Genomic DNA, 120,467 nt, shown 5'->3' on the forward strand with positions numbered 1-120,467 from the left:
GTAAAACTTCCTTAGTCAGAATGCGATTTACTCAAATGGGTATCTTTACATGTAAAGCATCCATTTCACAGGTACAAACATCTCTCTTGGAGGTCCCTTAGATGCTCTGCTTAGGTTTTGCTTCAATATGGATTCCAAATTACCATCCTGAGATTGTTGTCCTGATGAGACGTGGCTAAAGACAGACTTTCCAACCTCCTATCCAGAGATAACAATAGTATTATTATATATCAGTTACTGTAAACACCAGCTGGCTAAGTATAACAACAGATCTGACTACAGCATACACCGACTGAACCTTTCCTCCTACCTTCTACTCATAAAACCAGTAACATGTATCTTACAAATAATGTTCCACTGTTTAACAGTGGGCAAGACCATGAAAGTATAACATGAATGCTAGAAGGAGTCAGGAATGAGGAGGCAGTTTCCTAGGTCACATAACCTGGCTTGCTATTCCCACCAGTTTAAGGTCCCTCTACCATGGATGAAGAACTTATAACCTGGGTACATTCTGCGTTCTAACATGAACCCTTCTCTCCAGTTACCTAGAAGTGTGGTGAAGAATAAAGCAAATAGATTTAACAAATCAAAATATGTAATTGAACAGCTCAGACAATCCTTCTTGAAGTAAGAAAAGGGAATGGAAACTTGCAAAGCTCAAAACAGATGTCATATTTAATGCTTTCTCAGAAAGCTAATGACTGACCAGCATTAGAAACATGATGTGATAAAGACACCAATCTCTCCTGTACATTTGTGCTCCTTATAGCAGATGCTACTCAAGACCATCACAATGGGCCAACACAGGCATAGAGACAGCTTTGGATATGCAAAGCCCTTTCCCCAAACCATCCGTTGCACCCTTTCTAAATGGACATAATTCTGTCTGACTGCCACTTAATGCCTACTCAGCATGCCCTTCTAGCTGGACTCATTCATTTAGCAAGGTCACGACCCACTCTTGATCAAGCTAATGACAGGTTATATCCTTGTGGAAGTGCTGCAATTTAAGAGGCAGGCTAGAGGACAGATGAGTTAGTAGGTGGGTTATGTTTATACAGAGATTTGTTGGTATCCAGATGGAAAAGGCAAACAGAATAAGAGCAGATGGCAATTACACTGGCATTTAGAATAACATTTCAAAAGTTGGTACATTTTGTTAAAAAAAGACAGGCTCTTGTAAATATGTTTGATACTTTCTTCCTGTCAAGGAAGGGGAATCACCTTTGGAAATAAGCTTACTAGCTTTATTTAACCTTCCAAGAAGCCTGGCAGTGTCAGCCAGTCTTTGCTGCTCCTTTTTCCTATTTTCAGCACAAAATACATTGTTCAATTGCTCCCAGAACAGCTGTCTGTGCAAACTGCAGGTGAACGCTGTTTATTTGCTTACTCCACTAGCACAGTCCCAATAGATGGTCATGAAAAGTTAGAAAGCTTAATAATTCATTAACCAAGATTGGTGTGGGTTTGATACAGTACATTAAGGAAACTAGCAAAGGCAAGGCTTTCATACTTTTGGAATTTGTGCCTTACATAACTAGCAGAAGCACTGGAAAGAAAGGGTTATTTTTACTATGCTTTGAAGAAAATCTATGTCTGGAATTAGGTATTTTGGCAGTGCAATAATCTTCACGATGTCTGGCAACATGAAAGTTTCTTTAGTATCAAGCTGATACACAGAAGCAAGACTACAAGGAAGCAATATGAATGGCATTGTTCATTGGGGAAGAGTTCCAGAAGCTGGCAGAAACTTTAGTGTACAGCCCACATAAACTGTTAAAATCTCCAAAACACAAGATGCTATACGGCTACCAGTATATAAGCTTCCTTCCTATAGCAAAGTGTAAACTCCAGCCAAAACCCCACACAAAAGCTTAGTACAAACACTAAGAAAAATAGTTCCTCCCTCAAGCTTCCTTCTGCCTCTCTCTTCTGTATGTGGGTGCAGTATGCAAGAGATAATCACCGAAAGTCACGCCGGGATTAGAAACCACGACTTTACAAAAGGACATGGTACATTTTAGATGGGAAGAAATACAGTGAAAGCAATGTACTGCCTCAATTGACATGCTATGAACAGACACAAGGGAAACTTAAACCTTTAACAGTTTGGCTTACACATACTGTAATGTCTATCAGCGAGTCAACAACTGAAGACAGACAATTACAATGTAATTCAGTATTTATCATTTTATGGGACCGGGCTTAATGTAAGAGACAAGGTTCTGCAATTCCCGGGCCAAAGTCAAAGTATACATGCAGTTAAATGTGCCTGAAACTAATTTCCCTGCAGTCAGGTATGTTTCACAACATGGTCACAATATGGGTAGAAAAGGTTGACATTTAAACTCACACAGCTCATGGCTATTACAGCTGCGTGGATTTCTTCATAACTGATCTTCTTCAGTAATTCCTTAAGAGATTGAAAGTCATCTGGTCCTGCAGCCACAACAGTGATATGCATCCAGCTGAACAACAAAATACTGTATATTGTGTATTGTGCTTTATCTGCACATTGGAAATTCAAACCATTTGTTATCAGGCCCAAAGAGGGGGGGAGGAGGGGGAAAGCTCTCCAAAAATCTCATTCAAATAACTAGAATGATCCAAGAAGAATCAGACACTGAAATATCCCTAAAGCAATAATGAGCAGCTATTTTTATGTCCAAAGTTATCTGATGAAATTCATTATTCAACTGTTATCACAGTTTATCAACCTCTAATGTTGTGTGCCTTTTTATGTTCAGACAAGGAAAGACAACAGCCAGGCTCACTGGAGAGAGTCAGATCCAGAAATGTTTAGTGTGTTTTGTTACACACACTTCTCTGCTGTCAACAGCATCATTTCATGTACATCAGGGTAACAGGGTAACCAGGCTATCCACCAGCCAGCACAGCTGCTCGGAGAACAGTGGCTCATTCTACAGATGCAGTTAAGACAGAGCTGTGATCATGTTTTATTGCAAGCAGGAGAATCATAGAATGACAAGCATGGGACCTTAAACCTTCCAACCCCCTGCCATGGGCAGGGACACCTTCCACTAGAGCAGGTTGCTCCAAACCCCGTCCAACCTGGCCTTGAACACTGCCAGGGATTGGGCAGCCACAGTTTCTCTGTTCCAGTGCCTCACCACGCTCACAGGGAAGAACTTCTGCCTAAGGAGAACTTCTGCCTAGTGTCTAATTCAAGTCTCCCCTCTGTCAGTTTAAAGCCATTCCCCTTTGTCCTGTCACTATGAGCCCTTCAAAGAAGTCCCTCTCTAGATTTCTTCTAGGCCTCTTCAGTATCTGAAGTATATCATAAAGGATATATACATAAATGCATACACTTTGCCACCAAACACACTGTTGATACACGAGCCTTAGAAATACCTAAGATGTGATACCAAATAGCCCTATCATCTACTAAAACACTTCAGAAACATTGTTTACTTCTTTTCCTTACACAGTTACCTTTCAAAGTTTAGGGGTATTTTTTATTATTACTTTAATAGCTCATTTTATGGTCACGATTTACTACTCCTGCATTTATGACTCTGCAGTGTAACAGTACAGAGAAAAGTAACTTTGTCTTCCTAGAAAAAACAGCAGACCCCAAATAACATACAAGATGTTCTCTCATGTCCATAGGTCTACAACAGACGCCTTCCACTTTTAAGTACTCTTTATAAGAGTTTACAGGTGCTTGCACATGTAAGACGGGTACATCACTATCCAGGACATTAAACCCAGGTCTTTACAGGAAATATAAGAAACATCTATTTCTGACAACAGAGCTTCAAGAAGACAGAAGGAATACACCACATCACCTAACAGAATCACTAACGTATGTCTACCATCCTCACGTAACATCTTTAACTTTGCATTCTAACATGTTCATTGAAATCAACCAATTTTTTTCCTACTAACTGTCATGTACGTGTATAATTAATCACCTTTTTCACTCTACATCTTCTAGAGATTCACAAATAATTTCCAGATCTTTTACTTAGAATGTAAATGAAAATTCATCATTTCTTACCCAGTTGTCTGCAAGATTTTGTTTAGGTTTTTTTCCCCACAGAAATTAATCACAAATTGCAGTTATATCACAATTAAATTTGCATAAACCCCTTCAGTTTTACAACTGTTCCACTTTCTAGTGAATATTTCTGCCTTCAAGGAAAAGCAGATCTGGAGGTAAAATATACCTGTAGCTATCTAGTTATTAATTTAAAGTGGCTGATCTATAGAATCTTCTTCAGGAACAGCTTTTCTTTCTCTGAAGCCACTGTCTTTTAGATCTTCAAATTGCTGTACAATATTATTATTATTTGGGGAAAATGTATTTTTACTTGTGATAGAAAACTAGATCTAGCAAAACACTATTTCTACTTTAAAAAAATCACAGAACAATCAGAAATGTGTCTGGTGATGCTTTTTTCGAGCATCATTTACTCATTATTTTGTGTAGAACGTGCTGGGAGACAGTTTGATGTTTAAGTGGGACTTGACTCAGCTTTCAGAAAAATAAGCTTACAGCACTTCATCGAGTCCTTTTATGGATTAGCTTGTATCAAATATACCCTTATTTGCATTTCTAGTTTCCTAAAAGGAGCTGCTATCAGCCTTTCAAAGTGGATAAAGCCAGACATTTGGTTCTGAATCGAGGCATTTGATTGAGGGGAATAAAATATCCATGTAATAAAAGAAAGACAGAGTCGCAACAATAGAAATTTGCTGTAATACAAGTCATTCTCTTACACCATGGCAAGATTCTTACCTACTGAACGAGATGATAACAGAGAAGTCTCCATACGGCTGAAATGTAAAAAATGAGATCAAAAGAGCATCAGATCCACAAAATAAATTGTTTGAAGTCAACAAATGCTAAAAATTAGAATGTCTGTGTAACTTCAACATTTGTGCTTTGTGAGTGTGCATCACCTGGCAGTCATCTTGTCACAGGGGCCCTGTCTTACTTCAGGGAGTGAAAGTACACTGTCCAGGAAATACAGCAAAGAGCAGGAAGAAGAAAGCTGGTGCCTGCAGTGTTCCCTTGGCCTGTCTTCCTTTCCTAAAGAATCTGGAAAGCTTGAGGAAAAAGAGATCATAAGCGAAAGGACAGACTTCATGTCATGCTTTCTACTCTGGATTCTGCTCCTGGCTCTGTCCCCAGGAATTCACAATGCTGTGCAAATGACATAAGGCAGAAGCTCTGTGGTTTCTGTTTATTCTTCATTTTATGGGGATCCAGCTCGAGCAGTCTGATTTGCAGAACCTGAGCACTGTTAATCACTGCAGGAGTTGTCCCCATGGTTAAAAAAATGTGTGAACATCAGCTACTGGAAATGTCACCATTCACTATAGTCACTTTCACCTGCCCCAGCAGTCCAGTAAACTGGAAGGAATGCTTCTTCCTCGTCTACAAGTGGCATTCTGAAAATAAATTCTTAAATGTGAATGATGAGTGTCCTCATGGAAATCTTTATTTCCATATTCAGCACAGTGTGAGAACTGCACAGTAAATAGGCCACGAGCCACAACGTGTGCAATAAGGGCAAAAAGAAACACTGGAGAACTGCTCATTTGTTGAGTACTCATGTGTTGGGTACCCTGCATAGTGAATGAAATGAGGTCCTGCAGAAAATTACTTCATAAGTGCATTTGCACATCAGGAGGCCAAACTGAAGTCGCATGGGGACATCTTAACTTTGACACTTCCCAACTGGAACATTTGCCTTTGCAAGATTAGAGATGAATTCAACTTTCCTGGTTTATATGAAGTGTTTCACAGAGCCCAAAACCTGCAAGCTGCAGAATATGGGCCCACTCACAGGTTAACACCAACAGCCTGACACCACTCAATCAATGGACTGAGTCCACCAAAACACAGCAAGCTGCCTAAATCCACACTCACCAAACACTCGCGAAGCAAGCAGCTAAGAAGTGAATGGACCATTTCTATCTATTCAGCAGTGCTGCGAAAAACCCACAAAAGTTTAGTTTTGAAAGAATTTATCTAGAAAAAGGGAAGTGGATCTGGCAAGAGCTTGACATTGCTTAAGGCATGCACAGGTGGATAGAACTGCAGGCCAGGTCAAAGGAAAGAGAAGATTTATGTTATGTGCAGAGAAAAGGGCAGAAGAAAAATAGCCGCTCGGGCTGGGCTGCACTGAAGTGGATGAAACAGCTGTTCATACAGGGAAGGAATGGTCAGGTAAGACAGGTTGGAAATAATAATCATAGGGCCATCTGCTGCCCTGGGACTTTGCACCCTCAAGGTATGAAACAAATTTTGTCTTCTAGGAGCTCAAGCAGTGTAGCTGTTGCAAGCCTGTCAAGAAACCATGCCTGAACAGGGCACGAAAGTTACAGGAGTTTAATGCAAAAGTTGTTCAACGAGTTTAATTCGCAATAGTAAGTCAAGAGAAAACAAAGTGCTTTTAACTAGATTTCCTATTTTAACTAAATGCTCTGCGAACACCAAAGAAATGCACTGAGTGAAGTGCCACTACCATTTCCAGCTGACATGGAAGAATTAGCAGCCATTATTTGGTCATTTCCTGAGACAGATCAGTTCTCATACCGATGCTAACTTCACATTTTCGACAGGACTTGTTTTTATATAATTCCAAGAAAAACTCTGAAATAGCTGGAATGCCTGGCACACATATTTCCTTTACCTCCATCACTTTGCTTCAGGCTTCCGAATGCAGTACAGAAGCTATGCAACAAGATAAAAACATCTTCTGGATGAATTATTGCTTCCATCCAAATCTTACCATATTTGCTACTGCCTTGAGAAGAATAAGAATGCATCCTTCAAACTTTAGAAAGCCAGTTTGAGACCGCTGTTTCATGGTCACTTCACTGGTAAGCCTGTAGTCTACTCCAAGAAACACACAGGACACTCCAGACCTGTCTTGGTATCTTGGATGGGTCACAACCTGGCAAAGTGGTCCTCAGCAATAAAGCGTCTCCTAAGTTGAATGCCACAGAAGCCTGTTTGAGTCCCCTCTCTTACTTAAGTGAGGGGCATCAGGAGGCTGAAGGGCAGTTGACAGCCCAAGTGTCCACAGTTCCTATTTTTACCTCTTTCTCATACTCTTACCAACTGGAGAAGTGAAGAGCATAAAGAATCACAGAATCATGTAGGTTGGAAAAATCCTCTAAGGGTCCAACTATTAACCCAGCACTGCCAAGTCCACCACTGAACCATGTCCCGAGTGCCTCATTTAAATATCCTTCAAATACCTCCAGGCATGGTGTCTTAGCCACTTTCCTGGGCAGCCTGTTCCAGTGCCTGCAGCCTTTTCGGTGAAGAAAAGTTTCCTAATATCCAGTCTAAACCACACCTCGTGCCACTTAAGGCCATTTCCTCTTGTCCTGGTGCTTGTTACTTGGGAGACCAGGTACTTCACTACAACCTTTCAGGGAGAGAACATATGTGGCCTCACCAAGGCCAAGTACAGGGGGACAATGACTTCCCTGGTCCTGCTGGCCACACTGTTTCAGATACAAGCTAGGATGCTGCTGGCCTTCTTGGCTACCTGGGCACACTGCTGGCTCTTATTCAGCCAGCTGTCGACCAACACCCCCTGGTCCTTTTCCACTGGGCTGGTTTCCAGCCACTCTTCCCCAAGCCTGTAGCATTACATGGGGTTATTGTGACCCAAGTGAGGGACCCAGCACTTTGCTTGTCCAGATCCCTCTGCAGAGCCTTGCTACCCTCCAGCAGATCAACATTCCCACCCAAATTGGTGTCATCTGCAAGCTGAATGAGGGTGCCCTTGAACCTCTCATCCCGCCACTAGGCTTTGGGTCAGTGGGTCAGTATGCAGTCTGCCTTCCAAGGATCAGATCCCGTAGCACACAGTACACTCCAGCTCCAAAACCTTCCTGCAAGGATGCCACACGTCCTGGCCCAGTTGGATGGTACTGAAGGACAAATCATCCTTGAGGAACAGCTGCTTTCCTTCTTTGCATCACTATCAGCTGGATCTCTTCATCAGCTATAAAAGAAACTGAAGGAGACAGCTTCTCAAACCTAAAGAGTGAATACCTCCATAAATATCTTTGATTTAGTTCAATGGAAACCACATTTGTTAGCCTGCAACACGCACACCAATTCTCCAGCTTCACTGGGAAGAAGCCTTTGGCTGTACGCTCCAAGAGAATAGACTCCAGGATAGGGGCTTTCAGAAGACATGTAGACAGAGATGCCCTTGCATTTGGATTCCCTACCCTTTGCAGCCATCACTTAAAAATGGCACTTGAAAAATGATGTAGCCTCATGGCACATTAAGTGCAGCTGAAAATGAATTAATTTATTTAATTTAGCTTATTTATTTAACTTGATCTGCTGAGGAATGCAGCGGGACAGGGAGAAATGAAATAAGGAAATGGCAATGACCTTGCGTTAATGAAGATGACACTACTGGAAAAACAGCCAACATTAGCAGGGACTTTGCTGTAGGAAACCTGCAGCTGCTCAGTCTCACCAATACTAATGACTATCATTATGTCCATTTGTGAAAATAAGCCAACTTTTAGCCAAATGAAAGTAGTTGGGTCAGAGAGATTTATGATGAAATCATAATACGCCAAAGTTAAGGTGAAATGTCACCTCAGTACCTGATGCAGCAACTACCACTAACATTGTGTGAAACAGCTCAGAGAAGTTCCTCAATTATTGTGACTAACAGGCAGATATCAGGTGACAGAGCACAGCATAATCCAACACAACAGCTCAGGTTAGGAAATCAGTGTTGGTTCTGTGATTTTGGGGGAGGGGTAGTTGAGTTTTGGCTTTTTTTTGGTCAACATCACTGGACAGTACCTGCTTATCCAGCTTTCCAGATAGGAAACTCCTGCTAGGATGATCTATGCCAGTCAACTGACACAGAGGTAAATAAAACATCCTAAGAGTCAGAAATAACTATGCAAATGACACCAGCCAGGCTGTGCATCATTTAAAGTAAGTGCACAGCCTCATTCCTTGGGAAATCTATTTTGGCATTACTAGGAAAATTCACTGTTTCTGATAGTCACAAACAATTCAAGTTTATAATAAGCCCAAATACAGTGTATAAAATAATGTTTTCACATTAACATGGCAAAACCCTTGGAAACCATCCTCCTAGAGTTACATCCAATCTGGGACAGTCTTCGGGCTAGAGGCTAAGCCAAAGGCAAATAATTTTGCTGTGGGCATTTAATACAGATTTACAGCTTTTCTTGAAACCAGAATATAGCAGATGTTTAATTTATTGGATCTGAAAAGTCAGAATCTATCATCTGTGGAGTAATGACTACAAAATAGTGGCTGAAATCACCAGGACTATTTTTAACTTAGACTCTCAATCCTGAAGGCTTGGGTAAGCTGTTTCCCTTTCCCATGTTGTTTAATCTACTGCCATCATACAGCAGAGAAAAGTTTTCTGAGCATTCTATAGGAAGAGAGAACTGGTGAGATAGGAAATTTTTTAAAACTCCTCATATATCCTGTATATTTCCACTGGTTAACACTATTTCTGGAGACAAACCAATGCTCTCTTTCTCACAAAGTTAGGCTACTGCAATCAATTACACTTTTTGCCTTTGACTCTGTTTTAACAGCACTGATTCCTCATGTTAAAGATATGTGATTCATATCTAAGATATGAATCCACTTTGAATCCAAGCTAAATCAATGTTTTTAAGAGCTCATTATTAGAATTATAAAAATAATTGTTCAAGTAAGAACTGCAGCTTCTTCAGGTTTGATATGTGATAATGTTTTCATTCACTTTTAAAATATAACCACAGATTTACACAGAGAACTGTTGGTTTAAAAAAAACCCCAGAATTCCAAGAAATACATTGCTAGATGGTAACAATATTCATCTTGTAAACTGGCTTTTACATCTCAGCCTGAGATCTCTTCACAATAAACCATCCTACAGTTAGTTTGCCCCAGAGGGATTCCTGTAAGGCTAGTAGCAGTTCAGGCACCTTGCAGGTTCATGTATGTGACCAATATGCCATTTGCACCTTTTGACTACAAGCAAAGATGCATTTTAAGTTCCTGTTGAACTTTTAAAGCAGAAAGTCTGTGTGACACCACTACTCTTACGGATTTTATGATTCACCTCAGCTCTGAATTAGTATTCTGGACTACAGGCCATCCCTAAAAGTTGTGATGTTTGAGGACTTATAAAATTACTTTCTTGGTTAATTCACATTCATATCTTTTGCAACTACAATTGTGGCAACATTTGACATACCTTACAAATCCTTCTGAGCTCTCAGGCACAGACCACCTCCTAGTTTGTTACTCCATTGTACCAAACATCCCCTCCTCCCCCGGTGTGCTTGCAAGTACCCAGAAACTTCTACCTGGGACAGTGTTTCTGTCAGCAGGACAACAGGGCTTCTAGGAACACCTCCTCTGTCAGTTGTACTACTGCAAGGAACGCATCCTTGCAGCTGTCTGCCATATGACAGGAAATAGTAAGGAACGATTCTGACAGTTCAGAAAATATGTCTCAATTTCGAGCAGCAAAGGGTAAGAACTTCAGATGACAGCCTAATGCTGCCATGTGATTTTGCAGTGCAGGTTAATTCTAATATGCAGCAAGCAGGATCACATGGCATTTTAAACTTAAACAGGGGAAGTTTAGATTGGATATAAGGAGGAAATTCTTTCCTGTTAGGGTGGTGAGGCCCTGGAATAGATTGCCCAGGGAGGTTGTGAATGCTCCATCCCTGGCAGTGCTCAAGGCCAGGTTGGATGAGGCCTTGGGTGATATGGTTTAGAGCGAGGTGTCCCTGCCCATGGCAGGGGGGTTGGAACTTGATGATCTTAAGGTCCTTTCCAACCCTAACTATTCTATAATTCTATGATTTTAGCTTTTAGTTCAATTGAACCACTGCTTCATCTGTGTATGAATGGTAACATCCCTCATGGACAGCAAAACCCACTGCAATATCCTTAAAAGATCAGCACAGTTCCTCAGAAACTTTTCTACTTAGCTTCTTTGCTTCTGAGACTGGCACAACCATAGAAAATTTAGGCTCTAGGACACAGGGCTCTCTTTCCTCATCCTCTTCTAGAAGCAATTTTTCCCTCCAGTTTTGCAAAGTCGGAAATGCCTATCAGTATACAATTAGTGTTTGGAAGAAACCTGTAATAACAATCACTACTAAATACTTTATTTACAGCATCTTACTGTCTTCAAACATAGTTTGGCTCATCACATTGAGCATACTTTCATGTAAAGAGAATATAAATGGCCGTAGCATCTCTGTTTGTACGTAACCCTTACTGAACTGGTTTCCTTTGCTCAAGGAAGTAAGATCATCTGCATTAGTTGTAAACAAGTAAGGCCATATCAAAGAAATGTCTGCTCATTTGTCTTGTTCATCAGAAACATAAAGAGAGGTTCTGCACTTTGCTTAAATCTCCATCTGGGGAGAGAAAGAAGGGAAAGCCTCACAATGCATACTTCAGAACTGCACAAAGCAGCCTTCCCCTGTGTTCTATGTCCCTGTTTCTTTTCAGAATACGGAACATTTTGTAAAGCTACATGGAGTGTGAATGCAAGGACGTGTCTATTCCTGCCACTGACCTCTCTATATACAAGCCTGCTTCCTTCATATACTTTCAGAGACACAGAATTGAGTTTAGGCTCCGAACTAGATTTAGAAGATTAGCTTCTGTGTGAGCACAGGCACAAGGACATCTATTTTGTCCAGCCTTCCTTGATTTTTCATGTAACTCCTATTAGCAGTAATTGAGAGTGCATGCAGACACGTGGCAAGATGCTAAATCACTGTGTGGCTAGTTAAAGTTTAATCTTGGAGTTGCCTGGTGAATAAAATGGTATCACTTATTTGCAGTAAGACCATAAACAGATCACCAGATCTGTGCCACAGTAATGTATTTGGTCTCACATTTTTAATGCCCATTTTCTTTTATTTTCTCACAGGTGTCCTCTTCATGGAGCTTTGCATAAAGCTTTGCATGCCCTAATGTACAGGATATTAGCTGTGAAACAAGTCGATCCCTTCAATACCTTCTGGTAGGGGTTGTTCCTTGTTCTTGTGTGTAACTGTCTGTAGTCATCATGACAAATTCATAGCATTCAATATCCCTATGGGTAACAACTTCCACTGGGGGTGGACTGAGGTAGAGGGACTGAAAGAGTAGCTCAGCCACAGGTTTCTGTCTCAGTAACAGGAACAAAATCAATTCTCATTGAACAAGTAGTGCTTACCACATCTTCTCACTAGCACAGGAAAACAAGTTGTGTCAGTTTGCTTGCTTTCCCAATAGCATCTAAACTACAGGCACCATGAGGACAGCTGAGAACAGCTCTTGTCAGCTTAAGAGATAATTAGCATCTGATGTGTGACTATAAAACCCTATTAATGAAATAGCTTTTAAACAGGGAAGGTAGAAGACTGGTTACACCTCTTCAGTAGCCTTTTTGGGTACATGTTGTGACCAGCAGAAAAGGGACAGAGAGGATGACTGATGACAGTAACTGCTAAAGCCACCTCAGTTTGGTTTGCTGCTGAACCTTGAATTTCCAGACATATTTTTTGGCTCTTTTTTCTGGCTTCTTGCTTTAATTGATTTTGGAGGTTTTGCAATCTGCTCCCTCTAGAACAGAATGAGGACAACTCTGGTATTTCTCCGATACATGAAATCACTTACAAGGAATATCTACAGTTTCTGTGTTGCTAATCATGGCTGGCTAGGGAAACAGCTCATCACATACCAGAGAGCACCTCTGTTCAAGCCCCAAAATATTTAACCCGTCTTGCCTAGGATATGCTTTTAGATACCACCTTCATCATCACGCTAACTGAAGGGCTTCCAGCTGGTTGCTTGGTTTTGCCCTCAGGTTGCCTATTTGGTTGAGCTGATACAACTGCCTGCAAGGCCAGGCTGTGACTTGGATAAGAAAACTGATCCAGGTTAAAAAGTACTTTTTTCTTTTTAACACTTACTTGCTTTGCTTACAATTCTAGCTGCATAAACAGTGGTGCTGCCACAACCAGATGAATAATGTGGGAAAGTGTTCAGCTAGCATCAGCAGCAGGATGATTACTTACTGAAGCAATCATAGTGTTTACTCACATGACATAGTAGTGACTGGCACATTTGGTAATTGCCAGGTATCTGCTATCAATTCAAACTTCACTGCAGTGTTGCCGGGTGTTTTTAGTATATCACTGCCTCTGACAACTAGCAAATTAGCTAGGAGACACGGGTGAAGCTGAAAATGAAGCAATGTTCAAGGAGGAGAGTACAAAGTAGAGAAGCAGTAGTTTTTTAAACCTATCAGTGTACCTCCATCACCAGAAACAGAGCAATTATTCACAAAAAAAAAAAGGTGTTTTTAAAGTTCACCTCCATTTACAGCACTGAAATATCTAAACCAGCGCAGTACTCCTCCTGTACAAAATTTAGTTGCCACCACTACAACAAAGAATGGTCTACAAGCCGTTCTCTTGGACTAGGGAAATTCTCTCTGGGTTTTCAAACGCTCATATTCCTACAAGCCCAGTCAGTATGTAGTCCTGCTGTCACAGATCTGGTATAAAATTAACTATTTACCTTGCTGAAGTCAAATTGTTACAGTTTACTAATTGGGCTTCATGAAGTAAACATGAACATTCAAAAATACCCCAACCAAACCACCCAAATCAACCAAGAACTTCATTCTTTAATCCCTGGAAATGGCACCGTATTGCTATCTTCCTCCTGAAGATCCACAATGGACAGTATCTGCTACAAACAGAACATTCCACATAGAACATTGTCTCCCTAAGACAGCTTGTACTCTCCCTGTTTATGCTCAACCCAAATACAGACCTTTACAAAGAGCCCTACATTTCAGATCACTTCACATACAATGACCACAAGGTATTTCTTAAACAAGCTATGCAGTGCTTTGCCTAAAGTCAAAGTATCAGGCCCCTGCACCACACTCACAGAGTAACAGAGGACACGGGATTCTGCTGTAGCAAACTCAGTACAAACCATTCTACTCAACACATCTGTGTTGTGCACACACACCTCAAAATTTTCATCCAATGGACTTATACGAAAGCTCTTGCTTCTGCTGGAGCAGAAGGATTCTGCGATGGAAGAGGCTCTATTTTTCCTAGAGACTTTTGCTATAAATTCATGAATGGATAAAGAAAATGAGGAGAAAAAAAAAGCAGCACTCAAAAAGAAAAAACAACAGTCTCTTCAATAAGGTTAAATTTATGTAAGAAGCTCAGTTGCGTTGCTCATCTTGAAGGCTACTGGGCATCCCTCCCTCTGACATTACTACTGAACACCAAACTCCATAAGTTATTTGCTGGGCTAATAAGTAATAATAAAATCAGCCTCAGAGTCAAAAAGAGAGACATTTAAATATGCTTTACCCTATATTTGCCAAGCCAAGAAATGCACTAACTATGCCACTGCATTCACCGTTAACTCCTTGAAACCACTCAGACTCAACTATTTTTGTATGCACCGTACTACTAACAGGTCTGTACATTAAACAAATGTGTGTTGTGCCCTTTGAAACTGCAGCATGAAACCTCTCCGCTCCTGAGACTCTGACTTCCTTTGCACTCAAACTGGTCACTGGGTTTAGCCCCTATGTTAGAACAACTAATATCAATACCTTGTGGAGGAAAATTATCTTAACTCTTCAAAATATTCATTCTGTCTGTCAGGCCAAAACTATAAGATCACCCAACTGTGTGCTAACACCCCCTCATAATCACAGAAACCTGTAGGATTCAACTAGATGTTTAGGGAATAGTGCAGGAAATGACAGCTTGTAACAGCAATAGAGGCCTGTTACCAAAGTCTGTAGATACTGTCATAGCAAGGCCAGTAGAAGTTCCACTTCCTCTTTTTCCACTGTCAAAGAAAGAGTTCATGTAATGGCAGATAAATGAGAGGAAGGAAAGAAAAGCAGCTAAGATGGGGCCACTGCAAATGACCTTAAAAAACAGTCTCCATTTTTCATTAGAATCTGTAACCAGTGTTTTCCATAAAAAGAAACAGCTTTATGTTAAATATAGTCCTTATCCATCTCTTCCTGCTTCAGGCTAGGCAGTTGGGGGTTTTTGTTGGGGGGTAGGGGAGTGTGCTTTGTATTCCTTTTTTTCCTTTCTGAAAAGCCATATCATATGGGTTCCAAGGATCTTGATCTAATTATTAGGCAGGGAAAAAAGTGAGCAAAACTAAAAATGAGAAGGCCAAACCCACATATAATTAAAAGAGACAGGTAAATTAAGGGTTTATGAAACAAGTAGTGAACATTCTTTTCAGATGAGAAACTGAAGCTTCCAGGTATTGGCACAGACCTCTTATTTAGTTCTATAGACTTAGAAACCTGGTGTTTAGAAACCTTAGATAACACTTGATCTCAAACACTGATGTGAAACAACCTGTGTTTGTAAATCTACTTACGTGTTTGTTCCTCTGCCTAGTTGCTTTCTTCAACTACACAGAATTTACATTCTGAAAGAGCATACTTTCTCATCAGAATCACTATGGCAAAAATAACCCCTCGGCAGTTGCTCCTCTATGGGACTTAAATTTGAAATAAAGATAGACCAGAGGGAAAGACAATTGTGTGCTTGCTCAGGGTTTCTGGAATTCCTTAAATGAGCCACTGACAAGACATTGTGGTCTAGCATAGAATACAAAGAGAATACAAGGATCCTGTGTGTAGGAATTTACTACCAAACCAAGGAGAACTTGTTTGTAAGGTGATTCTATCATCAGGTATCATTAACAGTTATCAGCCCCTCCATAGGGGGGTTTAATTTCTTGCAAGGTAGTTACAACTTGAAATCACAATTTTCTCCTTAGAACTGTCAGTGTGGATACTTCCTAGATTCTAAACCACTGAAAAACACCTTCCTATGTAGTCAACCAAACCCCAAACACTGTGTACAAAATTAGCTTCAGCCCAAAGGATAAGTGAACCCAGAACTAATTGTTCAGACTTCCCTGCACATAACAACCTGCTTGGAGAAACAAACAATGGCAACTGTCAGCTACCATCGATCATTTACATTATATTTAGAGTGAATCTTAAATCATTGTCTCTTAGGAAAGAAAGAAAATTGAGATAGATATTGAACTGTCAAAAGCAGAAATCTTTGTAATTGAGGGTCTTTCATGAAAACTTCAGAGCTGAAGCCAACCAGTGGCTATGCAAGCTATTGAGCTTTTAAACATCACAATGACTCACTAGTCTGTGCAATCTGTAGAAACCCTACCCCAGACAAATGCTGTAGGCTTCATCAGGAACTAGAAATGGGAGTCTTGGGAAATATGTGGATAATCAGAGCAAAAGCTAATTCTCCTACAGCATATATGAAAAATGCCTTAGTGAATTTCAGCAAGTAGAATCAGTTTAGAAGTATTATAAACAGTACTTACTGGTTCAGCACTGATAATAGTGAAGACAGAAACAAGTAAAAGTCACAGGGCAACTAATTTTTTGTTTTCAAATTTTAAGGCTTTTTTAAACTCTGTGGAAAGTCTTTAAGGATTTTACTTATTGTAGAGCTATGATTTTTAACTAACTCAATGTAGGCTTCAGAACACACAAAGTAAATACTTCTGAATTTAAATATAACCTAGAAATGTTCACTGCTTTTCTTTCCAATCCTTCTAAAGTTCTTAGGAAAACTCTCCAGATAATCACATCTTTTGTAAAAAGGAATGGCTAGACATCTGAATTCCCTCTGTAGATTAGAAGCCTGGCTTAACTCTCACACTGTTAGAGAAACAGCTCACAAAGAAAGATCCAAAGTTTGAGCAGCTTGTTATCCCTAGAGATGGCCAATTTAAATGCTCAAAACACCAACACAGGAGAACCACAGCTCCAACCTCTCTAGAATACTGATATGTTGATGAGAATTCAGCATTGTCCTGTACTCTCCAGCCCACAGTATCTCGAGAAGACTGATGTACTCAGCAGACAAGTTTTTTTCTAAATAACATGAATTCAAGTTGAATTTCAAATCCAGCTTTGATTCACAGCTATAAGAAAATCTGATTTCCTGTTCTGCTAATACCTTTTTCACCTTTTATTCATCACTTCATTAAGGAAAACTGCTAGGTTTTGAAGGTTTTATGATGCAATCAAAGAAATAAGAGTTTCACCAGCATACGGTTACCTGGAACATGGGAGACTTGCGATCTATCCATCATGCAGAGGGAAGGAGAGAAAGAAGGCACTTGTTTTGATTTCAGTTTTTAACTGAAAGCCAACTTGTGTCAACGTGCTTATGCTTTTAATGAATCTGCTTTCCTTCTCATTAACAAAATGTTCCATTTAGGGAAGTTCAATGATAACTCCCTTTCTCAAACTTATTCCCATAACATTATTTGGAAGGCTAACAAGCCAGTCTGTAATTTGTGTGTTCTCTCAGACAGTCTGGGCTCAATGCATTCATTCAGCTTTGCAAAAAAAAAAAATCTCAAATTTTAAACATTTGTTTTCACTAGGATTGAAAATGTGCACACTGCAAAAAAAAAAAAAAAACATTTCCAAGTTCGGAATGCTGCTGTAATAGGGAACTGGATTTCATCAAGCAGTAAGTAGGAGGTCTGGATAGCAAAGGATCAGTCTGTCATCAAACCCATTTCTTTTAAAACAAACAAAATCCGTCTTTTGACATAACCCAACAATTTTTTAGATTTCAAGTGAATGCATAGATTTGGATTAAGGTATTTTACAGCAATTATTATTGTATTTTCTGGTGCCTCACAGGAACTCTCCAAGTAATTGCTACAGAAGTGAAGGGCAAGGTATACAAAGAGATAGACAAAATTTATTTGGCATGCTTTAGTTTACAAGCATCAGCCAAAATGAATGTATGTAAAGGCATTGATATTTTCTGAAGTTCATAAAACAAAGGACCACCAAATATTTAACATACTTTCTTACTGACATACTTGCACTGTCAATGCATAGGGTCACCTGAACACAGATTTAACTTCAGTTGACAGCATTTACGTGATTATATTTCATTAACTTGACAATTAACCATCAAAGACCAGTTACAAAAGCTCTGCAATCCTATTTGCCAGATGGGAAACAGGAGTGTTTAAGGGTGGGGCTTTAAAAAGCATCTAAGAACTCTGCTGCAAGAAGTCTGGGCAGTGTTAGTAACTGCACAACAATCCCGAACTAGCATTGCAGTTCCCAGCTCATCAATTCACAGTGAAAATTAAACGCCTCAGTGAACCAGCTGTGAAAGGAAACTAAACTATTTTGATCAGTAGCTACAGTATTGCTTATCGGGAGGCTAAGATACCTTTAAATGACTATCACTTCCATACGTTTTGTTGTAGAAGTCTGCTACTCTCACAGCATCCTCATGTTCCAAGCTGAAAGTGGTTTTTATGCTCCATAATAGACTATTCTTGTCAGCACTTCCTTGGAGATCTCAGCTACCTCATCTGGTATGTTGCTTAGCTTGTACAAGCTGATAGGATTGTGAAAGACATAATTAATTTCATATTCTAACACTATCACTATATTCTAATACAGACCAGACAACGCAGTGCTTGCTAGCATACGGCACCGTCACCACTCACAAACTACCTTCTAGCATTCACAAGTTTCAACATAAAAGTGATTTCCCCCACGATCCACCCTTACATAACTTACTGTAACTGGAACTGAAGAAATTCAAGACTTTTTCCCCCCTCCCCACCTGAGTTTTAGTTCTAGTCCAGAATGAATGCTAAAAGCAGGGTTGTAACTGTCTTAGTTATAAAAGTTTTTCCAAAATGGAAATGCATTCCCCAGAAGACTTAATTTCTTAGCCTTTATCACCTGTAATAGATCAGATCTGGTGGAACATCTGAATAACATATTATGCATGCATTCACTTATGCTATGATCTCCACCTGGATGCTTAAAAAGCAGCATGTTTTCTTAGGAAAAAATAATAGTAGGAACATTTACCTGTTGAAAGGGCAATGCTGCTATTCTGCCCTGTAACAACTTGCATCTTGTGAACTGAGTCTACTTCAGGTTCCACTGAAAACGCCCAGTAAGTCTCTTCAGTGAACTGCTATATATTCAGGTGGCCCCAGTTCAGACACATGCACTCTCACACTATTTTCCTTATAAGTTTATAAACCTAAAATGCTAAGAGGTCTTTTTTCCTAAAACTCCTTGGAAAGCACTATAAGCTTATGGCAAGTGCATAGGTGCCCTGCTGTCAAATGTATAGGTATGCTCACATCTTTGATGGACTTGAGCCTTCAAAGCTTTCATTTACCTTCACTAGGTATGCTGGTGGCTGGGTCATCAACCAGGCCCTATTTATTGCACACTGACATCTGCCTGACTGATGCCATTGGAAGAATTTGGAAGTTTAACTGCCTACTTTTTGCTCATCTGGCATAGGCCTTTGGAAATGTCACATACTTGTGCATCTGTTGGATTCATCAATTGCCCCTGGTTTTGGGGTGTTTGGGGGCAGTTTTGGCTTCAGTCTGCCAGTGCAAACATTATTCACCTGCTCCAGAACCAACTAATCACAGACCCAGCAAATGGAAATGAACAGAGGCAGTGAAGCCATCTGCACAAGAACGTCTCATATATGACACTGTAACAGTTCAAAACCAGAGTATTTCAGCTTCCAGCCAATTTTTATTTTCTGATTTTATTTCACAGTAGTCAATTCTTCAGTGACAACAAGAATGGAAACACTGTGGAAAGCTGTCAGTTTTCAATGAAAAGCTAAGTTTAAATGAAACACCACATCTTCAGCATTCAGCTTCAGCCCTGCTAACTTCTGGGATGAAGCTGAGCCAGTCTAAAAGCTTGCCATCATCCAAAGGGAATATTTACTCCCTTTTCTTCCCCTCTCTAGGTACTCAGCTGACTGTTAACCGGGCAGACAATTAATCCAGCATAGGAAAAGTGAAATATTCCTTTAATAAACTAATCTGCTCCAGATAAATTTGTTTAGGTGTTGGTATCACAGTACTCAAGGCATAGGCAGGGAATAATATTTAACACTTAGAGTTCCCACCCTTCCATTGTTTCTTTGATCTCCAAGTTAAGGCAGTTGGTACCGCTGCCTTACATCTCTCTGAATTGACCAGATACAGAGCAGAAAAACAGGACGTACCTTACAGGACACTGTCTGTTACACAGCCAGCTTCAGATCAATTCTGCAATTCAACAGTACCATTAGCAGAATGAACACTTAAGTACAGACCGTACAGAAAGGCTTTTACTCCTTATTTCTTTTACTACACAAATTTGTGCACATGGAAGTCTGTACCAATTCCTAGAACACTATGTACAAGTAAGGAATAACGTGAACCATCACAGTAGTATTTTTTTTTTTACACTTCTAAAACTCCAGGCTTGGATCTACAGTTTGTAAACCTCCTGACAGCTCTGATTTATAGCTCTATGCTCTGCCTTGACCACATGAACTACATGTTTTTAACAGTATGTTATCCAGGCAGGAGGAGGGTGTGCAGGAAAGCTGTAAGACAACAGCAGTAAAATACAAAGATTCATTCCCCCACCTTGTGGGTAACTACTGAAACAACAATTTATGGTAGCATCTCATCATTTGCAACTTAAAGAGACAGATTCGTCTATCAAATTTCATACATAGATTTCTGTTATACCACAGGGAATCAGACTTTAAAAAAATCTTGGCAATTAACCCAAATTTCTGTATTATGCTCCATTTTTAAATTCCACAGAAACTGAAGAGAATGTCCACTCTTTTCATACTTACCAGATCAGTAATCAAGTGCTCAAGGCCGGTGCACTCTGTTAAAGTGCAAAGACTGTCTTAACAGCATGCAGAAAAGTGCTAGCTAACCAGGGTTTACATTTAAAAGAGAAGTTTCTCCAGCACTGTCCCTGAGACAAGACTACTGATACTGTTCTCATTTCAAAGTAATTGTACAATTGCTCCCCAATATGTTTGTCACAATGGTATTACACTAAACACCCATTTTCTCTTGTTATTTGATAATATACATGTGAGGCCAGGATGAGATAAGATGCTGGATTACTTAAGTATAAGTTACTGACTTTGAGATACTTTCTGTGCTGCTTTTACTGATAATTAATTGCAAAAATCCTATGGGATCAGGTGCAGAAGTCCTTTTACACTCCTTAAGAACATCTTAGTCCAAGCTCTTTAAAAGTCAATGGCAGATTTCTTTCCAGCAGGGAAATGAAAATACAGCCAGAGGCGAAGACAACAATAAAACACAAGAGGAAGCTTTAGAAGCACAATACAGTCCTCATACATCAACTAAGTCAAGGGCAGATTCAGGGCCAGACTCATCAGAGCAGAGACTAGTGCCTGCACAGCTCGGTGATTTACCTATAAAGCTTTGACTGTCTATGAGAGAATTTATATCTTACGTGATGGGGAAAGGTTTTAAACCCCTAGAAGTAACTACACTGTACAGCATACAAGCAGCTTCCCTATTTTTCAGGTTTTCATCTTAGACAAGCACTTTTGAGAATAATGCATCTTTGCTGTGCTTACCTTTGAGAAACAGCAGAGTCTGGAAACAATGTGGACATACACACAAGATGAACACTGGAATTTGGGTACTGTCATATCAGCAATACAAAGAATTGTTAGCGTTGGACAAATTTATTGTGTTCACGTGGCGCAGTCTGTCTTCATAACTAGATAAGGTGTTTTTCCAGTTACCGGTATAAAAGGAATCTGTAGCAGGATTTCAATGTATCAAATTAGCTTTTTAGCAATTTTTAACTTCTAAAGAGTTTGCCATCTTACAGCTTTCTCACCATCCTCCTTCCACTTGCATTCACTCCCAACCCCCCAATCTTCTGGGGTTCCTCCTGCCTCCCTCACCCCCCTGTGCCAATCTAATCTGAAGGCTAGATCAGGAGAGACAATGCACATTCTCATTCTATATAAATAAAAGAATATAAAATAATTTCAAAGTAGAAGTTTACTTGTTGACTTGTAGGAAAGGCACGGATACAATGAACTCAACCAAGTTTTAAATTCATACCTTCCCTTTTAACAGGTCAACTCTTCCCTTTCTAGTTATTTCCTTTCATACTTGAACATTTCTCCTTCAGACAAGTCAGGCAACTAGATTTAGCTACACCAACTTAGCTGCCGAGAAACACCTCAAAAACTCCAAACCAGGAGCAAATTACAGCAGAGAGATAATAATACTAAAGTCTGATGATCTGTGTATTTGCATCACTGTTATTCAGTGATTATGCAAATGAGATCCATAATCCGAGGAAGGGAGTTGCATCACGATCAGTAAACTGAACAATATTCATATGCTTGGAAACAAATTTTATTTTACAGCTAGATGTCTAATAACCCTTTTTTTCCCTTCAGTCTGCCCTTCAAGTGCTCTGTGGCATCGTACATTTAACTGGTAACTGCCCTCTCCTTCAAAAGCATACCTCTGTCCAGGAACTTTTAATGAAGACACTAACACTTTGATTTCTCTCTCCAGTGGAACCTGAAGCTGCTGATGCTCAAAATCCCTCCACTTGTTTCTTATATTAAGATTTCTCCTGAAGTGCTCTGTCCACTGATGTCTATTCCAAATTAAGTCTTCACACTCAGGCTTGACTAAATGTGACTTTATAAGCTGTTGAAAGAATTATTTTGTCAAACAGTGGCTAGCTGGTTTCAAAAGGTTTCACAAGTCAGTTTTCACATTTGAAATTAAATCCTTTTAAATGTATTTTTCAATACTCTGAGTGACCCAAGATCCCGTTATATAAACACCAAAAACTACGATTAGGATATACCAAGTGTAATGAGTATGTTACTCTACTACAACAGAAGCATATTTACTGCAATTAAATAAAAATATTGGTACCTTAATTGTTAAGCTCTATTACTTAATTTGACCCAGCCTTCAACGTCACAATTATTTCCCTCTAACACTAATCTCTCACTACTAAAACATTAGTAGGGTAATAAACCAAACATTCTTCCAGATTCTGCAAGTGATGAGGAAATAGTTAAACATGATGGTGAAAGGCATGAAGTTGTTTTGATGATTGATTTTGTTTCTTTTTAAAGTCCACTTCAATAGTTGTAAGTGGTTGTCTTACTGGAATTCTGCAGAGAATGACTGGTAGCAGTAACCTTAATGAATATAGGGTCCCTGTAAGAGGCAAAAGTGAATATAAAATTCCCATTGAAAGAGATGCTGCAAGTCCCTCTGAAGAGTTAATAGCAAAAAGGACCAAGCTCATGTAATAAAGAGGCTGATGGTGTTTACAAAATACAACGTTTCAGCATGTGAAGATTTACCAGTCTCCACATTGGACAGAAATTCCATGAAAAATATCCAAGCCAGATACTCCATAAAGTAAGTCCACAGTTAAGTGCAATCGATAGCACTACCCTTTGAGAGCCACAAATAATACCCATTATCTAGTCCATGTCTTTCTCTCTTCTTTTCTTTTTTGGTTATAAAAACATAAGCAAAAGCATATTAAAATATTTTTACATTGGACAGTTTGATTATACTGTCATTTTCTGCTACTATCCTTTAAACTGGTTACTAGGTTAAGGAAGATCTACACCGAGGAAGGACACACTGTTCTCTACTTAGCAAGCAACTGAGCTTGCTCTCAAGGAAGTGCATGGAAAAGGGCTGAGAAGGTTTCAGAAAGGAAGCCACAGCTCAAGCAGGAGACTGAGAAAACAGCTGCAAGGACCAAATACCCATCCAGGCCTTGGGAAAGAAAACAAAAAGTAATTCTCAAAAGCTGGAGGAACATACAATGAGGCAGAAAGGAATGGCGTAACTGAAGCCAGCCAAGGACCCAGACCCAACCTAACTGCTTGAAGTTCTAATTAACAAGTATTCCATGACTTAGATTCAGTAAAATTTGGCTTTTGAGACAGCAAAAACTTAGAGGAGCTCATTGTAAGGAAAGGTCTAGGAAGATCTCAGCAGTCTGGCCAACTTGTGCTCTGAATGAATATTACTAATACGGAAACCCTAGAGCTTCATTGAAACATATAATATAAAAGGTATAGGAAATTACTTTATTACCAGATAGTAAAAAGAAATAAAACCAAACAAATCAAAACCACAAAAAAAAAGGCCCAAACTTGAAAAAAAAAAAATCTCTTTCACTTCACGTTGCAGCACCTAGCTGAAATTCATCACTACAGGTCATCTGAAAGCACGCTCTACCCCAACACCTCATTCCTACAGATCATCTGAACAAGATCTAATTCTGCAGTTGTTCTTATGCTGGATATATACTTAGGGACTAGACAAGAGACCCTCCTTGTTTCTGAACAGCCTGATCACTTCAAGAAGACGCACCTGGTTAAGGAAAAGAGCAGAAAGGAAAGAGGAAAAGAATGTTGCCAAAATCAAGAGAGCAAAGCCCAGGAATAGCCAGCAGCATGGGCAGCTGGAGAGAAAACAGCAAAGAAAAAGCCTGGATGAAAAACAAGAGAAAAGACAAAAAAACACATGGTAAAATGGAATGGAACACTTGAGGAAAACACAGGAAAAGCAGTGGAAACTTCTTGGTCTCAACATCCATCTTCATTTAAGCAAGAATGGGAATTCCTTATCAAACGACCTCTCTTGTGTCCTCTTGAGTGCTAGATCCAAATGGTAAAGCAAGTTGTTCATTATCTCAGTTGGAATTTGTATTGCCATCCATGAGTTCAAATTCAGCTAGCAACCCAAACCGCAAAGACATGCATTTCCAAACACAAAATCGTTCTATAGAATCCTACTGCTTCTTCAGACTATTTTAAATAGCAACCAACTTCGTTGTACCTAATCACATATAAAGTGAGAAAGTAAAGTACCTACTGTTCACAGTTCAAGCTGGAAATTTATAAATAACAATGAGGAAGTACAGAAGGGAATCAAGCAGAAGACTGAAGCCAGAAACATATCATCAGAACTAGCTCCAATTCTCCATCTCCTCTGCTCTCATCAAATAGGCACACGGTACCATCTAAACACGCATTGAGAGTAGACTAACAGGAAATCTCATTTCAGCTATGACTTAAGAGTCAAGACACATACAACTATCCCTTACATGCCAGAAACCAAGCTGAAGAAATGATCTTCTGCAGTACTCCAATACTCCAATAGCTTTTTTCACACAGTGCCAGTGACACATGGCAAACCAACAACATATGAAGTATTTTAGAAGCAAAAACATTTAAAAACAGAGCACAAATAACTGCATATAAAAATTTATTTTCTTTTTAAAAAAAACACGGGCTTGAAATACATACATCCCAGACAGCTAACTTAGTTAATGTTTGAGCAGAGCTTTCTAGAAAATAGGTAATATCACAGAGTTAAAGCTTGTACCACATTTGTTCCACCACAGCGAACCAGATTAATGGCCATTTGCATACAACAGCAATAAAATCATATCACAGATACTCTCTGAAGATTCTCTCTTCTGCAGCCTACTTTGAAACATCTTAAGCTTTCTAGTTTTGACAAGATCATAGGTACAGGTTAAGGGTACATTTATAGAATTCACCAGCCCTTCAGTATAAAGGAAGTTTCAAAATCAAGGCCTAGTTCTCATGATTGCTCCACTTAGTGAATCAATCTGTGCAAGAATATTGCCACTTTTAGTCTTTGAGTTTGTATCTATAGCTCTTCTCTAGTACAAAATTAAGTAAAAAAAAAAAAAAAAACAAAAACAAAATCCCAGAACAGAAACCATTCTTTCCAAGTAAAATTGGAAAGAGCAAGTTTTCATGAGTATTTCTGAAGACACTTTATATCTTACTTGAGAGCCATAGACTCTCAGCAAGAGCTCTCAGTTCACTCATCACTGAGCTCAAATGTGTTTGCTCATAAAATCCTTGAGCCAGACAGTTACTGATGTATGTGCCTACTGTTAAGAATGGAACTTTTCTCAATGAAGTTCATGGCATTATTCCTACCATTAAGAACTAGGCACGTACTTTAAGTGTGCTTAAATATCTTGCTAAACTGAATACTAACAGTGTTCAGGAAGAGAAACTGCAGCAAAAGTATTATACCAGAAGTGACTTTGAGCTTAATGAGATGGCACTCTTCCAGTGGAGTAACTATACACTGAAATATGGAAAGTTAATTACTTTGATTTAAGCTTTTGATACACAATTCTGTCTAAAACCAGGGTGCTGCTCCTCCTGAAGAAGTCTTTAAGCTACAGTGATATAACCAAAACCATATAGATGCACGTGACAGGTGAATATTTCCATTTTTAAAGTGCAGATTTTCATTTATAGTCTACATGACAACATTCTAAATTCCAAGCATTTCCTGACAACAAATAGCCTATTCTTTCCTACGTATTCATTCTTAAGTTGCTCTAGTGCAATATTTTACAGTAGTAAATGGACAGGGAAGAAATTATGGTAGCTAAATTATGTACATGTGTCTCAATTTTAAGAGAAAGCTGTCTAAAATAAAGGGGGTTTTAATTAGTTTCAATCAGTAACCTAAGTATTTTATTTTGCAAAATACTAGAACCAAATTACTACAACCTCTCTGTAAACCATAAACTTAAGAGTGCAAATCGGATAACCACTTTATTTTAGAATCCATTTACAAGAAAGCCTGACATGAAAAAAGGCAGAAAAGAAAATTCAGAGTGTGATTTTTAAATTTAAATGTGTATTTTAGGATAATGAAATCCATAGTTTTAGAATGAGACATAGCTTCTTAAAATAAAGTGTTTATGGCTATTACCTTCAAAGGAAGACCCCAAATATTTTATCTTTACTTTCTACACTATGTTTCCATGTTGCTTTAATTAGCTTTAGGGATAAAATTGCATACCAAAGGTCAAACCCAGCAAATCCTGTCATTATCAAGATAGCATTTGTGGCTTCTTCAACCGCAATGATGCCTGCTTCACCAACTTCTGTTGCCTTCTTGTTGCCTGGGCTTCCTGAATGGCACAACAAATCCTCTGTAAAGCAACGTATTGACAGAAAGGAGATTAAACCACACAGTTTCCTTCCATAGGCTATGACTAAGAGAAGCTAATTCAACAAACTTTAAAACCTACATACTCACTGGCTAGTTTAAGTTAGATACACAGCTTCTGATTCACATGCATAATATTCAACCCAGAAAAAGCTTCAGTGATACTGCCAATACTTCAGGTATTTGAAATATTTTCCTTTAATAAGTTTTAATATACAAAACTTAAGACACTGCAATTTCACCCTTAAATTATTATTGCATAGTCTCTGGAATGCTTTAGACTATCTTATCTCATTATTTTCCTTTTAACCAGTTCCTCACATGAAAGCACGGTGAACGGTCCTCAGGCAGAGCAACCTATTCTATAACGGGTCTCTGAACATTACCATCTCTTTCACATGCTGAGTTGCAAGAACTGTTAACAATATCAAAAGGAAAGAAGATTAAAAAAAAAAAAGATACCCTTGCTGTAGTTTCATCCTGAAGCTGAACTGTCCTTACACATTCCTGACCTGTACCATCCTTCCTCTGGAACATCTTTTGATCCTGTTGCAGAGGGGAACAAAAATGTACATCAGGTGACTCACAAAACAAGAATGCAGAATATGATACTTAAATGGCTTGAATGTCAACTTCAGGTTACATTTCCATGTGGCCTCTGTCCAACCCAACATACGCTTTCAAGAAAACTTAGCAAATCCTGTCTCATAGTCCCATAGTTAGCAGTTAGAACCATAAAATAAGTTAAGAGCATGTTTGGACCTTGTCCTGGTTTTGGCTGCGTAGAGTCAATTTTCTTCCTAGCAGTTAGTGCAGAGCTGTGTTTTGGCTTTAGTCCGAGAACAATGCTGCTAACACACCCATGTTATAGCTGTTCCTCAATAGCACATACTCTGATCAAGCACTTATCAGCCTCTCATGCTCTACCAGTGAGGAGGGGCACTTGAAGCTGGCAGCAGGCAGAGACAGGACACCTGACCCACACTAGCCAAACAGGTATTCCATACCACAGCACGTCATGCCCAGTATATAAACTGGGGGGAGTCACCCAGAAGGGACCAATCACTGGGTATCAGTTGGCAGGTGTTGAGCAGCTGTATTGTGCATCACCTGTGTTTTATGAATTTGAATTTCTTGTTTCATTGTTGATCCCTATTATTAGCAGTAGTATTGTTGGTATTATTTCTATTATCACTATATTTTACTTTATGTCAGTTATTAAACTGTTCTTATCTCAATAGGTGGGGGTTATATTCTTACCATTCTCCTCCCCCTCCCACCTGGGGGATCCAAGACAGACCTCTAAATAATGTTAAATTAAAAATGTTTACATGTTTCTCTTACCAAAACATTTATTTTTAAAACATTTGCTTCATAACAGGGACAGCGTGTAAAGTCTTCAAATAAGTAATCCCACTCTGTTGTTAAATGGCCTAAGATTTCCATTTCTTTCACATATATCAGTCTCCTGTTTGGAAGAAAACAGTTAATACTCAATTTCAACCTGGGATTAGACAGAAAAAATAAATAAAAAAAATAAAAAAGAAGAAATTTCTTTAAGAAGGTATTTTTTGTCTGGACTCAAAGTACCCACTCAGTCACAGCAGAACTGTATTTCCTTAATGTATGTTCTGAGATAATAACTTTGTCCTTAAGACTCATAGATGACCTATGGTATCACATAGTATGTGCTGCCAACTTAATGAAAACATACCCAGCCCTCCAAATCCAAACATTTTGCTAAAATTGGATACTAGACGTTCATCAGTTAATTCAAACCAGTACCTTAAAGTCAGCCTCTACCAGATGAAAGTAGTCAAACAGCTACATGCTAGCTCCACAGTGACACAACTACTACTAGACTGACAGAAGATCAGTTGCTACTGCATACAGTTGCTAGCTCCCTGCCTTTCAATTACTCCAAAGCTCCAATGACAGTTTGCACACAAAGACAAAAATAGGTGGCAGTTTTGATGAGTTTAATATTAATTTTCAGACCTGTACCTGTCTCCATTTACAGTATCCTTTAATTAATAAGATAGTAAACAGGCATTACACAAATGTTGGTTTGACTGTAAAAACTGCCTACAATCTAATGTGAAGTTAGAAACAATGATATCCATGATATGATAAAGGGTCACTGACCTCAGAGTAAACTGTCTTCCTGAATTAGTATCTAGTATTGACATTACCGTATTACATTTTCCATATAGGAAACAAACTTAAAAAAAGAAAAAAACAAGAAGAAAATGGATAAGGAAAGTAAATGTGCAGAGAATAGCAATCAGTTTAAACCTAGCAGATGTCTAATCCCCAAGCTGAAACGCAGACAAGCCCTTAGAGAAAGACTTCAAGACTTAATACCTATTGGTAACAATAAGGCTTGCTCTTCTGCCTCTTGGAAGTGCACAATGGTATTGATAGCTCTCTTTTTCCAGCTTTCTGATGTGCAATTTCTGAAACAGATATAGAGATTAATTTTTGGCCTGTAAAAAGAAAACTCAAAGCAGGGTTTTCAATTCAAAAACCTTTTTAAAAAGTTACCTCATTGAACCACTTCTTTGAATGCAGTCTCTCAAAGTGTTCTCACTCGTGAAGCTGAGTCACTGAAAGGTCTGATCTGTCCCACTCAGAAGGTGGGACATTGACACTGCAGGATCAGACCATTTTTTCAGCTTGAATTTCCTTTCTATGCTAATAATTGTTTAGTAACATTCATTCTGTTACACCCCATGCTGCAGACTTGCCTCAAGACTGAAAATCCTGCAACAGCACCTTTATAAGGAGGCAGCACATGACCCAGATCCTTAGAAATAATCTATCAAGTTACCAATACTCGATTTACCTTCAGATCAGGCTTCTGAAGCACTGTATGGACAAGTCTATTCGACATCCAAAATAAGAAGGCATATCAAAGTACAGATCAAATTACTCAGCACATTTCTGTTAGACAATGACAACTCAAGTGACCAACTATGAATATAGACTGCTGGAAAAAATATGTGCACACCAGGACTTTGCCTCATTCAGCCAGTGAAAGCATCTGGATTCCATGTATGCTCAAGCAGTTTTGAACAAACACAGGGCTCCAGCACAGTAGTCGCAAAAGCTGAGTCAGGGTCACTAACGTAGTTACATTCTTTGACCACATAAGCAAAAAAATAACTTACCATCTACCTCTAAAATAAAGAGCTTTCAGCTTTCATCACAGAGCAATCAACTGAGATGCTGAACTTTAACCTATGGTTCATGCATCTCAAACATATACTCTACCATCTACCAATAAATTTCTCAAGTTGTTTCTGATGAACGAGTGAGAACCAACTGAGGAGGAAGGGCTGAAAATTCAGTCTCTTTTTAGTTATTCCTTGTAAAGATGCATTTCCTTCTGTATTTCAGAGCTAGATCAATAAAAGTGGCAAGATGAAAACAGAAGCACAACTTGACTCCACATTTAACTATGATCAACCTATCATATAGAGTGTAAGAACTGTACACAGTTTAAGTAACCAAAATTACGAGGTCTTTTATCAACTCAGCTTACAACAGAATTAAAAGATGCTCCAACATCTATTTATGTTTACATTTTATTTTCACATATTTAAAAGTTCAACAACTGTCTCAAAGCATCACCATACATTGCAACCAACCCCAAAAATCCCTTAAGCTCAAAAGTGGATTCATATTGACAAGTTTTAATCAACAGCATAGTGTTTTCCTGGGTTTGTTCCCTAGTGATGCAGTGATTGAAAAACATTTTAATTCAGCATTCTACAGCAACCAAAAATAGAGGGTCCACATCTTCTATAAAAAAATATCACTCTGACCATCTTAAAAATTCCTGAAACTGTTAAATGTACGTGAAAGGGAAAAAACCTCCCAACACCAGAAAGACTGCTTATCTTAAATTCTCTTCTAAACATCAGAAGAAAGATGGCAGCATATGACTAAAATCAAAGTATTAACTCATGTTTTATACCTGAACATTAGCTGGTTTAAAATCAAGAACAAATTAAAGAAATACAAAACCCACCAACATGTAAGACTGGAATTCAAAGGCTGCAATCCATGTTCTGAATCCTTTTGTTGGCTATGCAGTAACGAGATGCGCCTCATATTAAAACAGATTTATTCATAAGCATGATCCTCTATTTCAACTCAAAGCTTGGCTAGAAAGCCTGTTTCTCGTAACTCAGTAACAATCCTGATCATATTTTTAGACTTTACATGCAATATGTTGCTGAAGTAAGAGTTCCCACAGAGCTCTGTGCCTACGAGATGCAATATTTCTCAGCGCTATTCTCAATACACCTCACAGACATCAGCACAATAACACTATGTAAAAAGGGATTGCTCTTGATGCAAATTACTCCATGATCTGTAGACTCTTAAAATTCAAGCATCTTTATCAAAAGCTTTTACTTTTATATGAATACTAGAGCACTTGAGAGAAGTTCAGCTTACTCTTATTTTATGTGGAAGTGAAAGAACCAGTGCTAATTTACACAGCAGAAAGCTACTCAACCAGAAACAGAATCTGCAGTTTCTAGCATAATATTCTCTTCTGCCACATCACACTGTCTCACCACCAGGTCTCAATTATTCATGAAGTGTTCTGCATTCTTTATAAAGCTCCATGCTTTAACTGGGAAATGAAGCAAAGCAATGCCATAGACATTGAATAATGTATGAACTGCATCATGTCAGACTCTAAGTGCTGGGCTTAGAAGACAGTCTCCTCACCAGAGCAGGCATCAATACCTGCGTATTAAAAGGCAAAGACTAACAAAGCCAAAGGCATTCATTACAGTTCTAGCAAATCTCATCACTCCTCATACAAAGATTAAGACTCATGAGAACTTACTCCCTGCAAAACTGTTCTCCTCAAGGTGCCCTGTATGTTCTTTATTTCTTCAGCTGTATGTACTGTGCATTTATGTATCATAAAATACATTCTGTACCACAAAGCCTAACTGCATGAGCTAGAGACAGGGCCTGAAAGACCTGACTTTCCAGATGTTGAATTGACTGAACAGACCCCTATGTATAAGCCCATGTATATTAGATCCAGCACTTCTGGGAAAATGCACTGCATAAACAAGCTTACACAAGTGCATTGACCTACTCCATCTGGCTACTGTCCTCATCCTTCACACAAAACACCTTGAGTGGAAATAAGCAACTTGGGTTTGAAAACCTGTGCATATGCTACTCCTAAGACGAGCTGCAATGTCTGTCAATGTCTGTATTGCACATACAAGTGAGTATTTAAGTGAAACTTTCTTTTGTTCAACCACCTGATAGTACTGAGCCATCCATTCCTTAAGGAAATCTTACAAGGTTTCACCCCTGTAAATCATATATTTTAAAGGGACATATGCATTAAAGTTGGTTAAGAAAGAGATGAGATGGTGGAGATTCTGGTTAAGGTACTCCTAACACTGGGCCAAAACTGGATCCAAAAAATCAACACCACTAGTACCTGTAAGTTGAGTTAGTTGAGAACAAATTTGTAAATATATATAAAACTGAATTCTGACTTGTCTTCTTTGTTAAATATCCTATTTCCTGCAAAGACACTGTCCCTCTCTGGCTTGTAGTTTATTTCAGAAAACAAAACCTTCCCAACACTATCCCCTTGCATAATAATCAAAATTAGTTGGTTTAAAAAGAACAACCACCACCAAACAAACCTGTATTCAATTAACTGACTTCTGAAAAGAAGAAACTGTATGTAATGAAATATAAAGAGGATTCATTATTGGTTAGTATACAATTCCAATCTACACCATTCAGATCTAAGAAAAATACAAGTATTAAACATGCAGGAATGACATAATATCTATTTCTCAGTGTTACTTGTGATAACTGTTCCTTTTTGACAGATGCAAAAAACTATAGTGCAAGGAATAAAAGTATCTCATTACATGAAGAACTTTGGTCAGCTCAGTATGTCACAATGACTTCATTTCATCTAGTCAACTGAAATCAAAATTCACTAAATGATTTATTTTCTTCAGCAATTTTAAATTATATAAGCTGAGTATTCGCATTAGGCTTTAGCAGAGAGATGTCTCTGCCCAACCACTTTTCTGTGTACCACAGGCAACCAATTTGCTGAGAACAGCTTGTTAATTTATAAGATGGGGCATTAGAAATCATATTTATGTCAGCACTTAATTTAGAAACAGATATTTATATATCTGTTATATATATATGTAAATTCATGTTAACAGCTGAAAATTTACATTTCAGTATGTTGAACAAGAAAGCCTCAGAAGACTCAGTGAATGAAACCAGAGTCAACTGAGCCGGCTGTATCTTTTAATTGACAAAATTTCGTAACAAAGTAGTAATAGTAGCTTGTAGTCTTGAAGTGACAGTGGATCATCACACGTATAAATGGCAGGCCTATGGCATATTACAGAAAATACAAATCCAAGTTTTCTCAGCATTTAGATGGAAACAGTATTTCTATATCATGAAATTATAAGCATTTTCACAGAAGATAATGCCATTCAATTTCACTATGTGAAGTTTTACCCAAGTATCAAAATGTTGCTTTCTCCCTTCATTCACAGCCCTAGCTCTAGGAGAACACTCACAAATGAACAGCATCTACCCTACCATGATTTGGTTTTTTTCCACAACTGCCTTTTGCTCCTGCCATTGATAAGGAGCTACAAGTCCTTAGAAAAACAAATATCTAGTCTTAACTGAAGATCGTTAGTTCAAGTTTATTTGTTTTTCTTAGGCTGGAGAACATGAAACTCTGTTTTATTCAACTGCTACACAGAAAAGATAGGAATGAAGTAGCGAGGACATGTTAAATGGAATCATGCCCTTAATCTAAATACTTAAGGCAGAGAAAAGACCGTGACAGAAATAAAGAAGAAATATGGAAAAGGTTTACTCCGTTATTCCAGTTCTTGCTGCGTATGCCAGGAGAGAAAGAAAGAAGAGTAACATTAGAAACAGAATACGAAACAAGGATTAAAAGAACATCTAGAAAGAAGTAGCAAATATGCATGTTTTGGTCTTAAATTGTTGGTGTAGACAGTTCTTTCACTTTTCAGCAACAAAACAAGCATTGTAAGATAAGTTTTGAGAACATGATAGCTGAAATATAAATTAACTGGATTACCATTAAGACTTGGAAAGAACTATTATTCATTCTCTATATGTTAGCCAGATCCAGATGCAAAAGCAAGTGCAACATCCACACAATGCATGTAGCTATGACATGTTGCTATTAAGAACAACATAAGGCAACACAAAAGGTGGTATTTTGAGAATTCATGTAGTTTTTTTCAACTGCTGATACCACCAAAAAAAAAAAAAAAACAAACAAAAGCCAACACCAAAACCAACCAAACCAAATTTCAGTAGTTGTATTTAAGCTCTTTATGTCTCATTTAAAAGTTGTTTAGTTATAAACCAATCTCAGATTTGTTATAAAGCAAAACATTAGAACTGAGTACCAACGTAGTTTTGTTGCCACATACTCAAACCATAATCTTAGTAATTCTTAAAAGCACTACCTCCTTCCAGAGAATGAGATATTCTATTACAGAACATAATGGGCAGAAGATCATTTAACAGCAAAACTGTAGGTTTTGCTGTACGGGCAAATTTTCACTACAGGTAACAACTGCCACAGGTTCCTGGCAGCTTTCTTTTTTCATAACATAATCCTTATGGAACCCTATGGTTAGAGAATTTTAACTGTATTTACAATGCAAGTCATACCTCAAATAAATCATAACCCTCAGCTTCCACCCTGTCGTATGGTCGGATGATGCCATCTTCACGAATGAAACGTGGAGGACGGAGGTTGGATACTTCTTCAGTTGATTCTGCCACCCTGCAATAGACAATAATTCTGAGTTTCAACAATACATCTTTAAAAGCCCCCCTTTCACTTGCCACGTAACCCTCTTGCACTTCCTAGGTATTCTACATGTGTAGACAGTAAAAACACACTTCTAATAATAAATCCAAAATAACATTGGTCAACTAGACAGCTACAGACTAATTTGTATAAGTCTACTCCCAACCATGGATAATTTACTAAGGGTTCTCATGTTTATTAACACATGCTTAAGTTCCCTTTAAAACACAAGAAGCCCACGATGTGCACTGCTAACCAAATTTCAAACTGGCAAACAATTGCAGTGGTTGATTTTGTTAGAGCAAGTGTAAGTGCCACCTAGCTATCTTCATTGAGCATTACACAAACCTAACCTTAAAAGTAAAGTTTACACAAGATCTTTTAGTTACTTTCTGATCAAGGGAGGGAATGACAAGAGAAAACTGAGTAGTTATTGATTACCTGCACTCCAACACTGCAAGATGTATTTTGAAGCAGCAATTTTCAAATCATTAAAATACATTCATTAGAGGCTACTTCACATCTCTCAACCCCATCTATCCTAGTGCATACTGTACTTGCTACAAACAGTTGTGTGTTACCACTGGACCACTTTACCACCTGGTACCCAGTATATGGAGATTAAGTACTTCAGAAGTTCCTCCTGACATTTTACCTTTGAATTCCCTGGAAGGTACTGCTTGCCATATCTACAATGCCTCCTGTGGGGCGGGCTACCACCCCTACAAGCCCCTTTCCAATGCCTTTAAAGAATCCAGCTGCACCTTCTTTTTTAGCTCCTTTAAAAAAAAAAAAAAAAGAAGAAAAAAGAAAGAACATAAATAGTTTTAAAAACATAAAACATAGAATAAAACTATTACTGCTCCAGGCTGCATAAGAACTGGTCTGTATGGTGAACAACCCACAGCAATTCATCATGTACTATCCACTTACAAAAAAAACCTTCTCCATGAGAAGTCATACATAGCTTCCTTGTCTGCTCAAACACACGGCTATTCACTTAACACCTTACCAGCCTCTGAAACCAGCATAACTAAGATGTTAATCCCTTCCCACTGGAAGCCCACTTTCACTCCAGACTGTAGGCCAAAATACTAATTTTTATACATGGATAGGTGGAAAATAATAACAAAATAATCTAAAGACGCTAAGAATGCAGAGGTACAATGGAAGTCAACTATTTCTATCTCAAAATTACATCTTTCTGCACATATGTTACTACAGAAAAGCCAAGACAATGTTTAGAAAGCATGTCTGCCCATCCACCAGTGAGAGAAGGACTACACCTCAAAGTATCTCCCAATAAAGATAAAATACAATACAGTTACAAGTAACTTCTAACATTTAAATCACTTTGACATGAGTTTTAATAAGAGGCATTTTATCTTGGGTTTCTTCATCATCTGTCATACTGATAAGGTGACTGTGTTCACAAAAACATATACTGATCTCAGACATAAAATCAAATATGTTTTTATAGATTGCTCCAACCTTGGGAGTCTCCAAAGACCTTCTCACTTGTTGCTTTTTAATCTATTATTTTTAGTGGCTTTTTCTGTCTTCAAACAGTAAATTGGGTACTACAGCAGGCCTAACAAAATATATCATGAAGATACATTCACCTTTCCTTAATTCATACCAAGGCTGAAAAGGTGGCAAGCCAAGAACAGCTAGGAACAGATTTGAGTAAATCATCACATAGAGTCACATTTAAATTAGAAATATAAAGATGATCTTGCTACACCTTATCCATACTTGGTTTAATATTTCTTAAAATTACAAAGTAAATTAGAACGTATTGGGAAACCAATCAAGCAGTGCTGTGCAGCCTTAGTGCTTACCTTCTACAGGCTTCGTGATTATGCCAGTCACACCTCCAACAACACCCTAAAATGAAGGAGATAATTATGCTCCTACAGAGAAACAGGAATGTTGTAAATCCAACTAGGTAACCAGTTGTCTCTCATCCTTCATTTTAGAACTTTATGATGAAGTTCAACGTCAGAAACACTGTTTGGCTGGGGTTTTGGTTTTGTTCTTTTTTACTTTAACATTTTAAGAAAATTATAACTGAGGGAAAGAAGAGAGGGAGAAAACTTAAAATGGGTGAATCAACATTTATGCTAGCAAGAAAGACCAATAGATGTTTTGTACAGCTGTCAGTCTTGCAATAATTAAGAAAATCACTATTTCACTTTCAGAGCTAACAGGAAACTGCAAAAATTCCAGTCATAAGTGAGCGATACCACATATTCAAGATAAATTAACATCAAATAACTTCTGAAATACTTTAAAGGTCAAGTGTTTTAATGACACTAAGGCAGAAAACTAAAACTCCAGTGAGGTTAACTTTCAAATTCACAGCAAACAGTATCAGAAACAATGACTTATAATTATTTAGAAATACGTTGACTGCTTTGATTTGAAATGGAAAGTAATAGAATTTATTAGAAGACTTAAATGGCACTCAGGTAATACAGGTCTCTCAGTAATGGTTTACATGATTAGATATAAGTAGCTCTTCCCTGTGAGGGTGGCGACACACTGGCATAGGGCGGCCAGAGAAGCTGTGGCTGCTCCATCCTTGGCAGTGTTCAAGGCCAGGTTGGACACAGGGTTTGGAGCAACCTGCGCTAGTTGAAGGTGTTCCTGCCTGTGGCAGGGGGTTGGAACTGGATGAGCTTTAAGGTCCCTTCCAACCCAAACCATTCTATGATTCATGATCCTACTTAACACTTTAAGTAGAAATAGATGTGACCTTTCAGGAACCTGAACGGGTTCCTGATTCAGATTAAATAAAAATAAAAATAAAAATACAGGAGCTGAACAGCTTCTATTTCAGAAAAATGTCTCCAACCAAACGCAGTACTCCCCTTTATACACATTCCACTTGCTTTATGTTTACTTGAAGTCAAGGAAACCTAGCAGTTTTTATAAGACCTCAGCATAGAGAAAGCCATTCCCGGTATGTAGCACATGCCCAGAGCTCCTAATTCCAATTGATTTTAATAACAGAACTGACTGCAAAGTAAAATAAGGGCCCAGTTGCTTTAATTAGATAAAACATTCACTGAACATGGAAAACTACTTGTTTATTTATGTCATGGGAAAAATTAGTACTACTTCCTACACATTTCCTTTCTGAGACCCTACCTTCAATTCCCTCAGGTCTACTAAAAACACAAACACTGAAGCTCCTATAAATCAACTGCCTGTTTGTCCCCTGTATTTAGCTCATGAACTGATAAAGAAAACTTCCTTGCTTGTAATTTTCAAGCATGAGTTAAGGGTTGGCACATCGTTATCTCAACTCCAAATTCCTACCCGTAACAAGCCTTTTCCTCCTTTTGCCAGGCTGTCACCAAAGTCTTTCGGCTGCCGACCCATTTCCTCTCTTCGTTTCTGCTGAAACTCTTTATCCATAGTAATAGCAGCCAAACCTTTTCCAACAGAACCCGTGATCCTAGACACCACTCCTGCTGCACCACCTGATGGAAATAAAGTCAGAAAGCAAAAGTCACTGTTTTACACAATTTAACAGCAAGCAACACGCAAGAAACCACAGAGCTCAGTGATTTTCTTCCATACTCAGTTTAGATAATCCAAATTATGCTGTGTAACTACCACATGCTGTCCCTGTGAAAACTCCAGAATCTAGCCTGAAATCCATAAATGCAGCAAAAGGTAACTCTTTAAATCACTTCAGTACATGTTATACACCATATTGGATGGAATAATATTTTCCATCATTACCATAAACACATAGCTAAATAAAAATCTAAGGCAACTGTAACAATAGCTGCTCTTAAGAACAGTTCTTGGGCTTCTCCAGATATTTTAGGACCATTAGAATTATTTTCCTTATTCATCCACAGCATATTACAAATGCCTCCCAGTTTGCTTGCTCAGTCTGCAAGACAGACATTTAGACAATCTCAAGTAAGATAGGTATGAATGATATATCATGACTACTGGCAACAGTAACTGACAAACACTCATCAAAAAATATCACGTTGATATGTTAAAAATATAACTTTGCTTCAAAATAAGAAAAAAAAAAGCAATCCATGAGTTAATCTGTGAGATACATACCCACTGTGTGCCCCAGAAGACTTCTAACACCAATTACAAAGCCTTCAGCAAACTCTTCAGGTCCTTGAACAGCACCCTAAAAATCAAGTTTATTAGTAATAGCAGAAAACCATACATTTATGAATCTGTTTCAAGAAAAACTAGCAATTCATTTACATTGATGAAAATAAGGCCATCTGAATAAGTTATTCAAGTTAACATACAGAATTACTGTTTTCTTAGTTGTTGAAGGTGCAGAATACAGTGGCAACAAAACCACAACCCTACCAGTACATTCAATCAGCCTACTATTCATACACAGTTGAAAAATCAGGAAGCTATACCTGGAATGGCTCATAGAAGAAAGCTTCAACTCCCTCAGACAAGCCTCTGATTAAGCCAAATGGATTTCCAAGAACATCTAACCCAAGTACAAGAACATACATCTGTTTCAGGAACTAAAGAAAGAAAAAAAGAAGGGAAAAACAAAAGCAGTGTTACTATTTATTGTTACACACAGTTCCATGCTAGAACCCATGGTAAACTTTTTACTTTACTACCCAAGTAAGGTGTTACTCAACTAAGTATCCCTACTAGAATGAAGACAGGCTTAGGCAACAGATGCAATGTATGTGTGGGTAACTACTAGAATACTTTGGTGAACAGAGATATACATAAAAAGAACAGAAGCAATCACATTGTCAGGACACTTCTGTATTTATGTTTTCATAATGTGCCACCAGATTCCTACTTCAGCACCATGAAATACAAAATTAGTAGCTTTTAGAGGTACTCACCTTTTCCTTCTTATTTTCTGCATTCTGTAAGACACCTAAAATCTTATACAAAAGCTTGATAAAATAAGCTTACTTGTTCACTGTAATGTCTGATAACCCTCTTCATCAGCTGGTCTCTCTTGTAGAACTGATATTTAATTTCAAAGAAGGCAAGCCTGAAAGACAAGTAATCACATGTTAGTTATAGATACCCTTCCTCCTTCTAAATAGTTCTCTTTCCCTTCAGATAATCCTGAAGCCCTATTCTCTTAAAAATGAGCCCAAGCCCTACCTTCCCTCCACTCCTCCCTTTTCCCAGTGGCTGCACACATTTATACTAGAGTCAGTTTAGCATTGACACACTTATTAAAAGCATAGTATCTTTTTTAAAACCAAACTTCATTAGCTTACTTGAAAATAAGATCATCCACATCTGTTAGAGTAGCTCCAATACTTTTCAACAGCAAATTCAGAGAATGGATGGCTATCATCTCTTCCCCTTTATCTGAATCTTCTCCACCAGAAGCCAGAGAGAGACTCAAATGCAGCTGTCATGACAGAATTAGTAAAATGAGACAAGTGAAGACAAAAAGATACATGGCAGACAGGCTGTGTGGTGCATATGCAGTAGCGAAACAGTGATAAAGTGGTTTTACTTGTCCTGAGGAAACGTATAGTTTCAACAAACATGTTTGAACTGAGAGTGATATAACTTCCATAACATATGTACTTATTACTATTGCCCTAGAGAAGAGACAGATTGCCCTAGCTTTTCTCGTGTTTGCACCTGTAAACTTCATGTAAACACTGAGAGAAATTACATGTTAAATAGGTGGAGCCTAATTTCCAACACAAGTTATATTTTGAGTTCTGATTTATTTAACTAGCTTGTGTGGATTTTTGCAAATAGTCATGCTTTGGGGGAAATACGTGAATTTTAGCACTGCAAAATGAGATCTCTTAGTGTGGATGAGAAACTCATTTTTCTTAGGGGCGGAGAGGGCATTACCCAGTGGTTTAAAATATTAAGACAAGTCACTGAAGTAAGGTGAAAAAAACAGGAGAAAAAGAAGCCCAAGCCCCTTCCTGTACTTAACAGTTAGTAAGTACATCCAGACACTTCACATAAAGATATAAGAGAGACTTAAAATTATAACCATTTCTTCAACAACTTCAACCATTAAAATGCCACAATAGTGTCTTGTTCCTATAGCATTTTCCCTGGTTTCACATTCTTAAGTTTATAAGCACAATCCTATATGAAAAAAAGCAATAATAGGGAAATCTAAGGGTATCGTAACAGATATCAAGTGAAATAACTACAAAGTTGAAAAAAGTGCTGGAATTTCATCATCTGTATTGAGGTCTATGCCGGTCTTGTGTATCTTCAATGAAAAGAAAAGTGATTTTTTTTTCCTTCAAATTCCTATTCAAGCTGATAGGGGATCATCATGTTGATTCAGAACAATGAGTAGTTACTGATGATCGACCTTTCTTGCTCTGAAAAATCAAACTGGTTCAAGATAGACATGAAGACAAGCCCCCAGGAAAGTGTATTTTATTACAATTTATCACATATCACCTTCAGGTCAGCATTTTATCTAGCTTTCCTCATTCTTATACCCATTGACTCTTTTGACTTGGTGGTGGTTAAGGGTGCATTGTCATTCATGGGCAACTAAAAGTTTTCCAGCAAAGTATTAAGTTCAAGAAAATGTAAACATAGCCAGCATGAAGACCTCGATTATCCAAAGATTGATCTGAGGATGTATTTAAGAAATTGAGAGATCATTGTTATAAAGTATTTTATTAATCAAAAGTCCCTCTATTACATACCTTAACTGGAGAAATGTGGAAATGTTCAAAGAAGCTGAGCATTGACAGGTCTGTTAGGGAAGACTCCATTAGTTCGGTGTTAAGAGCCTCCACATCTTGCTGAATTAATTTAGACTTTTAGTAAAAAAAGAAGAAAAAACAGAATATTATCTCAGCAAAATACATGTAATATAATTAATAAAATTCTATGTAAATTTATATAAAATATACAAATATAAGTAAACAGCAGAAATAATAGTCAAATGTAAAAAAACTTGCCTAACTAGTTAAATAGCCAACATCTCCAAAACTAGAAATAGACTAACTACTTCTGTATACTTGATTATAACTGTACTAATACGTTTCTTTAATCCAAGGGTAAAATGAACCAACCAACAACCCCACAAAAAAAACCCCACAGGAACCACATACAACAATTCCTGCATGACTTTCCATTTTATGCTTTATGACTTCATATGCCCTTAAATTGTTCAATCACGCAGGTCTCTCTTCTAAATTAATTTAGAAATATTAGTGAAGTAACTCACTTCCTGAGGGTCTTTGCATTTTTTGTATTTCCTTACAAAATTAGAATTTTTATACAGTACATCCAAAGATACAACTTCAACGAAAAAGAAACTTATATGAATGACTCTCCTACACACACTAGAAACAAATGTGATCTTTCTGAATACTACCCACCTATATAAGAACTAATTTAGAGTCATGAAAATCTGTTCCTTCTGCTCTCTCAAGACAAAAGACAGTGCAGACTGACATTTAGAAGTACATTCTATAAACCCTTAGGTTATTGCATGTCACCTGTAACACATTGTAGCCACAGCTGAAACAAGTGTGTCAATCAATGAAACATTAAAAAGAACAGAAAACAGTTACACATATCCAAGCAGAACAGTTACTCAAACTTGCCACTTGGTAATGTTCACAGCCAATGTAACAGAAATAACCAAAGCTTCACTGACAGTTACCTCACCATGTCCCTTTAGTCCCTCTTGTCAAATGCAACATTCACTCATTTAACCCGAATTTTCAGAGAATTACAACACTGCTACTATAAAGGCCCTGTTCTGCAAGAATCAGTTTCTCTCATACGTTACCCGTTGTCTTTCAGCTTCTGGGTCTGTAGATGGGGTGAAAAATTCACTAAGTGCTCCTAAAAATCCTTGATCGATTTTCAGAGCCATTTCCTGGATGAGAACCATGAAGTACCTAAAATGGGAAAAAAGAAACCGTATATAATTATAGAAGTTTAACTTAACTATCACTTATTTACCCTTTGTAACTCGAGCTTTGTTATGCAGTGTTGCATATTAAGACATCCAATCTACAATATCAACTATTTACAGTTAGAAGGGCTTACCAGCCTCACAAAGCTATATATTACTGTAGATTATTCATATCCTAACACTATCAAAATTATCATAAAATACTAACCATCACCATATACTTATGTTCATACATTATGATTTTATATGCTCCATGAATAATATTACCTAAACAGCATATTACTTCTTATCCAACTGCCTCTCTCCAAAAATCCTATTATAGAATATTTCTTTCATTGAAATTCACCATCCTCAAATCTCCTTTCCCTAATAGCTGGATATAGATACTTGCATTAGAAACAATCAGCATAATGTTTTTAATTCATTTTTGGTACAAAAACTCCAGACACAACTATATTAACTAAAGAACATACATTTCACAATAGAACATACTGTACTAATGTAATGGGCTTCATTAGAGGCTGTATGAGCTGTCTGTTATTAGAGCACCCAATAAACCCGGTACTGTATGCCAAACAGGCAGACATGCATCTTGTAGCACAAGACTGGATACAAGGAGGAATAGATTTGACATAAGGAGGAAATTCTTTCCTGTTAGGGTGGTGAGGCACTGGAATAGGTTGCCCAAGGAGGTTGTGAATGCTCCATCCCTGGCAATGTTCAAGGCCAGGTTGGACAAGGCCTTGGGTGATACGGTTTAGAGCGAGGTGTCCCTGCCCATGGCAGGGGGTTGGAATTTGATGATCTTAAGGTTCCTTTCCAACCCTAACTATTCTATGATTCTAAGAGGAAAATCGCCTGATTACTATGTAACTTGCATAACAGCTCACTTCATGTGGTTGCTCCTGACTTTCTACAAGCAAGTTTCTTTTCGAATGACATTTTTATTCACTGGGGATGTTTAAAAATTCAATCCAGAGACAAGAATTGCTTGGATATGAGAATGTGAACTTTAAAACAAGGTTCACTTCAAAAATGCATTGTCTCTCAAACTGTACTACAACCCACTGCTCAACTCACTTGAATTGCAGTACTTTGCTGTATTCGTTGAATCTAGTAATGACACTGATGTCAATGAAGGGTTTTGGTTCTAAAGAGGAAAAAAAAAAAAGAATTTAAGTATACACAAAAATTATATTGCCATGTTACTACTTTCAGTGCTGAATAAACCTCATTCTCTTACCTGAATCCAAAGCAATTGACTTGGGAGGGGCTACAGGGTGAAATACAACAGGAAACATCGATCCTGGTAATTGGTTATCAACCTAAAAATTATTACATAATTACAGTAATATTTTAATGACACCATAATCAAAGACCATTTCCATCTTAGAAGACTTGAGGCTATATAGATTGTATTCAAAAGCCACCTCATTCTTATTTTGTGGGAAAGAAACAAGAGGAAGAGGACTACTCTCATTATTTTGGAATGTTACCTATTCAATTATAAAAGGTCAGACGGTTCAAAGTGTTGTACAAGGGATGCTTTCACAAGTTAACACTCACAACGATTCATTTAGAGGGTCTGCAGCTGATGGCATACATTGGCTAGAAGGGTGACAATTACCTTAAGGCAAAAATTAAATTGCAGAAGATAGAAGAAAAAAGGAAGCTCTTCCCATCAGCAAATCAGGAAAAGGTTCAGTGCTGCCCTCCCTCAGGAGACTCTGAAGTGCAGCAAATGCAGCTGACAATGAGAATGATGATGGTTTCTCACCCTCATTTTCTTCTGGTACCAAAAACTTCTCACTATTACCTCCTCAAGCAATTTACTGGTTAATTTAGCAACACCATTAGTACTGACTGGAGTATGCTAAGCCCTGCAAGTGTTGTACATTAAGTCACTGGTAATATTACATGCATATATATTATTACATACTATTTTTAAGTATTTAAATCTCTATTTATTTTCCATCAGACAGGTAGCTTTTTTTTTTTTCTGAACCTCTAGATACACTCTCTAGAATAATGGTACACAACTACGTACAGGAGTGAGCTTTTTGTTTGATTTAAAACACTGAAACACTATCTTTTGAAATAAACTTTTATCACAGCACCCTGCTTTATATTTACCCAGTTTTGTGTATTTCTTTTTCCCATACTACTCACAAAATCCTGGAATGGCAGTTCTGCAGTACTTCATAAATTTCTAGCTCTTCTGCTACTCTGATGCAGTGAGCAGAGCACCACATATGTACAATTTAGAGATACTTCCTCATAGGAACCAAATGCCTTAAAGTGTCTGTTCAGTTTAGAGAACATGATGGAAGATGCGGTACCTGCAGCCAATACAATTGCGCCCGTAAGCTTCTTTGATGAGGCGACTGCTTGAATTCCACCTTAATTCCTGGCAAGAAGTTGCGTCGGATGCTGCATCTGACTGGGAGGCGCATTTCCATTGGAACCTTACTAAAATTCACCTAAAATATAAGAAGGCAGAGCTGATGCAGCTTAATAAAAGAAATAATAAAATGTTATGTTACTAGTGAACAGACGAGCAAATAAAACCTGTGGTTTTCCTTATTTCACGATCACACGGCTACTGATTTACTCAACCCAATTATCCTCATGGAAAGGAAGAAAAACCACAAGTTACTCCGATGAGCACATTACACTACAACTTTACGTGCCCCAAGCAGGAACCTCTGTGTCATCTTAACGACTATTTCTTTATGAGCTACATGTTACACCGGCATAATAATTAGATATTTACATGCAGCTGAGTACTTTCCCGACTGATGCTTTTACCCTGATCCTGAGAAGCAAAAGGAAAAACCTCTCATTTATTCCGAGTCAAATGTAATGACTTATATATACAAAGTTTTGATACGACATAGTTCAAATGCACTACTGCAATGTACAAAACTTCAGTTTTCATTTAACTGGGGCACCCATGTTTTTCAAATGAAAGGATAATATTGAAAACAAGGCTGATTATGGTACTGTGAAATGCCTGTATTTTACTTAGCCATTTGACCATGTTACATTTATGCATGGAATACAGGCATGTATAATTAATTATCTGGAAAATTTCAGCTAAGTGAATTAATTTCCAGAGTCTTTGAGCACTATAGCCCCTTTCATTACACCAAGTCATGGGAACTGCAGCTTACTAAGAAGCTAAACCCAAGATTCTGCAAGAATTTAAGTTACATCCCTGAGAACACAGGTTCACTACTAACATGCACACACCAAGCAATTTTTCTACCACACAAAAGCAAAGCTCTTTGAGATTCTTTCTTCATAATAGAAGTCTCCAAAACACCTCAATACTGGCTCTGCATTGCCTCCATGCCAAAATATTCTCCTGTGTACAATGTGAAACTATTCCAAAAAGAGCTTGCTTTTTCTCGCACTTCTGTTAAAGCACCATCTATCCTTACTTAGCAGCACAGAAGTCTGTTTTAAGGGTTACACATATTCTGCAATCATTATAACTCTGAAACCTCAGAACATACCTCAACATTGCTGTCTAGTTTATGCCAACCTGGAGTTTGGGAAGCAGTCTTACAAAGATACTTCTGATAGGCTTGTTCTAACAGATTTATTTGCTTTTGATTAAATGGTTTCCACTTTTGCTTCTGTTTCTGTTCCCAAACAACACCAGAACTGCAAAACAAATAATAAGGTTAATAGTTTAAAAGTAGTGAAACCTTTCCTATGCAAAACTATTGTTTACTATTTTTTAATAGAACCTAAGAAAGAAGGCAGTTAAATCCTATATATTCAAATTGCACAACAGGAATAAAGGCAGAACTTTATTTTACATTAAAAAGATTTATTTATATTAATATCATTTGAAAGATATCGCTTTCAACTGAACTGTACTGCTAACATTACAATATGTTGTCTAATTTTGATTATTCAAAGGAATGGTTAGGACCCCATGTGCAGTACCTAGTAATTCCTATATAGGAGATTTCTTTTTTATTTTCATTGTTAACAAGAGAAAGTCCAAGACTATGGATTGACAAGTTTATTTCTTGATCAGGCTGCTCCAGCTCCTCTGCTTGTCGTGCTTTAGAAACTAATGCAACATCATCTGTGAAAAGTAGCACTCGTTGGCGTCCATCCAGGAAGGACACCCAGTGTATCTGAGTATTTGCATTGTAAGGGAATTGGCCACATTCATCCTGTATGGGGAGGGGAAAAAAAAAAAAAGAAGTATGTATATACATACATAAAGCATATCACAGGAGTAAATTCATGAAGCATTGAACTCCAAGGAGTTCAGCTGTGAGAAACCAAATCCATTCCCATTATAACTAAAATACAAACTTGCTTTCCTGTCCCTACTTTTAACTACCAACATTCTCAGTTTTCTTAACTCTGCGCCTCGTCACAGAAAAAGCAAGCCACCTCTGAATTCAGAGTTTGGTAAAAGGTGCCAGAGGGGAGCTATTTAGAGACAGACACACAGGACTTTATTTAGCCTACTGGCCAGTTAAGTAAGAAAAATATCTTTCTCCATCAATACTTGCTTCTCCATTCTTTAACCAAACACTTGTGTCCAGTCTTACCCTAGATTTACTTCTGCTCCTAGGTATAGATTCCCTCTTTCCCCCACTCATTTTCTATCTAGATCACTGTTCTTTTACCCCCACTTCATTCATTTTTCTATTTTAATATTGCACAAGTTAGAAACACCAAAATAGCTCTTAGTGAGCTACTCCATGCAAGCATTCCCCATAAGAACAGAGAGTCACAAACAGCAGGGTTTTTCTCCATCTTCAGGGAAATTCTTTAGCCAAATGTAGCACTGCTAGGCAACTGCTGAATTACTCATGCTCTTTACTACTCAGATACGTCCACAGCTCATACACTTTATCCTTCTTCTTTCATATACAAGAAAACCATAGAGAAAATGCAGGTTGCAGTTTGGCTCCAGTCCTTCAATTACATTAATCTAAACATCTAAAATCTAGCTAATTGAGAATAGGTTCAGAAGTCTCTCACAGGACAAGTGAGACACAAAGTTACTCAAGAAGCTTTCTCCCAGCTAATTTTAACCTTGTTATAGTCCTAGATTGGTTCAGCATTTACTTCTCCCCTTCTGAAATTTACCTTAAGCAGGTCATGTTCACCAAAATTTTGGGAGTAACCCCAAATCAGTTTTCTTGTTTTAGTTGGATCTGTCCATGCAAACAGGCATACTTGCTTGGGTTTCAATTCCATTTCCTCTTGTAATCCACTGCAAGTTCAAAAAAAATGAGTAAAATGACAGCATTCCTTGGTTAAGACCACTAATTGAAGTGGTGCAAGGAGATCACAGCACTCTACCCCTCCAGCCTTCTAGGGTGAGGCATGAACAGCCGAGGGTATTCACTCCAAGGAAGTGAACTATGATCTCTACTCCCCCTTTATTCTCTGGAAAACTATGAGACTTCTTAAAAGTAGACAAAATTATTCTCTAAAATAATACAATAAAGAAAAGGGCTTTTTCTATTTTTCAAGGTACCATAATGGTAGAGAACTACTTTCTTCACAAAGGATGCCCCCTGGTTAAACAACCAAAGGTGAATTGCTTCTTTCACATACCTCTGCTTGTATCTGAGAGAGTCCCATGAAGTATGGTTAACAATAAGAGCTGGAGCAGCTCCCTCATGGTAATCTGAGAAGCTTATGACAGTAGAATGCTCAGAAACATTCACATCTACCAGCAAGCCCCCGTTCTGGAGAGAAAGTTAGAAAGAAAGTTCAGTATTTGTTCTAGACATAAACTGAAGATGGAACAGACTAAACTTATTTTTACATCAGTCTTTCAGTGGCCTTTCATAAATCAAAAAAGGAAATGTACTCTACATTATCAAGTAACCATAAGCTCAAATACATTGGACACTGTCCTAAGACAGACATCAGGCACATCCACATACTGATTTAGCTTCATTGAAAAATTATATTCAGATTATATCATTTTTAAGAATTACTTTATTTGCCTAAGTTCAGTAACAAGTAGAGGCAAATACACCCTTCAGTTTCTGTTACAAAACTTGACATTCTATTTAAAACCTGCTGTTTCCTGCATGCTCCTTAAAAATCTGAAAGACTACTCTAGACAAACATTTTAGTCTTTAAAGGTACAATAAACGTAACAATAACTGATCACTGAGCAGAAAAGTTCTGTCGATTAAAACCCTAAACAAATCATTCTTGAGTCTTTCTTCTAATGGCTTTCAAGATCCTGCTTTCTTCCAGTATATTTGCAAGATATTTCCAAGATACATATAGCATAATATTTCTCATTTGCTTATACAAAGGAGGCACCTCATGCTTTCGCTTTCATGCTAGGCTAGGGTAAGTTTTGAAATTATTAAAATTGAATCATAAATTATTTCAGCCATGAACTGTGTCTCCCATGTATTACCTTATCAAGAAATCAAAAAATACATTCTATTTTAGGATCTTTACACCAACTGAAAGCATCTAAGAAATGTCCTAAGCAAAAGAACACATTAGAGGTAGAGTATTCCGTTTTTAATTCAATAGCAATAGAGCTGTTCAGCTTCTTATAAGCTTGTCAAAACAAAATGAGTACTTCCCACAGCTATGAAAACATTAACAACATTGATTCCAACATTTTTTATGCAACAGAACTGAAGTGCACTGCACCAACAGCTTAAAGCACAAGGCTGCAATCTTGATCACCCTGGTGAGTCAAGCTTTCCCAAGTTCAATATCACAGGGCTAAAATGAAGTATTAAAACCAGACCCCAGAAAGCCAGTCTCACCAATTCTTCCAGTCTCAGCAGAGTACCATTATCCTGGGCTTTAAACAAGAATGGTCTGGATGTGCTTTCATAGCCAACTACTCGTACACAAAGTTCACCAGATGAGCTTTCAGGCCAAAATGGAAGACACTGTAAAACAAGAAACATGCATGACTTCATAGTTCGTATATGTTCAATATAATAAGCCAACAGTAAACCAAAGTCTTGTGGGACTAAACCTATTTCGCATGCCTTAGTTCTTACCTCAGTACCTACCGATTAACAGCTCATCTACCTTTAGTAAATTATTTAAAATGAAAGACTTGATGAATTCACTAACAAATGCAACCTGTGCTATTTAAATTTCCTCTGAGATGTGAAGTATCCATATCCTGCCATCAGAAGTGACAGCGCTTCTGTAAGAGCTGCTTTTCCATAAGTGACAGCTAGAGACCATTTGTCTACAGTAACTTCCGAAGGAAAAAACCAAAAACATTACCTCTGAAGCTGAGATATAATTCCATTTATTAGTTGGAAAAGACCCATTAGGACCAATTTCTCCAACTTCTAGTTCCAGTGAAGATTTGTTTGCTATTGTGTAGAATGGAGTGAAGGTAACTATCCTGGTAAGATTAAAAGTACTCATCTTGATGCTAACCCCCACCTGTTGAACAAGGACAAATCGACCAATCAATCAACAAGCTTAAGAGAAAAACAAGGATGGAAAACAAGAAAAGCCAACATTTCCTGTAAGTACAGACTAACATACTTTCCTGTAAGTACAGACTAACATACAACACTCCTGTTCTGAACAACTGCAACAGAAGAACCAAACAACATGCAGTAAATGAGCAAACTACGCAACACAGTTAACGCAGTGGCAAACAAACACTTTTAGCTGTAGCATTTTCTAGCTGTAGCATTTTTAGGGAGAATCCAACAAGAATGCCTCTACAGTAAATCAAGACAACCTAAAATGATCATATCATGAGAGATCAGTTATAAAATATACGGAAACACAACACCCCACATATCTGCATAATATTATAAAGTAGATCCTTTAATTGTGCTTAATTGTGGAAATGTGGCCTTAAACAAGGCTGCTGAGTGAAGACCTAAACACTTGCAAACAATTTGGAATTTTGGATATGAATTCTCACATCCACTACACGAGTTCTCCTCTGTCTAATAGTATACATTTAGGGTATAAACCACATGTTTAGGAATTACACTGGAATGTTTGCTGGTCAAACTGCTTGTCACCTCATGCAGACCTGAATGGCTGGGGCATAAAACTTATTACCCTAGATGTTAAATACCGTTATGATTTAAAAGCACTGCAAGTAGTGAAACAAAGGCCTTAAGGGGAAAAAGAAGACAAGCCAAAAGAACCCCACAAAACACAGAAAACTATCTTACCAAATAGTCCATGTTATTAGCTGGACACCTGACACATCCGTAGCTTCCTACAGTATCAAGGGAAAAGCTACTGGACCACGTGCTAGTTGAAATACATAACTGGATCTACACACAAAAAAGAACAACATGGAAAGTACTTCAAAAAACTAATTTTAGTTGACAAAGAAGAAGAAAGCAGCAGCCAAATAAAAGTCTACAGATTTAAATACTACCTAAAAATCCCCTTAAGCTAAATGTGTGCTTCCCCTTGCAGCAGGATTTTACACCACCACCACCACAACCAACACCTAAAATAAGCATACCTTATTTTTACTGAAAATATTTTTCTTTTTAAAGGAGAACAAAACAATATCTCTGTAGTCTGCTGGATGCTTCACATGAGTGTCTTCAGCTCGATACTGGAGAACACGGGAAGTCTTGTTGATTATCCAGTAAGGACTGAACACAGACAAGATCACGCGGCTTCCAATTCGCCTTGTGTGTATATAAATATCCACAGTCATCACTGTTGCAGAATGGGATGTGAAACACACAGAAAAAAATTCAGGCATCCCACTGCAGATTTTAAGATGCCCATTCCAGTCTCGGCCTTGGTATTTCATCAACACAAGCTCCATTATTTCGCCATTGATTCTGGAATGAAAAACATCTGCAGCACTCCCTTCCATCAATTCACGACCTTCTGCTGTACCCTGTAGCCAAATTAAAAGAGGCAGATGAAGTTTTTAATCTATGAAATTTAGGTATTAAAAAACCTGCATTTTATTCTTTATGTTTTGGATACCTTGGTAACACATGTCCCAGTTTCTAGTCTCTTTCATTAAGCCTTATCCTAAGAAAAATTAGGGATCAATTGTACTTCTCTTGCAAAGTAAAGACTGCTTAATTCTGGATTTCAGGAAGGCAAACTAGTCCCAGTCCCTTGTCATCGTTCCCTCCCGTTCTCCTCCATGATTTCCAGTGGATTTTGGCAATGAGTTCTTATTTATATACTTACAATACTGCCTGCAACATGGAATTGGACAGTTCTGCAGATGTACAGCCAAGACTTTTCACATTAAGTAACACCCAAGGCAGAAAGCTGGCAACTGTGCCATACTGTTTGATAGCACAGCTTTCGTCAGGCAGTAGCATCTAACAACAACAGCTTTCCTAATTTTTACTGAGAAACAGTGTATTTTATTGTTTTGAATGGTAAGGGATGTGAAGACAATAAGCACATACTCATTTATGGGTACAGTGACTTCACAGAGATTTTACTCTGTTTCTGGTTCCTCAGTCAAGGCACTGGCACTCTGTTCTCCATTCTGTGACTCTGAGTGCTCGAGTACACAGTGAAGGTATGAAAACTGGAAACAGTGCCACTGGGATGTTGAAGAGAAGTGAAAAAAAAAATCTAAATAAATGCCACAGCCAGCTACAGGAGTAGGACAAAATGGAAAAAACTAGGATGATATTCTAAATCCTCACACCTCTTCTGTTTGCTAAAATCACTCAGCTGTCTTAAAAAAAATACTAGATGCTGGAAATACTGGAAGAGAAGGAAAAACAGCCTGTGTAGCATCCCACAAAGAAATGTTCCCATTTGTGCAAGGGAGACCTTACAATAGTCCTTAGTAAAGAATCAGTACCAGAACGGAGAGAAGTTGTGTTTTGTACAGAGAAGAAAAGCTCCAGAGAAGAAAAGCATAAGCTTTTTCTTATGCCTCAACCTGTGAAACAAAAGATATCTTGCAAACCAAACAGGATCTCAGGGAACCGTAAAGGAGAAACACCAGTACAGAAGTCACATTTAAGAAGCAAGACAGTACTGGCCAGGTACACCCAAATTGAAAAGAACTAACCCCTAAAACTCCCAGAATCAATCCATCAGCTAACTCATTTACAATAGAAAATACAAAACCCAACATTCAGTATCTTCCACACTACATTCACATCAACTTGTAAGTAGATACAGCCTTACTTAAAATGAAATAAAGGATTTACAAATAAAACCATGGAATAACTTACCTCAAGTAAGTATCTCAAGGAGTAAGGTAATAGATTCCTCATAGTCAGTGTAGGGTGAAGGTGGATAATGTAGGCAGGATCCCACTCCTCTCCATAAGTTGAAATGAAGTTTAGCTCATCAGGTACAGCAGTTGAGCTGACAATTAGAGGCAAGAAGTTTGTCTCGGTGGCTGGGCACTGTAACAAGCACATTACTTCATTGCTCCTATGTAGCTCTTCCCTCCAGGCAATGTAAGTCGTGGACTCTTTAAACTGACCCTCTAACATTCCTGTTGGCCGAATGTATAGATGACACCTATGGGAAGAATCACAGAGTGAGTAATAGTACACAATAGCTTTGCATTGACAACTAATTGCATTCATTTTAAGACCCATTCAGAAAGGCTTTTGCAGCACACTAATTGCCCAGTAAAGGTAGCATTTTGGGGGTTTTTTTAGCCTAGTCAAGAAGAGGTCCAAGTGCAAATTTAAGCTTCCACATGCTGTATTTGAGCAGTCTCACAAAGCTTAGCCCTCCAGAACAGAAAAGATATACCTGTATGAATGTAAAGGAACATGAAATTCCTCTTCTGGCTTGGATATGCCAATTGGCTCCAGTGACTTGGAGTCTCTAGCCAATTTATAGATCATAAATGGGATGGAGAAATGGTTCTTAATCTAGGATCAAAAAGCATAATTCTAATTACATTTCTATGGTGCAAATTTCTAAAAGCAGAAGTATGAGTAACAACAAGGAAAAAAACATTCGCAGATTTAAACAAACTCTTTTGGAAAAGAGACTTCTGTGCATCTTAGCAAGAAATACAATTCTGATGGAGAATGATATGCAAGTACATGAGAAAACTGCTACTTTAAAGTTAAATGAATTGAACTTAGTTGTAATTGAAGACATGCTTAAAATGTCAAGTCACATAAGTACCACATATTCCAACCTCAATGTTGAGGCTATTGGAAAGCCAAAAGTTTAAAGTAAAAACCAATTTTTTCATTTATCAGGAAGACACACACAAACAGAATATAGATAAAAAATCTTGTAACAAACAGAGCCAATCACTTCTTAATAATTTGCCTTTAGGTAACTTTTTGATCTCAAAAAAAAAAAAGAAAAAAAAACGCATTAAGGAGGAAAAGCAAAGTTGCTCTGAGAGAGAAGCATCGATTTCAGCCTTTTGGTTTCTTTGGTTGGTTTTTTTACCTGCAGAGGAGATCGTACAGTAATAACCTTATTTCCTTCCGTAGCATCTATCTGTACAATGATTGAGTCTGAATGATTAACAAGAAGGTTTCTGACGTTGTACAGTCGTCGACCTGGTTTGGCTATGGGAATGTTTACCCCTTCTTTATATCCGTGAAGTCCTAATCCACAAAAATATATAAGTCTTATTAATTAGGCAAAACACATCACATTACCATTTTCCAGTTGAAAAAACTTCATCTCTAAACTCAGCAACAACCAAGATCAAAGCACTTTCTGGCAAAAGTATCTTGAAATGGGATTTGAGCACTACTTCCGCACGTCTGCAGTACTTCTGAATTCTGATCATATGGAATTTAAGCACTTTGACTCCCCCATCTTGCCATTCTTAACACGTCAAAACACAAAGTGTTCCCTAGCATAATACCTAAAGTCAAGGAGAAGACAGAGCTTTCTTGTCGATGCAATGCAGACACCTTCCCTCGTTGGGGCACTTCAAAACCAGAGTATTCCAGTTCCATGTTCTGACCAATTTCGATATCATTCATAGTTTCTTTTTCAGCTGAACCAACTATCCGTATACTTGAGCTAGGAAGCACTTTGAGAGCAACACCTAGGGCATTTTTCACTACAAAAGGTGCTGTGTCTTTAAAGGAATAGTCAAACGTGGATGCTGTCCCTTCTGAAAATGCCTGTAATTAACAACATATATAAGGTGTCGTACACAAATAGCCACATCAACATATATATATATAAAGGCTTTTAATGACCATTCCCAGGAACCACCATTTTAAAGAAAAAAATAACATATATATTAATACCTATGCTTTGCATAGCAGTATTTCAGTGAAGTAAAGTTTACTTCCCAAAAATATCATTACTATTCTGTAATTTACAGCACATGTTGATGCTACAACTAGCATTCACACTCCTCATAAGGAATTTGCTTTAAGCTGTTGGGTACTAAGAGAAAAATCAGATCTGGAACACATAAGTCCCAGGTACCTTTACCACACACATACTTCATATTCAACTGCAACTTATGCTTACAAACATCTGTTTGATTACACAGAAGCCATGGAAACTGACTGCCAATAGAGACTTACAGTGTAAGCAAGTACTAACTTAGAGAACTGTTACTCATTTAGAAAGAACTGAATAGCAATTACTCGCATTCAGTAAAAATAACCTGCTTTAGTAACCAAAATTTTTCCCCTCCCCCTAAAAAAGGGGGGGAGAAGAGGAGCATAGGACTTTCATAAGCACACACATATCACAAGAAAAACAGGAAAAAAATATATTTAACACACTAAACATTCTACTTCTACAATTTGAAGGCAAATAATGAAATGAATACTTTTCTTAGTATTCTATTAAGGAGAAAAGATGGAAGGGAAGTAAACTTCTAACACAGAAACTTCTTTCAAAAGCTAGCATCACCTTTTTGTTAACCGTAAAGGACTAATTAGAGTGAAATAAAACTTCCTAGAGAACCACATAATTTGACACCTTCTGCCTGCTGGGACTACCTTGGCTAAATTACTGAACACAGCAAGACAACATTTGGATATTGTTATATTCATTGTATCCTTCGAAGATATGTTAACTGCAGTTTGTGGCTCAGGAAGAACAATGAAGTCATCTCCAGGCATCAAACTCCTCTCTTGGACAGGGTTAGTCTTCATCTAAAACAAAAATTGCATTAGGCAATTATGAACACATACATTACTTTTCCTCTGTTAAAACAAAAAAACAAATGGACCTACACTTGACAATTTCACCAAGCAAAAGAAAAGCTACTTTCCCATGAGCCTCTCTAGCACCTTACACAAACAGAAATTGTACACCACTTGCTTTCTTCTCTGTATATGTGGTAACACACTACATTTTGCCCATGCATTAACTTCCATCAGAAAAACCTTAAGATGTCTAAAAACTGATTTTTTTTTTATAATGTAAAATAGCCTGGCTCTCAAAGCAATCGAGAGGTTCGTGTTCTGTCACATTCTGTTCATGTCTCTTACAGCTTCTTCACAAAGTTTCAAGTCTGTTTACATACTTCCAGCTTTAAACTCCATTGCTTCCTTCCTCCTTCAATCTGTTCAATAAGCGGCTCCCACACTGCATAGGTTTCATTGTAATAATGTATCTAAAGAAAGAAAGAAAATTAAGTAAGACAAACAAAAATAGAGGACCAGGTTCTTTCCACTAACTGTATCGAAAAATATAGTGGTAAGAAAACAATCCATGTTCATTTCACATTTTGGAGGTCTACCATTAACTTTAAGTAGCTTCAAAAATTAATACACAAATATGTAATGTATGATACATATTGCATAAGTGACATGAAGAACTGACAATCTGGCTTGCTTAAAGCAACAAGACAGCATGGCAACACCTCCAACTAATACAATTAATTCTCTAACCTTTCCTACACTGTTTGAGAGAATGACTTTGCGATCAGAAATCTCAGCAGTGCAAGTAGTTTATTGTACTATGAAATAACAACTAGTCTGAGAAAACTTTAGTCTGAACCTGGTCCACTGGAACAATTAATCTAACCCATAGCCTGTAACTTCTTCTGGAAGCAGAGTGACTTCCCCCAGTTGTATGTGATTAGGCATACACTTTCCACAGCTTATTATGACAGGCACATCTAGCAGTGAAAGAAGGTTACTGGTATATCCAGTATAAAATGGAGTATGAGGCACATTCCATAAACTGACAAAATACAAGATTTAGTTAATCTATCACACAGAGCAGCTGTAAATCTGGATGCATGAAATTTTAACATGCTGCTTCTTAAAAAACTTATCTTCAAATTACCATATCTTGGGGAAAAGAGTTTCCATAGCTGACAAAATAAGTAAGGTGTGATTACAGTTGAAGATGCAGAGAAGATTTTGAGAATAGAGTGTAAATTCTATCTTACCAATACACACAATGCTACAGAAACAAAAGAGTGGTCAATAAGAGATAAATGGGAATAGTCCACTAAGCCAAGTTAACTGTTCTTACAGCAAGAAGTGAACGTGCAAATACAACTGATAAAAAGGGAAGACTAGGCTATCCCACAGTAGCAATTGCCATTAAAATCTGCCACTGATTGCAAAGATTCTCTAAAAACCACATTATGCATAGTCATTCTCGCCTGACTAACAAACTCCAAAGAGCACTACAATTTAAACCTATTATCAATTTAGCACATAGAAAGTGTACTGAACAGTTAGTTGAAATGAAACATGCAGAAGTGTTTTAAACTGCTAACAAGTTGATTCTACATACCTCCAGTGACATATCAGCAGTGACTGCCATCATAGAGGACCAGTTTTTAAGGACACCTGAAAACACAGATTCGACTAACAATAAAGGGACAGTACGATGACCCAGACCACATTCCAAGGTAATCTGAACAGATTTCACTACAATGTCAAATTTCTCCTGTTTCAAAATATGTTCACGGTCTGTAAAAGTTTCCGTTGCTTCCATAGCTACATCAACACCAAGAAACCAAGCATTGCACTCGTCTATAGGCTTCACTTGCCACAAGTTTTCAGCAACTTCAGTCACTCCTCTAGAATCTTCCTCTGCTGGTTTGGGCTTTATGGCAGCCATAATGGTCATTACAGTGTTCAGAATTATTGGTGAAATCTTGAACAAAGGAAAAAAAATCCATTACAGCTCAAAACATTTTAAAACTGATCAGCATACAAAAGATGCCATCAATGGAAACCACAAGTATCTCTCAGGTTCTTTACACAGGTAGGCAGCATTAAAGGCCCTTATAAAAGATGCAACTTAATCATGCAAATCATGTTAATAGCCTTAACTGTATATGTACCTGTGTGCATACTTCTGCTTACAAGTCTCTCTGAAGAGAAAAGCAGTGGTGGAGGCAGCCGTGGGAAAAGGCTGTATCATAAATTTGAAAGAAACTGGTAGCAGGAAGCCCAGTATCTGAAGCATTTAGATTAGTCCTTTTTTTGGCAAGAATTTGTCAAAACAAGGAACATGTAATGATTGTTTTTTAATCCAGAGCACCATAAAAAAGGATAAATGGCTATTTCTGACATTCAACTCATAGGGAAATGGAAATTTTAAACAGCAATACATAAAGTTAAAACAAAACCAACAAAGCTACAGCTTGAGAAACACCCATTCCTCCAAAGACAGCTTCAATCATCTTACCTTTACAGTAAGCTCTTCTATTGTTACTACCACAGTTTGCATCCCTGAGACATGCATCATATTTTCCATGACCAAAGAACACGGCCGTAACACCTGAGCAAAAAATTAATTTGCTTATTAATATAACTCCTGGAATCTAAGCTTTCCTAATGTTCTTGTACTTTTTATTCCCATAATAGAACAAAGGGATGCTGCTTCCATAAAATATCACATTTCAGAGTAACAACATTCTTTCTTACCGTAGTAACGCTATTGTCTTGTTTTGGTTTGAGAAAAGCACAGGCCAACACTTTGAAGCCCTTCACTTGAGCTGTCATCCTTTGTGCAAGCTTTCCAGATGTCAGAGAAAAATCACATTGGAAGGAAACTTTTAAGGCAGGGGCATCAGCATTTGTCAAATTAGCAACAAATACAATTTCTGGATCTAGGATCACAGCTTTTACTGTCATATTTGGCCGTGTAGATATTTCTGTGAAGTAAAAAAACCCATTGAATACAAGATGTTTGAAAGCATTATCATGCACATAATACCTGAACCGTGAATAAAAATTGCTACATAATTTAGAGGTACAAATTTAACAAATAATGTCTCAATTTTTACAGGAATACATTGCTGAAACTGAACAGGACACGGTGTTCAGAAATGAGCAGCAAACTGGTCACAAGATTTGTTTTAAAGAAGCTCTTTGTTTCAACATCATAAAAAAAACAGTATTAGCTGTATACACTGTAGTCAACCTAAGCACTTGCACTACAAAGCCAAGTTAGAAATAGTTATCTTGAGGCTCAATTCCTAAAGTAACGAACTTCTTCAGAGTGAAGATTTACTAATTGAAACCAAATCAGCAATATACAATTTCTTGACTGAACACTCAATCTCCAAACAGAAGGGGAGAATCTTAACATATTTATCTAAGTTACAAGCAAGACACTCTAACCTAGTGATGAATTCAAGTTACTTTGGTTCTCAGTGTCCTGGGTTCAGCAGTAGCAGTCATTTTTCTCCTTCTTAGTAGCTGGTGCAGTGCTGTGTTTGACTTTAGCCTGGGAACAGCGCTGATAACCCCGATGTTTTTAGTTGCTGCTCAGTAATGTTTACTCTGACCAAGGACTTTCTGAGTCTCATGCTCTGCCACGGAGGAGGGGAAGCTGGGAGTAAGCAGAGACAGGACACCTGACCCTAACTACCCAAAGAGGTATTCCATACCACAGCATGTCATGCCCAGTACATAAACCGGGGGCAGTTACCCAGAAGGGTTAGATCACTGCTTGGTTGGGCTGGGTATCGGTCGGCAGGTGGTGAGGGGTTGTATTCTCTTCCCTTGTTATTTCCCTTATCATTACTATTACTGGTGGTAGCAGTAGTGGTTTGTGTTATACCTTAGTTACTAGACTGCTCTTATCTCAACCCATGGGAGTTGCATTCTTTCGATTCTCCTCAATTCTCCTCAAAAGAGGCAGGGGAGAAGGGGGAGTGAGAAAGGGCGGGGAGCGAGCGAACAGGCTGTGTGGGTTACTGACTGCAATTAAACCACAACAGTTCTTTTTGGCTCCCAACCTGGGGCACAAAGGGTTGAGATAACGACAGGAAGCAGCAGAGGCATCATTGTTTGTAACTAGAGAAGGACAAAGTGCAGGACCACTATTCACACCAGTTTTCTTCTACCCCATCCATCTTTTCCACCACCACATTACGGTAGTGTGTGACCCTCCTGCACACTAGGATCCACTTTAAGGGTTACTCACATCTAAAACCTGTTGGCAATAGCAGATTATCACATCTATTCAATGGAACAGGTGCCAAATTGAGGCTTGGTGCACTAAAGAAAAAACAAAGCCAGTAACACAACTGGGTAGTCTCAAGAGTAAGTTGTTCTTTTTAAATCCTTAACTACTCTATACATGGCACTTTTATCCTAAAGATGCTTCCTTTGCAATACTACATTTCAAAGGAATGAAATAAATCCTATTTAGCTTGAGTGATTTTTAGATATTTAGCTCTGCTGAACAGCACAACTCTACTGTAGAGCACAACTCTACTAAACAGTCTTACAACTACTACTGCTTAAAACAATGGTGTAAGTGGCCAATTTGCACATTGGTAAGAATAAACTTCTTCAGTCTGACAGCAAGATTGCATCTTAAATACTTAAGGATGATTTATTTTCAGGATGAAGTCTGTAAAGGAGGGGAGTTGTGGGAGGAGGTGGAAATCAGTTTTACAGACCTGTTTCTGGCTTGGATTTCCCAGGAGCAACATGCTTTAATTGCAGCTGTGCAGATCTTTCAGTTGAGGATGCTGGCATTGAGTTAATGAAAAAATCTGCTACTGTCAACAAAAACTCCATACTGGCACATATGTACAGCTTGTCAAGGACAGCAACAACTTCAGTTCCATTTTTATCCTGCTTGTAGTTTATATCTATCATAGATGTGTCACTTGTGTCATCTTTCTTGTCTATCATTCTAGAAAACAAGTTTAATAAGAAATATTTCAAACACCAGAACACACAGATCTAGAAAAACAAGGATGTGTAAATAGTACAATTTTTTTCTCCCCATGCCATTTGTAAATAAGAATTACAATAAACAATCCATGTTTCCTCCAGAAATAAGATGGTATACAGTTCCACAGTAATGTCAATTTAAAATCTGTGTGCTGCAATTTTTAGCCTACATATGTGGCATGTACCAATCAGACTGAAGTTTCAGTGCATAGATATCTCTAGCTGAGGCTGGTTGCTCTCTACTCAGCTGTTCTACACAGTTTACTGCAATATTTCCATGCAGGGGATCGGAACTAGATCATCTTTAAGGTCCCTTCCTACCAAAACCATACTATGGTTCAATCCCCCCAGAAATTTCTTTATTCTGGATAACCTGGCTTCAATGGATAGAACAAACTTTCTCAACGTTATTAAAATGACATCATTCATAGAATCATTTTATCCCCAATGTTTTTCTTCATTGCTACATTCACTGTTTTAGTGCACAGTATGACATTCAACACCTGAAAGCCCTATTCCACTAAACAGTCTAAACTGAAGTTGTATCCATCCCATGTGAAGCAAATGACGGAAGAAGGAAACAGTCTTCCTAACAAACTGCATGAAGTATTTTCATTTTGTGTGCGCTCAAATTTACCTTGCAGTCACATTCTTAATTCCTTCTCTGAGATCATCCAGGGTACATGCCTTGAGTTTAACATTAATATCCATTGACCCATCTGAAAACATCTTTCCTGATGATGCCATGAGATGCAGTCGAAGTTCACCAAGGCGTAATTTGTCGCTATGCAGTGAAAGCAGAGACTTCTACATAATGAGAAACAGTAGGACTAGTTATTACAGTACAAAGTAATAACCATGCTTCCCTTGCTGCTAGTCACATGAATTTAAGGATCTGATTAAATTTGTTGGTGTCTTCAGCCCTCCATTCTTATAAATTAAAGTACCTCAGTAAGAAAACAGAAAATACAAGTTGGCCTGTAGTACCAAGACTCAAAAAGCAAGCACCTTCCCATCAGGCCAAAGCATATGAAGTCATAAAAAGAAGACAACATTGCATATCTTTCTCTACTCTTTTCAGCACAGGAAAGATTCTCACTATTGCTCACAGTCAGAGATAGGCAGAAGAGAAGCCTAGGCCATGCATACCTTAGATCTTTTTTTTTTTTTTTGATAACTGGAATAACCAAATCAAATGCTGAGGGTTTTTTCTAGGTTGCTTTATTGCCTTTATTCAGTGGGATTTTTAGAAATGCACTCACATCCTTCAAATTCAGGACATTCTCTACCCATAAAACCTCAAAATTCCGGGATAAACTGCATAAGCTCCATAAAGCAGGCATTCCAAAGTCAATACAACCAATGAAACTCTGGTTTACTAACCTGAGTTCCATCCACAGAAGAAGCCAAAGTTCCCCACCCCACTTACATGATAGAAGCTTTGTCACAAACCTGATTCATATCACTGTTGTAGAGAGTTACTGAAAGTGACTCAAAATTAAAGTCAAATGTAAGTGTTGTGTAACATTCCACAGAAGACTGAACCGCAGAAACACTTTTTTGTCCAGATGCAAGAAGAGGACCTGTCAGTGAAAATAAAATAGTTTTACATTTCATTAGAACAGCAAGTTTGAGGTGGTTTTTTGGTGGTTTTCCTTGTTTGTTCCTTTTTCTTCATTTGGGCTTTGTTGTTGTTGTTGTTGTGTTGTTTCTTTTTCAATTAAGATCAGAAAGTCACAAAAGGAGGAAAAGCCCCAAATCTGTGAGACTACTCAGAACATGCCATGCTTTCATTTACTCAGCGTCACTTTGTTCTATTCAATGCATGTAAAGTTACCCACCACAGAGTGGCTTAAGAACCTTGAAAGAAAACTGTCATTTACTGCAGTTCTTGATTCACTTTAATGAACAACTACAGGAAGTACCAAAACTGCTCAAGGAGTTTGCACTACTCTTCCTTCCAGTTTTTTCTCATACTATAGTAAAACAACTATTGGTTGAATAGTAGCTTTTTTACATTGAGAATGTTAAGTTTTGGACACAAATAAAAAGATTTTTACAAAGTGTTAACAGTATTTCATCAAAAGATACCCAGTGCTTATATTAACACACTATTTGAATACTAATAACATCCTCAATTGTTATAACATAATTGGTTTGGCTTTCTTTTTCAAACCACATGCAACTTGCAACAGTCATTGCTATACTGAAGAATTACCATATTAAAACAGATGAATCACAAAAAACACACTACAAAAGCTACAAACATACCTTCACAGAAATCTGATTCACTTGGAACTTTCCCTTTTTTAAGTATCTGTGTATCTTCAATGTTTTCTTGCACAGTATTTGGCTGGGAGGAAGCTCCTCCAAGGTTTTCAAGTAAAATTTTCATGACAACAGTTAGATCTTCTTCACTAAGTGCAATCTGTAAAGTGATAAACCCACAATTTCATTTTTAGTGACAGTATTTCTTTCCAACACAGTACACAAATGTTGAGAAGAAGCAACATGCTGCTTCCACCATACACAAGCTGTCTAGTCAAAATGATCCTGGCCAAATAACCCTAAATAATTTGCCCATTTTTCCTAAAATACCATTTGTTACTTGTTATGAACAGGAGTTACAACAAGCACTAACACTCCACATGAGAAACACTTTCCAGTCTTGCAGAAGCTTTTTGTCTGCTAAAAATATGAATAATTAAGAATCATAAGCACTTCTTAACAATTAAGCAACCCAGAAACATTACCAGATAACATTAACGTCAAGATTTACATTGTATATGCTAAAGAAACTGTCATTCAGTAGGCTTTAAAAGAGTTAATGGATCTGAATCCAATTATGAGTGTGAAAGAAAATAAGCAGTATCAAGTCACAAGATCCAGTCACTAAACCCATATTACAGTGTTCAAATATTTTTTCTACCTTTTCAAAGTGCCACGTTTGGCCACAACACAGATATAGCAATGAATTAAGACTGATGAACAAGTAAAAGCCCGCCACCCAGTCCATTTTACCCACTTATTCCATACAGTTAATGTAGAGAAAAAGTAAACCCCTCCCTCTGCAAACATACCAACCCTAATTTTTACCTGTTTTATATCAAAGTTCCACATCTACCCTTCTCATTTCTAATGAATCTAAACACTCAAATAACCTGAACATTACAGATTAAACAATTTAAAATCTGAAATCTAGATTTTAAATCTTAACTCCACAGATAGCCACAAGGAATTTACTGACTGTTGAGTCAAAGGATAGCTCCAAGAGACCCTCAGAAAAATTACAATAGGTTTTATTCCATTTGTATGAAATACTTGCTGCTACACCAAAACTATTCATCATACAGTATCAAAACTCTAACAGAGCTACAAATTAGACAGTCAAGCTGGAAGTCTTTTAACACTGTAATAATTACAAATTGCAACTAGTTCACAAACACCTTTACTAGGCTAAATACCATTCTGAGAATACGTATAACTTTTGATGCATCTCCGCTTTGCCATGGCATTACCTGCATTGGTTTCAAGTCTCCTTTGATACCAATTGTTGGTGCTTCATGATACCAAGTTGCTGCTAAATTTCTCTGGACCAGTAAAGTCAAACTCACAGGACGCAGAATTTCAGAATCTGGTTGAGAATCTGTGGATATAATGCACCTACAAAAGACAGTGGAAGCAGCAGAGGAAACGCTTAGTAGCTACAGAATCCCAAATATACTGACCTAGCGAGATTATGGGTATACTTTATGTCATAATTAATAATAATGTGCACTTACATGCACTTAAGTGCAGGTATGCACTTAAGATGAACTCAATTACTGTCCTATTATTCCATTCTTCCCATGAAACTTTAGACACTGCAAACATATGCCCCTGTCTAAAAGCACTCCTAAACTTAGTTGTGGGGTGAGCAAGATAGGTGTTTCGGTTTAATATGTTTTTATCACCTATCATCTTTAAATAATAGAACAATTCTACACATCGAACATGAGTCCATTTTCCATATGAACACTTTTCTACTCAGAAGAAAAGCCTGTGTATACCTTGATAATTTCAAATGAGTTAGCTGCACATCCATGTTGTCAATGACTGGAGGAAGCGAAGATTCACCTAAAGATACCAGCTTGAATTCATTCTGAACTCTGATTAAGCCAAGATCAGCTACCAAAGCATTAGATGAAGTTGAGGATTCAGGAACAACTATAACTGGAGCTTTCAGGTTGACATCCATTAAGAGGCGGAAGCTCTTTTTAGCAAAGTCTTTCATGCTGGAAGCAGCCATTTCTGCCGCCTGGACAGTGACTGCCGTCAGGGCCTCTTGCGCCGTTTGGAAATTGTTTAGGAAGTTCTGTTGGTAGGTAGTGAAAAAAGTAATAAGAGTTCTATGAGAGCAAATAAGCCCTGCAAAAAAGGCAAGACCCAGGCAAAACATAAACTTAAGAGAAGTAATATAGCTCTGGCAGAAATATGAACCTTCCCATTCAACCAGGCAAGTTTCAAACCAGAAAAAGGTTCAAATCATGCACAAGCTAAGACATGCCTTGCTTATTTAGGTTTTAAGATAGTATTAAAGCTATCACATTTAGTTCAGCATTTGGTTTGTGATCCTTTTCCTTATTTGTCATTCTTGCATAAAGCAGTGCAACTTAAGTGACACCTCTTCAGCAAAATAATTCTATAAGCTTGTATAGAGCTCAGGTTACAAAGAGCTGACTGCATTTTATTTTCTTAATAAACTTCTAATGTCAAGAAAAGAACTGAAACTAATGACTTACCAAGAGAGACATAAAGAATTTATGTAGGTAAATTATTTGGATGCAGCCCACTTTCAGAGACATTTTACCATCCACCCTTGACATATCACTGTAGGCTTCCCCAGCAGTAGCATCTGGATAAAGTGATACGTGAAATCTAAACACTTCATCTCCCACTATGGAGACAGCCTAGATGATTAAGTGTGTATAGTTAATACCGGCACACAGTTCTCTGTGATAGAATTACTGCTTAGGTTATCAAACAAGAAATATTTCTACATAAAAATTAATTGCAACTTATGAGCAATACTTGGACATACATATGCTAGGCACAAAAGGTTTGTCTCTTTGCACTTGGTTATCTGTAGCCCATTTTATATTTAAGCCATGCTACACAATTAAACACATGAATGCAAACATGATTAGAAAGAAGAATGGAAACATGTTTTGCTACCCTGAGATAAAGGAAATTACCAGTGAAACTTTGCTTAACATTTTGTACATTACATTGTACTTAGTATTATATAACACCACAAACCAACTACAGAGCTGTCATTAAACAAAGAACCAGCTAATTTTGTTTAAAGTCCACACATCACATCACCTTTTTATGGATTGTTTTTGGATCAGTGTTTGTAATGACAATGTCCTCAAGTCTGGAGAACACCTTAATCTTTTTAGGTTTCATTACTACAGATGCATCCATTCCTGATGTGAGACAAAAGGAAGAAGATAACAATTTGTTGAAGTGCATTTTTAAAGTCACCAGCTTTTTAAAATAGAAGCATTATTTATTACTGACTATGAAGAACAAGAACAGCTTAGAAATCAGCATTCTGCCATGTAACAACAAATGCTAACCTTACTACACATGCTAAATTTGCCAGCATAAATTGACTCTAAGAGTGGAGTAAAAATTCCCAACAGTACCTACTATCTAGCTAGTGAAAAATGGAAGCTTGTGTTATTTATTACATAGTGCCTTCATTTCTTTTGAGTTTACTCCGCTTAGAAATTATCTTTTTTCCATGTCAAATATTTTCTTCCCCTGCAGGATTTTTGTTTATTAAAATATTTCATTGCAATATCATACAATGAAAATACATTCAAACATATACTAAACACATCTACGACGCACACATGCTAACCTTTCAGAAGTGAATGAATGGAGTGGAACAATATAACTTTTACTACAGCCAAATAAACTGACACCCTTACCTTGTATTCTAATGTCTGCAATGCTACAGGTCTGATCACACACTGTAATACTGAATGCATTTAGCTTTGCAGTGAGTTTTAGTTCACAGATATCATCATGGGCTGCATTACCAGACACTGGATAGGATACACAAGAGTCATGTAAAAACTTCAGAAGAATGTTAGATTGTTTTGTACATACATGAACTATTCCAAAAGCAAGCTGGAATTATTCCCTAAAAATTACTCTAATTTTTAGTTAAGACATTAAACAATTCTTCTATTAACACAGTTTTCTTCTGGCACAACTATAGTCACCAACCAACCCAGGCAAAGAGCAATCAAGATGATGGTTTTTTTGCTCCTTTTTTATACCTGGTTTTCATGCAAGAGTATGCAGAATACAGTGTGCATTTCATTATTTCAAACACTATCACACATGAGTAATGTTCCTTGAATTTCCCAAACAATGCTACAAACACAAGAATATTAATCACACAGGACTGGAGAAAACATTCTGAAGTAGATTCCATACAAAAACCTCACACTATTTCAAGGTTACAGTACCAATCGTTAAAAGAAGCACAACAGCCTTGAGTTCAGAATTTCTCTTTGCTTCCCCTAGGCTTAAGAATGTTTATTTTCAGCTATGAAAGCACTCTTTTGAGCCTTTTTCAATTGGAAAGCTGGTTGTGACACTGAGGCTTTGGAAAGGCTTTAGGACTGGTCACTGTAATATCATTTATTCAACTTCTATAATAAAGTCACACGACTACCTAGGAAGCTTACATTGAGCAAGGAGAATCTGTAAAATTAAGCAATGGAAAACAAACAAACAAACAAACAAAAAAAAAAAAAAAAAACTATCTGGTGCCTTCTTTTTTTTTTTTATGAGATTATTTTCTCACCAAACTACTGCAACCACCCAAACTGGTATTCTGAAACCAAAGGCCAGATGCTGTTAAGCAACAAAAGCATGGCCTTTCTAATGCCACATTACCTGGCTTAACTGTACTTCCTTTTTCTTGTTCTTTTATTTGAGGCTTGTGGTATGATACTTTATCAGTACTGGGAAGACCACCTGATGGCATACTGAACGTGAGAAAACTCATGATGGAAAGCAAAGCCTCTGTGTGAAGTACTACATCCAAACATGAAAAGATGACCTAAAATGAGGGCAAGACAGAGTGACACTGTTATTTAGTAGCAATCTATTGCATAACAACTCAGATTTACTGTCACAGAATTAAGCTTCTGCTTCCTCCAAGTTAACTCTACACAAGCTCCAGAGCAAATGAGGGAGCTATGGAATGGAAGCTTAATACAGCTATAGAGGAACTGTGTCAATGTAAAAATGGATGCTTTGTGTGGTTATGCTTTTTCAGTAAGCTTAGTTCTGCTGCATTTCATTGTGGACTATTGAGCACTTTAGTTGACATCTCCAGAACCAACCACATGTAAAGATATTTCAGTATGTATGACAGAATAAAACAACAAGAATCAAAATCTGCGATCAGAATAGAAATTATGTGAGTAGCACCTATTCCAGCCAGTACTACTTAGTGAAACCAAACATCTGCTAGCTGACTTCTGGCTCAAAGCAATTCTTGGTAAATGCCGGTTTTACTGGTAACATTAAGGATGTCACTCTCTTGACTCTGAAGTTGTTCAGCCACTTCAAACTCCACATACGGCTGTTAAGAAGTGAACTTCATCCACCACTACTGCTTTAAAGGAAATGGTTTAAAAGCAAAAGGACCTGAAAATGCTTGTTTGACCTGTCACCACACATCACAATTTCAGTTACAAACTTTCAAGCTCTGAACACAAAGCCTTCGTTCCACACAGTACCAAGTGTATCACTCTAGAAATAAAACATATCCTACAGGTCTCGGTTAGAAATATGTCCTTATAAATTCTAACTAGCTAAAAATGTAAAGCTTCTAGTTTAAAATATGAACTCAAGTAAATACTTCTGTAAAATAATTAAAATAATAATAATCCTTTTTTCCTCCTGGATTCCTCTTTGAAGTAGTTAAATATAAAGCAGTAAGCTCTCATAATGAGAGAGTTAGGAGACTATGTTTTGGGTTGGGTTTTTGTTTGTATCCTGGGGGTTTTTTTCCCCCCTTAAATGAGAAAACAAGTGAGTAACTATTTCACACAACTGTTGCTATTTGAGAAGCTTAAAGCAAATTACACACATCCAGTACTCACACTGATGTTTTGCTTGGTGCTTTCATAAGTAGTAACAAAATCTGGTCCATCAGCATCTGCCTAAGGGAAGAAATAAGAGAGCCCAAGCACACAGTCAGTCTCTATTGAATTTACTGAATTTATTAACTGAATTAATTGAATTTGCCACACACACACAGGTATAAGGATTCCCATTGCAAAAGAAAACAAAGGAAAGTGATGCATAAACAAGTTCTCTAAGTACAGCACATGATCAGCGCAACCAGAACAGGGTACTTGCAAATGCTCAGTGACATTTTATAACATACATGTTGTAAAAGTTCAACTGACCATTTACAAGATCTTCTCTTACTTGGATGTGTTTAAACTGGATCAATTAATGCTTAGTACTCTGTCAGAACAAATTCACTTGTTTATGCTATTATAGATAGGAAAACTAGTAGTCCACTGGTTCTAAACCTATCATCTTCCCAAGTTTTTGTGCAGTTTTTGGAGGTTGCTTACCACCTGTAGAGAGCCACCTATCACTTACATAGGCAAAGATGCTCTCAACCTGCTAAATTTCACAAAGGCCCTAATCTGTGTTGTTCACAGAGAACACATACAAACATTTGGCTTCACTAGTAATATCAGTACTGCGTTGACTTATGAAGCAAGCACTATATGGAAGCAGTGGAGTGTGGAAGTTAAACAACAGGCATTTGGAAGAAGACATACATAAGCTTTAGATACAAATCCCACAGGTTTTAAAACTAGCAAAAATACCAACCAACCAAACCCAACACAGGCCAAGCACGGAAGCCTTATTTTACTTCCCATATAATCTTAGTTAAAAGGCATTGAAACCTTAATGTATTCCATCTTCAGAAGATGTTCATCTGTCTCACTTGAAGAATTAATAATGCAAAGGGGATCTCCTTTTGAGTCTGAAAATTAAGAAATAAAACCATAACTTACTTCCACTGACGAGCTGTACTCCACCTACGGAATATTTCCCTGCTAATTCTCAAAAATATACTATTGTTGCTGAAATAGTTAAGGTAAGCATCTCTTTTCACTAAGAAGCCGCAGATTAAGCACTACCTTGTGAAATGCTGTACTGATTTGATTTTATTTTTAATTAAGATAGAAAAACTAACTTTCTTGGTCCTGGAAGAATATTCAAAACTGGAAAGTTATTTGCATTCTTTTAATTAGTTTTTCATTCCTGTATTTACATTTTTCTCTTTCTATAGAAATAGACATTATATATTATAAAATTCATATATTTTTATACCCTATACTATTCTACTTTGAATACTGGCTATATTTCAGTCATTACTTCAATATCACTTTGAATTGCTACCTGACCCATCGAGGAAGCAGGCTGGATCTCCAGTGTTGTCAGAACTGGCCATAAAGCACAGCTTCAGAAGTTCATCAAAACCCTCTGAACAGATGGAATACTTCTCAGGAATGACCCTTCCTACTCAAAGCAGGCAACTAACTCAGATTAACACAAGCTAACTCTAGCAACAGGAGTAAAACAGATTAACTCAATCTAAATGACACATGACATTTCATTAAGTTAAATCAGAACGTAGCTTTTTGCCCTTTCCTTCTCCCCGAGTTATTATTTATGGCTATGATATCCTCTTGCTACATAAGCTGCCTGCGCACACTGTACTGACTGCGTTTCAGCTTTTGAGATGACTTACCATTGATTTCAATGCATCTCATCATAATTTTTTTCAGATATGCTGCTGCCGTCAACTCATGATTTCTAATTTTGGTTTCAGTTCCAAGCTGCAGCACAGTCAGAATATGTAATGGATGTCTCTCTTTCTGAACTTGCTTCATCAAGGTTATTGCAACCTGGAATATGGAAAGGGAAACGAGTTTGCTATCTCAGTAAAGCTGTCCAGATACTATGTCATGCAGTTGTAACTAGGCTTCAAAAGCAGTACTAGTCTAGACTAAATCTGGCTAGAATTTACTTTTGTTGTTCTGGCGGTACGTCTTTATCTTATCAAGCTATGCTTCAGTTTTGTATCAGACACTACACAGTGCTACATACAAAGTCTGATTATGGAAATAAGGATTACTACAAATCGTACTGGTCTGGAGGGAAGGACAGCATAAAACAGCAACGCGAATCTATCTTTGATATCTGTTACTATGAAAATAATAACTAAGGCCACAAATGTTGCAACATTACAATTCTTAATTTATAGAAGGTTTTAAGCATTACATGATGAGAACTTTGGAAATGAGAAAAAAACTTGTGTTTCTAAATGTAGCTGAAAATTAAAGTAGAAGTAGATATAGTTATTTATGAATTACGCTCATTTTGATGCATGTATTTCATAAGGCAATCATCTTCCATTGTTGCAAACTAAGAATTGCCTCACCTAACAGTTTACCACATGAGGAATTTAAAGAATTCAGGTCTGTCGATACTTTGTCTGCATCACCAAGTGGCATACACTTCGTATATTAACAAATTAGCATTTTAACAGTAATAACCCAAAATACAGAGTACACAGACAACGTGGATGCTGGTAAAAAACTCCATGTGAAGCCTATGTAAAACCGTATTAAAGAAGACAAAATTGTTCATAAGATACATTAAATGAGACAACACAAAGCACCACAGGTTAGCCTGTAATAATGCCTCAGTCCTATCATTAAAATAAAAATCTTCACAGCCAAAACAGCAATTCTGAAAGCTAGAAGCTGCCACAGGTACTAGGGATGCCCACTGGATAACTACCTGCTCTTTGTTGACGGGCACCTCATCAGCCAATTGCAACTGTAATTCTGCAAAACCAGAAAAACCCAAAACCTGGGATGCTATCAACTTGCTGCCTGTTTACACTCCAACTATGGGACAAGTATTTCTAATGCCCTTAAAACTAAGGTTTTTTACATGATCTCCTGCCACTCACATAGAACACATTTCCCTGCTGGCCCTGCCTGCCTGGATGATTTCTTATGCATAGCTATCTTTGTTAATTGATTGCATTAGCCAGTATTTCATCTACAACCTAACCTTCAGACTTGGTATCCCTAAGGGAAAAACACTAGTTCTAGCTTCTTTCAGCTGGTTTGTTAATAAGAGAATCATTGGAACTTGATGATCTTAAGATCCTTTCCAACCCTAACTATTCTATGATTCTATGATTCTATATACAGCATAATGAAGAATTAAGGCTAGGAGAGTGCTGAACATCTAAAATAAGTCTGGTTTTCCCCATTACATATATTGTCTATGTTAAATATTCTATAAATACAATCTCACATAATATAGACAAAGAAGACAGCTCAAGAAACAGCTGAAGAATCTGGGTTCTGGGTTTTTGTTCTCTTCTGGTTGCTGTGTATTATCTTTAAGCAGCTCAAATGGATTTGGGGAGCCCACTACTTATGAGAAATAGACTTGATTCACTTCCTAGAATCATAACAGTACAGTTTACAGATGGATACATACCTCTTTGATTTCAAAATTAAGTAGCATATTGACTACATCTTCATTTAATGTTCTTCTTGTCTTTTCAGGCAGCATTCCTTCTGAAACACTCTTATCCTGTGTCAAAACAGATTTCTCCATTTCTTTGGTTTTACCTGAAACATTCACTGAATTGGTTAACTTTTAAAATTGCCACCACTTGTTTAGGTCAAGAAACACATCCAATTCTTTTATTTATTTAGATGGTTTAAGTTCACTTAAAATAAGCTAGCAACATTTCCACAAACACAGCCTTTAACTTCAGAGCAAGCAAATGAAAAAGAAACATGTTCTGTAACAAGAAAGTTCTGACATCTCAATACCTTGCTAGTTCTGAGACAATTTAGCTAACATGATTACCAACTTTTACCTTGTAATGCTTTCACTTGTTTCAAGTATTAAATTATAAACACTGTCCTTGCAAAATTATGACATGTTTATCACTCACACATGATGCTCTCAGATCTAAGCTTGCTTTCCAGGTAATAAGCACTTTCCCTTATTCCTGAAAGCTAACACACTTAACATTCATGACAACAAAATCCCACTTCTGACCTTCTTTTTGCAGTACTGATTCTGCAGGAGTTAGTTTTTCTTCTGCTTCACCAAGGTTTTCAGTCAACACTTTGAGAAAGACATTCAAATCCTCTTGACTCAATACAACCTACAAAATTGCAGATCACAGTTTGAAAGAAAAACACACTGTTCTTTAATATATCACTAACTAGCAAAGCAGATCAATGTTTCCTGGCAAGCAGAGTGCTTATTTACAGATCTATTGTCAGCTGCTTCCTCCCCTAAATAACACAATGAAATTCATTTAACCCTTTATTGTTGAAGGATTAGGACATTAAAGAGGTTCTAAAGTTACAACAATATGTATCCCAGCCTTTATTTAGTGTTTCTGTGCTTTCAGTGTTTTTGTATAAATGACATGCTACCTCATGTTAATTAAATTCCAGTTTCACCCAAAATGTATCTGGTATTTTCTTTCATTGTATATAAATTGCCAGAAAAAAAATATTTTGAGGTCATTCAAGGGAGACAGGAAGTAACGAAGCTGGAGTCACTAAGGCAAATATTTGCATTAATTTCAACTCTTCTCAAGAAGATTCCATTTAAAACAAAAAACGTACTAAAAAAGAGACTTGCTCAGAGAACTGGACACAAAAACATTTGCTTTAAGTTGGTCCTGCCTTCTGGCAGGGGATAACACAGCCTCCTTGACACCCCCTTTCAGTTTTCTTATTGGAGTTTTCCCTTTTCTTCCTCTCAGTTCCACAAATGCACAAGGAAGTCAAACCTCCACATTCACACAGGGAGGTTAAACCTTATCAACATCCCTAAAATGCAACTTTTGCACCTTTGTGTCCAGAAATGACAAAGTTTAGTCTTGTGTTAAGAATTATCATGAGCTTCTCACCACCCTCTTTTCACAAGACTTACATTCATTGTATCCAGATACCCCGTGACCTCCAATACTGGTAATTCATGAAACCAAGCTGCAGATAGATTTCGTTTCACAGACAGGCATAAATTAATAGGGTGAAGTATCTCAATGTCTGGATGCAATAAATCTGTCTCCATAGTAGTCCTTAAAACAAAGTGGGGGGAACAAAAACAAAACACATGGTGGACAAGTTAGAAGTTGAGTCATACACAAGATTTTCAAAGCAACATCTTAAAATGTCAAATGCAGTATGTCTATAGGCTTCCACAGCTGCCTAAGCAGAACAGTATCTTATTCTGCCACTGATATATTTGCCTTAAGATAACAGGTTAGCATTTAAATTTGCCAATTTTTTTATACTGCCACCAACCATGGTTTCTAAGCAAGCAGATTAATATCCTACAGAACATTAATATTACCAGTCAGCTACAGTGTTACTTAGTAAAGTGCACTTTACCTCGACATTTTCAGCTGTGTCAGCTGCACATCCATTTTGTCAATGACTGGAGGGAGCGAACTGCCTGCTGGAGACACCAGGCTAAACTGATTCTGAACTTTAATCAAGCCAAGATCTACTACTATAGCATTGGGGGAAACTGAGGACTGAGGAATGACTATAACTGGTGCTTTCAAGTGAATGTCCATTGCAAGTCGAAAACTCCGTTGAGCCAAGTCCTTTACACTTGTAGCAGCCTTCTCTGCAGCCTGGGCTGTAGCAGCACTCAGTGCCTCCTTAGCTGTCTGAAAGTTGTTCAAGAAGGTCTAGAATAAGCAGTTGAAAAGAAAAGGAAAAATGTCTGTAAGTGTTTTTTTAACCTAGATTCCTTTCATTCTACATGATCAACACAACCAATGTCAACAACCAATTACATTGCCTAGCGTGTTAAATTCCATCCTGGGGAAAGACAACCTAGTGCCTTTTGTCATGACTGCCAACAGAGGGTCAAAAACATACTAACCAATACAATCACTAAATTTAAACCCCATATTTTTAGATCCCCTCTTTGCCCCCAGCGAATACTAATTCCTTTCAAAGCCAGTACTGAATGACAGAAAGCTCACTAGTGCTGTAAAAAGCTAACATTAGGATATTAGATGAAGGTACAAAACAAACCTTTACAGTGATTAGTCTGTAGTCCTCACAGCATCTAACCTTGCAAAAAGTTTTGTCTCTAATGTTAGTTCAGATATGTCTGCAATCAACTCAGACTTTTGCCAAGGCAGAAAGGGTAGCAAACGTAAAACCTTCAAATTACCTTAGTAGCACCAAGCTTTTCTCTGTTTCCAAAGCAGAGTGTGGCAAGTGGCCTACTTGCACTGTGTTAGTTTGGGAATTTCAAACCAGTTACAGCTTCAAGTGTTTTCATAGTACACACAAAAATTAAGCCCATCCTTTTCTTTCAGAAACTTCAGTTACCACTTGCACTGAGACACAAACAAGGAAGACTAATGCCCTGGGTCTGCACCAGCTACTAAGGAGAAAAATGTCTGCTACTGCTGAACCCAGGACAGCTAATTCAAGCTGGAACATACAAAGGAATTAAAAACACTTACCAAAAGAGACATGAGAAATTTGTGAAGGAACACTATCTGAATACAGCCCACTTTCAAAGATACAGTACCATCCACTTTTGACATGTCAGTGTAAGCTTCTCCCTCTGTGGCATATGGATCTAATGTCAGATTGAAACTGAAAACTTCATCTCCTACTATCGACACAGCCTAGAAAGAGAGAAACAGTACCTACTAGCTATCAGCAGCTTCTAAAATGGGACTCAACATAAGAGCTAAAGGTATCATCAGCCTAACAGATGCATACTAGCTTCATTTATTTTTAATCTTTTTGGGTACCCATTCTTGTAATACGAAAACCTATGCTTTACCATCTATCTGATTTGAAAAGAGGTATTCATGACAAAGCAATGTTTCAGAAAGAGTGGAATAAAAATAGGCATTACATTTTGCTTTTATACACACAAAACTAACCAAGAATCAAGTAAAACTTAATATCTTGTAGTTGAGTACTTTTTTATGAAGAGTCCTTGAATCAACATCTGTGACAATTATGTCCTTTAGTCGGGCAAAGAATACAGTGTGACTTGACTGAAGGAGAAGAGACGAATCAAGACCTGTAAAGCACCAAGAGAGAAACGGTAGTATCCCACAACAGAAGTAACCCTCATTTTCAGACTGGGGACACACACCATTCCAGTAGTGGAGGTGAGAAAACTGATAGAAATTAGACATTGCAATAAACTAATAAACTTTTTTTAATAGTTTGCTAAATTCAACAATTTTTTTTTTAAACCCACAACAAATACCTAAACACACTTCAGTCTTTTTTTTTTTTACCAGACTAATTAAGTCAGTTACCACATGCCTTGCTGAAGGGACTGTAAATAAAAGAGCTCTATCTGATCCAAGGCATTTTAGTCTCTCTGTATCCAGGTCAGAATAATTAGAGGTAATTCCCAAACTACTAAAATAAAGTATTCTAAGTTAAGTTCTGGAACTAGAGACTTCCTGCATTTTATCACTCAGACACAGAAGACAAGTATATTGTCTAGAGTTCAAACCCAAGTGCATCCACTATGGTGTCATTAAGGTTTGAAAATGCAGCCACACCATAGCTGGGAACAAAACAAAACAGAAATACTTCAAATACAGATACTGGCTCAGTATCAATCATGCCTGGAAAGAAATGAGCTGCTATTCACAGAAAAATATTCAAACAATAGTTGAACTCTTAATAACCAAGCTACTGAGTTCATTACTGAGATTATTTTGTTTAATAAGAAAAGATGTTACTGTAATGTATTTGAATACAACCCTTCTGCATAGAAAATCTTGCCTGAATACATCATATGAATTAGAGATGGGCACAAGCAGAAAACTTTTAATGAACTGGATTACACATTCTTGTATATCACGCATTCTTTATACCCTGTTGAGGGGTAAAAAAAATAAGAAACAAAACCTGAAGAAACCCAAACAAGCTCTAGGAGTACAAAATCAAAGTAAGCAGTTTTAAGGGGTTTCTTACCCTAAATTCAGGCGTAGTAGAAAAATACCCAAAGCTCAGTAAAACATGAAAAGTCACTCATAATCCAACTCCTTCAAAACATGAAGGAGATTACCTGAAGGATAATTTATCATGCTTTTCTAGCTGGAGGCCAAACAGTTATGACACACTAGGGGACTGATTTTGAAAATACCACAAGCCATGTTTGTACAACTAAATGTTAAATGTAGAGAGTTATATGCTGAAAATTTATACCTTAAATATTTTCAGTCTCATTATTATCAGTTGCTCTGAAACTAAACTGCCAAATTAGTTATTACTAACTAAAATTCAATACCTTGTATCTTGATTTCTGCAATGTTCTTTTTTTCATCACAAATATTTAAACAGAATGCATCCAGCTTGGCAAAAAGCTTGAAGTCGAAGACATCTTTATCCTTGGAAGGTCTAGCCACTAGAAATGAGAGAGGGGGGATTTTCAGTGTAGATAGAACGAATATTTTCACTTAAAATTTAAATTCCTAAGGATATGTGAGGGATGTTTTGGTTTAGGGTTTTTGGGAGGTCATCCAGACGACTCAGCTTTGTGTCCTATAGTTTCTTTCATCACCATTGCCATGACTAACTCTGTGAGATCCCCTCTTAAAGCAACAACTCTTACTCTGAAGGCAACTCTATTGATAAGAGTACAATATGTCAGCACTTGCTTGTAATTCTGCGTCTGGTATGACTCCCATCTAGCTCTCTACTGGAACAATTCTACTCTTTTTAAATTTAGGGTAATTGCTGGGTTAAGAGGAATTATATAGCATAGTATAATTATTTTAAACATCAGCTTAATAACTCAACAGTTTCACAGTAGTGGGTTTTTTTTCAGGTTATCAGTATCTACCCAGTAGCTAGCTATACTCCAGCCTGGTAAAGCCACATTAACATGAGCTTTGATCTTCAACCTACACTACAAGACTAATCAGGTTTCTCCGGATTTGATCATTTTGACAGCATACAACAGACATATATCCTTTCAGAACCACCATTTTGACAAACATAACTACCTTTCTTCAGTCTTGTGTCATCTTCTTGCTTTTTGTCTTTAATTGGTGTGTCTCCAGTGCTTGCACTGCCTGATGGACTAACAGCTGTTAGAAAACCGACAGCAGAGATAAGGGCCTCTGTATGCAGTAGAAGGTTCAATGACGAAAAAGCTACCTGTTGAAAACATAAGACTCCACGTGACAAAAAATATAACTTAAAAACATAAGAGTTCAAGTTAGGCAACAGAGTGTTGATTATGTGGAACTCACAATACAAACAGATTTGACAGTATAGGGAAAGACTTCTGGACCCCTGTTCATTTTCTTATACTCAGCGCTTGAACTTCATCTCATATGCATGAGAAGATGCATTCTTACATTAGTTTGAATTTTAACTACATGAACTACCTGAACAGTTCTTATCATAGTTAAGAAACCAACTAACATACTGCCTTAATATTAAGCTGTATAAAAACTTCCAAGTATTTTTTAACTCTTTAAATATCCCTGCTTCAAAGCCAGGGGAAAAGGAAAGCCAAAAAACCATTCTTGATCCCTCCTTTGCAAACAAGCAAACAAAAAGAAAATAGGCAGTAAAATCTGAAGGCACTCACTCGAATCATCTGTTCAGTGTTGTCAAATGTAGTCTGAAAGCGTGGCCCATTTCTGTCAGCCTGTGAAAATAACAATTTGCATGAAGGTTAATATTAATTCCAACCAGTCACTGTGCTCTTCAAAAGATTCAAAACAATTCACTATCTCTCAATTGTAGGTTTAAGACTTTATGATACATGCAAGTGCTTTACAAATAAATGTAAGAAGCTGTATGTATACCTTGATATATTCCACCTTCAGGAGGTCTAAGCCAGCTTTATCTGAGGAGCTAATTAGATGAATGGGTGCTTTTTTACCTGTAACATACCACACAAAATACACAAGAATTAGGGTAATTCCTGTTCTTTCAGACAACCAAAGAATTTGTGCCTTGAAGATAGGGATTAACTTTCAATACCATTTCTTAAAATGCACTGCACCACCAAATATGAATGTGGTTTCTCTTTGTTAAGTCCAAAATGGCAAGTCTGTACACCCCTTCTCCATCTAAAGATTGAGCAATTTGGATGGAGTGCTATTTATTTAAAATTAAGCTATTTATTTATCTAATAAGTACCATGGCAGGATTCCAGAGATGATCATGAGCTGTGTACCAATGGGACAAGTGCTGCCAATGGACAGTATTGTCACTGACAGAAGAGCCAGTTTCAGACTGATACACACAAACACACACACGCGCGCGCGCACACACACACACACACACACACACACGTACACTTCTCTCTCATTCCTTAGTACCTCCAATTTCATAGTAATCCAAGCTTATTTTCTTTAAATATGATACAGCTGCTAAATTATAGGTTCTGACAGTAGCTTCTGTCCCAAGGTGCATTACATCAAATACAAGTACTGTTTCCTCAGTTTTCTTCTGCCTGGTGAGTTCTACTAAAACCTGATGAGCAAGAAACACACAGTTAATACCATCTTTTCACATGTAGTTCAACAATAAAAAAAAAAGGAAAAAGAATATAGCCTTGCCTGCTTTACTGGAAGCTCTTATTTTTATTACAGAGTTAAAGGGTAAAAACAGGAAAAAGTGACTAATGATGAAAGATAGAAACAACATAGAAATATTTGGGGATTTGCTCTTTGCAAGTGATCTGCCTAGGTATCTGCTTTGCTCTTCCAGTGCAAATTTCCCACCACCCACCCCCAAATTATGACTCAGTACTATTATTTTCTACCAAGAATTCTCCAGTTTTTTTTATACATACACCCAGATGAACTAGGTATATGTTTATTTCTACACATGCCACATATAAAAAATAAATCATATGCATACCACATAGAAATAACCCACAGAAGTACATCTGTACGAACATGTGAGTTTTTTTTTGTTTGGGGGCTATGTTCTCGCATCCCCTACATCTGAAGAACACTGGCAATAGAATGCTGGGTTGGGGATTTTTTTTCAGTATTCCTATCAAGAAGGTAAAAGAAGAATTCAAGAGACATACCTCTTTAATTTCAAACTTCAACTGAAGATCTATCAGCTCCTCTTTAGCAGTCTCCTCATTTTTTATCTCTTCTCCTTTACTTAGTGACTTGTCAGTTGGTTCAGAACTTTCCTCAAAATCAAAATATTCTTCTTCAGAGTCTACAGAAAAGAAGTGATTTCCTCCTTAGTAAACATTATGTCCATAAACAGGGGTAAATATCCCACCCTCTCTTTCCCATTCTAGTGGGATTTAAAACTGCATGAGCATTGTAAACCTAATACAGTTTAGATCTATGCCGCTTTCTTACCCAGTGGATGAAAAGTGAAGAAAATTAAAGCCCTATTAAAAAAAGGGAGGAGTATAGCTCTATCATCAGACATGCAAGAACACAGATAAGGAAAACCAATTATAAAGTAAGCCCCAGGAAACAGGTTTTCCCAGACTCCACTATAGGAAAGGTCTTCTCTCGAACAGGCACAGAAGTAAATGCTCAGATCCATAGTGTCAGAAAAAAAGAAAGATTTGCAATTGCAAAACACTCAGGACAGGACATATAATATTTGTAACAGACTATTTTTGCCACATCTTAGCTGCTTAACGCAAGTGCAGACGTCCCTTTAGACATGTTACTCACCTTTTTTATGTGCCCAACCCAAACTATGTGCCCTGGAGTGGCAGCAGCAGATTAGTATTTAATTAAGTTCATTTCTGGACTTAAATCAATTTTGAAAAAACAGGTTTCTCAATACGCTCTGCTAAAAAGATGCCTCATGATAACTGAATAATTAAATTGGTATGCTAATGGCATCCTAATACAGTTATTAATGGTTCACATTTGTAGAGGTTGCTTATGCATAATACTAATTAATCCCCAAAAGGGGCTGGTTCTTTTGCGTTTTAAAAAGCAATTTCATTATTCTGAGGTAACATCAGCATCTTAATTGAATCTTCTTATGCACTTGAAATGAGAGATGATGAAACATGCTCATGTCTCCTGTCCTTATAACATGCTCTAAGATCAATAGCAGCCTGCAAATGTTAGCTACTCCCTAAGTTATGGCCTTCTACTTCTACAAAGACATACTGATAGCTTCTTACCTGACACCATTTCTGCTAACAACTGGGGTGTATGAAGTAAACCTTTACCAACAGAAATTGTGGGAATAGCTGGTACCTAGAGGGAGAGGAAAAAGGAAGAATAAAAAAATAAATCACTATTTTACACTCTGAATAACTTGGTATGTGCAGTCATATTTTTCACTGATGATGTATCTTTAATCTTGCCTCCCCATATTACATAGAAAGATCAGTTTTGCCAATATTTATATTAAAACCAGCATGACAATGACAAACGCTAAGCTACACTTGTTTGAATAAGCCAAGCACCTACAGATTGTCAGTCATAATGAAGGCACTCTGCCTAATTCAGCTGGGCAACAGATCTCTTATTTCAAGTGAAGAGATCACAGCCATTAGCAGCAATTCACATTTACAATGACACTTTAGTCATGTCATTTTTTTATTTCAGTTTTCTTAGCTAGAGCCAGCTTACTTTTGTGCTTGGAATCGACACAGATGATTTCTGAGGCAATGGAATGCTATCAATCAGATCCAAAATTGCCTTGATTTTCTGGTCAGAGAGTCTGACATGCACCAAAGGAAGTCCTCCTGATACTTTAAACCTATAAAAACAAACAAAAAAAAACCAAACAAAAAAAAAACCCCACAACTGATTCAACACCAAGACAAATATGAATTCTTGATGCAAATCTTAACAATATCTGTACTCATCATATAGAATCCTAGAATGCTTTGAGTTGTAAGGTACCTTAAAGCTCATCTAGTTCCACCCCCCTGCCATGGGCAGGAACACCTTCCACTAGACCAGGTTGCTCAAAGCCTCATCCAACTTGCCCTTAAGCACTGTGAGGGATGGGGCAGCCACAGCTTCTCTGCGCACCCTGTGCCAGAGGCTCACCACTCTCACAGGGAAGAAATTCTTCCTAATATCTCATCTAAGTCTCCCCTTTGTCAGGTTAAAGCCATTCCCCCTTGTCCTATCCCTACAGCCACAGGCCTTTGTAAAAAGCCCCTCTCCAGTACACAGTAATTAAAAAGAAAACCTTTCAACATGAATATATTACCTTGCCATCCTGCTATCTCTTTCCACCATTGATTTTGCCAACTGTACATGGATATCCATAGGCTGTAATATGTGCAAATTTGATGGATGTTGAAAACGAGCTTTCTTCCAGTCTTCACCTGCAAATGTTCAGTAAACTTAGACAAATAAAATATTGCATTCTAATTGCTGTAATTAAGGTATAATTAATGTAATCAAATGGCATCACTAAGAAAGGATAAAGCACCCACTCACCAACTAGAGAAACCTAGAACAATTGGGGTAAAGTATTATAACACTTTCTGAATCCCACTTTCAGTAGCTCTTAACGCTATATTGCCTTAGTGCCCTTAAGGCCAATTCAACACTAAAAGATGTATTTTAACATAGACCCCTAAGAAAGACTGATATACATATATCTAAATACAAATCAGTAACCTAGCATTTTGTTGACTGCACAAACTGAAGTCCAAATGAAGCGTTAAGGACAATTTTAGCTGTATTGTGCTTAGAACTGAAAATACAGTAGCTCAGTTCATTTATGCTGCTTGCTGGCATCAAAGTAAAGAGGGGATGCTCAAGTCCAAACAAAAAGCAAGCTGCTGTCTGAAGATAAACCAATGATTTTTCACAATTGAATGGCAGGCATTTGTATTACAATCTATCTTTTAGTTAAGCACTAGCTCTGGTTTGCCTTTTTCTTTTAAAAACATACTTATTGCAAGCAGCTTGGCTTGCTCCACCTCTTGACTAAACAGCAAGTACGTTATTTGTTACCTGTTCTTCCAAAAAGAAGTTGCACATTTTTGATTTCCACATCAAACTTGTCATAAGCTTTGTCCATAATCTCCTCTAAAGATGAAAAGGTAGAAGCTTGGCTACTGCCTTGATTTATGCTGTTCAGCTAAACACACAAAAGACAAGATAAAAGTTAAGTCTAAAAACATGCTATTAATTCTAGTGAAGATGAAAAGGGTGATTCATAGGAGTTCATGACAGACATTTGGATTACTACAGAGCACCAATCTTGGTTCATCTCACATTTCACTTATCGAGACTAGGATATTTTTTTTTGTTACTTTTATCAATCAACTTAATCCAAGTTACGCAAAAGTACTTTTTATTTGCTCACAAGCTTACTGCTGGAGTACAACTAAAATAAATATTTAATCAGTCACCTAAAATCAAGCTAAATTATTGACATTTTTCAATTTTTCAACTTTCAAACTCCAAGGGAAAAAATTCTGTTCTCTTCTCTTGATATAAGGATTGCATTTTACAATAAAGAAAAAAATGGTTCATTTGTTTAGCTGAACAAATAGAAGATATTCAATGGTAAGCTATTACAATCATGATTATGATAAGAAAATATTTCCGGGGGAGATTTACTAGTACAAGTATGTCAAAGGCAAGCATTTGATCAATGCTCTGAACACTGATCAAATTGCTGACTCAAATTTATTTGGTAAGAAATATATAGTAAGTTGAAACCACATTCACACAGTTTATGATCTTTGCCTTCTGAGAACAAGATAGCTTCAGGTGACAGCTATGTTAAGAGAAAATACCATATACTTCCTGTAAACTTTTAAGAGATGTCATTTAGATACCTGAAATGTACCAAAGTCCAAAATCAGCAAATCTGATTTTTCATAGTAGAAACCCGTCTGTGGAACCACAAGGTAGGAAGGTTTCAGATTAATCTTCACTTCAAGGACTTTCCGCATTTCAATAATATGAACTAATCCTTAAATAAAAAGGAAAGGACATTAAAATTGAAATGCTCTTCTCAAGTGAAGCATCTGTGTCAGTGAACATATAAAGAGGTTCTATCTATCCAAAAGATAACACATCTTGAGGAGACTTATTCCTGTAAGTCTACTGATTTCTCACCGAGCATCCTGTAAGTCTACTGATTTCACAGTATCACAGTATCACAGTGTGTTAGAGATTGGAAGGGACCTCAAAAGATCATCTAGTCCAATCCCCCTGCCAGAGCAGGAACACCTAGATAAGGTTACACAGGAACGTGTCCAGGCGGGTTTTGAATGTCTCCAAAGAAGGAGACTCCACAACCTCCCTGGGCAGCCTGTTCCAGTGTTCCGTCACCCTCACTGAGAAGAAGTTTCTTCTCAAGTTTAAGTGGAACCTCTTGTGTTCCAGTTTGTACCCATTTCCCCTTGTCCTATCATCCACTAACACTCCAACTGAAACATTTTATGACATTCAAGCGTTCACCTCAGGTGAGGTTTGTTATTATCTTACCTGTAGCAGTTCTTTCCTTTATTTCTTCCAGTTTCATTAATGTGGCTGATGTTAATCTTTCAAGATCCATTCCCTTACTTGTCTGAAAGAATTCTACCATTGCATTTATTGTTTTCTTTCAACAAAAAAGAGGAAAAAAAATAAAGAGAAGAATTATCAATATACACAGATGTCACATGGTCAACATTCAAAACCAGATTCTAACAGAGTAAAAGTAACAGCAGAGAAACGAGAATGAGAAAAAGAGGTAAGAGTCTTGGTTACTACTCACTGCATCATATTTTATTTCCACAGCCTGTGATTCAATAGTAAGCCTCTGGTCAGCAGTACTATCTTCAGGGTTAACATCAAACTCTATCTTAAGCAAAGACGACTTGCTATCCCCTATGGAAGCCACAAGAGATGGTACAATGTTTTCTTGTCTCAGGCCTGTAACATACCAGTTTTCCAGCTTTGCTTCAACCCTACAGAAGATGAATAGTGAAATATACTTTATGAGAATACATAACACAGTTCCATCTAGGAAAGACAAGCAAAATGAGAAAACCTTTGATAAAGCCAAACGTGAGCAGCTTCACAGGACTAATCACACAGTTCAGAAACTGGATAAATAAACAGAAGGCAAGAATATTTCAAGAGTCAGCAGCTGAGCTGGTGACCTTATGCAAAAAGCCAGAAGATGAAGGAACTGCAAAAAAAAAGCAGGAAAACTGCACAAGCTCATTTTCCAGACACTGAAAAATCTTTGTCATTGACTGCATAATCCAGTAACTTGTGTTCAATATTTCTGGTGTGCCTGCTCTCAAAACACAGGAAGGGCTCCTACATGCTGGTTTATCTCCTACTCTCAACACAGAGACATAGCTTTTCACTTCTGCAGGAAGTAAGCAACATATTCAGTAGCTTGGCTGGAGTTTGTTAGCCAGACCATTTCACACTGCACAGGTATCACTTCCCCAAAGTAATATGCAGCACTTCAACATCAGGATTCAAGAAACAGCTTATTATTGTTTATGAAGACTAATAAGTAGTATTCCTTTCTTCATTCCATTCTATGTTACTCACCAAATTATGTGACTGTAACTTTTCAGAGTGCAATTGCTGAATGCCCATAAATTTAAAAAAACAATACAGAACAAAAAGCACTACCCAAGAAAAGATTTTAGAAGTCAGGAGTGGAGGAAGGAGATGTTTCTACAAGAAAGAAAATTCCAATCCAATTACTTAATGGCTTGTGCTCCTGGGCGCTGTGATATTTTGGTACTCAGATCAATTATCTGGACTTTCAGAGTTTCTGCAACATTCTTGTCTTCTTTAATTGTAAGAGAAGTGCTTAGCAGCTTCAGTGTCACAACATGGGCAACATACTAGTGAGAAGGACAGAGAAAACTGACATTAGACATCCTGATATGAATAGCTTTCTGAACTTTTAATTTCAACAGATCTAACAAAATATAGTATTTAAAGCTATTCCAGTTGACAGTATTAAGAAACATATCTTTATGTAGGAAACGAAGTATAGAGTCTTTACTTTCTTTCAAATGTTACCTATCATTTCTTTAACATAAAACAGAGTATTTCAATAAATGCAAATCAGACCTATTCTGTATCTCTTCAGGATTCAGGGAAGTTTTATTTTTTAAACCAAGCAAGCACAGCTAAACTACACTCAGTAAGGAGTTTGCAAGATCAACAAAGTCACCATAATCCCACCAAATAGCTACGTTTGAGAAGACACTGCATATATGTCTTTGTTGTTCTTGCTGCTGAATGTCACATCTTGACCTTTTCAAGAAAGGATTTTGGCTTCCTGACACATGTAGCATTTTGTAACTGTCAACCAGCAGCTTCCTATCTGCCTTTGAAGCCTGCATCCTTCTTCAGGGTACTCAGAAAGATGAAGGCACTTTTACACTTAATTTATCCAAATTAAAAATCGAAGCTTTTCTACACAGGAATGCAAGGAACGTGTGAAACAGAATTTAAAAAGAAAGGCATCAATACTGAGCACTGTTCAGGTTGTCTCTCTTTGTTAGCAAGAGATGCTACTGCTGCTCTGCTCTTTTCTAACTGACAGGAATATATGACAGCACACAGGCCTCCTTGTTGCCACACAAACAATTCTGAACTTCCCTGTTTAAGGCACACGTAAGCCCTTAACAATTAAATTTCACAAAAATATGTAAGACTGGAAAGTTGGAGGGTTGGGTTGGGGGGTAGGGAGGCCTGTGGGGAGAAAACATCCTCCTTGAAGGAAATGGTCTTAAATGTATAAAGTGCTTCTGTAAGTGGTGACCAACTTGAAGCAGAACCACCAGCTGTGTTAAGATTTAAGATGTGTAATAGTGCCCACAGGAAATAAGTCTACTGAGAGAAATCTTATCATTTCACATTTTCTTAGTTGTCCTATAAGCCCTCTTAAGAACACTACACTTGTAAAGCTTTATCTTTTATTCCTTTGATTAACAAGCCAAAAAACTATCTGTCTCAAATATGCTTTTTTCATTCTATGCTTTCCTTTGTGTAGCAGAAAAAAGTACTACTGAAATCCCCTCATACTTTTTATTAGGAAAAACGTTTAAAGATAAGCATAACATGATCCTTCAAAAAAAACCCAACCCTTAAAGTACAAACATTGGGTCAAATACGAGCTAATCATATGCTGGTGTTCACCTTCATATGAACAGTGACTATTCAATTATCAAAATCAAAATACAGACTAGTTCAGTTTTCACCACAACATGTAGCAAGAAACAGATACAATGAAAAAGATAACATGGAACCTTTATTTCATTTCTTATTTTCTTCCAGGTTGCAAATAGGTATCTCATTCAGTTTGTTACTTCTAAAGCACTCTATATCTGGGTTGTGCACAAGACAGAACACCACAAAGAAAATGTTTGCCATTTTTTGTATTTTCTCAATAACTGGTTTTTATCTTCTTTGTGCATTTACCAGATGTGACTTGCGCTGACACACATTCTACTGCTTATCATAAGGCTAACATGCAGTAGAAGGTGTTTATGTTTTCATTCTTTTTAGTTTGGAAGTATATGAAGCATGGGGTTAGTTTTTTAGGGTTTTTTTTTGGGGGGGGGGGTGCTAAACCATTCCTGTAAGAAGTTGCTTACCTGCTTTGGTAAGGAAAGGTGATAGGAGCTGTCACTATACCCAATGGCAGTGAAAAGCTTCGCTTTCTCTTCTGGTGTCATTAGTTCATCAATAGCTAAATCAAAATAAAAAAGACCCAAAAATTTGCCCTTTAATGCATAATGATAACGATTTTTCCTCCCATTTGTTTTCTACTGCTGACACATTTCTTTGATTCTTCACAATGCACTAAGATCCATATTGTGAAACAATTCACACAGAACTCTTTGTATATGGCATTACATACATAGCACAGACATCAACATAATTTAGATTACAAAAGGTATCCATAACTCCTAGTGATGAAAATAGCTTTGAGTAGTACTATTAGAACAAATCTCTTGTCCAGACAGCAAATCAGCAGAATACAGTATTCCAGACATTGCCTGTGACACTACAGCCGTACTCTTCTCCTTACCAAGGTTCTGAAAAGCTAATGGCTGTTTCAGAAGTCTTATTTGCCAGCTCAATATTCATTAACAGTAAGTAAAACTATAAAATGGATCAATACTGCATTGCCATACTCTCTCCTTCTGCACAGTAGGAACCAAAACATACTATAACTTTCTTCTTTATATATATATATGTATATATGAAAACTTCATCTCTCTATAGAATGCATTATAGTCTACACCTACTTTCAGGAACAGGTGATTCTTCATCTTCCTTCTTCCTAGATTCTTTTTTACTCCAGAAACCACTAAACCATCCTCCACCTTTTTTTTCTGCTTCAGTGGTTTTCTTCTTCAGCAGTTTTTGTCCTGATCTTATTGTCTACAAACCAGACATTAGATAATTAATTACTATATATTTTGTTTTGTTTTAAATAATGCATGTATTCACACACGTTGAACAACCATTTAACTGATGGACAGCACCATCACCCTGTAAGAGATGAAAAGCACTATAACGCACCAGACAGAAGCAAAAGGAAGATCAGGGATGGAGGCATGTGTATGCATACATGTGTGGGAACAAACATATGTTACTTTAACTTTAGATGGCCTTTTTTCCTACACATTTCACTAGCACTTAGACTACAAAAAAGGCAGTAACTACATGAAAAGACAGCATTTAAGAAGCAATTAAATTAAATCTTGTAATAACAAACCTGAAGACTGATGCTGTACCACTGCATGTGTTTAGAACTTTTAATTAGTAGGCAGGCATTTGCTTTGCATTTTAAAAATCAAGGTATGACCAAAAACATCACAAAAATAAGAAAAATCATTATTATTTTTTCATTTCACATACCTTCCAGATGTGTAGACAAATACGGAGGCTACACTGGTGTGAATGGTAATTATATGATGCAACTACAGAGGTTAATTTTCATGTTAGGAAAATAGCTACCAGTAGCATGCTTCTCACAAGCTGGCTATTCTGAGTTTGCCTTCAGTATGCTACATGGTTTTAATCTCAAGTGCAGACACAACACTTTTCATTATGTTATAACATGCAACCCCCTGTTAAGTGCCACAAATTACTTCCAGAATAGAATGCAGCTAGAGATTTGATCTGCCTTTTAACAGTTCTCACAGAGTCGTCTTTTAATTAGATTGGCTGCCCCCTAAAAAGGGTATCTAAAGGTGTAGGTAGGATGGGAGCAGCTCTAAACACTTGATCTTGAACAGCTGTAGAACCAGTACTGAAATAACAGAAGTTAAAGAAAGAAGATAATCCTTAAATCATCACCCTTCGACAATTACCTGACACTACAAAGTAGGTAGCAGTAACACTGTGCACCTGCGCTAGTAGGTTTTTAGAACTGGTTTTCAGTTTGACAGATTATTTCTTCTCCTGAAAGGATAGGAAACTTGCCTTCCCCCCTCTCCATCTTATCCTATTCATCAGCACAGATTTTTTCATGACAAAAACATCCTATTTGAAGTGTTATAGTATTATTGACCAAAAATTATTTCTTACCTCAACTTGTGCTTGTTGTCTTGCTAAGATTATATTAAAAACATCAAGCTTTCTTTCTAGGTCCTGTAAAAATGATGAAATCATTTGCCTCAAACACATTTAAGAAAGGCTCATCATTACAAATTCTCTAGTAGCTCCTTTGTATTTACACTCCAGTTTCTTTCTAGACCTGCTCCTTTCTTTCAAGAGTATAGTCCCCTCCCAGCAGTTCACTAGAAGATGATGATTTTTAAAACAGTTTAATCATGCACTTCATTAAATGTGTTTGTGTTCATTAACCCACAAACAAAGAGCATTTAAATGATATTTTATCAGTGTTTTCATTCTTTCCACAATAAGATACACTCAGCTTCAGATTAAAATGGTAATTGCTCAGAACTCTTGCTCTTGTAAAACCACCAACCTTGATTACTGTCGTGCATATTTAAATAATTCTTTTATAGAGGGACCAAAACATATTTTCTTCAAATGTCCTGGTTTCAGCAGTAACAGTTAGTTTTCTCCTAGTAGCTGCTGAAGGGACACCAATGGGAAAAAACCACATACCTGAATTTGCCTCTGTGTTTCTTCTGACAGTTTACTCTGTGTCAGCTTGTTCTTGTACATATTTTTGTAACTCTTCAGAAGCTGCCTATGCTGTTTTATGTTACTCCATGACCACATTCGAGTATGTCTTCTGATATGAACTTCAAGAACACTGTCGCCTGCATATTTCCACCTACAATTCCACACTTGTAAGCAACTTACCATTTCACTATGCATTACAACTTGAAACACGGCAGAGACAGCTTTTTAATATGCCAACACTTTATCACTTGTCATTTGAGGAAGACGAATGGTTTAATGATTTCAACATCACTTTTGAACAGCGGACTGAGTGCCTGTATTGAACTCATGAAGCACTATAAATCTGCATTCTCTTTTGACTTCGACATGTTTACAAATTTGGGCTGTAACAACATTAAGAACACTCAGGGACTTCGATAACCAGCATTAGTTAAGAATTAGGGAAAAAAAAATCCATGACAATATCTATCAGCCCAAAACTTTAAAAATTACAGTTGACATACATATTCCATGTCAAATTTTCATCACTTGGTTCTTTAACATGTTTTCATCCACAAGCCTTTTGTGGAAGAGAACATTTTTGCCTAAGCAAAGCTCTGTGAAACTTATAATGCTATACAGAATCTCATTTTAAAACTACATTTAACCACAAAGGAGAATGAAGAGACTGCAGAGGACTCCATCATCTCTCAAAGAATGCATGAACATACACAGCTTACCATTCTCTGGCATTTTTATGTAGACATACATTCGGCCTAAATCTTCTGTATGGTGCATTGCGAACCATGTAATCTATGGACTCCAGAAGGTCTATCATGCTGAGATACTGAGCATAGAAAAACAAGTTTCTTAGCAGAGGTTCGTATTTTGTTGCATGCAGTGCTTAAAGTACATGTATATCATGGTCTTCAGTAGCTCCCAAGCTACACAGAAATTCAAGCCTATGCATTTTCATTAATATGCAAAGGTGGACCAGTTATACTCATTGCTCTCAAAGGAAACCACTGCCAGAACTTCTGGCTTCTCTGAGTAACAAAACCGATCTGTATTTCTGTTAGGCTGCTGAGTGCAGTCTCAGGCTTTCTCAAACCAATCCTATTCTCTTTATTTGTCAATACACAGTTGCCCCAGTTTCAGAATTGCCTTTGCATTAGGTAAATTTATTGGTACTGTTCTGAACTCAGATTACACTCCGATATCAATACAGGCTAAAAAGCTACCTTGCAAAATAACTGTAAATTATTACTAAATAAATGAATCACTAACACTGTTGGGGAGCTATCTAAATGAGTACCTTCATACTTTAGCAGCCTTTATCACCAAAGCCAATATACTCCATTCATTCCACTCTTGCTTGTATCTTGGCATCTCTGCAGTTATAATGGTGTAGTTCTATAAGCTAAGGGCTAGTCAGAAGAATGATCCTGTTCTCTATGTGAAAGGAATGGCATTGGAAGAGCTGAACACAGATCAGGTGGTCCCCAGTGGGTGCACATATAACAGGGTTAGAGCATCAGGATCTAGCACCTTGAAGTGACTGTTACACAAAGGGAAAATGAACCTACACTTCTCCCCATAGTTATTCCTAAATAGTTTAGTCACTCTAGCCACACATAAGCAGAAAACTCTCAAAGAAGGTGGCTTTCCAACAAAAAAAAAGTCCTACACTTTATCACAGACTCTGATACAAAGATACAAAGGAAGCTGGATACAAAGACAACTTACCTGTGGCTTTGTGAATTCAATGACAATTCTCTGTACTTCTACATTACAATCAAGCTTTGGAGTTTTCAGTTCTACTTCTGCATATGGGTTGATATACAGTCTAGCAGAGGCTGATATTGGTCTAAAAACTTGAAGATAAAAAATAAATGAGATTAATTTTCTGCTTACAATAAAGCGGGGAAGCAATCTTCAAGTACTTATTTCCACTGATGTATCAACCACTTTGTACTGATAATGTGTATGCCCAAGACCCACAGAATCAGGATGCAACTTTTACTAGAACTTAAGATTGCTCAGGAGCAGTCAGAAGGCAGACAAGCTCTAATGCATTCTGTTATGCTTAGGCTTTTGTAAAATAAAGTTAGTGTGGGCATGCCTGCATGATCAGGTCAGGCTGTTAGTACACTATGTGTTAGTACAACATGCTCAGAACAGTTTATACTCACTCATATTCACAGCTTACTTACTATACTGGTAGTCTTGAGGCTGGTTACCACTACATGGAATTCCTCTTTTCAGTTGATCCTGTAAAGGAATGTGATACTGTCTAGCAATTGCTAAAAACCATTACTCTCTAAGCTTTGAGCAGACCAGCTTAATTTCACATGTATTTTTGCAAGGGTCTATAGCCTGTAAATGTGAAAACTTTTATAGAACAAGCACTTACGAGTCAAGGGTTGAAATATACCCGATTAAAAGGAACTCTAACTTTCCCTATTAAGCAGACAGTCTGTATTCAACTTCTAAATTGTGCAGTAACAACAAATATGTGTTCATTTAGACAAGTACCTCACATGTACCTAATAGAGCAAATGACTGTTTTTCAGCTCCCTGAAGGTATCAGGACTATCTAATCACATTCTGCCCTTCCTCATTTTAAACACATAAGGAGGCCACTTGAGCCTTCTGGTAGCTGCAGGTACAAGAGAAAATATTAACAACAAGTAGTTAGGAAAATATCAGAACAGCCCAAGAGACCTGACAAATGTCACGCTAGACCTGAGTCTTAATTCAGAATGAGGTCTCTCTGAAACTATAACTCTTCAGAGTTTATTGGGAATGCTGCATTCATGGCCAAACATTTTATCTAGTTGCAGAATTGCAAGGCACAATCACTTAGAACAGGATGCCTGTTTTTAAGAAAACATAGAATCATAGAATCATAAAATAGTTAGGGTTGGAAATGAGCTTAAGATTATCTAGTTCCAACCTCCCTGCCATAGGCAGGGACACCTCACACTAAACCATGCCACCCAAGGCCTTGTCCAACCTGTCCTTGGCCATATTACCTATTAAATAAAGGCAGATGAAGTGCTTGTTCCCATTACACTTTATAAAGACTATCAATATTAAGAGTTGCTTTTACAAGGAACATATTTTCTAACTACAAATTTCTTTGATCTAAATCCTTTCCCCACTTCCTTATTTAAAATCTGGTTTGTCTTTTATAAAAAGGTACACTTTCTCGTTCAAAATACTGGTATTTCAACCTATTTCCTGTCTGCTGGTCTATATTAATAAAACCTAAATTCCAATGAGATTAATATAAAACAGCTACTCTCAAAACCAGCCATACACTCATGTTATTTAAATATGAAGACCGTTGCATGAAAGTAACAGATGCTACAGATTCCACAGTTTATTCTTACTATAACATAGTCTGGTTAGCTACTACAATAAATCTGATTTCCTGATAACGCTGCTTAAAACTATTGTATGTATTCAGGCATTTAATAGACGTTACTAAATGAGGCATGTTATTTGTCATCTGTTCAGTTCCTGTATTGGTTTTAAAGTTCTGAAGCAGCGAAGACTTAACAAGTGGCAAAGAAGATGCACGCAAGTAATCTTACGCTTATGACAAACTCCATTCTTTCCCTGTGCTTCTTCAAATCTTCTCAGATGTTTTCTGAGCTTATTCCTGCTCTCCCTCTCTTCCACTTTTAGGCACAAGGACACAAAGATGACTAATCACAACTGAGAAAAATGAACTAACAGGCATGAAACAGTCAAAAGATGCAAAAAAAAAACCCAAACCAAACAATGGAGATGGTGCCAGTATGCAAAGTGATACTAGTATACAGCAACAAAATTGCTAAGGATTTCAAGAACTATAAAAACTCTAAGTGGTGAGATGCTTCAAGTCAATAAATGGTCAGAATACTGTTCAGTACACTGGAAATGCTCTGCCTCAGCACTCAGAGAAAAGTTTACATGCAGGAAGAGCCACAGCCTTTGGAAACAGGCAATTGCGTTTTACAGTCCCGGAGGGCAAAATTCCCAATTCTTTCAGGAAGAACTTGTTAAAAACTCGCTCGATGATGGAAAAGAAAGTGGTACTTCCTAACACATAAAACAAGTTCAACAAAACTCCACCAGCATTCTTCACTTGCAGCTTATTCAATAGTAAATTGAAGTGTCTATGAGAAGTGCTGACATCTAATGTGTCAGACAACACCAGGGAAGCTCACAAAGCCATCTGTACACAAGCACATCAAGGACTGATTCACAAAGGATCTTTCTGACACTGCTGGAATGACATTTGAAGGACTAAGATTTTTACTGCTGTCAGTTCAAAATGTGTATTGGTTTGTGTTTGCACTTCACTTCAGACTGAGAAGCAATAGAGAAAACATCCGGAGACAGCTAACTCTGAAGGCTCCTGTAGCTGAAGTAGCTTGGCTATTACTAAAAACTTGTAAGCATTTCTGCTAAAATAAAAAGACAGAAGTGGAAGTCTCTTAAGATTTAAAGAACAACCCAAGAGACTTTAGACAGGAAGAAGAAACAACATATTCATAGTTAGCTTCTACATACAGTGAATAAAAAGTCCCAATTTTGAGACAGTAAATAGTGCCCTAAAAGGGGAACCAGAACAAAAATAGAAGGACTTTAGTTTCAAGTTCTACTTAACAGATAAGATTCTGGCTGATTTTAAACAGTTTTGATTCAACCCTCCCTAGTACCAAGCTCACCAGGTTACATGTAAATTTTTTAAGCAGGGAATAGAACAAAAATGAAAGATACCTGTAAAACTGAGCACAACAGAAAAAAGGAAACGAGCAGTGTTGTACAAGAACACACAGAACACCTATATAACCTTTACAAACATAAAGGGTCAAAAATGTGGCATTTTTGCAGAGAGGACTTATTCACACCAGAAATAGAGTGCAGATAATAGACTCAGACAAACTAACAGCAGTAATCAGATGTCTGCTATTCCAAGCAAACTACTTGTTTTCTAATTCATTCTAAGGTTTTCTTTCAGAATCTAAGATATTCAGTAGTGCACTACCCAAAAGCTCACTAGAATAACCACGTTTCCCACTACCTAAAAATGTCTTCTCTAACCAAATGAATGAAGCAGCCATCTGAAATAAAGTTTTTAACAATAATGGTGCTTTTGCAACTCACAAGTCCTCAGCTGTTGGACAGAATGTGTGCTATCAGCCACAATTTATGTCTATATAATTGTCCTATTCATACTGCCCAAGTTCACAGTTTCTTTTCTGGGAAAGTAAGACTTCATAAATAACATGCCAATGAAATGAAAGCAAAACAAGTACTCCACACAGCTGAATTCTTACAAGTTGCAGTATCCCACTACTCATCTAGCCAACAGCAACTCAAAACATGAATGAATGAACATGAATAGAAAACCATGAAGAAACGTGAAAATGTGAACAAACCTTTTGTTTTAAACTAGACATAGCCCCTAGAAAGCCCACACCCACAAACCTGATCTTAGTCTTTCCCTGTAATTCCCATTTAAGATATTCACCTCTCATTCTGTCCTATTTACCCCTCATCTTCATCTTAAGTATGGTGTAGTTGTGATACTACAACAACTACAGAATATAGTACTGTTCAGTGCATTTTCCTCTACATTACCAGTATTTCTTCACGGGAGCCATGATAATACATTCTGCTGTTTATGTTCCAGTAAGCACTGAGGCTGTCCAGGCACAAAAGCTGTGCAGGAAAGAAAACATGCAACAGATTCCACACTCAGTATTCAACCCATTCTAAGAAATCAGCTTTCCATTTGTGAAAACAGAAATCAAATGAAAGCAGACTAGACAACAAATCCACCATTAGCACTGAGATGTATTTAATCTTATAATACTATTTTTAAAGTGAAAATTGCATTCCTAAAAATCAAATTCTTAATGCACATAAGTTCATGCACATCTCATAAATACAACTCGGGATTACAGAGGCAAGGGTGCACAAACCCAATATTAGCCTAGTAAAGAAAACCAAAAAAACAAGACTATTAAACCTTTCTTATATCATTCCAATAATTTCTTAGAACTTGGAATACTCCTCTGGATTTGGGGGGCAGTGAGAACAGAGACTGCTTAGATACAAGAATCCCAATTACATTATGCATACAAACTAGAGGGGAAAATGGCAATTTGCCAACCTATTTGAAATCACAGTTACCATGCAGACTTGCTGTATAAGACATTTAATGAGGGGATCAGTGTTTGTATTTGAAAGAAATTATTTAAACCATGGACTTGAAAGTTATGCCTTACAAAAAGCCAGTTATTTGTGCTCTGCTTCTCTTTGAACACACAGCAAAATTAGGAAAAACGGGAAAACTCACAAAGCAAACTACTTTTCCAATTGTTATGTAGAACCCCAGATTACGACTCTCCAAGACCAGCTGCACTTGTTTAGGAAAAAAAACAATACCAAACAACATTACCTTGTATATTATTTTTGCAGCTTCATTCAGAATAGAAGGTGTCCAGTTCTCATTTGTTGTCTAAAAGTTCAAAGTGATAAAAGTCATGCTTCGTATCTTATTTAATGTATGTGTGGTTTTATTCTCTGCTTTCAGGCACAGAATGCATTACTTTGATTTCTCTAGACTGTATACACTTAAGTGAAAATCCAATATAAAATCTGACCATTTACTTTGATTTTCTACCCCTTATCCTACCCATAGCATCCCTAACATCTAAGGAAAAGAGGGAATAGCTGAATTTTTATACCCCCATTTCCCAAGAGACCTGGCAAAATACTTTATTCTTTATCGTCATGCTGTAATGTTTGCTCCAACATATTTATTAGGCCCAGGAATAACCTGCCCTATGAAATAAACATACTGAATTTCAAAGAGAATTTTATGGATTGTAAGAACAAATCACTAGTGTCAGGAAGTGTGATGTTCTGCAATCATCATCTCTTCTGCTAGCACAAATTTTAAGTACTATTGGCATGAATAAAGGACTATCTCTTCTTCCAGATGTATGCATACTTTCTTTATACCATCATCTTGATATGTTACTTTTCTTTTGTGCTACTCCAAAGTAAATCCAAACCAGCAGAACATGCACGCACACACACACGTTACCAGTAAACTAAGCTCGCCCAATGTCATTCCCAAGGAAATTGGACACTGTGGATCCGTGATCTACAAAAAATGGAAAAATAACAGCTATGTATTTCTCCTGCTGCAAACAAGAGATATATCACTTAATTCAAGTTGACTGAAATCCTGAGCTGTTCTGAGAGTCTTCCTTTGCTTAATTATTCTAGATGAAGCATTCTTGGAATACCTTAAGTTGGGCCAAAACTAATACGGCTGTAAAGACTTAGGACTTCAATTGAAGCTGACAATTTCCTTTTGGCTTCTAAAAGCTTCATTAGGAAAGAATTAAGAACTATAGAGTACCGCATCTCAGTCAGCTGTATCATTTTGACTTCCACCTTTACAAACCTAGTGTCTCTGGAAATAGTCTCAAAATAGGTTTGAGAAGTATTCTTTATCCAATGCTTTTCTTTCACATTGAATTATCACAAACTGCTTCAGCATTTTCCTAAGGGAAGCTGGAAGGAGGCTAGAATAATTGCAGTGTCGTTCACATAACCATTCATATTTATGAGCTAAGTGATTCCAACAATTCGCCTCCTTTCTAACCTGTAACCACATCAGTTTCTGTCATTGCAAACCTTATCCAGGACACATCCTGTACACCATCTGCACACAGTAACATATGAAGAACAGCCACTGTCTACAGATAATGAGGAAGGCAATACTGGACAAGGCAAAAAAAGAGAATATATATTTCAAAGATTCAAAATATTTGATTGTCAGTCATATCTGAGATACCTTATCTGAACAGGTGCAGAAGAAATCACAGCAACTTTCTCAAGATGGCAGACAACCATTTCTCTCTATGGATTAAACAATCATGACTGTACTAGAGCCCAATATAAAATTAAATGACTGTGTTCCAGATACTTACATCATCTTCGTATTTCACATGAATGCCTGTGATTTTTACTTGCACATTTTTGATAACTTGAGTTGCAAGCTTTTCTAAGAAAGTATCTTTCTTCTCCACCTTCGGCTTGTCTAAAACAAAGTTTTAAACAGTCAGATTTCAATGCAGTTGTTGCATCTGGAGTTTAACCACTCCAACCAGCTACACTCGTGTACATTTAAAGTTTACTCTAAGGTGTATTCTTTAAGGTATTTTTATTTAGATTACATATTTTCATTTTTTCCTTTCCTGTACATTCATATCCTGAAGATGTGATGGTAGCTATGAGTACACAAGACAAGACAATTTATCTCTAGGTTTCAGTCAAAGCAGATTAACTTACAGCAAATTCTTGTTTAATATACTCCTCCCCATTCCTTCCAAGGTAAAATGTGCTCTCAAGAGTCCCTCAGCAATTAACTGTGAGTTTCAACAAGCAAATCAGTAAAACACTGTAATTTAGCACAACATACTCTTGAATAACCAGGGGAAGGTAATACTTGCACAAGAGACCAGTCAATTACAGGCTTTTATACAACATTGTCTAAGAAAGTTAAAAAGCTGGAATAACAGAAGTGAAAAGAATGTTACTCTGAAATATTCCATTTCTTCCATGCTCTTATACTGTGACCATCTAAGCTAGGTCCATATCAGACTTTGTTATGTCATGTAGTGATACTTGAACTTATGCTGAACAAGAGAAGGCAGCAGAAGTTAAACACTCACAGAAGTTCAGCATTCTACCCACAACAAATGCGTACATGCCAAGGCAGTGACAATATTTACAATCCCTCATTACTTAATGACATAACTCTAAAAATATTATCTAAGGCTGAGCATCTTGACATTTTACTAACATATGTCTAGATGAGCTGTTTGTTCCCTGTCTTCACAGGCTCCCTTGTCTTGTTCAGTATTCACCTTCCAAAGTGACTATCCCAGAGAATGCCACTACTCAGCCTGCCAAGCTTGTACAACTTGGTTGGAAATGCTACACTCAGCTTAAGTTGAAGATACAATATAACTTTGTACATCTTGCTACAAACATTGGGATTTTTTTTTCCCTAAGCTCTAAGGGAGGCTCAGGAGATTCCTTTAAGAACAAAAAGACTTTACTACTGAACACTGATAGAATACTATTTTAGTCAAGACAGTATTTGATATCTGCCCATGGCAGGAGGGTTGGAACTAGATGATCTTAAGGTCCTTTCCAACCCTAATGATTCTATGATTCTTTATCTAGTAAAAAAAGTAGATGGAAGCTCAGAAGAAACCAAAACATTACACCACTTTTACATGCAACTCACATTTCCTCCTGTTTATCTTTATTTCATAACTCCCATTCTCTAGTAACAGAAGCCAACACAATGGGGGGGGAAGGAAGGCAAAAGTGTTTATCAAAGCATCGTAACTTTCAAGTGCAAGCAGGAAACCCATCAACATTTTTCCAGTCAGATGCAGCTACTAACACCAATAAAAGTCTGATACCTTAGAAAGTTTATGTAAGGACCCCACAAAGTTCTTACTCCAATTACAAGCCTATGCTGCATCTTCCTCCAAGATCAAATACTTAAGGATACAACCACATGGGATACAGCAACCCAGTATTAGGATGTGTCCAGGAATGAAGACCTGCACAGTTTGGTACTTATAGACAATGATTATCCTCTTGGGAAAAAAAACATTAATTGTGCTTGAAGTATCAGTCATCACACTATGTTAGCTATTTAGAACAGAAGCTAAAAGGTGCTGAAAAAACTTTACTGCTGTACCATCAATATAGCATCAGATCTACTTTACATAGGTGTTACTGGAATATTACAAAAAATTAGACAAAGAGATCTTTCCACATGCAGTTTTTCCAGCAGTCACAGCAAAGTGCCACTAATCAGCCTACCAAATGTGCACATTTCTGTTGGAAATGCTAGAGATAGCTCAAGTTGGAGAAACAAGCACAGCTAGCTAAGCAGAGAGAAACAAGGATCCAGAGAACAGATAAAAGCAAAAGAGCTCTCCAATTTACACCCTCTTTCAAACAGGAGGAAAACAAAAGGTATCACTGGATGAATAACTAAGCCTAAGAAAAACTAATCAAAACAGAAAGAGAAAAGAAAAAAGTCTTTAAAAAAGTTAAACGCCATAATTTTTACCCACCTTTTGAGTGATCACGACCTTTAAAGGGTCTCTTAAAATGTTTTTTATACTTTTTACGCTTACGTCCTTTTTCAGTGCAAGCAATTTTTTGGGAAAAGGATAAAACTCAAGTTAGTAAAGCAGAAGTGTAAGAAAGCATAAGAAAAGATGGAAGAAAGTTTAGCATGTTTTAAAGCAGAATGCCTTAGTGAGGTCTCATTAAAAGCTTTTAAAGACTTTCAGATCTGTTAAGGAAGTAATCAGCTACTTCTTGTAGCTCAGAGCCTAATTTTTCCTAATTCAGGTATACCTACATTCCCTTTCAGGCAAGCAATTGGAGCCCTGCTTCCTCCTTCCCCCCTCTGCTTTTTTTTTTTTCCCAAGTCACTGAAGTTCAAAGCTCAGGTAAACTAAGTGACCAGTCAAAACTTTAGATTAAGTATCCAGATTTCTACTGGATCAATCATCCTGTCAATGGATGGTCAAGAAATTTAAATGTAATGTCTCAGGGGTTCAATGAATTACAAATAATCACCAAGCTTCTCAGCTAATACATATCCAGACTTCTTCATGAGTGCATTGCTTAACACAATTCCAGATCACATATGGTCAAAAGAGAGATAAAAACAGAGCCATGACTTCTTATTAGAAAGCCTGGGGGAGAAGTTTTTCAGTGATTTAAGTGTTTGGTTTTTATTTAATGCCCTCAAGCAAAGGAGTAATTGTCATAACTGAACAGTTAATAATATACACATGTGGAGGGGAAAAAAAACATGGAAGTTTATATCCAAAAGAGGCCTCTACCATACAAGGGCACAACCTCCAAGTTAAAATATTTGAGATGTACATGGAAACACAACAAGCACTCTTCAATATGACTCTCATGTAAATCACCAGTATGGTAACAAAGCAATGTGAAAGAATAATACAGTAACTGCAGAAAAGGCATACAAAAATTATGGCTCTTTAAAAGCTTTATATGAAACCAAATATATTATTTACACACAAATTACAACCCACACAGTCACAACCATTTCATGAATTAGATTATTGCTCATGTATTTGCACATTTCTAAGTTTGGTGAGTTGCATTGTTTCTTTCCCCTCTCTGGCCTTGTAGGGGTAAAAGAACTGGGCAATAGGGCTGCTGGTGCTTAACTTTAAAAGGTTGTAGCATGATACGGGTGTATCCCACTAAAACAAGAAGGAAGCAAGTGCAGTAGTCTATGTCTGGGCAACAGCTTTATCTTTATGTAATTTGCATGCCTGTTCAAACAAAGTACAAAGTGCCTGCCAAGACTTCAACCTGTCTTGCAAGTCAGGTGATCACCCTATAAAGAGAAACTATGCCAAAGAGAAACATTTTCTTTTGCATAGTTCCTTTTAACACTACACATAATCCTCTATAAATGATATTTGTGAAAGACTACATCCTTCACTTACTGTTGATTTTGTATTTCTAAGACCTTCACTCCCATGTATGACAAAACCAAGGCACCACAATTTTCCTCTTGACTACCCTAAGCCATTACTATAGAGAAACTAACTGCATGGGTTTACAAGTGTTCTAAACCTGCACTCATATAAAAGCCCACTAAGTAACATGGGCTAAGAATAAATTTCTGAAAACTTGTCTCAAAATAGAAGTACAGCAGACACAACATAGTAACAGTTCCTCTAAATTTCAATGGAAAATCTTTACTTATCTAACTTCAGAGCAATCCAAATAAAAAGAACCAGGGAAAAGCATGCTAAATGCCCTCAATTTGCTTCTGTTCATGTTGCCTGTCCATAGCTTCAAGATAGACTGAACTTCCCATGTCTCAAGCCCAGACACTGCAACAGTAATTATCCTCTATTCTCAAAACACCTAAAGATGTTGTTCTAAAACTACAATAGGATGTTGTTAGCATTTTATAACATTCTTGACCTCAATGTGGCTAATGGAAATCTTTCTAAATGGCCTCTGAGTCTTTTTGAACAGCCATTCAATTAAGACAGGACTTGTCATTGCACCTTTCCTCTTGAATCCACAGTCATTAAAATCTTATTACTAGACTGGATGATGACGAAATAAGTATCATTTCCTCATTTCAATGTCTGCCTGCTTTGGGAGGGATTGTTTTTATGTGCAAAATGTAACTAACCATGCATACCCACCAGTCTTGGTGTCCTTGTAAATCAAACTCTCCAACCCATACAAGGAATCTTGTGAATGAGTGCCTTGGTCCACATGGCAGCAAATAACCAAAAAAATGCATTTTATTTAAAAGAAGAAAAGCAGTTCCCAATTTAATATTAAGTTTTTAAAACTTGTATGACATGTTAGTATTTCCAGTACAGTACCTGACAGCCAGTCACTTCAGAATATCAAGTCTCACACATTGTCTACATAGACAAATAATGCGATTTTCATTCTACTCATAACCAGCCAAAGAAAACCGCTGCAAGCTTTCGTCTCCATAAATGACTTTTCATACTGACAGATTTTAATAACTTAGAAAACAAAAAATAATGTTTTGCCAGCTCAGGTCAGCAGAGCTTGTTATCCTTTCCCCATCACACTACACTAAACACACAGTGGCATGACTATTTTGCTCAATATTTGAACAGCATGCCTAAAGAAAATATCCCCAGGACTGTTTATGCAAGGAAACTCAAATAAATGCAGGTGCTGAAACAAGGTTCTAAACACACTAAGGTAAGCTGAGTACTAATCAGAAAAGCAAGTACTGCTGAGAATCCATGGACACTGACAACTTTCTATTCAATATATTTCCTAGGTTTTCACCAACTATTGTGTTCTTAAAAGTGTACAGGAAGAGCTGAATTTCTTAGTTCATGATGCAGCAGAGCAACTTGGGTCCTAAGACTTCTGCAAAAGCAAGGGATCTGCTCATGTAAGAGCTATACAAGTACTCCTAAGTACAATGTTCTAGTACACCAGAAACACAAATATCTACCACTGAGATACCACAGAATATCTCAAGTTGGGAAGGACCCATAAGGATCTTGCTTGCAGCATGACTGAGAGGATAACTAGAGTTCAGAAGAATTCAATTTGAATGTTCCTCTAGCTTTTCCTTCACAAGGCTGAAAGTTTAAAACTGCAAAACATGACTGAATCTAATTCTAGTTCTTTATACAAGGAGTTGAGCTCCTGATGTATTTTATACAAATCCCCCAGCCCAAAAAAAAAAATAAAATTTAAAAGCCTTACAAATGCTGAATGCAGTTAAGTTTCTTTCAAAAAAGATGACAGTCACAGGCACACATACTCATTCTTAACTTTATGAAATTCCAGAACTGGAATTCCTCAAGCAGTACTCATTAGGCTAAACTTTTCTCATTATATTATCTCTTCATCCCATTGTTACTAGTGCAAAGAATAATGGCTGAAGCATTGATACTTTCCAGTATCCATGTCCTACATAACCAAGGTTAAACTTCTATGAACATTCCTTTGCCCCAGTATAAAGTATGGCTGCAAAATTCATCGACTTAAGTTGTCTTAGCTCTTATACAGTTTCTGGCACATTAAAGACAAGAAATAAAGCAAGGATTCTGTAAGCAGATTGCCACATTGCTATTTGAAGTAAACTGCAAATGTAAATCAACAAACAAAGCAGAAACAAGGCAGTAAATAAATGAAGAGATTACAATCAAACTATCTTTTTTAAGTATTCCGAGCTTCATTTCATCTTCAGTAACTTTTCCAAGGCAAATAATTTGCAGCATTACATGAATCGTAAAGATGCATCTGAAGAACCATTATACCACCCAACAAACAGGTCTCACTTCTGACAACAACTTCAGTAATAACTTTTTCCTCTATCATATGCAGTTACCTGTCATTGGTTTTCTGTCCAAAGAAGCCTGTTATATACCATAATTGCTACAGATATTTGTTATGACAAAGAATAACCCCACCACAAATTAGGTTAACTGGAGTGAAATTATCAATTGTTTTAACTTATAATTCAAAGTTTAAAACTTTTTAATGACCTAGGTCAAAATTTTCTTATACACATGTTAAATTGTGTTCTTGTGTCATGAATTATTTCCTGCTCAAGAGAGTCTCATTTCTCAAACCAGTCAAAATGCAGAACATCATAAAAGGACAGCAGAAACTGATACGAAAGTAGTATTCTTGCAAACTTTGCCACTATCCTTAGATTTCTCTTTAAGCCAAGAACACCTCTAAAAGACATTATTAAACATCCATTACCAAAGCTCTAAAGCAATATAACAACATCAGCCTCATGTAATGCAATTTCCATCTTTGGTCCTGTTTCCCTATAGCTTTAAGAAAAAAAGGAAAAGAAAAAACAAAGACATACCAGACTATCAAATTCCCATTTCCAATGGAAGCTGACTGGATAAATGAGTGGTAAAAGTAAATAAATAACATTTCTTTCAAGCCTTACAGGAAAAAGGGTTTTCAAAACACTGCAGTAAGATTAGCCAGACACTTGAAAAAACAAAAGTCATTATGTCACACACTCACAAAAAAGAACTTTCCTTTCATAGCACATTAAGTCCTCAAATTCCAGCGGATATTTGTATTAGTAACCCAGTACCTTTCTCTGCCGCTTTCTGCAAGGCTTCCTCAATTCTTGCCAGTTCCTTTTGTTTATTATCCTGTAAGTATTTTTCTTCCTTCTCTGCATCATATTTAATGCCTGTAAGCCAAGTTGTGACAGCTTTAATCCTAAATTTCAAGTTACATAAATGTATAATCAAGAAATGCACGCCATATATTCAACATGATGTAGCAAAAAACCTTCTTTGAGATAAAGGCTATTCTAGGTTTAATTGCTGAGAGCTGCATCCAGCCTCTAAAATAGCTAATTTTTACACAGCAAAATACAGAAGGATCATACCAACAGTCCAACATTAATTCATAAGTGAATCTTTCCTTGGAAATTCAGGCCTCCAGTGTGTTCTGTGCAATATCCTGCAGGTTTGTAAGTTCTACTACACATATATTTAACACCCTAGAAACTTGCAAGTTTTCTTAATAAACAAGAGGTTCTGATTTCAGAGAAAACTGATCTAGCTCTTTGATCCTCTTCCCTCTCCCTAAAAACAGTTCTAATGGAATTACTACTTTCAACTGCTCTCAGTTAGAAGCAGATGAACTGTACCATGCAACAGCTAAAAGACCCAAGCCATGCCACAAAAGTGGATTCAGAATAAGCACACTTCAGAGGAAACCTGGCTGTTGTCTTCAACTTGGAACGGATACAAACAGGGATTTATATAAAAGCAACAGGTGCTGTTTTCTCCCACCCCTCTTCCACTAACTTTTGCATAGAAAAAGCATTTGTATATAAATTTCCCTGAGGGAAGAGAACATAAAAATGGCATCTTACATGAACTACTTGCTATTATGTATATGCATCTACAGGGTACCCTTAGATACTTTTCCATTAAATCATGTTGTTGAAGAATTTACATACTTGCTCCAGGAACTATTAGAAGATACAAGCCTTCCAGAGTTGCAACAACCGCCTCACCATAGAGATTTTTCCAAGGAATCTTCAGAGTAAGTTTATCTAAACAAAGCAGATACAGATAATCAAAACAAAAATCTACACTGTGCTTAGTACATACAATACCTCAGGCATCAAAGGGCATTAGCCCTGTATCTTGACGTCCTAAACAGGAGGTAAGCAGAAACCATATAGGCCTAAACATTTTATAAAGTCCTTGAAGTGATAAAAAACATGCAGAGAAAATATAAACCACAGGTATAAGCAAGAAAATACAGTTTGAGTCAGAAGACTTCAGCTCAAAACTTGAGATAATGACTAGAGTTCAATTCACTGGGATGAATGTGGTTTTCCCAGGGAAGTAGAAATACAACACACATTCATCTCCAAAAAAATATTTCATGTGAAAAAGCAATGCAGGGAAAGAATTTATTTTTTTTTAAACATACATCTGAGAGTCCCTAAACCCTTGACATGTTTGCCAGTCTCAGAAATCTCACTTAAATTCTTCGTATTTCTTATCTGTCCTTTAAAGAGCCACACACACTCTGCCCATGCTGAACAGCTCTCTTGATCAACCATGTACCTGGAAAAAACCTCTCAGACAGGTTTTTCATAGCAGCTGGTAAAGTTACACAAACAGGGTTTGCCAGATAACATTTTATGATTTATCCAGGGCAGTTACATTGGACTTCAGTATGTTTCAACAGCACGTATGAGATCATTTAAGAAAGCTTAATGAAAAAAGCAGGATTCAGGTCAGAGGCAGGACTGACCTTTAGGCCTATACTAATGTTTCCATTTCAACAATTCCATTGAAGTAGAAACTTACCTATCTGACCAACTTTTATTCTAAAAGGTATATCCAGTTCACTCTGTACAGAAAAAAGAAAAAAGAAAAAGAAGAAACATTGAAGAGATCCATGTATTTTAAAGATAAGCTGGTTTATACAGCAAAATTACTATCTTCTGTTACAACTCTTTTCCCAGAACTGAAGATGCAAAACAGAAACAATTCCATAAATAACAGATTTAACGATTCAGCAATACTCACATGAACTCAGGAATCCATAAATGCAGTTAAGGCTTGTAGAAAGCCTCAAAACAAAGAATTTACACATTTCTGGCAATTCTCTCCAAGTATGATAATATTTTCACTCCAAAGGTTATTAAAGAGTAAAATTTTATCCATACACAAAAATTTGCATTTTGTATTTTTTACTAATTTGCCACATAGGTCTTTTCTTTTTAATAACAGCATTTGGCATTTACAAACAAATAAAAAGTCTTGCTAAAAGTACTGAGAAAGTCTCTGCAAAATGCCTACCAAACATCAAGATAAGCTCATAAATGAGGAACATGTTATTATTAACATCAATTTAAATCTCACAAAGTATCTCTCCTTTCACCAAAAGCAAGAATGTAACCATAGGAATATCAAGAACATAGAAGGAGAGGCAAAGTAAAGAGGGAGCATGAGAAAATAAGCATGGAAATATTAAGAAGTGAAAACATTAAGATTCCAGAAATGTCTACCACATCAGTATTCTTTTCAAACCAGTTAACCACAGTTCAGAGACCTGAGGATAAAACTTAACCTCAAAGATTATAAAAGGCAAACCCATTTTCCCAAAAGAGATGGATACTAACCACTTCTCTCTTCCCTTGTACTAGAAAATAACCTTGACCACTTTTCCAACAACTTAATTTAAAAGGGCTGCTCCAAACAAGAAATTAACATTTCTGCCAGAGTTACAAAGTTTTAAAAAAGTATTCTGAGCTGCTTTAATTAAAATAAAATTTTTAATTAATTTAATGAAAATTTTTTATATTAAAAGTGATTAAATGTGTGACATTTCCATAGATTATTCTTTTTTGGTACCTTGAAGAAAGAACTGAAAAGCAAGAGCTACGGAATATTTTAACCATGTTCTGCTTATAACTGCATAGTCCTAGAAACTTTTCATAAAGCTTTAGATTTCTCAAGGTGACAACTATTCTTCAATACCTCCCAAATATTTCTTCCTGCAGGCTGCTACATGTTAAAAATCTGGTCAATAAACCTAACTGGAAGCTTTCTTCTCAGTTTGGTTTTCTCCTGGTTTGTTTTTTGTTTTTTTTTTTTAATATATCGGAGAGAAAGAGCAAATAGACTCACTTAAAATAGTTTGATCTCCAAACTTTCTTTTTAGTGGCAAGAACAGACATTAAGAAGAGGATGAAACAAATTGTGAGAGTGAAGAAAGATCTCTGCTTTAAAAGTCAGAAGCAGAAGACTGTTCCACCAACTAAATCTACTTCATTTAATACTGTATTAATGGCCCATAAATTAAAAACCATAGGAGCACTGGGGGCTGATGTTAACACAACAAAAAGATGATTTACTGAAAATAGTTCAAGACTGTAACTAAAAAGAAACATGCAATATTAGCTTTGAAGATTTTAAAAGCTGTGACCAACTGGATACTGGATACAAATTGACAAATAAAGAAGCTCACATTTTAAGCTTTTTGAAGGTAATGACTAACCATATAAGCTCAGAAATACTTAACAATTTCCTAAAGAGCCTAGATCATAGTCTGTCATCAGCCGTTTTTCGTTATAATTGACAAAAAACAAACAAACAAACAAAAAAAGGATAAAGCTGAAGAAATCCATTGGAAAGACTTCATTACTATCATAAGTTTTTTACAAAGTAAAAAAGGAACATTAATAGCAACTACCCCATTATACTCTTGCATTTTTATAAGTGAAGTCACACAAGACAGAACAAAAGCCTCAAAAGACAGAAGTACATATTTCACAGAATGACACTTCAGCAATGTGTCAGCAAACTCTTTTTCTAACATGTTTTGGGGAAAAAAATAGTTAAATGGTTACATTTTCAAGATTAATAAGAAATCATTTATAAAATAATTTTGTACAATTTTACTTCAGAAATCTTACACTAATCTTGTTGAGTTGACTTTGCATGAGCTAAAGGCTAAATTTTGAGAAAGGTCTGACAAACTTCCATTATAATTAAATGCTCTTTAATTATGACCAAGGAAAAAAAGCCACTTTCAGCAAGCATAACACTAACAATTTGCTCATCTCCCTTTTCCTTAGGAATTTCTTCTGTCACATTTGTAAAGTCCAGTATCTACATACAACAATTAAAAGCTAGTAATTTTCTAGTGACCTCAAAAGGAAAATAAAACCAGTCCAGACAGCAGCAGACAGGCAAACTAGGACTGAAAAAGTTACACCATATCATATTCCTTTAATCTCTTCTTTTGCAGGAAGGTATAGGTCCTTCTCTAAAAATGGTGTTCAGCATCAATCTTCCAACAATTACTTTTGCATAGAAACCTAATAAATTGCAATTGGAAAGCAGTCAGAAACATCCCTTAGTTTTAGTTCTTGAGTTTGCCTCAGCTCGTTCTCAGCTCTGGTCAGTCACACAAATGACTGCATTTTTGTAAGTCAGAACTCCTAGAAGCATAATCAACAATCACAAGAAGGAAAGACGGGTACAAAGCAGATAACACTGTCTTCCTTCCTTTTTTTTAACTACCAGATTATGAAGATATCTGTGTCAAAACTTTTCAAATACGACGATGTTACCTGGAATGGATGAAAAGGGCAGGTAAAATACGAAACTTCAGAACAACGAAGAGAAAACAGTGGTTAGGCCATACAAAGATCCAACAGGTTTTCAGTTCACAGAAGAACTGAAATTTGAAGCACACTGAAAGGTGCAGTGAGATTCTCTCAGTTGCACAGATGTTTATTAGCTCAATTAAAGAACATTAAAGTCAGGTTCTTTTTTCAGGCAAGAATATGAATACTTAATGCAATTTATTTCTTGTTGTTTTCTTCACTCCATCACTCCTACTTTGAATGGAGCATTTGAATAACCATATTTACTTTCACAGAGTACACATCTTACTGCCTGCCGGTTTTAATATGCATCAATTCACACAGAACGTCATAAACATAAGCTTCAATCCCATCAACTGATGTAGAAGGATTAACTTTTTCTCCCTTCATTCCCGCACCAATAACTGAGAAGGGAACCACTGTGTTCAGAAGACTTCAATTTTCAGAAGAGCAATCGATTTGCACAAGTTGTGTCTTGAAAAATCCATTTATTCAAGCAAAGCTGGGGGGGGGGGGGAGGGGGAAGCACATACATAGGCTTATGCCAGCCCATTAGATCTAGGAAATTGTTCAGAAACATACAAACATCTATTGTGTGGACATAAAAGTGAGGAAAAAAAGTCTCCCTAAGAGCCTTATCTTCTCCAGGCTGAACCAACCAAGGTCTTCGAGCCTGTCTCCAGAGCAGAGTTGCTCCAGCTCTTGCAGCATCTTAGTGGCCTCCTTTGGACTCCCTCCAACAGCTGTCTTGTGGTGTTGCCCCAGACCTAGATGCAGGACTGCAGGGAAGTCCTCATGAGAGCCAAGGAGGAGAACCCCCTCTTCAACCTGCTGGCCATGTTCCTTTTGATGCATGCTTTTAAATATCATTTCAAGCCTCAAATACTAGAACAGGTTCTATCTGCATGCATGCATAACATGGAAGAACCTCAAAATCCTATTGCTAACTTCTCTTCTAAAGGAGTACACTTATCCTTTTAAACACAGCTTCTTTTCTTTCTCTGTTCAAGTAATGAGCAAAATTAGAAGCAGTTAAGCAAGGACTTACTTCCAATGACCAGTAAAGAATGCATACTGCGTATCATGAGACTATAGTAATATTTTACCCAATGTCTTCATCTTTAGACGCATAAAGGCAATTTTAAAATTATTAGAATACTTACTAGTGCATTCTCCTTTATCTGTAAATTGTCAAGTGCCACATTACCTGTTTAGGAGAAAAAGTATAGAAAAGTGACTTCAACTATTACATAAATTGGAACAAGAAACAAGACTATAACCCTTGCAAGCACACGTTATTAAAATCTGAAAAACTTAGTCCAGATACAGAAGAGCACAGTAAATGTCTAATCTGTTAGAGTTATTAAACACTGATGATTCGGACAAAATTTCATGGAGGAAGAGATTCCTCAGAGATATATTCCATAATAGAGATATTATTATTTTATAGATGTTAAAATACTTACTACGATGGCAAAGTAAATAATAAGATGACAAGAAAAGTCTTTAATATGGAAAGCATCTAAAATACCCAGACTTCTCTAGACAGTATAGAATCACAGAATCAGCTGTACTGGAAAAGACCTTTAAGATCATGAAGTCCAATCTTTACCCCAGGACTGCTAAATTCCTCACTAAACCATGTCAAAGTTTATCAGTACTTCAACTGTTTCTTTCCATGCCCGCAGGACATCAAACTGACGTGTGAGTGCGCTCACTGAGCATTGCTACTCCACACTATTGCACCGTCACCTCTGTTTAATGCACACTGCTTTAGCAAGTGAGAGACACAGCTCGGCAGGCACCACAACCAAGACCTGCCTTCCTTCTGGGGCCGCCATGTAGAGTCCACCCCACTCTCAACCACGCCACAGGCAGACCCCAGAGCACGCTTGTGCTTCCACCCAGTGTATTCTCAAGAAAAGGAAGAGAAAAAATAGCTTTTTTTTCCCCCTTGCCGACAGATTCCTGCCTCAGAGCACTCGGAGGGCAGCGACATGCGCCTCAGCGACTGCCACAGCTGGGACCCCAACTTCGCTCTTTCTCCCCCTACAAGCTGGAGCTCTGTCACTGTGCTGGGATCTCTCCTGTAGCTTTCCTCGAAGCAGCAGCCGGGCAAAGGTCGCCGCTGGGGGAAGGGGGGAGCCGCCACAGACCGACCTGACCTATCGACCCTCGCGAGGAGAGAGGGCGGGAAAGAGCCAAGGTGCAGAGGCCACGGGCACAGAGGGACCGACTGTCTACCACAGCGAGGGGAGCCTGCGGCCACACGCTGACCTCCCGCCGCTCACGACAGGCCGCGGCTCCGCAGCTCGCCCCCTCCTCACTGGGGGAGGCAAAGTACAGACCGACCGCCCCTCAGAGGGGCCGGCGGTGCCTCAGCCCGCCAACCCTCAAGGGGGAACCTCAGCCAACGAAATCCGCTTCCCTCCCACCACCCTCCACAGTGACAGCAGCGGCCCCGCAGCACCACGGAAGCTACGGGCGGGAGAGCGAAGGGGCTCCTTACCCCCCCATATGCCCAGCTTGAGCTGAGACTTGTTCAGGTTCTCCACATAGTCGCCCAGGAAGCGGTTCAGCAGATCCGCCACCACCGACTCCAGCACCATGTTGGAGGCAGGCTCTGCTGCGTGCGCACCGCGGCCCACCGGTACCGGAGACCGGCGAGAGGAGGGGGCGGCGTGAACAGCGCCGGGCGCGGCCCCGGCAGTCAGCTGACGGGGCGGGGGCAGCCCGGCGCCTCACGGGGGGCGGAGCTGCGCGCAAGGGGCGAGTGGAGAGCGCGGAGCAGCTGGGTGGCGGTGCTCGGTGGTGGGCTGACCCTCGGGTGATGGCCGAGGCGAAGGGCCGGACTGTGGCGGGCAGCCCCGGGAGGGCAGAGCCGGCGGCGCCTCAGAGCCGCGGTGCCGAACGAGCACGCTGCGGCGGGCAGCTCCCCCGCGCGGTGAGGTGCGGTGCCGCTGCCGGAGTGTGGCCGCAGCCCCCGCTTCCCCTGATCCTCCTGGGGCAGGAAAGCACCGCTCGCTGAGAGCGGCCACGGAAACCTTTGTGTGTCACCGGCACTCTCTCGCCGCCTCTCCCGCAGCTCGCGTGGTGACTGGAGGCCGATGGACCTGGCGCCCCTGAGGCGGTTCCCGCCCAAAGCTGTGTACACCTGAGGGACAGCGAGCTCCCTCTGGTGCAGGTGAGGTAAATCCACAGTGCTCTGCTTGGATCTTGGAATTAGCGGGCGGATACATGGTATCATCCTCATTCCAGTAACAATGTCAAATGCATCTTCAGTTTGTTGAATATGGAATACACCATAGGACCAGTTCACAGCATGTAAACAGCGCAAGATTATTTAGCACCTTTTCTCACATTTTAAGGGACAATTGCCACACCTTACTCCATTACAGTGCATGTATATGCCTACCTTTCCAGCAAGCATTTTTAAAATGAAGAATTCAGTGGATAAGTCAGATTTATGCCACAAAGACCAGTGTTCAGGCCTGCACTGGCTGTTAAACACAATGGCCCAGATGCAGGTTTGACTGGGGAAGTCGTACTGCTGAATGCTAGAGAAGCATGGAAATGCCAGGCAGGTCCATCAGGCTCTCTCCTTGTGCCCTCTGTAAGGCATGTATCAACATAAAAGTGCAAAAAGATGTTACGAAACCACACATAGTTTAAGATAAAGAAGCTTTTCTCCCCCCACCTATTATGGCAGTTCTTGCCCAAGCACTGAGAGATGCTTTATTAATGCTCAAAATCATCTGAGCATGGTTAATTCTAGTCTTTTTGCAAAACTGGGCTGTGCCTGAAAGGAGGTAAATTGGTTTATGTTGACTTGTTAGTGCTGGCTTTGCTCTTTATGGGAAATGCAGCTGTGGTGGCAACCCCAGAGGTGATTTCAGGGACCCTAAGTCTGTCTCTGTACCTTCAAACTGAGCACATGGTGATTCTGACAGGATTACATTAACAGTGTAATCTCAACACTACAGGGTTTTTATATGTGGATGGCATTAAAATTGTCTAAAACTGTGGAAGAATAAGGCATGCTGTGAATTATTTTAAATAAAGCTATCTTTAAAAACACCCCGTATTGACTACAGCCTCTCCAGTAAGTTACTAAGTTACAGAGGGAAGGTGTACAAGGGAGTTGTGAATGCCAGGCACCAACCCACACCACTTGCATGTGACCACAGGCTGCAGTATACTAAGGAGTAATGCTAGTCTGTTCCCTAGAAGACAGGAGCTCTTTATGGACAATTGAACACATTTTTGCCCCAGTAAATGGGAGTAATGTAACAAGAAGAGGCCAGCTATTAGGGCAAGGGTTTAGAGTTTTAATTCAGAGCTGAGAACCAAAATAATCAACCCAAAACCTTTTTTTTCATCTTGAAATACTAACTGTCAGCCTCCAAAGACTACTACAATTATGTGTATCTCTACAGCTAAGGGCTGGACATATGTAAAGCTGATTCTATATATGTGTATATATATATAACTCTATATTCTAGCTAGTGACTTAGCAGTAATGTTTGTTGCAAACTGCATTTGGAAGGTTTCTTTCCATCATAAGAAGAGGTTGCCCTGATTTCTAGAATAAAGCTTTTCTTACAGAAGTGTTCCCTGAAATTCCTAGGCAACATGACATTAATTTTATTGAACAAGGGCTCTTGTGCCAGTTTCTCTGGTTTTCCAAAGTCAAACTCATTCCAGACAACTTTTTTTTTAACCTTAAGTAACATGTTAATACAACTTATCTCCTATAATGCCTTAAAAGTTTTTCACCACTTACTTGATTTCTGCATATCCTAGTGTTGGAGTAGAGTTTTAGTCAAAATTTCCTGAATTCTCATTTTATGGTCTATCTATTTTCAGACAGGAAGACAAATTGGGAATTAGGGAAAACTATAGAAACTGGCAATTTATGTTTTATTTGTTTCATTATTTTGTGCAGTGTTGGCTGTTCAAAGTCATTCCTACCACAGGGAAGTGGCAATGCAAGAAAACACAACAAGGACTTGTGAATAGAGCTCCTGCTGCGTTTTTGATAGGTAACAAACTTTCATTTGTGATTTCTGTTTTATGAAACTTTAAAAGATTTTATCTTATTTTGCTTTTGTATATGCAAACCACAGGTGAATAACAGGTTTGAGTGAAAGTACCAGCTAATTAGTGGCAGCTCATGCTCTTAATGTATGTAAATATAAGAACAGTTGTGCAAATTAACGACATTGCATGTTCTGTATAACAATTATACAATGCAGCCAGCATGATATATCCATTTTCTACTTCACGTTTCATAACAGTCGTAATTTGTGCACAGCAAAACAGAAAGTAAATCACAATTTAAAAGGGTGTTGAAAAACATAATAAAATAGCTTCTATGTGGTTAAATACTTTCCCAAATTGACTAAAATGTCTGCCTAAAGAACTCCATGGATCTTTAAAATCTTGTTATAGTATATATTTGAGTAAGTTAAATTTCTACTGCTCTTTACAAACATATTTTCTTACCAAACATGAATATATGACCAAGTGGATCAAAGAATTGCTCCTGAAGTAATGTGATTGCATGCTAAGGCACATGAAAAACAACAAGGTGGTTGGTGACAGCCAGCATAGCTTCACTAAGGGGAAATCCTGGCTGACCAATTTGGTGGCCTTCTATGATGGGGCTATGGAACTGATGGACAGCGGTAGCGCAGTTGACGTCATCTACCTGGACTTATGCAAAGTCCACTGTCCCACACGATATCCTTGTCTCTAAATTGGAGAGACATCAATTTGATGGATGGACCACTCGGTGGGTAAAGAACTGGCTGGATGGCCGCACACGAAGAGTTGTGGTCAATGGCTCAATGTCCGGCTGGAGACCTGTAACGAGTGGTGTCCCTCAGGGATTTGTGTTGGGACCAGTCAAGTTCAGCATCTTTGTTGGTGACATGCACAATGGGATTGAGTGCGCCCTCAGCAAGTTTCCTGATGACACCAAGATGTGTGGTTCAGATAATATGCTGGAGGGAAGGAATGCCATCCAGAGGGACCTCGACATGCTTATCAGGTGGGCTGATGACAACCTTATGAAGTTTAACCATGCCAAGTGCAAGGTCCTACACCTGGGTCAGAGCAATCCCAGGCACAGCTACAGGTTGGCCAGAGAAGAGATTCAGAGCAGCCCTGCGGAGAAGGACTTGGGGGTGTTGGTCGAAGAGAAAATGAACATGAGCCAGCAGTGTGTGCTCGCAGCCCAGAAAAAATAGGTATCCTAGGCTGCATCAAAAGAAGCATGACCAGCAGGTTGAAGGAGGTGATCCTGCCCCTCTACTCTGCTGTTGTGAGACCTCACCTGGAGTATTGTGTGCAGTTCTGGTGTCCTCAACATAAAAAGGACATGGAACTGTTGGAACAAGTCCAAAGGAGGGCCACAAGGATGATCAGGGGACTGGAGCACCTCCTGTATGAAGACAGGCTGAGAAAGTTGGGGCTGTTCAGCCTGAAGAAGAGAAGGCTGCGTGGAGATCTTATAGCAGCCTTCCAGTATCTGAAGGGGGCCTATGGGGATGCTGGGGAGGTCCTCTTTATTAGGGACTGTAGTGATAGGACAAGGGGTAATGGGTTAAAACTTGAACAGGGGAAGTTTAGATTGGATATAAGGAGGAAATTCTTTCCTGTTAGGGTGGTGAGGCACTGGAATGGGTTGCCCAGGGAGGTTGTGAATGCTCCATCCCTGGCAGTGTTCAAGGCCAGGTTGGACAAAGCCTTGGGTGACATGGTTTAGTGTGACGTGTCCCTGCCCATGGCAGGGGGGTTGGAACTGGATGATCTTAAGGTCTTTTCCAACCCTAGCTATTCTATGATTCTATGATTTCACCCAGAAAAAAACCCAGCAACCTATGTCTGTGTCATATATCCTGCTTCAGTAAAACCTACTAGATTTTTCTTTTAATTTAAAGAAAAATTGTATGGAATTAGGCATGCAAAAACTGTGAAGGTGGCAGGTTTAGTAGATGTTTTATCAACTGTATGTGTGGTTACTTTAAGTACTGAGATCTTACTTGAAAACAAAGATGCATATTTTTGCACCTCCATTACCAAACCATCCTTTGTTAGTGTTTCTGAACCTCCCTTACAGATAGGATGCTACTTACGACATTAACACAGCTCTGTTTGTTGATAGGTACTATTCCTTACGTGTTCTTAATGAAAAAGAAAATCCAAAAGGGGGGGGAGGCAGGGGGAAAGAAACCAAAACAACCCCCAGAAAGCCTCATACACAGTTACATGACGTAGGAGTTCTGTATTTAGAAGAATACAGGACAAACAGAAATTTTGGTATTTGCTTACCATTGTCTGAATACACAGATAATATTCATTTGCCTCAGCGAAAAAAACATGCACCCTGCTCATTTTTTCTAAATACCAGTATTGAATAGACATGACTGGTTTGCTAAATATCAATGGAATCAGTAGTTTCACTCAGCTTAAAGTCACCGAAACCAATGTCCTGGTTGATTTGTAGACACTTGTATATTATTGCAGCATTTCATTAAATAAAAGCATTTGTTGACTCCATCACTGCATAATAATTTACTAAAAAGAAGACATAAATACAGCACTAACACTTAACTTTGTGGTTTTGCTATTTATGTGGCCTTTCAGGGAAGCCTTTACGAAAAATGAAGCCTAAAAAAACCCCAGGAAATCTGCATTGAAAGTATCAGTTAAATCTTCAGTTTTATTAATAGAAATACACATTGCAACAACAAATACTTGTTTAGTGTTGCCTGTTACACAATCTTGCAGGCATAAATAAATAATAGCAATTCTCATGCTAATCTGAGGTGGCTTGATAGCTCAATAACCAAACTATCTTCTCTATTTTACTGCATTAATATTACAAAATCTCTAGCTCCTACCATCTGACTGTTGGCCAGTGAACAGATGGCAAATTTTATCCACTGTACCTCACTAAACAGAGTGCATGCCTATTAGCAGTTGGGAAATCAGCCAGCTAATGGGGCATCAACTCTCATCACAAAGCCTACAGAGGAGAGGACTTTGTGATGAGTTAGATCAGGTTGCCAAGAGCTGTGTTTGGACAAGTTTTGAAAATCTCCAAAAGATGGTGAGCAACCTGTTCCTTATCCACCCTGATTATGAGGGGCTTTTCGTTCCTTTTAGCTAATGAGAATTTCCCTTGCTGCCATTTTTGATTGTTACAGTCCCAGAAGTAACTATGTAATTAAGGCACATATTTTGAACTTAACAGATGGAAGAGATCAGTGTTGATGATTTTGCCATATTGCCTTTTCTGAAGAAAAGTTCAGTATGCTGTGCAAATAATAGTATTTGATAGTTGCTTTCATTTTTTTTACTTTTTTATTTAAAATTTTTACAGTAACTCTATTTTTCACTGTTTTTAAGCTTGTTTCTAAGTAGTGCACAGGGGATTTCATTAATGCTGAATGCGTTTGCAGAAAATAAGGGGGGGAAAAGGTTTCTCAGCAATTATATCAAAAACTAAACACCCAAATAACATTACAAGAACTAGGATAGCAGACTAAAATAACTTCTATTACTTAGCAAAATTAGAGTATTTTGTAACACTTATCTCAATTACATTAGCAGTGAGTAAAACCAACAGATCAAGATAGGCTGAGATATCTGAAGTGCTAACAAGATGCTGACACATAGCTATCTGCTTTCCCTTTTCCCCTGTGATAGCTGAAGACCCAGTTCTCAGTGGAGAGCCTTGAAGAACTCACATCTGGAAAAAGGTATGGTGTTTTTCAGTGTGCCCTCTCTCTGCGATGGAACAATAAAAGATGAAAGGTTTGCCAGGCTTTAATACGTAAGAACTAAGTGATACACAAACGGAAGCATGTTAGTATATGAAGCCAGTGTTACATTCAGCTACTAACATCAGGGCACAGCCATTTTACAAATGGACAAAGTTGATCTTTATTCATAAAAATAACCTCAGTCATCTGGGGAAAACCTGGGTTTATTTCTCAGGATAACTTAAAGCTAGATATTTTGCCTAAATTCTGACACAATGATTACATTTTTCCCCTATTAAAAATGACACATCTTTTTCTACATAAATAAATGTGCACCCTTTCCCACTATCCCCCCAAGACAAACCTTGCATTAAACTCCCCTCACTGGCTACTGTGAAAAAGTTTTCAGAGAAATCTAGATTAAAAAAAATGGCATTCCCACTGCTTGTTGTTAAAAGCCTAGTCTCAAAGCTTTTCATAGCTTTCATGTGATGATGAACAAGGACAGCATAGTGTAGATACCTCATGGTAAGAGATAATGCTGTATCCACAAATAAGGATAGCTCCATAGACAGTCTATGACAGGTGGTTTTCAAGGAAGTTTGAAGAATCATTTCCTTTATCTACTGCACCTTATCTGCATCTAATAGATTTATTAATTAGACTCCACATTTCTGCATGAAATTTCTAAGCCAAGAGGCTTAGTCTGTCTTACCAATATTGATGACATGCATGTCATACTAAGATTTGAAATACAAATTACATTGCTGTCTTTTACCCCGTGTCAGGGAATCTTCAAAAAACAGCTAAGTTCTATCATAAGAAGGATCTAACTTCATTTTTCATGAGGGCTTTATTCAATAGTATTTCTAAGAATCGGCTGTTTTCAGTGATGTGCTGTGAAGATGAAAAAGCCAGTAGCTATGTAAGAAAATTGACTGAAAAAAATCCACTTGTTTTGATTAATATGTTGCCTTTTAATGGGAAGGAAGTAATAACAGTATAGTCTGGACCAAACATACTTGCTTTTAAATTGTAAGTGTAATTTCATTCACTTGATAAGTACTTGCACTTTTAATTGTGAAAGCACATGCAAATATCTATTAATCCAAAGACAAGCCATTTCACTTGCTAAAAATTTCAGTCCTTTGCACATTTGGACATTGGAACAGTCCTCCAGCAAAACCCGCTAAGTCATAAATGAGAGATTTGTTCCAGCTAAATATTCTGAGTGGCTTTTCTGGAAAAGTGCTGACTGATATTGAATGAGATGCTGAGAGGTAGCACAATCACTTATTTATTATCAGCCAAAGTTTGATTTGGAAATAGTGAGGAACGGTAGGATGTTGCACAGTTCCTGTTTAGTAACAGAGTTCATGAATTCCCAGAGGTGGAGGTAAATCTTTAGATAATACAGTGAAGAAAAATTCCAGATATTCCACTTACTATGAACTAAAAAGAGTTTCTTTCTTCTCACAGAAGTCCCTCTTACTCCAGGCATTACTGAACTACATAGTATTGCTTTTAGTTGAAACACCATTATCTAAGGAACAGGAAATACAAAATGCTTGCTGTCATGTACTTTTTCCAATCTCTATTTATAAGGTGCCCTACAATTGTCAAGATCTTAGTGGAGGCTGAAAACATGAACATGCGTTACCTTATTTGCTAAAGCATTACTCCAACTGCACAGTCAGCCAGGAGATCACCAAGCAAAGCCATTTCTTGAGTCACAGGAAAAAACTTAAATTAAAAAAAACCCTCTCTGAATAAAGCTTGGCTGCTTCCAAAATAAACCTTAAACAGCAGGAATTAGTCCAAACATCTATTGTCTTCAGATGTTTCTTCTTGGCAGTATTTATTTTTCATGGCAATGCATGTACATTACATAACAAAAGAAACACCATGTGTGATGCTTTTGTCTCTTCTGTAAATCTAAAACTGAACACTTGGAACCAACATAGGTACAATATACAAAGTCAACATGTGTTGAGTTACTCCCAGCATTTTGTGTGTCACAGTATTCTTCTCAGCAATTTGTGGCTCAGACCTCTTCATGTTACCTTCATTCCAGAAGAACTAGATGACAACGTAGTTTAGGCAGATAGGTGTCCTGTCTGTACGGAATCTAATTGACAAATCCACTGGTGTTGACCTCAGTGCTTATCACTGATCCCAGTGGCTGTTATAAGAGCATACCAAATGACATCATGTCCCTAAGCTCTGCCTCAGTGATCCCAAACAGACCATGCACACAGCAGCCTCCCCTTCATTAACTGCTGCAGTCAGGCCCCTGGTGTGGAGCAAAGCCA

At 37.7% G+C, this 120,467-nt stretch overlaps 1 protein-coding gene across 4 annotated transcripts; it reads right to left on the reverse strand.

Annotated features, from left to right (window-relative positions):
- Window positions 1-25,235: 25,235 nt before the first annotated feature.
- VPS13C (vacuolar protein sorting 13 homolog C) lies at window positions 25,236-112,093 on the reverse strand. Of its 4 annotated transcripts, XM_061347593.1 has the most exons (85): window positions 111,894-112,093; window positions 110,548-110,591; window positions 106,575-106,617; window positions 105,710-105,805; window positions 104,828-104,929; window positions 102,408-102,470; window positions 100,269-100,334; window positions 98,097-98,206; window positions 97,202-97,261; window positions 96,551-96,610; window positions 95,728-95,808; window positions 92,304-92,361; window positions 91,837-91,964; window positions 90,831-90,937; window positions 90,091-90,262; window positions 89,545-89,607; window positions 88,257-88,392; window positions 87,600-87,694; window positions 85,693-85,835; window positions 84,740-84,932; window positions 84,469-84,583; window positions 83,814-83,950; window positions 82,981-83,107; window positions 82,226-82,343; window positions 81,634-81,763; window positions 81,180-81,255; window positions 80,100-80,239; window positions 79,381-79,534; window positions 78,862-78,938; window positions 78,642-78,701; window positions 78,049-78,202; window positions 77,331-77,447; window positions 75,997-76,100; window positions 75,526-75,693; window positions 74,429-74,733; window positions 73,968-74,115; window positions 73,077-73,185; window positions 72,504-72,637; window positions 70,732-70,888; window positions 69,881-69,960; window positions 69,056-69,115; window positions 67,839-68,004; window positions 66,860-66,976; window positions 66,246-66,349; window positions 65,663-65,830; window positions 64,931-65,235; window positions 64,400-64,544; window positions 63,153-63,309; window positions 62,334-62,464; window positions 61,519-61,688; window positions 60,602-60,840; window positions 58,614-58,843; window positions 58,375-58,467; window positions 57,472-57,837; window positions 56,246-56,335; window positions 55,716-55,871; window positions 54,614-54,878; window positions 54,187-54,347; window positions 53,527-53,648; window positions 52,992-53,286; window positions 51,284-51,673; window positions 50,982-51,086; window positions 50,062-50,226; window positions 49,584-49,712; window positions 48,394-48,527; window positions 47,920-48,046; window positions 46,753-46,988; window positions 46,314-46,464; window positions 45,135-45,275; window positions 44,039-44,120; window positions 43,876-43,945; window positions 42,667-42,778; window positions 41,570-41,683; window positions 40,145-40,281; window positions 39,828-39,909; window positions 39,302-39,415; window positions 38,979-39,054; window positions 38,211-38,374; window positions 36,728-36,773; window positions 35,542-35,665; window positions 34,745-34,859; window positions 29,360-29,451; window positions 28,340-28,463; window positions 27,458-27,541; window positions 25,236-26,978 (listed from the first exon to the last, which is right to left on the reverse strand). In XM_061347593.1, exons 1-85 carry the CDS (start codon window positions 111,991-111,993, stop codon window positions 26,877-26,879), a joined length of 11,286 nt encoding a protein of 3,761 aa, XP_061203577.1. In that variant the 5' UTR covers window positions 111,994-112,093; the 3' UTR covers window positions 25,236-26,876. The 4 variants fall into 4 exon arrangements, 3 of the variants coding, with proteins under 3 accessions (XP_061203577.1, XP_061203578.1, XP_061203579.1); XM_061347594.1 differs by lacking the exons at window positions 100,269-100,334; window positions 102,408-102,470; XM_061347595.1 differs by lacking the exons at window positions 25,236-26,978; window positions 27,458-27,541; window positions 28,340-28,463; window positions 29,360-29,451 and adding an exon at window positions 30,565-33,927.
- Between the last annotated feature and the right edge of the window lie 8,374 nt (window positions 112,094-120,467).

Source organism: Neopsephotus bourkii, unplaced genomic scaffold, assembly GCF_033783945.1.
Source record: "Neopsephotus bourkii isolate Nb327-2 ecotype Australia unplaced genomic scaffold, CSIRO-AGI_Nbou_v1 NB_318, whole genome shotgun sequence".
NCBI lineage: Eukaryota > Metazoa > Chordata > Aves > Psittaciformes > Psittacidae > Neopsephotus > Neopsephotus bourkii.

What these genes read in the sequence shown, in the direction of transcription:
- VPS13C (XM_061347593.1), bottom strand. Translation starts at nt 111,993, where the DNA reads ATGGTGCTGGAGTCGGTGGTGGCGGATCTGCTGAACCGCTTCCTGGGC. An exon ending in ATGTGAAATACGAAGATGAT is followed by an intron (nt 97,262 to 98,096) that starts GTAAGTATCTGG and finishes CATTTTTTGTAG; the next exon opens with ATCACGGATCCACAGTGTCC. An exon ending in TCCTATATAGGAATTACTAG is followed by an intron (nt 46,465 to 46,752) that starts GTACTGCACATG and finishes TTTGTTTTGCAG; the next exon opens with TTCTGGTGTTGTTTGGGAAC.